This window comes from Cuculus canorus, chromosome 2, assembly GCF_017976375.1.
Source record: "Cuculus canorus isolate bCucCan1 chromosome 2, bCucCan1.pri, whole genome shotgun sequence".
NCBI lineage: Eukaryota > Metazoa > Chordata > Aves > Cuculiformes > Cuculidae > Cuculus > Cuculus canorus.
In genome coordinates this window covers 128,156,389-128,300,567 of record NC_071402.1, presented here as the reverse complement: position 1 = coordinate 128,300,567, position 144,179 = coordinate 128,156,389, and the positions used below count along the sequence as shown (strand labels likewise).

The 144,179-nt window shown below is 38.3% G+C and overlaps 2 protein-coding genes across 3 annotated transcripts; one reads left to right on the top strand and one right to left on the bottom strand.

Annotated features, from left to right (window-relative positions):
- Positions 1-7,788: 7,788 nt before the first annotated feature.
- Positions 7,789-43,034, bottom strand: MACC1 (MET transcriptional regulator MACC1). The gene is made up of 5 exons (XM_054060370.1): positions 42,174-43,034; positions 20,570-20,684; positions 16,211-18,249; positions 13,662-13,850; positions 7,789-8,011 (listed from the first exon to the last, which is right to left on the bottom strand). Exons 1-5 carry the CDS (start codon positions 42,174-42,176, stop codon positions 7,796-7,798), a joined length of 2,562 nt encoding a protein of 853 aa, XP_053916345.1. The 5' UTR covers positions 42,177-43,034; the 3' UTR covers positions 7,789-7,795.
- A 44,959-nt stretch (positions 43,035-87,993) lies between these two features.
- Positions 87,994-137,901, top strand: ITGB8 (integrin subunit beta 8). 2 transcript variants are annotated; one of them, XM_054059442.1, is made up of 14 exons: positions 87,994-88,124; positions 103,418-103,503; positions 106,178-106,352; positions 109,080-109,326; positions 110,838-111,003; positions 113,926-114,084; positions 118,948-119,043; positions 119,138-119,227; positions 121,925-122,059; positions 125,031-125,436; positions 127,629-127,854; positions 129,212-129,315; positions 130,428-130,591; positions 130,685-137,901. In XM_054059442.1, the coding sequence occupies exons 1-14, from the start codon at positions 88,013-88,015 to the stop codon at positions 130,805-130,807; spliced, it is 2,289 nt and encodes a 762-aa protein (XP_053915417.1). In that variant the 5' UTR covers positions 87,994-88,012; the 3' UTR covers positions 130,808-137,901. The 2 variants fall into 2 exon arrangements, with proteins under 2 accessions (XP_053915417.1, XP_053915416.1); XM_054059441.1 differs by lacking the exon at positions 87,994-88,124 and adding an exon at positions 89,074-89,485 and having other exon boundaries at positions 130,685-137,900.
- Positions 137,902-144,179: the final 6,278 nt, after the last annotated feature.

Sequence of the window (144,179 nt, the reverse complement as noted above, 5' to 3'; positions counted from 1 at the left end):
ACTGTTAGAAAGCAGGAGACTTGTATCAGTTTCTGTGCTGCTATGAAATTTCTTGGCATAAATCATTGAAAAAAATAACAAGAAACCCAAAACCTGTGAGAAGGTGTCTTTTGTCTAGGGTCAAATCCTCCTTTGCTTTTAGCTTCTGTCTATTAACAGATAAGACTACAATACTTCTGTGTTTTGTTTTGATTTTTGTCTGGACATTTTCTTCTCTGTTGCCTACAGAGTGTTGCATGGGCAGATTTTTTTTCACTGGGGTAGCCTGTGTCCAAGTTGTTTCAGCCTTCAGAGACCATATCCTGGAATCTATTCACGAGCAAAGAGCCAAATGAAGGGCTGGGCACAGGCACTGTCACTGGGGGGGGGGGGCTAACAGCAGGGTTTGTAAAAGCCCAACAAGGACCTACAATGCTGCAAGATGGTGGGCACAGGGCAGTCAAGACTGGTGAGACTATCTCTAGAGGTGTTTTGCAGGGTGTAGAAAGCCTGGGGACCTGAGGCTGTTGGAGGTAAGCATCCTGTTTAGGAGGAGATTTGGAGGAAGAAGGTGCAGAGGTTTGGAGTCAGAGGAAGGGGGGGTCTCAGGGAAGAACAGGAGCCAGAGCATTGTTTGAGGGAGGGTGGCTGACATGTGAGGTGTGGTGGGAGTCCATGCATGACTGCCAACCAGGTCAAGGAGAAGACACCTCTTAGGAGAGGGGCAAGAGGCTTTAGCAGTATGAGCAAGCCTGGGAAGGCAGACTGGCAACAGAGGTTGCAAAGGGGTCTACGTAACCATCTATGTAACAGAGGTGTCAATGCAAACTCTTCTAACCAGCACCTGTAGTGGGAAATGGGCATGAAACAGCTCCCACAAGAGTCTGCACAGGTTGCTGCCATCCTTCCCATCTCAGCTGTACCATCACTTTTGCTTTACCGAGTAATATAGGCCTTTTATAGGAGAATAAACAATGGGGAAAGAACAAGATCGATTTAGTTTTTCTACAGTAGTTTGATATCCTGACATGCAGTGTATACAGACTACAAATGAAGTTATCTTGCTGTCTGGACATCTCCAGGTAGAGAGACTAATTTGCATGTATGGAAACGGGAGCTTCTAACCTAAAACCTTTAACAATGCTTGCAGGCATTTGGAGCCATTTCAGATTTCTGTTTCTATGCAATAATCCCCTGGCACTAATGACTAAGGTCTGTAATTTATTCAGCAAAATGTCCCAACTCCCTCTTGCTTTCTGACATCTTCTTGCTGAGGCTTCAGGGCTTTGGGATTTTTTTTTTTCATTTTTTTAGATTTGATAATCCTATTTAACCCTCCCGCAAATGGGACCCTAGGGAGAGCTTTTTGGTTACACACAATTAGTTTTATAAGCAGCATTATTAAACCATCCATTAGCTGTTATTTTTTTTTAAACTCCTTTGTTAATAGCAGTGGAGGCTTTTGTATGAAGAATAAATGGTGGTATTATATGAAATGGTTTCAGAAATAATACTTCCTACTTGTGAGTAGAATTAAGAAATCAGTTTTCTCATGTGGGATTTCATTTAAAATCTGCCACTCCTTTTCCCTTTCATCCTTTGTCCCTTTGTGTTTTTCCCTCTGATGCATCAACAAGGGCTATGCTGGATCCTGAGAGAGAAGAAAGGTCATGGGGCAATGCCAGCCCTGAGTACTCTGGCTGTGCTGCCCTCTTGCTGCCTGAAGATTAGGATTATTCCACCCGATGGTGACTCCAGTTGGAGGATCATGACTGAGTCCAACCAGCACATCTTGGCACTTGAGTCCACGGACCAGGTGAGTGGCCATAGTTATTGCTAAATAAACTGGTACAGCTGGAAGCAGAAGGGAGATGGGGAGCTAGAAAGGAGCCTTCCAGGATGTGTAAGGACTGTGCCAATCTTGTGTTTATAAGAGCGCTGGAAAGTCAGGATAAGAGCAGGCACCTGCCCACTCCAGCTCTACCATCTCCAGGAGAAAGTGTGAGAAACAGAGCATGGGATAATATTTCTCCCTGCTGCATTTTCAGTATCCAGCTCTATGTTCTACTGAGCTAGTGACTGTATACAAATGACCACATCCACAAGCAAATTTTTTCCATCAATTTGACTAATTGCTTTTTGCACTCATTCATGGTTTTCTTGTCGACAACATCCCATAACAACTCATTCTCCAATTCCTCACTGTGTGAAAAGGTACTTTCACTTATTTTTAAGCCCATTGTCTGATAACTTCATTGTTATGAGACATACTGAGCAGTCATTGCTTATTCACTTCCTCCCTGTCACTCCTGGTTCTCTTTGTTCTTAGGGTTTTGTGTTTGACAAGGCTGTATTTTAGGTCTTGTTCTGAATTTACCATAAATGTAATGTTTGAAGCTCTGAAGTCACAGAGTGGAGTTGAATGCACTTTGTCTGCTGTCTTGGAACTATTATGCAGCCATCCCTATTCCTGGCAGGCCAGTTCATTTACATTTTAAAACTTAGGACTCAGAATGGATATGTAAATGGACTTCCCAGTTGGTATAGTAATTGCTGCTACTGAGTTTCAAATTAAAGTCCCGGTTTTAAATTTAGGATTACACATATAAACTGTATTACCAGATAATTTGAACTGAAAGGATCAGAAGTAAAATTTTTATTTGAGAAAACTGAAATAAATGTTCAATTAAAAGCAGTCAGCGGTATTATTTCTTTCTACTGAAGGTTCAGAAGCTTGTGTTAGTTTTGACTGACCTTTTCAATCAAAGATTTGCCTTTTCAAACTTACTTTTATGATTGTGCAACAAAAATTTGAGAGCATATTCTTGTGAAGGGGCCTGGCTTCCCCAACAAGCGCCACTGACAGACCTCTTCTCAACAGTAAGTTCGTCTTATTTCAGAAAGAAATATAAGCAAATTACTTTTGCTTATGAACACACTGAAAGGAGTATACATTCCTTTTTTTAACCCACAGAATTTCTAAATGAAGAAAAATGTGCAAAAGGCATTGCTCATTTCCCTTGTATTAACAGAACCACAGTCCTTTACCCCTCGGCTATCTTCTTTTTCTCTTCTTTGTCTTATAAAAGCAAAATGAAATCCATGCAAGATTCCAGTGCACAATATAGTTTTCCTTTGTTTATTTTGTTTAAAAATATATACTGTAAGTTAAAAAAAATAGATAAAATACATATATATACACACACACACACTCACACATTGACAACAAATATAAAATGGCACTTTCTGTACTAGAATAACCACAGGTTATTTGAAGAACTATATCCCATACTGTCTGTAGACATTTATTGACAACAGAACTGTCAAGAACAATGGTTATCACTCACACTGGACTAACATTTTCTTTACATATCTACAATTGTTCTAGAGCTTCTCCAGAGAACTGAATAGATCAATTGTGTTTTGCACTAATGTGTAGAATGCTATTTGCTACGTGTTCTTCCTGAGAGGGGTAATTATCCAACCCACTTACTCTTCACTGTAGGGTCTTTTTCAGGCAATTTTCATAGCTATGACACAAATAGAACAAAACAGCAAAGCTTTATATTTATATTTTGTTCATCTGTCCATAGCTGACCAAACTACTAACTGATGAAAAAAAAAAAGGATCACTGGGAACATGGCATTGCCATCTGCAGTTCTAAACAACTGCCTTTATCATTGTTGGCTTGATCACTTACTGAGTCCAGAAATACTTTCAGAATAATTCTTTCAAGTCAACTCAACACAACAAAAATAAAGCTGTTCCTTTGGAGCTTCTTAACGTTTGCTTTTCATACAGCTTAATTTTAGAAGCAGAATTTGTAAAAATCAGTCATTTTCAGAAAAAAAAAATACTTAGGAGACACTTGCCCACCTCTCCCCATTTTTCTGGCCTCAATAGGAAGAAAGATGGCTGATGTCTATTCTTCTTTTCTTCCCTGAACCATTCCATAAAGAATGTCCCTGCCCAACCCTCAAGTTGCAGCTTGCTATTAGCATCCAACCTGCTGCCTGGAAACTGGCTGGGGGAGTAGCCCTTTACTTATATTTTAAAAGAAACTTAATTTTCCTTCCCTAACCCTCTGCTTTCCAAAAAAGGCAAGTGAAATATAAGGAACTGAATCCTTCTCTCAACCCAGCTGGAAATATAAGGAACTGAATCTTTCTCTCAACCCAGCTGGATGACTAGAAATTATGTGGGGGAACAATTTGCCTTTTCTCTCCTGTCTTGACTGTTATTAATCCAGAAATATGTCATGGCAATGTGACATTAAATGGCATAGATCTCCGATGCCTCTGCACTGTTACAACAGGAATGGCTCCCAACTTAATTGCATATACAACATTTTTAGCGTGAGTGATAGCTGGATTTTCCTTGCTGCTGCCCACTGTGAAAGGTGTGTATCCCATTCAGATGCATCCACAACCAAGGGAAACATTTTTCCAGTTTTCATGGGTAGGTGGAATCATAAAGCAATCAGTGTGCTCACAACATTTTCATTTGCTTGTTTGGTTAAGAAATATATCTATTCAGAGGTTAGAAGGATGGTGAAGGGGTTAGGGTTTTTTTTCTGCCCACACATACAAAAGGAAATGGAATTGGCTGACATAGCTCTTTTCCCCAGGCTACACAAAGAAACTGGGAAACCTGGAAACAGAGGGTCATTTAAGGCAAAGACCAGGGGCTGGTATTTTTCCTTGTCTCCTCCCAAGGACTTGTTAAACTCATCCTGCTTCACAGAAACCCAAGAAGGTATGTGTGCGGGCTCATGGGAAAGCTGTTCTCTCTTGACAGGGTGGGAGGAAAGAAGAAAAGGTCAAGAACAGAGTGTGTTTACCAAAGCCATGTGCTGTAGTTGTGCATTTCTGTTCAGTGCAGCTGCTTTCACTCTCAGCTGGCATTTTGTGGTTTTGAATTCTAGTGCACTAATGAAATATGGAGATTTAATACCTTTTTTTTTTTTAATATATCCAGTGTGGGCTGCTAAAGTAAACAGAGTATTTCATGAGTGCATTTTTCATTCATATGAGCAGATGATTAAAGCAAAACAGGAATCACAACAACCAAAGCCCACAGTCAAAGACCCCGGAATAGAGCACAAATACAGACAGATACAAATTCCCTTTAAAAAAAATGTACTTGGAGGACTATTTGATTAATTCTGCAAGCTAAGGGAACCTTGACTCGCTAAGTCAATATTTGAAAAACCTAATGGGCCAAATTCAACTCTTGTTCAAGACAGAAACAACTTTGCTGTTGTTTCAAAGCAATGAAAGGGCCTGGTCATGACAATAACTGACAGCAAATTCTGTTGCCTGAGCATTTCTCTTCTGGAGTTCCTGATAACTGGCTGCCTTCTCAGGGTGGATTGTCCTTCAGTCTTGAAGGCTTTGGGCAGCTTGTCCTTCATATTTGGTAGAATCACAGACCAATAGTGCTTCTCGTGCTTTTCCTCCTTTTTTGACTAGTAGTACAGTCCTGTATTTTCCTGTTTCCAGTAAAAAGAAATTACTTTCATTTTTCATAGGCCATATAGTGAACACACATTTACTAAAGAAATTAAGATGTGCAAAATAAGGACAGAAGCAGAGCCCCGTCTTCAGAAGCAACACTCAGCTAAGTTCCTTAGCTGTTGCACAAAGGTTAACAAAAGAGGAAAACCAAAAAGATAAAGAAAAAAAGGGGGGAGGGGGCAGAGAGTGGAAAGGAACACAAGACAAAAAAAAAGTGGCTAAGCAGTATTTAGTAAGGGGGCACAGCCTGCCGGGATGCATGAAGATCAGCTGGTGAGAAAACATAGTGAAGCTGAAAGACTAACTCTGTCATCCACTCTAGTATTTCATCTCTTAGAGAGCAAAAAGTGTTTCCCTGCAGTTTCAAGCAGGGAGATGATGTGTGACCTGTTGCACCACTGAAAAATTCTGTTCAGGTTTCACAGTCTCTGCTATGAGCGGGGGCTATGGTGATAGCAGCAGCAACCTGGGAAACCTATAAAAGATATACTTGGGAGTATAAAGTGGTACATTGTAAGTATTATTTTAAAGAATTTATTTTAATTTAATATCTCTTAATATTTATAACCTTAATATTTGAATTAATCATTTTACTTTCAAAGAAGCTCATTTTAAAAGGAAACAGTATGTACATTTTCCTTACCCAGCAGTGCAAAAGAGAAAGCAACAGATACTTTCTTCCCTTTTTGGGACAAGCTGGTCTCTGCACAGGCATACTCATAACAAGAGAATGATATTTTATATTTTCTCTGTGTCCCTTTTTAAAACTGCACAGGACGAGACATAGAACAGGTCCTAGCACCTGAAACAACAGGGACCTCTGATGATCTGCCTCCTTTTTCTCCACATTTCCTTGATCGGCATAAACAATTACTGTTCTGTGAGCTGATTTCCTCTTTCTGTTGCAAATGAGGGGCAAGTCCATGAAAGCCACATAACTTGCACTCATGCTAATTCAGTCATGCCCTGATGCTAAAGGATCTTTTGGTGAGTGAGCTTTCTCCCTAATGAAGCAAGTCCTCCTTCCTCAGCCTCATTCTCAGCTACACATGCTTTGGGAAAGCTTAAGGAAAGTAGAAAAGAAAACAAGTTAGAGGAAAGGGGAGGGGAAGAAAGGTGTTTAAATGTTAAATCATAAGACCTCCCTTCTTAGAAGAGATCAAATAAGACAACAGTGGAAGAACAGGTTCTGAAATGAAATGCTACTGCTTTGTGGGACTACTGAATTAATTTGGCTTTGTCTTGTCAACTGCAAGCAATGGCAGAATGCCAATTTTCTTTTCAGGTGGTTGTCACAAGTATTTGCTGATGTTTCTGAATTTACTTTGATCAAAGGTGGTCAAAATTGCTTTAACATCTTAGAGCTACCTCAAATAAAAATGTATTTAAAATCTTATCTTAAAAAAAATAAATAAAGATAGTTAGCCTGTAACTGTTCTTCAGCCTGTATTTTCTGTATTTATAATAAGCTACTCAGCAACTGAAAGATTTTTACTGATAGCATCTAAGCAGGGTTCTTTTTAGAACATATGACTAATGATAATTAACTGCTATATAAATAAATGAATCTGAAAAGCACCCCACTGTTACCTTTTTTTTGAGAAAATAACAGCCATCACTCGTATTCTTCATACAGTAAGGAAGAAAAAATTTTATCAACAGGAGTATGAACTGTCCACAGCACTTATACCTACAAAGCCATTCTTCCCTATTTACCTCTCCAGAATCTATTTTGGAAGGACTGAGCAGCACAAACCTGTTTTTCTAGGTGCAAATAACTGTTGAATTTATGTTCTATGAGAAGGGGAGGTTAATCTTGTTCCAACTGAGGACAGAAGAATCTTAAATGTTTTTTTTCTGGGCTGCCTTGCACCCATTGACTGAGTTGAGAACTTTGGGCATCAATTAAAATAATGTATTAAATATTTAGATTTAAATGCTCCATTGAAAACAACGTAAACCTAGACCCTACAGGGTGAAATCATCCATAATTCTGTTTTTAAAACTTATCTCCACCTAGAAATCAGTGCAATCAGAAGGAACTTCTTTTAGAAACTACCCTATAGAATTCAAGTAATTTTGGTTGACCTCATGAGTTTAATTACCCACGCTTTTTTTATTTACTCAATAGCCATTAGCAAGTCTTGGTGATCTTTACGTGCGAACCATGGGGTGAGACCCAGCATAAATTTAGGTGAAAGAAAATGCATTCTTTCCTGTTCTGCAACTAGCACTGAAACAAAAATATCAACCATACAATTTCCCAAGAGATTTTTTTCCAAAAACATGTCATGGTAGTCTATTCTTCTTCCTCCATTGTGGAGAAAGCACTTGCCCTTAACACCTCCATGCAGTTTACAAGAATCAATGTTCCAGTTAACTCTCGCCAATGTTTTGTTACTGGGTTTTTCATTTTATCCAATGCTGATTGCAGATCTTGTAAGACATCCCTGTAACTGTCTCCATAATGGGCACTCCATGTGTAGAGAAAGTCATATGCAGGTTTCCACATCATCTGAGAACAAAGGGGAAGAAAAAAAGAGTTTAGTTGCAGAAACTGAATTATGAAAAAAAAAAAAAAAAAAAAAAAAAGCAAGGTATATCTTTCCAGTGGTAGAAAAGCCATTGAAAAGAAAAAAAGAAAATAAGTGATCCCTAGCCACACTGACATGCTTTATCATAAAAGACGTGTTGATATAAAAACTCCGGTAACCTTATGCACTTCATTTCTATGAAACTCTCAAATTCTTAAAGGAGTATTTAATAGGAAGATAAATTCTTCATTCAAATTATTATCACAAAGCAGAAATATATCTCTGTCTGAAAGTATCATTCAAAGAACAGGGATGTAAGGAAAAAACTTTTCCCCTTAGACATTTTTGCAACTTATACATCAAACAGCACCTTTCTTATTTAGAGACTGGCTGCACTTTTGATGGTTAATGCTTCCCTTTGTCTCATTAACGAACATCTCACTGTCCCCCTACTTAGCCTGGAAAATTTAAATGTGCTTCTTATCTTTACAAAAATATTTTCCTGAAGATGATCTATTGACAAAATCCCAAACATTCCAAAAGCAGGAGAGTCGCAAGCTTTTATAATTAATTTCTTTTTTTAAATCAGGACATGCAATTTAAAAAGTGTTCTGCAAGAAACAAACTGAATGAAAGGACAAGTTATCAGTGCTCCTTGTTTTAAACTATGATATGTTTATTTTAGGCCAAACAAATACGAAGCAGATCCTTAGCAGGGGTAATTTTTCATTGGTCTAGTGACATTAATTTAGCCATAGCATCATGATTCAGGTACCAAGCTGGACTTGCATCTTTCAGAGTGCTGATGTCCAGAGTAAGTTTGCTCTGTTTACAAACAAAAAGATTGTTGTTGCCAACTGCTTTTTTCCAAAATAAACTTGTGCTCTCCACTTTCTGGTTTCCCATTCCTCATTGGCAACAAAGATTTTACAAAGAGCAATTGAGTTAGTAATTGTAGGGATGATACACAAAGGCACAAATAAACTCATCACTTTCCTCAAAGGTACTAGCATTTGGTGTTTTAAGAGAAACACACTTATGCATAGTGATAAAAGCCTATGGAGTGATGTGTGCGTATTTATACATTTACAGAAGCGATCGGGAAGTCTTTAAATTCTAGAAGGTTTTTTAATGTTTCTTTCCCTTTTAGTGGAATTGCAGTTTTCATGGCTCTGAAGGATAATTCAGAAGGAAATTGGTTACTTCCTCAAGATAATCCTATGAATTTACAAATGACACACAACATAAAGCTTTACTTCCTCAATTTAAACTTTATTTACTTGATCCCTTGAGGAACTAAGTAGGAGAAGAATTTCTTTACTCATAGTTCTGAACTTTTCTCCATATATGGGCTACGAACTCCCAACTTACCCTGAGTTTGACTCTAGTGTAATTTCTGTTAACATCTCCCTCAATTTCTGCTGCCTTTCTCTTTGCAAATGGAAAACCTCATCACACTCATATCCCCAGTAGTATATTTCACAGTCTGATTAGTCTGGTTTCTGCCTTTAGTTTAATCTCTAAAGAAGTGCCTATGCTTTCAGTGAAGTTTCTTGTTTTAGGTCTACAGGAGGTTAGAGTATCATTGTTCACCAAAAAGGAATGGTGCCTACTTCTCATTTTAAGGAAGTCTAACTTAAGTCATATCCATAAGGTTAAGAAAGAAAGAAACGTAATTTAGTGGTAGATGGAAAGGAGAGTGATGAGTTCTTTTCCTTTATTGGACAGGTTATATTGAAAAAGAAGTTTGTAATATAATACTGTAAATACTAGCTATTACAATATATTTTAATGAAATAAAGCAGCTCACTGCTGTCATATTTATGCTGAGAACAGAAAGTTTCTCTATTCCTATTTCTAGCTTGATAACCAAGGTAGCCAAAGAGAGAAGCTGGGATTTCCTGATATTCTGCTGCTGGCTATGCCTTTTCACTGCCTCTTGCTTCCTTTCCTTATATTGCAGCTGGACCTAGCTACTTGAAGTACTGGGGTACAGCCTTGAATCTTCACAACTGTATGAAAAGACAACGAGTATGAAAAGATGTTATGCTTTGACTTATGCTGAAGGTCAGTCTGACACTGTGCAATCAGAGGATTGGCTGAAATATGCCTAAAATAAAACCCTGTTTCCCTCTACTTTGCCACAGCTGATTTTTTTTCCTCTGGGACAAAGGAAAGAAGATGAAAAGGGAGGTGGCAGGGTGGGAGAAAATCAAAAGCTTTATAAACTGGTCATCGGTGATGCATGATTAACTCAGCAGTAATGTACATGCCCGTCACATTGAACTAAGACTGCAAATTAGACTTCTAAGGCAGGTTCTTCCCTGAAACAACATACTTTAAGGCAATGGTTGAACTGAATTGCATTTGACATTCCTGAATTATATCAAAGTAGATTTTCAGACAAAATATTAAATCACTGCAGCATGCTGGGCAAGTCTCATCTCAGCTGCGTGCATGAGTTTTCCCTCTGGTCCCACTGCCTCTGCTGAGTAGCTAATAATTATACCTACATCCTCTGTAAAGTTATTTGGAATTTACTGATGAAAAGCACTTCAAAATCTAGCACCAATTGTATGTACCTCAAGTTGCCTTTGTGATCATCTGGGAGGAGATTTCTCCCACTAAGAAAAATACTAAATTTAAAAGCAGAAACATTTTTCAACTATTCAATCCTCTTGATAGTAGAACAGTCCTTGATGGGTAACGAATTAGATAGTGTTTTCAGATATACTCCTCAATAATCAGAGTTTATTACTCCCCCATCTTTTCTTGATTTCCCATTTTCACACCACCAACTGTTATTGATGAGAAAGTTTTTCCATTAGAAAATCTCAGGCTGGGCTAAGATGGTTTTAATCAGAGATTTTCATACCTGATAAGTAAATGTGATGATCAGCAATCATTCTGAAAGTAGTCAAACTAATGCTAACCTTGTATCTATGCTGGAGGCATCTTCACAAGGGTATGAATTTACACCGTATTAGTTTTACAGCCTTGCTGAACAATATACACAAAAGTTTACAAATGGAATGTAGCTCCCTCTTTGTAGAGGTTCACTTCACCAGAGCACTAAGAAGCCCAGACATCAGAAGAAGGCCCTGAAATTCAGTAGAAAGTTCTGAGATATAAGGTTAAATTCAGAGGACAGTAAGGACACTGAGTGTTTATGTGATATATCAGTGCTAGAAACCTGGTGTGCTTTGAACTCACAGCTGTGTGGTCAAGAACCGTTATAAAGCTCACATGAAACCAATAAATTCCCCATGGGCCCATCCTAATCCTTGAGAAACAACATAAAAGCAGAGCAAATTTCTCATCTTTGATTGTTGAATATTCTCTTAAAAATTAAACCATAGTCTATGATTGTAATTTTTATGATTAATTTGGCAGCACTGTCTTCTGGGAGCAGACACTGTCACCGAATGGCAGAGAATGTTGTAGGGGGTTTATCATAAAAATAACATTAAAAACTCTTTAAAATAAAAGAAGAGCATGTAAGAGGCAGAAAATGGCATTCAGGGGAATAGACTCACTTAAAACAAAGTATATATATATATAAATATACAAAAATACATATTAACTGTGTATATGTATAAATATTTATAGAAGCATATATATAAACTATATATTAAGTACATATATATAAAAATATATTAAAATAAATAGGTATAGTGGTGAAAAAGAGTTTTAATATTGTTTTAGTTCAGCTGTCTGTTAGCGAAGGAGAAAACATTTCCAAATATCATGGAAGCCAGTGGAGTCACATGTTGTTCAGGTCTATAATTCCTTCTGTAGAAGAGTATTGTCAGACAAAAACATCAATCTTAGTAAGTAAAACAATGATCTGAGAAGTTAGATAAGGCACTATCCAACAATAAAAAAACCCACAGACATAGAGTAGAAATGACAAGCATTCATATTCTGCTTTATTTTAGCATTTTAATAAGGTAATGCAAAACCAGCCAATAACATGGTGATTTTTTAATCAATAAAAGAGAGCAGTAGACTAGAGATTGGGTAGGGGCTAAGAATTTTATGACAAAAAAAAAAAGTAAGCAGGAAGGTGCATCCAGGCACAACTAACGTACCTTGAACAAATAAAATACACAAAATAGCTCAAAGAGAACAGCAAGATCAGAGGAGGAAGTTGTGTTTGCAAACAGCAATAATGGAGAGAATTTTCCAGGAAAATGCAGAACCCTGCAAGTACATTTGTAGAGTTTTAGTCAAATGCTGATGGGATAGGAAGGGCAGAGCATTCAAAGGGAATGAGAGGTGGTGGTTCATGGTTGGAGCAGAAATCTCTTGATAGCTATCACCAGGCAGATAAACTGAGATGAAAGACTCACTGGATTAAGACTGCTGAAAGAAGGATATGTTTGGCAGGGAACAGAAAGAATCAGCTACAGGGAATGAAAAAGGAAGAAAAAATTATACTGAAGAGTTGTGAACCTGTGAATGAGAAATAGCGATTCCTGTGGTATAGAGAGGTGAGAGAGAAGGAATTCAGGCTGGATCATGTGCATTACCTGCAGTAATCAGGGGACGATTGTACAGACAGAGGGAGAGAGAAGCCCGATTATAAGAGGTCAAGGCAGAAAATCCATCTTGAGCATCATTCAGCAAAGCTTATAAAAGAGAATATTCAGGGTAAAACCCAGTCTGGGACCTAAAAGTCATTGGCACAACTCTGTGGGAAACAGTGGACCTACCTGCATGCTTCAGTGTTAAAGAGGAGAGAAATGCTGAAAGCACCTTGGCTGCCCAGGCAAAGGCGTGCCAGGAGCACAGACTGGTCCTCAGCTCAGATATATGGACTAGGTCCCACCCTAATTGTTGTGACATGTCTGATGTTTCATGGATGCCATGGGTACCTCCCAGCACCTCGAATGGCACTCAAGATACAATTATGCACATAAATTGTTCCTTAGGTGTGTATGCACTAAAATACATCTGAGAGGACAACTTACTTGACTTCTATTGAAAAAATCATACTTCTATATAAGCAAGAGTGCTTTACAAAGAAGAATAAACTGCATGATCTACCTGAAAAACTATGAAATTTGCTATGGATTTGCTGTGCTCATCTAACAGGACAGAAGTGGAATTTGTGTCAGAGCTTCCAACCTCTAGTCATGCTACTAAAGCTACACAGTGACAAACATTACACGGACATAGAAAGAACAAGTGTTAACGTGGGAGACAAATTCCTTTCAGTGGAAAGAGCAAAAGCTGAACTGAAGGTGATTTGAAGTGGCTCCTAGAAGGACTGGATGGTTTTTCTCACTGTCTGAAATGACAGCACAGGTGTAAGATTGACAAGTGGACAGGACAATAAGAAGGGACTGAAAGTGGTGCTTGGGGTTGTTGCAAAGAGATGAGGTTCAAGATGGAGACCAGCACCTCCACAGCAAATTAATTAGGGACAATACCACTGAGCAGCCAGCCTCAAAGGAATATCTAAATTAATTGCAAGCAAAAGTTGGTGAGAATTCCTAGCATGCAAATTAAATAAGGAGGCCAAGCTGCAAAAAGGAAATACATGCACAAAGCAAGGAAAAAGAAAGGTTCCTGGCTGTGTTTATGTGGAGGAGCAAGTGTGTACACATCGTGACACCAGAGCCTTACCTCCAGGGCTACTGTGCCATTTTTCCCCTGGTGGGGTAGCTCATAAGCCTCAATTTGCTGCTTTGTGAGTCGGGCTAGCTTCTCTGCAAGTTCCCGCCAGTATTTTCCAAGCTTGACAGCTGAAGTCAAAATGATGGTGTCCTGGGTAAGACGTGCCACTAATCCTTGGCAATCAATTTTCAAAAGTGCCTGTAAAGATCATTTGCATTAGTGTTCCTTCACCAGTATTAATGAAGAGAGCATTATAATTTGCTTTTTTAACACTATTCTGCATTTCAAAGCAGATAGGAAGGCTTTCTGTCTATTTTATGTTCTTACAAGTATGTAACAATTTTTCTGACAAAAAGATGTTGCCAAAAGTTCAATAGGAAAACTGCCCACAGACTTAAGAAAAAATTAAGTTGGCATTGAGCTGCTTCAGCATCCCAGTGTCCCGTGGATCCTGCCAAGCTTACAGATCCTAAAGAGAAAACATGCTTTTCCAACAAAAAATATTTGGGACATCGAATTTAGCTTCTTAAAAGTATGACATAAAACTTAAAAATTAAGTTAGAGCACGATTATACTAAGGTGTGGTCCTTTGTCTGCTGCTTTTCTGGAAAATCATTATGTTAGCCAAGACCTTTAGATTTACTCCTCCCACAGAAGTGATAATTAGATGACCATTAAGCAGAACTCTGAGCATAAAACTCTCCCAATGCCAAATGATCTTTTAATAACAAGGAAATTAAAATGGTTCCAGGAGTGAAATCCTGAAACGTAGATATATTGAATTCTCCTTCCTTTCTTTGCTTGGATATGAGCTAATGAGAAAAATAGGTGTTGCTTTTTCTTCTCCTCAAATTAAAAGCAAAATGTTCTACTGAAAGTGTTGATGTTTTCAGTGAAAGATCAAGAACAAACTTGAGAAGTTTTCTTTGGGTTATGATACTGATTTGTAATCAAATATCAAGCATTTCTGCAGAAATCAGACATACGTGTGATCTAATTTTAAAACACTTTTCCTCATTGCAAAACAAAATCCTCATTGCAAAAAATAGAAGTTTTGGTAGGCAAAATGTTTGTCTAATGCAACTAGCCAGAAAATACTCAACGTGGATCACAAACTCTCTCATAGTAGTGCGCCTCTAGAAAGAAATACTGAAGTCACAGTAGTGAGAAGCAGACTATAGTGTACAGTACCAAATCCCTCTATACTTTAGCATAAAGTGGAGACAAAGTTGTTCAGTTTGCCTTTGTTCTGATAATCAGGAGTGCTATTGAACATAAAAACATAAAAACTGAAAGAAATTACCAGGAAATTGTACCGAAAAGTGACACGGATGATACCTAGCTTTAATTCTGTCTTTACAAAGACAGGGACCTGTATTGGCACTTTGAAGCTCAGAATCACATACATCTCAACAAAACGGGACATCTTGTTAATATACTTATGCTCACTTTTTGCTTTTTCATTGTATTCAATTAAAAGTTTGGATCATTTGCATCTTTAACTCCCCCCTCCCTTTTTCGTACAGAAACATGATAAGCTAAACTGTACTTTCTGCTTGCTCAGTTTTATTCCACAGTTTAATGCAGAATTTTAAATGGCCACTGTTACCAAAACTTTCTGAATCCTACTGAACTTGCTGTCAGCACTTTAAAGGGGATAGACTAGTTATGGGAAGTAAACCCTGTTCAGGTTTGAAATTCATAGTCAAAAGGCTTTAGATGAAAGGCTACAATGCGAATTTTTAAACACTCATTTTTATACTTTATTTTCATCTGAGAAATTTAAATGTCTTCTGTCCTGAAACAGACTGGTAGACTTTTCAGTCAGAGCCAAGAATAGTATTGAGTAATCATGAACTCCAAAGATCCATAACCAACTTAGGATGGTTAACAATGTAACCAATTACCCAGAAGCATTTAGAATAAAACCAAGTTTTGATTCGCATGTAACAGTACTGAATCACATTGATGTTGCCCAGTGCCTTACAAATAAGGCTCATGAAAATGTACTGAAATACTTGCAATACTGTCATTAGGTTGCTACAACATTGACTGTGCAGTTGTGATGTGGATAGAAAATGTTGCCTTCAACGTGTGGGTCAGGATTTCCTTGCTTTAAAACGATGAAACAAACTTAGACGTGCAAGATATTTAAATAATGGAGTTTCCACACCATAAGGTTGCTAAGTTCACAAAGGGAATGTCCATTGCTCAGGAAAGCAATTTGCCATGATGACTTCTATCACAAAAAAACAAAACTATTTCAGTCATGGCCATTTAAAAGCAAAAAAAAAGTTAACTCAGTAAACGTAGTAAATGAACAAGCCTCCTGAAAAATTTACAGAACACTGCTTAGAATTAATTCATTAAGGTATTATCTTTCATGAGAGTTTGGATGTATTTTCCATACATAGATATCTACAACTTTTAGTAATATGTTCAGGTTTGTAAAGATTCCCACGAGCGTGCAAGACCATGTTTTTCTGTTTGCATATTACTACTGAGTAGTTTCTTGACAATAAATTCCCTATAAACAAGTTAGTTCATTCAATACTTACAACAATGAGTTCATAAAGAAAAAGTCTTTTTTTTCTGTTGGCATGGCAGTCTTCCTTCATCCTCTTCACAACATGTGCAACTCTCTCTGATTCTTTATCAACATGTGCCTCATTAAAGTCATTTAAAGACATACATGAATATCCTAGCACCTCAGCCAAAGCTCTCCAGTCATAAACACTCTCTGATACTGTAGACAGAACTACTGCGTAGATGTAAGTCAGTTTTTTGAATGGCAATGCAATCTGTTCAACCAGATGCCTGGTTGTTATCTCACTATCATCAGTGTCCATTGCTTGTTCTTTGGAAATCACTTTTACATTTTTGCAATGTACAAGACCAATCTTTCTTCTGAGAACTCCTACATACCATTCTTTTATTTTAGTTTGTCCAATGGCTTTTACTTTATCTTCACCAAGAAGTGCTATTGTGTCCCCTTTAAAATATTCTAGCAAGTAGTCAATCTTATTTTGACGTAATACAGTTTTCAAAGCCACTCCGTAAGTATTAACACTCAAAGTTTTATCTTGAAATTTTGGATATTTAACTGTTGGTATTAAAAGCAAAGGTGCAGATTTGATTTCTTTGCGATTTTGTAAGTGCTTTGACCTACTGATCATTCCACTTAATTTTGGAGCTGGATCAGGGGTTGTAACGTGGAACTGTGTTACTTGGCTACTTTTTAAGACTTTAATCTGAACAAGAAAAACAAAGAAATGCATCTCCCTGCATCCAAGCATGGAAAACAGGAATTGTTGGTGGACCATTTCACCAGTTTTCAGCTCTTCCTCTTTAATGTCTTTGCTTCGGTCTTCCATCTTTACTTCAAAATCTGGATCACAGGATACCAAAGAAATGTTTAGGTCTTGTGGCTTGTCAAGAAGAAATGTATGTTTTCCCCATAGCTGAAACACAACAGGAGGCATGTTTTTCCCCTGCTTTTTAATATCACAAATTGTGAGTTTTCCTGGAATGTAGTTATGACCAAAAACTGTAAAAACTGCTGTAAAGGAAGGATGAATATATTTGGGACCATAAATTCCAACTGAGATAGTTTTATCAACATAGTCCCAGACGTTAGTTGCTGGAGGCTGGATTTTGTTTGCTTGTACGGCAATCACTAGATACTGCACATGACTTAGGTCTGTTAGCTTCGCTTGTATAGTATCTTGATAAGCATAGCAATTCTCTAACTTCTTAAAAGGCCCTTCTTTATTGAGACTATAAAAACACACAATATCACTCATAACTTGGCTGAGTGGATCATTCTTCACTTTAGCTGCAACTTTCACCTCTAGGAAAATGGCTTCCCTTGTGTTCAGATTGCTCAGTGTAAGTTCTATCAGAGGACTTACAGTGCTAGACAGCTCATTGTTAAACGATGATGGAGGGTTAAGAATAGCCTTTAAACCAATTTCTTGGAATTCCCCTGGTAATACATGACCCACAGGGACATGAATGTTGATATCTGAGTCAGGTAGCTGTACTGAACCCCCTTCATGATTCAGTTTACAAACTACATGAATGTCTGTAGCTTGAGTTTGAGCCCATCCAGGACTATGGCTCATGGCTTCTAAATCCAGGCAAGAGCGGGTGAGTTGTCGTTGACTCAACCAAGCCATCTTGTAGGCTTCACGGTCATTTTGAAGCCATGTCATGTCTGAAGCTATAGGTTTTTGAGGCGTTGTCTTACAAGGATTAAATCTTCGGGTATCAACAATATCCAGGAAGTCAGAGACACTCTTGGATCGTCCAGATCTTCTTGCTGAAGTCTTTCTTAGAAGACAATCAATATCTAGCTCATCACCTGAGGAAGCCAAAGAATCACTGTTGCTAGAAACTTTAGAGATCAAATAGGGTTTTCCTTTTAAGATTGAAATATATTTATTATTTTCATTTCTATTTGAAGCAGCTATGTCGTGTACAAAAGGGTTAGAGGCTGACAGTTCATTCCAGAAAGGGTTAGTCTTGGAAACAGCGTGGGCATGTTTGAATACATCAGACCAGTCAATATCCAAAGTTGATTTCCTTTCATTGACATCTGTTCAAAAGAAAAAACAAGCATTTTCTAAAGCACAGAGACTCCAGACATTCCATTAATTTCCAAATCATAGTCTGTGAAGCTAACAGTTGACAAAATTTATCTTCCTAAAATACATATAGATCATTTATATATTTCTCTATCAGGTTTTTAAAGAGTGTAAATATTGATTTCTAAGTAGCATTAAGAATCTTTATTATAGAAACATTGTCAAAAAATTAGTGCTGAAGGATGTAAAGCATCTTCCACAAGGTGCTGATCATTATTAACTCCTATGACTCTTAACTGATATTGAGTATGCTAAGGTCCCATAAAATTTAAACTCTTACATTGCAATAATCTTTGGCCTCTTTCAAAATGCCATGGGATCTACTTCCTTTGTATCTATCTCTCTGTGAAGATTAAACAACTGCTGTTTCATATTTCAAACATTGTAGACAGTACAGATAAATGCATTATTTAGTATTCCTTTTCATGCTAGTGCATATGCATTTAATTGATAACTGCACTCTTACAATTTATCTCAATGGGAGTGGGGACTTTGTAACATTACCTTTCCATTAAAAAAAAATCATTAGTATAATTAATGAGTTCTTGTACAATTTGAAATTCAGAGAGAAATTTTTTTTGTGGCTATTAATTTTTCTGAGATTGCACTTAAATAGACAAGTAGGGGTGTATATGTGATATTTAAATATGCTTTCTAATAAGAATATTCATTATTAAGAGTAATGTCTATTTGCTCTGAAGACAAGATGCCATTATATTTTATATTAATAACTGTTCACAGAAGCTGGTTTATAGGCTGATTAGGACTCACACTTCCTGCAGTGAATAGAGTGCCTACAACTTTTTTTGCTAAGAATTTCTATCACTCCAGTTTGCCATTATTTTTTTGTACATACAGAGACTATACCATCCCTTCTTGTAAAGGATCTTAATTTCAGAGGGAAAACTTAGCATTTCTATTCTTTCAGCATATCTATACCTTCCTACCTTCCTTATTGCACTTTCCATAGTACCTTCAATCTCCAAGGTTGCTAATTATTTCTCAATAGCAAGAATGACACTGCATTCAGTCAAAAAAAAAAAAAAGAAAAATTTATAGAATTGAAACATTAGCAGTTTTCTTTTTGTTTCGTCATTAATTATGATGAAAAGACTAAACTTTGACGTTTTTGCACAGTTCAAAAAAAATTCCCAATTTTGGAGGAACCAAGGTTGAATTTGCCTTCTTCCCAGCTGCCCATCTGGAAGGCTTTATTGTTGTCTTGGCAAGAGCCTTTGAGGTGAGCTGCTGTGGAGGGCAAGGGCAGCAGCAGTCTCCTATTCCTCCAGCACCCAGCCTCAGCCAGGACCACCAGATGGTGCTGAGCTGCTAAAGCACCAGCTGGAAAGACATTTTGTTTCTGCCTGCAGGTCAAAAGCTTTCCCTACACTGTGATGCTATTACAGTTAGATCTTTATTATCTATTAAAAAAAAATTCATTGATACCCAAAGAAATGTTAAGGTGTTTGTCCATTTGTTTGTTTCCCCATGCTAAGGGGCATGTTTCTACAGGAAAAGTCTGAGCAGAAAACTCTGGCAGAGCCAGAGTCGTTCTCATGCTGAGGTAGCAGAACAGTTTACTCAGGTGTAGGAGGTTAGCGAGGAAATAATTCCTGTTGTTAACTCACCCAGGAAGTGCCAGGCCCACCGTTACTTATATCTGCTACCAGACGGAGAGCTAAGAACATGCCGGCTTTGTGGAAGGGGAAGGTTTCTTAACTTTTCGGTTACAGTAGCAATGAGATTAAAGCAACATTGGTTTTAACTCAGGTTAGCAGTTGAAGTCCAAACCAAGGTTTTCTACTGGCTAAAAATCAGGTTTTTAAACTGGGCTAACTCCAGAATTAGTTTGTTCTTCCTAGTCTTAAAACCTTAAATCAATGTAGATCAGCTAATAACTCCCTCTTCTCATCCTCACCTCCCAATAAACATATCCTAAATAGCATTTCTTCATGTAAATTTAATGCTTTCAGTGCTTCTTCCTAACCTGCTTGACCCATGGGGACAGAGGACTTATTTTATATGTCATAAGGTTTTTCCTAGGAGACCTCGTGACTATTCTTTGTGTCCTGATTTCAGGAATATCTATAATTAGCAAAACAAAAACAATTAAAGACAAAAAATGGAAAAAAAAGAGGAGAAAAAAAAAAAGAAAAAATTATTTACAGGCTCATACAGTGTAGCTATTGTTCTTGACACTTTAGAGAGTTTTGCAGAAACACAGACTTCAGCTGGTGAGCCTTATTGTAGAAAATAGCAGAAGAGACATACTGTAGCCAACTGAAGGTGTCCGGTCATCCATATCAATCAAAGTCCCCTCTGATCTGCTCCGTGGAATCTCTCCACTGGTTAGGGAAGCTGTTCCACTACTGGAAGTGTTTTCCTCCTGGGAAACAGTTAAACGTTTAAAACATCAGGAAGTATGCAATTTGAAAAAGGAGAAATTGTTGAAGAATAATAGAGCTTTGCTCCTGTGAAGTGACACAGGTGAAGAAAAAAAAAAGTGAAGTTGCAGTTTATGAGTAAATTTATGGAGCTGCCCAAGAGCATCACAGTCCTGAGTGAGGCTTTCTATCAAATTTGCAGCAAAGACACTGGATGTTGCAGCTAGAGTACAATAGGGTACCCCACTCCGTAGTGAAGCCAAATAACTCAAATAATTGTCTCACAATTGGAACTGAGCCAATTGTACAATAACTTCCATTCAGAAGGTCTTGAATAAAGAAACATTTTTTAAAAAATAAACATCCTAATTCCCGCTCTCAGACAAGTTTGACTAGAAGCATTAAAGGGGAAGAGCTAGATCTGTTTCTTCCTTTGCCAATTAATATAAAATATTTCCAGGCTTTTCCTCTTTATTATTCTTCCTGTGCTCTTCCCTGAGTGAACATTCATTTTAATCTGTATAAGAATGACTTTGGGGGTGGGATAAAAGTGAAAAGGTAAAAAAGTTGCATCGGGCCTGGTTTTACTGTGGCTTTAAGAAAAAGGAATTTTCAGTTACAGTTCTAGTAGGCGAGCTAGGGGAAAAAGGAATTATACTTTACCTCAAAGCATTACTGAAGAGAAACTGGAAGTTGGCTGTCTGTTTCCATTGGGCAATGCAATGGTTTAAGACATCTTTATTTCCACTGCAATTGTAAGTTGGTACTTTTTTTGTTCTTACAAAAGCTATCCCCAGCTAATGGCAATCTGTTCAGCTGCTGATTTGCACTCAGGCAGGATGCAAGGCTGAGGTCAGGCTAAGCTTAACTGTCACCTAGCCATGCTGCTGTCACAGGGGTGTACTGACTTTCAGCTTGCCAGAGATATCAAGTGTTGGCCTTGAAGTCCTGATTTCAGATGATAGATTAAAGTTAGCTTCCAAGACTGGTACTTTGTGGCTTCTGCTATTAATGCCCCACTAAAATCAAACTAGAAACTAAAACGCATCCTCAGTCCCAACACTGTAGTTCAAAGATCTGACATCTCACACCTGCACAAAAATGTCATCATTCCTCCTAGCTCTAATAAGAGAGACTATGTTTGATAATGTGTACTGACTGGTTCCTTCAAAAGAAACAAGTTTTCCCTTTCCTGCTGCATCTCAAAGATTTGAAAACTGAGCACACTATAAATATGAATTTTTTTTTTTTTTGTCATTCTACTTTAATCCTACTTTTCTACTTCAGGGAGTAGGGACGTTTGATCCACTAAGGTATCTATAGTCTAAACTTCCAATAAATGTACAAAAAAAGAAAGTCTACTTTTTTTTTTTTAGAATAGCAGTCTATTTGTTGCCAGGACTAATCTCTGATTACTTTTTTATCAATTGGAACATACAAGCTAAGAGCAATTGGTTAAATAGTTAAAAAACCCACAACTGTTTTGGTAGCTGTATGAAGTAGGAGGCAGTAAGTGATGACGAGGAAAGGGTACAAGAGTGCAAGTCAATATGCAGGGGCTGAAATAGGAAACCTTGGGGAAAGGGAGAGAGGGAGAGAAAGAAAAACAATCTCTTTACACAGTGGGAGTATATTGACAGAGACATAACAACAAGATTGCATACAGAACTTTTATAAACACTAGGAATTTCTGCAAATAGAATAAGCCATTTCCTAAAAGTTGCCTCTGGGAAATCCTTAAAACCTTTACCACTAGCCTGGCACAAAGACAGGAAAAGATGATACTGAAAAGGAAAACCACTTTCAAAAATAAGTCGTGCCCTAGTCACTCCGCCCCCAAGCTTTCCTTGGTATGAGAACATGATGAGCGAGCCCTTGTGACACAGGTATGACTTCAGGCCAGCCAAGAAGAGAATTAGAGAACAGGAGAGAGAGAAACATTCCTCAGCAAAAGATAACCTAGTTTGGTCATCATGTTGAGGCATGTGGGAAATGCTGGGGACAACCTGTACACACGCCACTGGGTATCATGCAACGTGCCTTCCGAACACTGGGGATGATCTGACACTAGGGTCATGTCCCATCTCTCCTGAGTTTCAGCCTTGGTGCTGGGATTGCGTGAATCCCCAGTGCTTTTGTATGAGACTAGGAGGATAAGAAACCCCAATGCTTCCCTCTTCTCTGTAGGTTTATTCTGTGATAAAATAGCATGCCAAATAAAACTTTTGATAGAATAGCCCTATTAATTAGGAGCTTACCTGGAGAAATCCAGAAGAACAATCTTTCACGAAAGAAGAGAGATCAATATATGTGGTATATAAAACGATGCTGATCAGCACCAACAGAGAAAGCTACAAATCCCAGAAAAAGTGAATTATGTATAGGAAGAATCAGAAGCTAAGCTTTCCATTTGCTGTAGCTGCTGAGTAATAAAGATGTAAACTGATAAGTGCTTAATGGTGTAAAGAATAATTTGACTGATGGCACATCAGCTTACAGTGTGAAGAGAACAGGGTGTGAAGAAGTAAAGAGGTTGGAAAGAGATCAGCTATGGAGGAAACCAAGTGAGTTGAACCTAAGGGATTGCTGAGAGATGTAGCATTTTTCTGGATGAGAGCAAGAAAGGATTTGCCTGGTGCAATCTGCCGTTCAAGCCTGGAGTGCATTGCTTGACCCATAAGAGCAAGAGAGTCAAGACGCAAAGTGCTGCTGGCAGGCGCATTGCAGCACTTCTGTTAAAGAGGAAGAAAAATATATTGGAAAAAAAAAAAAAAAACATTAAAAGGAAAAGAAAGTTTCAGGTAGAAAGTTCATTTTCACAAAAGTCAGAAGACAGATTTTCTGCAAGTGGCATTTTTCCTGCATGTGATGCCTCCAGAAATCTCTTCCAGGTCTTCTAAAATTCAAGTACACTTTTCTTTTTTTTTTCTTTTTTTCCAGTATTTCTACCAAAGAAAACATGTCCTGCTGTGCTTAAAATAGTGGTAAGGAAGAAAATTTAAAAATCCCAAAAGGAAACATTTCCCCACTGCCTTTGCCCTCAAAAATGAGAAAGTACACATTCCTTTTAAAGTATCATCATGTCAGAGCAAAACACTAGCAATTTGAATTTCATTCAACCTTAACCCTTCTTCAAAAGCAGATTGTGTTAGGAGCAGAGCTCTCCTGTGGCAGTATCTCCTCATGGATCCCAACATGCACCTTACACAGATAGTGCTACTCAGCCATACAATCATTCACAATGATTTGTGGCCTTTGTATAGAGAAGATGGAGCTCATGCATTTGTAGAGACAAGACAAGCAACAGAAGCAGGCGGTAGAGATGTACCTCATTCCTCAGGCTCACTTTTAACTGTCATGGGAAAAATAACTTGCCAGTTATATTGCCAGGTTGGGTTGTCAGAGTTACTTTAGAAGCTAGAGTTTAGAAGTGTCTAAGGAATGGTGTGCTAGCAAGGAACTTTCGTCTGCAACCTCAGAGGAAGAGGAGGATAGCACTTCCAATGACAGAAAAGATATAAAGATTATTGATGAGTTAGAAAATTCATTGAGCACTCACTTAGAAATTAAGACTACTCCCCTCAGAATTGTAGTGGGATCGATAGCCTGACTAAAGTGCATGTACACCAATGCACGTAGCATGGGCAAAAACCAGGAGGAGCTAGAAGTTATTGTAAGGCAAGAAAGCTATAATACAATGGCCATCATGGAAACATGGTGAGATGAGTCACGTAACTGGAGTACTGCTATGGTTGGCTATAAACTCTTCAGGTGGCGTAGGTGAGGAAGGAGAGGTAGTGGGGTAGCCCTCTGAGTTAGAGAGGGGTTTGATAACCTTAAGCCTAATGATAGTGATGACAAAGTTTAGTGCTTATGGGTAAAAATCAGTGGAGCACCCAATAAGGCAGATATCATGGTGGGAGTCTGCTATAGACCACCTAGCCAGGAAGAAGAGGCTGACGAGTTATTCTACAAACAACTGGGAGAAGTCTCACAATCGCTAGCCATTGGCCTTGTGGGAGACTTCAACGTACCAGATGTCTGCTGGAAGTATGATACAGCAGAGAGGAAACAGTCTAGGAGGTTCCTGGAGTGTGTGGAAGACAACTTCCTGACACAATTGGTAAGTGAGTTGACTAGGAAAGGTGCCCCCCGGGACCTACTGTTTGTTAACAGAGAAGGCCTTATGGGAGATGTGATGGTTGGAGGACGACTGGGGCACAGCAATCACGGGATGTTAAAATACTCGGTCACAGCAGAAGTAAGGAGAGGGGTCAGCAGAACGGCTACCTTGGACTTCTGGAGAGCAGACTTTGGAGTGTTCAGAAGGCTGCTTGATAAAGTTCCATGGGAGGCAGTCCTAAAGGGCAAAGCAGTCCCAGAGGGCTGGATGCTCTTTAAAAAGAAAATCCTGGCAGCACAAGAGCAAGTCACCCCCATGTGCCAAAAAATGAGCTGGTGAGGAAGAAAACCATCTTGGCTGAGCAGAGAGATCTGGGTGGATCTCAGGAAAAAGAGGAAAGTATAAGAGCATTGGAAGAAGGAGCAGGCATCTTGGGAGGACTCCAAGGATGAAGTGAGAACATTCAGAGAGAAAAATCAGAAGGGCTAAAGCCCAACTAGAACTTAGATTGGTCAATTCTGTGAAAGATAATAAAAAATGTTTCCACAAATATATCAAAAAGAAAAGGAGGTCCATGGAGAATCTCCATCCTTTACAGGATGCAGGAGGAACAATAGTGACAAAGGCTGAGATACTTAATGCTTTCTTGGCCTCAGTCTTTAATAGTGAGGTAAGATATTCTCTGGTTACTGAGCCTCCTGAGCCAGAAGACAGGGAGGAAGAGCAGAACAAAGCTTTCATGATCCAAGAGGACATGGTTAGAGACCCCCTTGGCCAACTAGACATTCACAAGTCTGTAGGGCTGGATGGGATTCATCTGAGGGTATTAAGGGAGCTGGTGGAGGTTCTCACCAAATACTTTTTCATCATCTACCGGCAGTCCTGCCTGACTGGGAAAGTTTCACTTGACTGGAGGTTGGCAAATGTTATTCCCATTTACAAGAAGGGTTGGAGGGAGGATCCAGGGAACTACAGGCCTGGCAGTCTAACCTCGGTGCCGGGGAAGGTCATGGAGCAGGTCATCTTGAGTGCTATCATACAGCAAACACAAGACAACCAGGTGATCAGGCCCAGTCAACATGTGTTTATGAAAGGCGCGTCCTGCCAAATCAACCTGATCTCCTTCTATGAGAATGTGATGTACTTAATGGATGAGGAAAAGGCTATGGATATAGTGTACTTGAACTTCAGTACAGCCTTTGACACTGTTCCTCACAGTACTCTGCTTGAGAAACTGGCTACGACTGGCATGGACATGTATACTCTCTGCTGGGTTAAAAACTGGCTGGATAGCTGGGCCCAAAGAATCATGGTAAATGGAGTTAAATCCAATTGGAGTATAGCCACAAGTGGTGTTCCCCAGGGCTTAGTGCTGCGTCCAGTTCTGTTCCATCTCTTTATAAATGATCTGGATGAAAGGATTTAATGTACCCATAGTCAGTTTGCAGATGACATTAAGCTGCAAGGAAGTGTAGATCTGTTGAAGGGCGGGGAGGCTCTACAGAGTGATCTGAACAGGCTGGATTGATGGACTGAGACCAACAGGATGAGGTTTAACAAGGCCAAGTGCACAGTCCTGCACTTGGGACACAACAACCCAACGCAGCACTACAGGTTTGGGGAAGAGTGCCTAGAAAGCCGCCTGGTAGAGAAGAACCTTGGGGCGTTGGTTGACAGTTGGCTGAACATGAGCCAGCAGTGTGCCCAGGTGGCCAAGAAGGCCAATAGCATCTTGGCTTGTATCAGAAACAGCAGGACGAGGGAAGTGATTCTCCTCCTGTACTCTGCACTGGTGAGGCCACACTTCGAATACCCTATTCAGTTTTGGACCCCTTATTACAAGAAAGACATCGAGATTCTGGAGCATATCCAGAGAAGGGCAATAAAGCTTGTAAAGGGGCTGAAGAACAAGTCTTATGAGGAGCGTCTGAGGGAACTGGAGGTGTTTAGCCTGGAGAAGAAGAGGCTGAGGGGAGACCTTATCACTGTCTACAACGGTCAAAAAGGAGGTTGTAGAGAGGTGGGCATTTGTTTCTTCTCCCAAATGGTAGGATGAGAGGGAATGGCTTCAAGATGCACCAGGGGAGGTCAGATTGGACATCAAGAAAAATTTCTTCACTGAAAGGATTATCAAGCACAATCTGCCTAGAAAGGTGGTTGGGTCACCATCTCTGGTGGCATTTAAAAGACGGGTAGATGAAGTGCTTAGGGGTATGATTTAGTACTGGACAGGTACAGTTGGGCTTGATGATCTCAAAGTCTTTTCCAACCTAGTGATTCTATGATTCTATAATTAATTCTGAAAAAGAAGCAAGGTATATTCACCAGAATGTTAAATACACTGTTCCTGGTCTGATCAAATACTGAGTATACTGAATTATTTAAATTCTATTAAACAGAGCGAAGAAAAGTAATTTGAAAGAGAAAGTAATACACAGAAGAGAGATGGTTTCAGAAGGAACTACACCTCACCAACAAATCTAAACCACTGTCTGTTCTCAGTAGATTAACATGTTTCTAGTCAAACATTATTTATGGTCATACATTACGTTTTAACTATCACTCAGTACTTGTGGCCCGGAACAGATTTATGCAGCTCAGAATTTTGTGAGAGGTAGTTGGATCAGAGTTTACTAATCTTTGATTACAGGGCTGAACTGTAGTGTGTAGCTGTAGTACAGGAGAGCAAATGATACTTTCATTTGAAGCAATGAAGTCTTTGACTTATTCTCTTAGCCTGTGTGTATGATGCAGTAAAGGAAATGCAGCTGTATGGCACTTTGAGCAGAGGCAGAGATGGGGCTGAATATTCAACCTGGAGAGGTTTCAACCCTTACCTTACTAATAATTGGCAGCAACCTTAATGCTTTAGTATAACCCCGTGATTTGTCACTTTGCCTGTAATGATAGCAAAGCATTTTCAATTGATTTATCTACCAGTTTTCTCTGTTGTTAATTAGTTGCCAAGCTTGGTACCTACTCTTTCAATGTTCTGAAAATGTATAACTCTGGGAACTACAGAGCCAGTCACCACTGAAACAGGGCTTAATCTTTCTGCAAACCCCACATATGCCTACACTGCTACTTGTTACGGACATAATGCTGCTTGTAAGACTTCCTTTGAGCTAGCGTTAAAGGGTAGAGCTAGTAGCCTCAGTAGAACAAAAACAAAAACAGGACTTGAAGTGGGTCATCCTCTCAGCAGATTTCCACAAGTTCATGAGTGGGCTTTTTACAGCCTCTGCTCAGCTCTGCATGACCCAGAACTGACTGCCTTACAGCCTGGGTGGGGAACACTATGCAAGCAAAAATGACTACACCGTAGACAGTCCCTCTACAAGGCAAGTATCCTTGCATCCACTCCATGAATCTATGCTTCTAAAATCGCTTGTTGTAAGCATAAGAGCTACAGCATTTATTTTCATTTATAAATTTACATCTGGGAATATTGCTTCACAGAAGCCCCAAGAATATGTAGTTAAGTTTTGAAGTTATCTTTTGGGCTTCAGCTACCACTCTGAAATACTCTGTGGTTTCTCTTTGGCCTTGCAAACAAATTCCTTGCCTTCAATTTAGATTACTAAGTAACTTTTTAAAGAATGGGAAATGGAAATTAAAGATGTCATTAACAAGTGAATTAAAGGATCTAACTTTGTACCATTTGCAATATTTCTTCATTTTGCTAAAAAGAGAAAACACTGCAAGTTTATTAGCTTAATTCTTCTATGAACTCATTTCATTACCACCTCTCAAAAGCCCCTAAAACCAACATTAGGTAAAAATCACACTGGATTCTCACTTATAACTTTGGAAGCACAGCTAGTTTCTTGACTTTTGGAGGTCCTATGAAAACACTTCTGGCTCCTTCACAGAGGTTATAATATTACAAGTTATTACTGACTGTAATACCAACGGAGTTATTCTTCCAAAATGGGTATTGAAAGCACTCTGTAATTAACATCTTTTATTTAGCATTCATTAGAGGTAGAAGTTTCCATTTCTAGATGCTTCAAATGTTTCAATGCTACCATAATGCATACAAAACCGAAAAGCAGAGGAAAAGCCTCTGTGTACCATGTTCTGCATGTAAACCAGAGGCCTGCTGCTCATCCTTGGCTACTTCTAACGCTTGCTAGGACAAAACAAAAACCTCAAATGTGAACATTTTTTAATAACCTAGAGGAGTGGGAGTGACAGGAACTCTCAAAATCTCTACTAGCTGTTTATATCCCTGAGAACGATAGCTGTGATCCCAGGTTCATAAGTACAGGAAACTTCCAAAGTAATCAACAAATTATTTTGTTACTCTGATTTCTTCTTCTCTTTGTATTAAATTAGACATTAACTCACATTGAAGTTGAATGCAGGAGTTACATTGAGTCTTTAACTGTGCAGTTTACTCATCAGTGGCAAGTGGAGATAAAGTATTGGACTCCTACACACTAGCCTGGCTTAGAGCACCCCCAGCTCTGCCTAGTATTTATTATGCTTTTCCTTGGGAAAGGTTCATGTCTCTGCCTTTTCATGCCAAATGTCAGCTTTGCAGAGGGACAGATAGGACCTGTGGTCTTTGAGGGCACGAAGCAGTGGTGGGAGACAGAAATAGCAGTAGAATTAACAGTAGTGAATAATTTACAATCTCAGAGCTAATGTGGAGTCACTGGGGCATGACCAAAAGAAAAGGCTTCCTCTGTTCTGAAGACTTGATTTTGGCAACATCTTACTGTTCAACACTCTTCTAGTTATATATAGAAAATAGCACATTCACTATCCATCCAGAAAGCAAGTAAAGGGTAACAGTTTCCAGACAATCAAACCCAGGTCAGGTAGTGAAGCAGTTCTTTATTAGGAACCGACAATCAGGCACTTAGGAGTTATATGTTTCATAGAAATAATTACTTGTAAATTTAAGGACTGCGCACAGGCAGGGGAAAAATTTCTCTTGACTTTCAACATTTAGATGTCTCATCTGGTTCGGTGATGCGATAACAGAAAACCTACGAGAGCTTCACAGCATTATGGCAAAGCTGAACTCACCAGGGATCCTACTTGCAGAGAAAGGGGAGTGTTTCACTTGCCCACAGCTCTAAAGTTCTTAACTTTATAATTAACAACACCTCTATCAGCTGGATATTGTTGCAAACATGTAGGATGGTTTTTCTTGCTATTCCATACTGAAACAAATATAACAAAGTGATGTGGCTGATACTATAACAGGACCCAGTCTTGAACATATAACAATGGAACTGAATTGCCTGTCAATTATTCTGCCTGGATACTGACACTTTATTTTGGATAGATGTAGGTTGAAGATGTATAGGCAAAACATGCAATGTTTTGAAGTTGCACCTGATATTCAGACGTGTGCAAGGTACCTCTACCTTTTAGGTGTTCTTTTTTCAGCATATGAGGTGAGCACTGCAGTGTGCTGTGCTTTTGATGAGGTGGGAGACTAGAAAGGTCCTTTTCTTGATGACGATACACACGGAGAGTTTGTTTTGCGGTGTTTAAACTATGTCAGGTAAGCTTTCAAAAAGTATAAACTAGCCAAGAAGAATTCCCAGATGTTTAGGGCATGAATGAGGCACAGGAGAGGGGGACAGGACAGGACTGACGTTCTGTCAAGACGTTCACTTGTTCCATCTTTCCTGGGAAATACAAAGGGAGATCAATAGTGAGAGGGCAGAAATGATGGAAGATGGGTGACATGAGACCAGCTCAAGATGGAAAATAATGAATAAAAGAGGCAGCCACCAGTTCTGGGAAAATAATTCTATTAAATGTAGTAGAAAAAAAAGTAAATCCATTTGGGAAGGCCTTCTCTGGTTGTCATTAAAGGTTAGTTTAGAGAGTTAATAACTGTAAGCAAAATCATTCTTCAGTGCCTCCACAAATTACATTTTGCTCTGCTTGACTGACCACATAACAGACACAGGGAATATGTAACAGCACAAACAGTATGTTTGATAGATTGTGATAATATTTACAAAGAAATACTGGTACCTATTTTTTTGTGTATTGATCTGTTTTGACAGAACTTGTTTAATAGTCCTTGGCACTTTAGGAATATAGTGAAGAAAGCATCAGAGAGGGAGTCTTAATCACAGGGACACTTTCAGAGGTATACTGCAGACAGTGCATTTTTTTTGGCGTTGCTTTTTATGGCAATTACATTCCCTAAAGTTTGGCCAGAACTCTTCTCCAGCAGCAAGACATCATCATATTTAAAACATCTGTGCCTGTGTTGTGAATAATAGACTAAGCTGCCCATTACGGTGCACTTGCCAACATTTTAAAGTTATTTTTGACACAGTAATTTCGAAGGGAAGAAGGAGGTGAATTCATAAAAATGTATTTTGTTCTGTAAAAGCCAAACCCAGTACTTCTCATTATATTGCAGACTCTCCTTTTACATAGCAATTACACATGCTCTTGACAAGCAAAAAACCCTTGTACATCCAAGAAATGAGATTCATGTTTAAATGGATATTTTCTCTACTAATGAAGGGCATTTGTTATTAACAGCATTGTTATCAGACTAATTTTACTGAAATAACGTGACTACCAGATTGACTCCAAAATGATTCAGCAACAAAAATGAAGTTGGAGAAAGATAAACTGCCATATAACATCAGATACCATTTAATAATCCATCTCTGATCACAGAAGACTGCATATTCTACAGGAAAAAGTAAGAAATCCTACATATAAAAACAATGAAGAGCTGCTTCCAGTATTGCTGCTAGTTTTATAACTGAAACAGAAGTGAATATATTTATAAAAACAAAAACCAAAAAAAACAAACAAACAAACAAAAAAAACCCCATCAGTCTACAGTACCACTGTGGATCATCTTCTAAGGCAACAGTCAAGTTCAAGGAAATTTGAAGTAACAAATTCCCAACAAATTGCATGCTCTTATGTGTCTAAATTCAGTCCTTAAATCTAGCTGCCTTACAGGCTCATTGATTGAACCATCCACTCCTCCCTGCTGAGAAGAGAGCTACACTTTTGTTTCTTACCACCTGGTACAATAAAAAGAATAACATGTCCAATAACATATTTTTATGCAGCAGTGACAAAGTCACTCATCAAATATTTTCTCGTTTGCAGAGGTGAAAGTAATAATTTGGTGAGACAGTTGTTCCAGGTCTCTTCCTCTAGTCACCATATTCTTATCCACCTTCATTCTCTTCAATTGTCTTTGCAGCAGCAGATGGTGCACACTACTAACATGGATGCAATACCTCAGTGGAAAGCTAATTTTCCCACCCAGGAGAACCACACTGTTATATAGCAATGGATAGTATTACCCACTAGAAGCCTTTTAAGGATATGTATTCCATTGCATCCTATCGCTCAATGGCTCAGAGGAAGAAACTCTTCCTGAGGTTCTCACCATCCAGTTGGCTGACCTCCATAAGTGATTAATGAACTGTTTATACAACACATCAGAGATGTCCCCCATGTAAGTCCAGGCATTCCTATGCTGACTTTAAACCCCCATTTTCTCTATTCACCCCTAGAAGCAAAAGTGCAGCTCCAGCTTGCTGTTCCTAACATCTCTTCCCCTCAGGCTGCCACAGGCACCCTAGTTCTTCACTGGTTCCAGCTCTTCCTTCTGAGGCAACACTGACTTTTGAGGGCAAAATCTGATGAAGCAGATGAGAGTTGCAATTGTTCAGGAACAGCATGAGCAGGAACTATACACATATGGATGTCTACTCAATCAAGAAAACTTCCCCACTCAGCTCTAGAAGATCTTTTCATGCCATTTGCCATGAAGAAAACAATGTTACTTTTGCTTTATATTTAATATGGCAGTGAGGAGTAGAGAAAGAAGGCATAAAGCTGTGCTTGCCTTCTTTCTTGTTTCCTTCTCTAACACCGTACAGATGCATTGGCTATGACACTGTTAGAGATGTGGAGGGAATTAACATAGGACAGAAAATGAAGGCGTCAGTGTATAAATCTGTATAATAAGGAAGACTTTCCATTCAAATTGCATACCAAAGGAGAAAAAAACCCAAAACCAGTCCCTAAGTTATCATAAATTTCATCCTTTTATAGGCAAAGATAGTCAGTTTAATTGAAGAAAAATTTCCATCTGTCCAACAAATCTGGCCGATACCCTCAAATGAAAAAAAAATGCTGGAGTGGTGCAGATAGAAATTGCTAAGGAATTTGGATTAAAACCAAACTTACCAAGTTCCCAAACAGTGCCTCTCAGGCAATCCTGAAGAAAATCTTCAGGAAAATGATTCAGAAATGCTATGGATTACACTCTATCAGTTCAAAGCATGTGCCCAGTCTTTTGTTTCAGTTATTCTGCCTCAATAAGCTTTATTGGTTTTTTTTTTCACTACAGCTGAAGTTATTGCCTTTCTAGCAGAAGTGGAAGGCTGTATATCAGTACCTCAAATTATTATAACCACAGCATTTCAATAAGTTATCTCCAACTTCCCTTCTGGTCTATCCCTGTACTGTCCTGTGTCATCCCCCTCATCAAAAAAAAACCAACCCTATCACTCTAGTCAGCCCTGTACTCCCTCAATTTTTACATTCAGTAAATTCATTTTCACTGATATGTTATGTAAGTTAGACTCTGCAAGACCTGGCCACTGTTCAGCCTTGTGAAGATCTTGGTGTCAATCCTTTGTTTTGCCTCACTCTTCAAAGACACTGAGCATGCTCACCTTCCAATTCTATAGAGACTATCTCACTATTTTATACTATTAAATCTCCTAAAAGGCCTCAGTTCTTTGACCTCACTGGCTTCCTACACAGAAAAACCTTGGACATCATTTATCATTCAAAATCACCTTTACAGCTATATGATGTCCCGTTCACTAGAAAGAATAATCAGCTGGTACATTAAGTGGAACTGCTCTATAGGCTATTGTCAGACTACAAAAGATATGGAAAATTGATTTCCGACAACTAGTATATTTAAACATCATGCAAAACCACATAAATTTCATGACTATTACTTTGAAAGGAAAGTTTTATGCCCTGCCTAGAGTTAAGGTTTTTCTGACAGTCTGGCAGAAGGGAAGACTAATCTCTCCCTGCTGGAGAGAAGCACCAACAGTGTTCCATGCATTGATTATAGCAGATTGAAAGGAATAGACAGCAATAATAAATATCACTAAACACCCAGGATACAAATTCCCTAAAAGTCATTTCATTTGGGATCAATGCCTTTATGAAGCTGGAATTCCTCTAGCTATCTAGTTTCGGTCTCATCAGTAACAGCAGACCAGCTTTTGCTTCAGACAGAAGGAAATCAGGCTCAAGGTTACAAATGAAATAAGTTGAAATCTAGACCACACTTCTAAAAACTTTTTAGTACTTTGACTTTCCCAGTTAAGAACCTGAAGGCTCAGAGAATTCAGCCTATTCAGCAACACCTTCCAAGTGCCAGCCCTAAAGAAACACTTTTTTGGCTTCATCTTCATAAGCTTACTGTCCTTGCTCCATTTGTACTGAAAAGTGGGAGGAGGCATTCACAGCTTTTCCAAAAGGTCACCGACTTTGATGATCAAAGCATTCCCCTACCCATATCACCTAGCAGCAAGTCTTGAGTTTTGCACCTTTAACTAGCTCCTACTTCTAAAGATAATAAGTGTTCAAAATGTGTGCTGTACTATGTGAAATACTGCAGAATTGTATATGCAAAATTCTACTTTTTTTCCTAACCAAAATTGTTATTTTAAGGGTTTTCTGGAGAGACCGATGCATGCAACACATTTACAGTGAGTGCAGTTGAAAGACTGTTTAGATCAAGCAGCTCTCTCTTACCATTACATATATATCCTTGCCATCACTGTCAGGGGTTCCTTGATTAAATTATGCAAGTGTCATAATGTGTAGATATCATTATAACATTTAACTTATAACATCAAACACACATGTTGATGTGTGATGGCAGATTATTTTTCTTAAGATATTTTTCCCTGCCTGTAGAGAGACAGGAGTCTCCTGTAATACATCTTTGTTAGACACATGTAATCCTGGCTGTGCAATTTATTAGATGCAATTTTCAGTATTCTTTTTATGGCAATTACTATTATATGTTTCAGGTCATTAATGGTGACAGTAGATACTTGTAGAACATAGGATTCTCAAACAGACAGTTGTCTAGTACAAAAAGGGAAAGAAAAGCATAAGGTAAGAAATTCAAAACTCAAATTAAATATGGTCTGCTTTCAAAGCTTTATCTAAACTTTAATTTGGCGAGTATTCTTGGTGGTCCATGGTCCAAATGTTGTCCAGCACAAAGTTAATTTAGTTTAGCTCCTGACAGATCATAGTTCAGGGTTATATTTGTATAGGTTGTTTCATCTGTAATAAACAGAAACATGTACAACTTTTCTCAAAACTTGAATGATCATGATTTAAAAAATTTCCACAACATAATATTTTCCTGTTAGCTACTGTTTAGCTATGTCATATCCACCAGAAGAGAGAAGTATCAGTCAGCAGACCATCACTAAGAACATGTAAGGATTTTTATCTAGTTTGGTGTAAGTTCTAATCTTCAGAACTTCAGGAGATTTCACTCAACTCAATACCAAGAGGAAATTACCATATACTCAGACAGTCTTGACAAACATAGCAAACAGTTTGTTCCATTGTGAAAGTTAGTTCAGATCATTTTATTTTACAGTGCAAATCCATCTCGCATTGCTGATTTTAGCAAGATTTTACAGTAGTAAGACAATGTCTTTTGCCATCATTCAGTATACTGAATCACTTGCGTCCACACAAGCAAATTTGTTTCAAAGTTCTTTAGAGTTTAGCATATGCTTAACCCATAATTCATCTGTGAATCTTTTGCCTGGAGGGACAGAGAGTGAGCTTTCAGTACACTTTCTCCGCATTAGGAGAGGGATAATTTGCCACCTAAGAAACATGTCAAGTTTTCAGTCTCCCAGATCTACTCATCCCAAGAGAAATGGGGCACAAGACACATAGATTTCAGCTCAAAACCTGTCAGCTCCTATAGCTGCCAGACTGTTTCAGAAGCACTACATTTGACTTATGCACAGATTTCAAAGGCAAAAGAAGCAAAGCAATCATCTTTACTTTTCCTATGCAGAATCAAGGCCATGGGCTTTTATCTAGCTTTTACTGTGTGAAGTTGAGTGCTTTTTATGGAACAGAAACTCTTAACCCAATTTTGAACCTCAGAGCTGATGTTTATATTGTTGGGACTCAAACCACGGTTTTCTTTTACTTTTTCTTGTGTATCCTGTTAGAACTAGCTGGAATAGCATCTCTTTGCTAAGCTTTGTGCAAATAAATAACAAGCACAGCCTGCTCACAAGGAACTGACTGTTTAATACATGAGACAAGGAAGGGCAGGTATGGGGAAAAAATGGAAATAGACAAGTTTACAGACGGAAAGACTAAACCCCAAAGAGACTGATAGCAATAGTCCAGTGTCTTCCACCCACTATCAGAACTGCATAAACATAAAAACAAATTGTCCCAGAGTACTCAAAAAAACAGTGATAGAGCACAGGATGTGTAAGTGCCATGGGAAGAAAACTGCCACCAAGACCAAGGGCTTTGAAAGTAATCGCATAAATATCATAAGAGCCCTTCTCTGTCCCAAAGTGTTCACACCCTGAAAAGTCAACTAACTGGAAAGCGAGGCAGGTATTCATAACATCTCCTGACAGACTTTGTCATTGCTGGGTTTGGCCTCTCTTCGCAGCTACAAGCAGAAATCACACATCAAAATCAGATACAAGTAAAATGTAGCTACATATAACAGGCAGCAGAAAATTACTGACATATACACGCACGTCACATGCTGTTTTCTCTCTCCTATGTTTTCATTTATCTGGTAAAACAAGTGATCTGTAGCCCAACTTAGAAGCCTGAGATCATTTATGACTTTTTAAAAAGAAATAAATATTATTTTAAAAAAAAGATACAGGGATGGTGAATGCAGCTTCTATTAAGTTCAGACTCCAAGCAAATTGCTCTTCTGTTTCTGCTACCACACACAACATGAGATGTGGAAAACTCTAAGGAAATTCTTTTCTGGGGAGCACATCAGTAGTGTATACATTACCTCCTGCCTGGTGGATTGTGACTGGACTACAATCACTACCAGTAAAAACATACCAGGGAATTCTAAGGTGCAAAGGACTCTCTTATATAATTTACAGACTAGCAGCACTTTTCCGCTCAGCCATATTACTATCCACCCAACAGTGCAAGCCAGGTAAGTATCTGTAGGTGGGATCCATCTATAGAAGTATACGTGCTGCGGTAGACAAAAGATAACTCCGAGAGCCATTAAATGCACCTCTTGTTCTCCACTGATGAGATAAAGAAATTAAGTTATTTATGTTAGGATGATGCATACCTCACATACCTCAGCGTCCAAACACTCTCAAGTGCTCTAAAACCAAAGCAGTTCTCTCATAGCTTTCCACACTGTCGTCAAAACTATATGGAGCTTATCCTGGAAGATTTTAAGCTTGGTTCAACTACTGTAACCAATGTTCTGTGTACCATCTAGCAGTAAGACTAGACAAATTTGTTCCTTGTCTGTTTGTCCCATACATGGAAAATGAGGCGAAAGGTTTGAGTTTATTTCCTCTCCTTACACCTTAAGACAGATACTATGAACACTTCAATCAGAAGATGCTTCTGCTGAGAATTGTTAGATGTTTCCTTAGAAAACTTATGAGATTTTACAAATGTATTTATGATGTTATTAATTTCACTTAATCTTTGCATACTACTTAGCAGTCTCAGTCCAGAGCTGAACTAGCATACACACTAGAGAACAGACAAAATTTCAAAGAGGAAGAAGAATGAAAAAAGTAAAAAAAGAAAAAAAATCACTGAGCAGAAGAACAAACTGGCATTACTCATGTTCATATCACTATAATTTCACACAGAGCAACACGTGACAATTTGTGCTGCAGGAATTAGGACAGTACTATGAATAAATTGAGAATTCTTTTTTTTTCTGCTGCATCACAACCCTCCCGCGTTTCAGAGATCTTGTTAAATTAAGACTAATGGATTAGAGGGAGTGAGCTCGTCAGAAGGTTAGCATATCATGGGACTTTCTTCAGGGCGCAGAGTTGGTATTGCATGAGATCATGTACGAATAAAAACAAACGACCTAAAATTCTTGCCACCTCCTGCTCCGCTCCCCACAGTTATTTCAGACAAACTAATTTCCTTTTAATTACACAGCTTAGTACATGTAGAGATACAACTTATTCTCCATGTAAATACATATCCAAAGTTTGCACTCAATTAGATCGTAGGACAAAACTTAGGCTGTAGGCTTTGCCACTGTTGGGTCAAAAGCTTCAAGTCTACTGGTGAAACTTTTGGGTTTTTTAAGGACATAGGTTTAGGCGGTAAGTTGAACAACTCATCAAGTTGTGGCCTGACTATTTTGTTATACAGCTTACTGCCGCCTGTGGGAAAGGAGCTGCTTGCTTTGAAGTGACCAGCACAACGGACAAGCAAAGCTGTTGGCAGTTCAGGTTAGTAAGTAAAGATACAACCTGAATTAATTCCATTATATCTAACTAGAGGTCAGTGTAGATTTAAGTATGAGCCAATACATTTTAGAATCAATTTAAAGACTTGTGAACTCCCATTTAACCGAGGGAAGTATTATACACTTCTGTGGAGAGAGAGAGAGGGAGATTAAAGAATTCAGAGCAAGCCAGGGATAGAACCAGAGTCAAATCTCCCAATTTTTTAAGGTAATAGATGAGAGACAAGACTATCTGGCATTGAGCTGGAGGCTAAGCCTGCTCTTAGGGATGCCATCCGACTGGCTGGCTGGCTGCTCCAGAAAACACCAGTGCTGCTTCTCCTTTGCATTAACACTGGTGCTTATCTGGTCTCACAGGGCCCAGGCACGGTGAGTCAGTGTTCACCTGTGCTGGCCTGTGGGAAGTAATGGCAAGATATGAGAAACGGGACTGCCCCATTCCACAGCAGGTAGCCATTACAGCAGCTTAAAAGTAGTACAAGAACATACCCAAAGTAAAATGGCAGCTCCCCATCTTACAAGTATGCTGTAAAGAGGAACACAAAGATTATTAGGTACTCTGAGTTGCCAGTGAAGGCAGACTTTCTCTAAGGATCGAAGGATCAAAAAGATCCTTTCCCCATTGAGAAAGCTGAAGCAAAAGGCAAAGTGATTCAACTATCTGCTTTTTGGACTCAAATAATTTTTATCCACATCCTTCTGCAAATACATATCCCAAGCAGAAGACCTAGAAGACTATCTTCTGGGCTGCAATAATACTCATGGGTTTTCCAGAGCATTTTGTCTGGCAGTTACCCACACAGCAAGGGGGAGGCAGCACTTGGGGGTATATAATGCTGATTTCAGCTCAAATATCAGCCAACTTCTTCCTTAGCAGGCTGGCTTACAAGGTGAGGTTCAGCTACACAAGGGAAGGGGTGCTGCTGTTACAGAAATTAAGCAGTATATACCTCCTATAAAATCCCTTGAAAAGGATGGCTGGATACATCCAAACCTAAAAGCTTTTCCTCTCCATCATCAGGACCAGAGCCCAAAACATCGTTTGCTGCAAGCTATAAAACTTTGTTTCAGTTTTCTGAAGTTTTCAGTGGTTCAAAGCCCTGATTCAACTTCACTGCTGTCCCTTGATAGGGAAGCATTCCAGTGCCTCCGCTATTGAGTTATACAATAGGTGCTTTGAATAAAATCTGGAGGGTGGGAAGGGAAGGCCAGTGGAAAGAGATATGACAATGTTTGCTCACAAACCAGAATTACTGAGGTTATTAATACTAGAACAGACTATGAAGAGCTACAGGAAATCCTAATAATTTGGGCGGCATAACGTTAAGTTTGTTGTAGGTAAGAACGTTAAAAAGTGCTTTCAGAGGAGCAATTTGAAAGTCCTCATACACGTTGATTTCTAAAATAATTGTACTTTCCCCGAAAAAGTTTAAGGGGAAGCTTCAGCAGTTTAAAAAAGACGTTTCCTCAGTGTGCAGAAATGAAAATAAGATACTAGTCTGCACTGAGAAGCAGGTGAAAATCTGATTAAATATTACAGATTGCATACATACATGTTTTCCATGAGTATATGACATCATCATCCAGAATTCTGTTTTTGAAAAACACCCCTCTGTACTCCTGAAAATACAGAGTTGAAAGAGATGAATTCAAGAAAGAGGGTAAGAGGTGAGAGGAAAAGACTCCTATAGAAGAAACTGTTAAAAAGATAGAAGGTCAAATTAAAGTAAAGGTTTTTTTGATAGCAGCAGGGATGGGGCTGTCAGGAAAAAGATGCTATTAATGTTATTGAAATAGCTCCTTTCCCCCTCTCCAATCTCATTCCATTTACCATTGTGGGATCCATGAGGTAACTTAGGTTCCTATGCAGTATTTTGTAGGATAAGAGATGAGAAAGCCTATAGTTCCAGACTGAGCTATGCTTATTTTTTTACACATTTTTTTGCAAGTATGCACCACAGTTTGTGGTGCAGAATTTTGATGTACTGCAGCTGCCACTACCCTAGAGCACAGCTTTTGATACAGGAGGACACCCTTTAGAAACCATCAGTTCAGGTTGACTATCTGACTGTTCTGCCCAAAAGCCAGACTTCTGGCTTTTACAGCAACATGATTTCTATTTCTACACTCTATGTGCTTTTCGTGTTTCTTCCATCTATTTTATATTCATATCTCAAGGGTGGACTTCCACGCAGAGACTTATACAAAAGTTTACTGTAGCATAAACATGTAGTTTCCCAAGGAGCTTGAGTTTATTTGTTGTGGAAAATAGCAGGGAAAGGCATCCAGTTCAGAGGTAGTGAATTTTGAAGTTTTTTTCTTCCTTTAGATACCCTTCATAGAAATCTCCCAGACACAGTCCATCAAACACAAATATTGCTGCTCCACAGGCTGAAAATAAGGAGTTAAAAGGAAGTTGACTAAAAAGAAGCCTGCAACTGAACCCAATTAGCCATTCTCATAATACACGGAGAAAGAGGAGGAAGAGAGACAGCACATTTTAAAGCAAACATTTAAATACTCAATAAGCCTTCTGTTGCAACATATAATCAGCCTGTTGAGCGCATTCCCACAGGATATTGTTGTGCTATACAGTTTACTGAATACGACTCCAGGTATTCCTTATTTTTAATGTATGTCAGGTAAACACTATTCTATGGCTTCTAGCACAACAATAATCATCTTGTGCTTGTGTTGTAATCCCATTGTAAATCTCCCACCCAACACAGACACTGTGCATCTGGTTTCAGCATGAAAGTTCTGCATAGGAGCATATCATGTTAACAGCCGTCAAATGCATGGTTTTGGGCTAGGGAAAGTGTGGCAATTTATGCCTCCCAAGATCTAGACAGTACAAATTATCCCCTCCCTCCTCCCCTCCCTCCCTCACTTACTCATGAGGGTGCCTATTGCTATTTCATAGTAAAGCCAGTCAAAAATTCTTCCCAAGCTGTTAGGATTTTGAGCAGTCTCCTCTACATGAGAGGAGTTATTAGCTGAGTTGTATTAGCAGGTGGGAAGAGAACAAGAACTTTTTCTTTCTTGTCATTTAAATGTTTCTGGTTTTAAATAGACCAGCCAGCTCTGCTTGTCACTTTTTAGCTATAAAAGGAGTTGTTTCAAGGTCTGTCAGCAGGATAGTTCTTGCATTCATGGAGGTCTTGGCTCCATTTAGCCTGGAGATATTATCTTCCAAAGGTTCCTTTAATACAGAACGAATATTTTAAAGTTTAGAAGTATATGTGCTCTTTAAACTCTATTTTCCCAATTCCTAGTAGCTGCTTTGTTGCAGTGTTTAGCATCCTGTTGCACAGTCTTCATCACCAGTTCAAAGAGCCAGAGGCCAGTCCAACTGCTGCATGCATGAAGATGAGCATTTCAATTCATATAGCGCTTCAATAGAACTGAAACAAACAAATAAAACTATAAACCCCACACATGCGCGCACGCACACACACACCGGGACACAACTGCAGCAGCTTATTTCACAAAAGGGAAAAGACAGAGAAGTCCAGCTTACTATTGGTTGATTTAAAATTGTAAGAGGTTCACCATTATTTACGCTCTCAGGAAAGGCCAGCACTTAGCAAGTGCCGTGCTTTTCTCCACACATCCCAAATCACCCTGGGGTAAAATATCATGTAATTCAAAATGCATACAGATTTTGCACCTTATCCAGCAGCACCTGGCACTAACTATGGCCAAAAGGACAGTATCAGACTGCAGCATTAGTACTGGTAAAAATACTACTCTGATATTTCAGTCCTTCAGAAGTCTTTTAAACAAAACCAACAAAAGATACTTGGAAGAAAAAAGAAAACTCACCATTCTGGAAACTAAAAGCTTTCTCCTAGATCCCCTTTATGTCATTGCTCAAGACATCAGCAGTGTTGAAGGAGCACTCATTCTTCCTCCAGCTTTGCAAAATTCCGGCGTGCTCAAGGTTCGAGTAGGTGCTGTGAGCACACCTGGTGCGCCTCTCTCTTAGGGGTGCTGAGCAATGCCTGCTGGAATGTGCAGTCTAGCAGGTACCTGGCGGCACTTGTTCAAACAGACAGGAGGGAGTGATAGAACTACATTACCCATAATTGCCTTCATCTGGTTTATGAGTACACCTGAAACCATGAGAGGTGGTGTGGGAGTTTCACCTTAGGGTGGAGAGATAAGTACACACAGAACAGGAGAAGGAAGTATGTGCTCTTTGTGCCCCACTGGAAGACAAGGATTTCTCCTTTCACATGCTGTGTTGCAGATATATTGAACTTCCTGGAAGTGGAACAAAGGACATCTTTCTGATAAATGTTAAGGCTAGAAATAATTGGATTTACAGGCAATGAATACAGTGACTAAACTCTCATGAACCTGTAAGACCGGTTCGGGCATCTCTGTGCATGTGAGAGAATCAGACAACCAGGTATGAGGAAGCAAGTGAAGGAGGGGTGGCAATGGCCTGAGAAGACACCTACAAAGGAAGGAAAGCAGAGACATTCAGGAGGGCAGAGAGGAAAGAGTTCCCTTTTGGCTCCATGAGCATGAGGATATAGCAAGTTTTCTGAGGCATTATATTGCAGGTGTTTTTCTCAGTGATTTCACTTTTTTGTAGGATAAATTGAAAAAAGATTAGAGGGACAAAGATTATAGCCACAGAGAGATAAGATTAATGGTCTTTACTCCAGGAATGTCACAGTGAGTTGGAGAAGAGATGATTTGCCTGTACTTGTTATTTGCTACCTGTGTTTTTGTGGCACTTAAGACTCAAGCTGAAACTCCCGTTTGATGAAAAGAGGCTTCACAGGCACTGTAAGCCTGCCTCCAGAATACTCCAGAAGTATAAATCAAACAGGATAAAAAGCAAGGAAAGGCAGAATCCAGGGTGTTTATGGAGGAGATAGTGTCAATATTAGTGGGCCAATTTCCACAAAGTTAGCTACTTGCCAAAATAAGTAGTTTGGTTTGATCAGGCTGATAGGAAATTGAGGTGAAAGTCAGCAAATAGTTTGATCTGGAAAAAATGAAGCTCAAGTGGTGTCAACTCCGTTTCAACTAAATGATCAATCTGTTGCAGCACCATTCAGTTCTTTCAGAAGCTGAACACTCCACCCTCTGGCCCTACAATCCAGAAAACATCTCTCTCCTGATCATATAGGATTTTGGGGTGGGAATCTTCTATTCTGTATAATAACATAAGGTATTGCCTATGACAAAGATGACAATAAAGATGCCCCATCTCCAAATGCTTTAGCTAGACAGATATATTATTGAGAGAGCTCTGTCCTGCTGTCAGAAGCAGAAGGTTATAGTAAAACAGCAGAGTTATTCACTTTGTAATAAAACTACCTGTTACAGAAAAATTAAGTAATTTCTCCTCCCACTGCCTCACTGAAGGTGTAGTTTAGAAATTCAAGATCTGGAAATAGAATATGTAGGGCAGATAAAGCCCTGTCAGACACCAGGAGGAGAAGGGAAACATTGCCAGAGACAATTGCTTACTCAGAGTGAAAAGCAAGCATTTAATTTTTGTTATATATTAAATTTTCTGCCAAAATTCATTAAATCTAGTATGTTTCTCATCTGTATCTCAGCTATAAGATCACTACAAGAGGACTTTTGCACCCATAGCTTTGTGCGACCTGGCATCTCGGACCCTGCTGACCCATATAAAGCATCTATAGGCTTTCAGTTCACCTCTGGGCCTCAGAAAGGGGCTAAATATTAACATAGTCCATCTAGACTTTCTCTACAAGGGTGACAAATTATTACTATTAATTCCTATAGTTTTAATAAATTCTGCAACTTCTGTCTTTTTGCATAATAGAGTTTATTTTGCAGGCATTTCATCAAGTAGATATTTAAAAGACATGACTGCATACCCTGCTACCTCTCCAAAACCAGATCTGACCAACACCATGGTTTAACTTCAGTAAGCAACTAAGCGTGATAGAACCACTCACTCATTTCCCCACAGTGGGACAGTAAAGAGCATCCGAAAAGTAAAACTGAGAAAACTCCTGGGCTGGGATAAAGACAGCTTAACAGATAAAGCAAAAGCCACACATGCAAGCAAAGCAAAGCAAGGAATTGATCCACTACTTCCCATTGGCAGGCAGGTTTTCAGCCATCTCCGGGACAGGAGGGCTCCATCACAGGTAACGTTTACTTGGGAAGAAGAATATCACCACTTCTAATGTGTCCCCCTTCCTTCTTCTTCTTCTTCTTGATTTAAATGCTGAGCCTGACATATTATGGTACAGAATATCTCTTTGGTCAGTTGGATTCAGCTGTCGCAACTGTGTTGTCCCCTTCCGACTTCTTGTGTACTCCCAGCCTACCCACTCGTGGGATGGCATGAGAAGCAAAAAATGCTTTGACTCTGTGTAAGCACTGCTCAACAGTAACTAAAACATCTCTGTGTTATCAACACTGTTTCCAGTAAAAATCCAAAACATGCTAGCTACTATGAAGAAAATTAACTCTATCCCAGCCAAAGCCAGCACACCACTCAGCTTCTGTTTCAAGACTTCACTGAAACCCATAGTATGCAACAACTTTTCTTTGAACATTATTTGATGAGACACTGTGGTTTTCTACAGTCTGACTCATTTTCAAGGCAGAGTCTTCAAGAAAGCAGATTTAGGCTGTCAAGTCTTAGCATTGTGAAGCATTATAGAAACAGTTAATAAGAATTTTCAAGAGTTTATTTAACTTCAGTTTTTGTGAATGGGGAAACCCACATGCTATACACACTGACAAAAGCAAGAGCAGATGCTTGTAGGCTCATTTAGCAAAATATTTTTCACATTTTTTGTTTGCTAAGCTCAATCCACTTCTCAGCTATATTTCTGTCATTTAAATCAATGGAATTTGGGGAAGAATATTTTGGGACAGAAGAGAGACCTACAAGACTAATTTTGAGATGGAAATCTTGAAAGCTGATAACACATGTATGTTAGGAACCCCTGGATGAAACCTGGACATTATGGGCCTGTCTACACAAGTGCAGTGACTAAAATGGGGAGGATAGAAAAGCAGATCTGCAGAAACTAGGGCTGCCAACTTCAGCGCCCAAGCAATGTCACAGAATTCTTACCTCCCTATGAGGTGGGTAAATTCTGCCAAGCCCCTGTTTGTTTAAATAATTACATATTTTGATGGCTAAACCCAGCAAGGATAGCAGGGTCAAAGGGGTCACTTCTTTTCTGTCTGTAAACATACTTTATCTGTCTGCAACAGATTTAGTAGCTGAGACAGCAAGAAGTATATCTTGTTGGACTTGATCTCAGTTTTGCTGCTGTTCTTATCAGAAGAGTGATAAACACCAAGGCTCCAGTGTACATTACACATTGTTCTCATCTGGTTTGTTTAGGTTGCTCCTAAAGCCCATGAGAAAACAAATATGAACCTCCTACCCATCAAGCCAATAGAAGAGTGGCACCATAAACCCTGAGCTCCATAATAGTTACCTGTACAATTACTTCCAATGAAAATTAGCTGCGGCGTCTACACCATGATTTATGCATGTATGTGTGAGAGAAAATAAAGATACAATGCCAGGCCATTCCAGATATAATGAAGCCACTTAGACATGGTCAAATATGCATATATATATATATATCCCACCCACCCTATGGCCAATGGAAATAAAACTTCTATTGCAGAGAATATTCTGGCCAAAGGTGTTTACACATGAGGTAGCAGCTTGAGTATACCTCCCAATGAAATAACTGATTTGTGTATATTAATAACTCAGGAAGAATAATTGATTTCCTCTTGTATTTATCCTAGCGAAGGAATAAGTATATCATGCCAGGTAGCTGGCAAATTTGACTGAAGAATATGAAAGCAGGAACTTTCCTGAATGTTAGCATATGGTTGTCAAAAGAGACTTGGAGAAAGGGCGCTGAAAGTGGTAGTGAAAGATCTCTTTCTCTCTTGAAATAGGAAGTGAGTTGGAACATGTGCCCTATGGATGAACTCACAAGATGTCTCTCATACCAAGAAAACATTTGTAGCTCCTCTCTGTAAGTAAAGATGTTTAGATTTGTTAGTTGTTAGATTGCTTTATACAAAATGAGTTCATTAAACAATTTCTTTTTGTGTTTACACTATTTTCACTCTGTTGTTAATAAACCTCTCCCTCCCACAGCCAAATCTGCCAAACTTTGCAAGGCTTACTCCATTCCCACAGAGAAAAGATGACCTCAAAAGAGGGAAAATTGAGTACTGAAGATGCAGGACTACCATCTCAGTCAGTAAAGCACACCCCTGTAGCCCATGCAGTGTTTTGCAAAGACCCATCCTGGAGAAGCACTTGCAGTGACGCCTCCAGGTTAGAGGCAGAAGCAGTAGTAGAAAACAGGGCCACATAGCAATTACTCCTGTAGCATTAGACTGCGGAAAAGAATAATGTCCTTCAGGTCAGGAAAACCCTATTTTTGTCAGAGCTCCTCATTAAATCCCGCAGACTCATTAAGATGGATCGCTTCACTTACATTGCATGTCACCAAGGAAAATGTTGCATGCAACACGAAAAAAAAAACGCTGCAGGTGGGACCAACAAAGAAGAATGGTGTCCAGGCCAAAAAAATCATGTCTTAAAGAGTAATAGGCACTGGGGCAAGAAAAATACTCCACATTCCATCTCAGAAGATTTTCTTATATTGTGTTTCTAGAAATTATTATCACGCCTTACTCAGCCACCCTTGGGTTGAAAATAACTGATTAGTAGAGATGAAACACATAAGATGATTTTGTTGGTTTAGCCTGATTTTCTCAGGAAACAAGTTCTATACAATCATGCTGTGTCTGTCTCAGACTCTGACTGGTCCTCCACACCACTGCTTTGTGAATGCATTAGTCAGTTCAGCTCAGTTCAGTTCAATGCAGGGATAGACATTTCAGATTTGGTAGAATGCTTCAGGTTTCTTGAAAAACTCATCCAGGTAAGAGAGAAAGCCAAGGAGCTCTGTGGAGGAAAGATTACTATATTGTTAGACCTCAGAGAAACACACAGAAAACTACAAATGAAAGTGAGACTGTTATGGAAACACAAAATCCAGTGAAAGTTTCAGGGCTTGTCCTTCTTTAACAGTGAAAAATCCAGTTCAAAACACAAATTGATGAGATATTTAACTCCAGAAATTTCTCTTGGTCATAGGAATATATTTTTATTTTTCTCTTTGTTATTCAATGTCCACCTAGGAAAAACACAAGATAATTATGTGCACTTATACAACATAAACATAAAGAATTAGAATCTGAAATCACTGTATATCCCAAGCAGCTCTGCCAAATTAAGTAGTAGGTGGCTAGGCTTGACCATAAAGATTGCCAAAATGGACCAGTTTTTGAGCAGTGAGATGGTAACTTGAAAACCTGTCCACAGATGTCTTCCTGGGAGTCAGGAGATACCAGATGCTTTTGAAACTCATGTGTTTGTTTGCGTAACTATATGGAAAGCAATCTCTACTGAAAATCATATTTGAACTACCAGGATGGTAGTTTCTACTGAGAAATATACTCTAGCACCATTACAAACTTAGAACTGATTATCTCCATTTTAGATAGGAGTTGAACACTGGCGTAAATAAGAGGAGTTTCATGCTTTTCATGACATTTAAAACTGAAAGTAGGTATTTAGTAGAAAAGGCTTCTTCCTTTTGCTTCAGATGATTGATAAAAATTCAATTTTGGAAAGGCTCAAACACATTAGAGCTTTTTGTTATACCTTCTTTCAACTTGAATGATTATTTGCTAAATATCTCTCAGTTATTGCATAATTACAACTATTTATCTATAAACAAAATATTCATCCCGTTTATCGCAGATTATATCTCCACTAATACAGAGGCTAATAAACCGTGAAAACTCAGGGCTGTAAATTTGGTGCTTTCTCCACTGTAAAGTGAGGGCTTTATTTTCCTGCTGTCATTTCCTCAGGGTAGTAGAAAGTATTTCTCATATTCTAAGTTTAATACTGTTTTAATCTGTATTTAATGATAAAACAAATGTAAATGATTTGTTGAACTGTGATCTAAAAGGCAACTAAATAGCAAGTCATCAATGAAGCTGTGAATGGAGCTAAAGGCTGACTTGTAGTCACTTCTCGCAATCACCTGGCATCCTTAATCGCAGCATGGTTTTACTTACTGCAATGTTTCCTTACAATGTGTTCTATTACAGATGACTGAATATTTCTGCAAGAACCGAAGCAATAGTCTAGGTCTACTACATTTTTGAATACCTGGTACTTCATGTCTAACCCCTTAAGTACTCATTAGTCACCCATAAGTATTCATTACGTCATCTATTAGTCTTGCTGTGTTGGTATATCTGATAAAGAGTGTAAATAATTCCTTTCAAATGTTGCGTATGACTAGAAAAAGGAGTCAGGGGTTGGTTAGTGGCTGTAGCATGAAAAACAGTATGAGCCAAACTATTGCAGATTTGTATAAAAAACTCAGACTAGTCAGGTTTTATTTATCAATTACTTATGATTTTTTTTAGATTAAAAATGTGCAGGTTTAGTTTATGTGGGGTTTTTTCAGAGCTGGAATCTGAGCTCTGGAGTACATATCTCTCAGCTGCACAAGAAACTGACACTAACTTGACACTGTCACCATCCTGATAATATTGTTTCACCTTTCAATAACTGAAATGTAAATCTGCAAAAGCTCTACAAACTCCCACCCGATCTGCAAAACACTGTCTCTGGAACTGAAATATTTTTCTATAATAATAAATATATGGCGCCCTATGAGCGCATCACACTTCCTCCTACTGCTGACTAAGCCCACTCCTCTCAGGAAAGGCCTGGCAATATCATCCCTGCAAAGGAAACAGGAGCTGGCACTAATTTCCAAATGACCTTAGATGACCAATCTGAAGTGCATATAATGTCCCTGAGACCTTCCTAGATCATAGAATCATAGAATCACCAGGTTGGAAAAGACTTCTTGGATCGTTGAGTCCAACCATTCCTATCTGCCACTAAACCATGTCCCTAAGGCGATGGTCTTTAACATTGCATATGGAAAGGAAAGATAATTTTTGGCCACTTGGGGACCAGCGGGGCTGAAACCCAAGAGCATTTCAGCTGAGAAGCCACTCCTAGACCTGGCCATCTCCAGGAATAGTTGCTGTCAGCTCCAGGGCCATGGCAGTTAAGAGACACGTCTTATTCAGTAGTACTGCCAATTGCCTCTGATTACCATAATGACTGTAATTAATGTCTCCGCTACCGTAGCACTGCGTGCTTGTACAGCAGCCCTCTGCCCACTGCTGGCACCCCTAGGCATTCTCTGGAGTGTGCGACGCAGTGGCAACTGGGCACTCCCTGCATCTACCAACATTTTTAGCTTTGAGGCTCCTAATCAGAGAATAATAGTAGTGCAAGAAGACACTATTCTGACCAGATTTTCTGTTAATATCATGTTTCTTTTTTTTTTTTAACTTTTCTTTTTTCAAGCTTTCAGAGGTTCCAACTAGAAATGTTTTGCCAGCTTAGAGAAAACCTGCAAGGGGTAATAAATAGCATGACTTAAGTACAGCATGTGCTGAGAATGCAGTTATAAAAAAGAAATAGTGCCAGATCTTCAGCTGCTGTTAATCAGAACAACTCTGCTAAGGGAAGGGAGTCATTCCAGTTTACATCTTCTGCAGATCCAATTCCTATGTTTACCACCAAAGCTGTTAAATATGGAATATGCTCCAGCACTCTAGGTCCCTGTTAACTGAAAGCTGTGGAGCATGTTTGGTTTCGAGGCCTTTGTGGGACTTGTTCTGGAATGCAGGTTCCTGCAACGCACCAAATATTTTCAGTGCTGACTAGCTTAAGGGAGTGCTCCCTCAGAAATCTTGCAAGGTTCGTTCCTGTTGCCTTCATTTATCTTTGTTGACACCTACAGGAGCAAGGTATCTTTAAACCTCCTTAAACGAGATGGGTGGTTTCAGGGAACACTTGCCAGCAAAATAATATAACCAGTGCTTAACATGGCATCTTCCAGTATTGTACCTTTTTGGCTTTTAAAATAAATGCAGTGAGGAAGTTGTGATTATTCAGTGGTGATGAATTTGCAGTTCTGCCTCAAAGCTGATTGTGGTATTAACAGCTGGGACTTCGCTGACTTCCAACAACTTTGAGTTTAGACCAGCAGTGACACTGCCCTGTCGGTCGAAGTTCAAGTAGGAAGAGCAAATAAAAGGGGCTGTAATGACATCTCAAAATATAACAAAAAAACTCAGATACTCTTCGGTATACAGACACAAAATTTAATTGTTCTGTGAAGTAAGGTGGTTTTGAATAGCAGTTTGAATTGCAGAGGATCCATGGTGATTCGCTTTGCATGCATTTCTTGCTGAAGGCCACGTTCAAAAACATAAATAAATTGGACAGGGATGTTGGCATGCTTCAGTAAAATGTCTAGACGATAGTAATGCAAATGTAGAACCATATAAGAAGTGCTCAGAAATACCTGAGTGCACAAAAATGTGCATTTTTCTCTCATATTATTGGCTAATCTTTTCAGTGGCTTAGTCTACTGGCATTTTGGACTATATTTCTACATAAAGAAATATTTTTTGGAATAGCTCATTACTAACTTTATTAATAGTGGATAAATTTAGTCACAGTAAAATACTAATCATTAAAACATTAATATTTTAAATACAAGGGAAAAGAACAACTCACAAATCTCAAAGAAGTCCAGAGTGATCTTGAAATTAATTCTTCAGCAACATCTGCATGCTGCAAGTCATCATTTTTTTCCTTCGTAAACAGGTAAAATCATGCAAGTTCAGTCATGATTGTGGATCAAAGCCACACTTTGTTATAATGAAGAGAATACTTAAATACACCCATGAACAGCATTCATTATCAGAGCCCCCATGCTCCTTGTTACTGCTTTCACTGCTGTTGAAAATAGATTATATTTGTGTTTGGTTCAACAAATAGACATATTTCTGATCTGACTTTAACAATTTTGTTGTGAGCTGACACTGTCTTGCAACAGATTCAACCTGTCAAGTCTCACACTGAACCTCACAGGTTCATGCTCATGACTCCTGCTCCTCTGTAGCTTAAACCACATCTTATGCACTGACCACGTTTGCCTTCACTCTGTTTCCTTTACAGCTGCTTATTTGCTGACCTGCTGCACCTGGAGCATTTGGTTACAGAGCAGGGAAGTGAGCTAGGTTGCCCCATGTGGAAAGACTTCTTCCAGGACTCACTTCTCAGATTAAAACAGTGCTACTTTCATGCGCCTTCGACTCAGGTCTCAACCTCGCATCCCAATTTCTGTCATCCAGAACCTCCGTCATGTATCAAAGCTGACAAATCTTTAAAGGAAACATACTAATCATAGAATCATAGAATGGTATGGGTTGGAAGGGACATTTAATGCCATCTAGTACACCCCCCCCCTCTAGTGAGCAAGGACATTTGCAACTGTATTAGGTTGCTCAGAGCCCCATCCAACCTGATCCTGAACATTTGCAGGGATGAAGAATCTACCACCTCTCTGGGCAATCTGTTCCAGTTTTGCACCATCCTCATTGTAAAAAATTTCATCCTTATATCTAATCTAAATCTACCCTCTTTTAGTTTAGAGCCATTACATCTTGTCCTATTGCAACAGGTCCTCCCGAAAAGTTTGTCCTCATCATTCTTGTACACTCCCTTTAAGTACTGAAAGGCCACAACAAGGTCTCTTCACAGCCTTCCTTTCAACCGTTTTTAAAGATGGGCACGATGTTTCCCTTCCAGTCACCAGAGACTTCACCTAACTGCCATGACTTTTCAAATATCATGGAGAGTGGCTTGGCAACTATGTCAGCCAATTCCTTCAGGACTCTGGGATGCATCTCATCTGGTCCCAATTTATGAGCTAATGAAAAAGTCATAAAATATTTTGATGAATTTGGGTATCTAGATTTATTTGTCAGCCACACTTTCTTCAGAACTTTCCTCTTCCTTGGAATCTCAGACACCTCCAAGAATTTCTACCTTCACATCTTTTTGGTGGATTTGTCCTAAAATATAACCCTTGGCAAATCATTCCTGCCAAAATGTCTGTGGCAGTTCAGAATTTACACCCTTCACAGATTTTTTACCCTTGCTCCTCTGCCAAGGAATCTGTAGCTAGAGTTCTTCTAGCATAACATATCAGGTGAGTGCTCCTCATTGCATACATAATCTGGAACTGTACCATGGAAAACCTCCTACTGCAGCCCCATTCTGTCATTTGAGTTACAAGGTGCTAATCTTTCCTTGATATCTTATCTCTTTGCTTCAGCAATGTGCTGGAAAAAAAAAAAAGAATTAAGAATTGCCTTCTTTTGCTGCAACTTGCATTGGAAAGAAGGTCTACCCTCCTTTGAATTTTTCCACTTAACTAGTATGCAAGAAGGTGATTTTTAAAACTCACAATACTTGCAATCAGTTCAATCATTTAAGATTCTTTTTTTGCGTGTCTCCCAGTTTTCCTACTACGATATGTTCTAGTCAGTTCAGAAATTAAAACCAGTGCTCCTCCCATATGTATGCTATCCTTTTGGTCAAATTCCTTATGATGTCATCATGACTCTTCTTTATTTGGCTTGAAAAATAGCATCTCATTTGTGTCATTCAAATTAAATTTGATAGTTTGGTAAACAACTACAGGTATCTCACGTGCAATAATAGTATTTTTACAGCCTGAAACAATGCCAAATTCCAAGCATAAGCATTGTAATGAGCCAATGGAGCCCTTGCAAACTCCATTTCACTACATATGGTACTAGGCTTTCCATAGTATTGGAATGCTTGCAGAAGTTTCCATGAGTGTTGTTGAACTGCGGGACTGGATAAAACATCGTAACTTTACCATTTCAACTACTACTCCACATTGAGTATCTGCGCAGACTCTCTATGAACCTTCTGTCATTACACACGTATGTTGGAATAAAGTCAGTTGCTTTTTCTTGAGGAAATTCACTGTTTCAGCCATAACTGGGTACTGTTTACAAGAAACCATTGCAAAAATAGCCCTCACAAACCTAAGATCCGTGATTTCTGTTCTCTCATTTTGAGTAACGGAAGTAGTCCATTTGTTTTGACTTTCTTCCAGTTGTTGCAATGTACCAGCATCATATCTGCTTGCAAAAAAACAGTTGAATCAAGTTACATTCAGCTTCTAAGAAGAAGGCATCTCTACAGCTTGTTCAGTACAGTGATCTTGTGGTGCAAATCTTTGCCTTGCAAGATGGTGAATGCAACCTAGAATTTTGTTATCATTTGCTGTTTTCGTTCTTTCTCCTGTGAATACTGGAAACCAAGTCACTGGCATTCTTTGTGGTTGCTTGAAGAATAAGGGCTTTGATGCTTTAGAATTCTTTTTCTGGTTAGAGGAATGAGGCTAAATAAATGCTTCTAGTCATTAATCAGAAGCTATTCACAATTACAGGCTGCATGACCACAGAAATGGAGTGCAGTGTCACAGACTTACAAACAGAAACCCTGAAAATCTTCAAATTACAGTGAGCAGAGGAAAGGTTTCATTTCCCAGAGCTGCACAGAAGGAAAGGCTGCAGTGGCCTCTGATGAAATGTTTCAAATCTTTTCCTGGGATCAAGCACTATTTGTTCTTGTTTCAGGTGCCGAGAAGCATAGGCCATTACTACATCAAGAAAAAAGGTTCACTTTTTGTTAGAAATGGAATTTCATTTTTTTATTAAAGATTTTTAAATATTAAATTTAAATATTTCTTTTAAATATATTTCATCAAAATACATTTCATCTTATTTTTGGAAAAGTACTACACAGTCTCATTTATTTTGTTCAATCTCTACTTATTACATTTGTTTAATATATAGGAATCCTGACAAATGAAACTTTTTTTTTAGTTTAGACCTACTTTTTAACTGGTTTTGGGGATTTTTTTGTAAAGTAATCTGAAATACAGCCGAATAATGCAGGGAAAGTTAGAAAGTTAAGTTCCTATTTGTTCAGAGAAGAATTCGTTTTTTAACTAGATGATTGTTAAAACAGAATTTTAAAGAAAGGAAACAAACAAACAAGCAAACAAAAAGGTTAAAAATATTTCCTGTAAATATTTTTTAAAAAACGTAATTAGGCAGAAGTTTTGACAAAACCTTTTGATCTTTTCTCTTATTCAGGGGTCTTCCAGATGTCACACATAAATTTTGCAAAAGAGTGATGCAGATTTTTTAATCATAGCTTAACTTCACCACAAGATCCACCTTTACCTCAGCGCCTCATATGAAGTCCCCAAATGACATCACTGAAACTTTTGCTAAGAGCCAAGGTAGCTGTAATCACCACTTGCCCTCACTTTTTATTGTTTTTTGAAAAGCAGGAAACCAAGAAAAGAGCTATGTCTGGTCAAAGAAACCACCTTACTATTTATTTATTTTTTGAGATGTTCTGCCAAACGCTTCAGGTTCATTTTCATGAAAAAGAGCAATATTAGCAGAACTGAAACCTGTCTTTGTGCCTCTAAACATCAGCAAAATTGTGACGAATCAAAGAGCCAGAAATATAATGCCAAATCATAAATTCAACAAAATATTTTTTCGTTTCTTTAACTGAATACTTTCTTACAGACAAACCACTACTTTACCAAATCCGAGGACTGAGAAATGAACTGTCCTTTCTTCATTCCATCACAGTGGCTCTGAAAAGTAAAAGGCCAGGAGCCACATCTCAGGGTATTTTGGTGTAAATAGAAAATCTAGTTACATCCATGAGGTATGAAAGATATATTTCTCTGCCTGTCCTTTTCCTTCCCCTTCTGATTTCTTTTTAAATTGTCTTTACTTAGTCACTGTTCACCATGAAGAGCAACAGTAGCCCATTTATAAAAGATAAGGAAACTTGACATTGTTCTGTAAGTTCAGGAGTTAATAGAGGTTTAGGTTTTGATTTTGGGTATTTGGATGTTACTGTCATGTTTCTCAATAAAATAAATGTGCATTTCAGCAAGCATAATAACTTTATGTATACCTTAATAAATTTCTTAATATTATGATATTTTTGTTGTTGTTACTTTTTCTATAAAGATCTTATCCTGTTTAGTCACAGGTCATTGAAAGTACAGTGCTGCTGATAATTTTTATTATTAATTTAACCTGTGGGGTGTACAAATTTGTAGCTATATGTTTAATTTTAAGTGTTTGTATTTAACTGAAGTGTACACTTACATGGTTTTCTGATGTCAGATATTTAAACAAAAAAAGTATTTAAAATTCAGTTTCTATAGTAATACACATAATTTTAAAAAATGGTCTCTACTCTGTAGTAGACGTGGAAAGTTGAACAAAAATTTTCATGAAGTGATTTTTATCCAAACAAACTTACTTTCAGCTTATATGAATCACAGATTATTGAATGTGATCTGTGTATTCACACTTGAAATCGGAGTTAACAGGCATCTTGAAAACAAAAAATACTCTAACATCTTCTACAAATGTTTCCACTGATGAAACACCCATGAATCATATTTTAAAATCTTTGCAATAAAGCTGTTGTAACAGGGCTGTATTCCACATGAACACACAAAAATGGTTGGAAAGTCACAGTAGTTTGATAGTGGAATAATTCTATCCCAGAACATGTATTTTTGCCAGCTTTTTTTTTTTTTTTTTTTCCTATGGAAACAGCAGATCTTTCTCCATTAAATACAAAGCTGGAAACACAGTGTACTCCATCACCAGAAATGCATGTGCATTTTCATAACGTCTCCTTGTAACAGGATAATACAATTAGAAATAAAAGCATTTTTTGCTCTTTTTTCTATTTCAATCGTATTTCAAAGAGTTTATGCTTATCATCAGAAGTAGAATTAAATATTATTGATGATGAAAACAGAATTGTAAAAGAAGTTTATAAAGCATTTTCTAAAACAGAATTTTCAAAAGTTCATGAAGCTTTCTTTTAGTTTACATAAAATTATTTTAAAACTTGCATTTTGGATCACTAATTAATATACTAAAAAAAATGTAATCAATCTATCACTGGCTTACATATTCTAACTAGACACAAAATTAAGCACGCATATGTAAATCAGGTATGTTTGTGCTATGCAGAGTTTTCTCCAGGAACACAGCTTTTTCAGAGAGCAGCAGAAAGACACTGCTGACTACAATTGTTTGCAGGTGATGACCTTCAGAGTATTCAACTGGCCTGGCACGCAGCCACCTTTGATAAGCCATGTGATTTGCTATGCAGATCTTTACTACTGAGGTACTATCAGAAATAGTGCCAACAGACAAGAGTCCAGAAAGTGAGGAAAATATTATATCAAAATATTTGCCTCTTATTCCTGGACAAGAAACCTACTGAAAGCTATGAGAAAGGGCCTGGGGCTGATCCTCCAGTACAAGCAGCACTTTATGGTTCAAGTGCAATCTTTTTCAGAGAAATTATGTGGAGTGTTTTATCTGGGAGGGCAAAACAGATGATCACAACAGCCTTTTGCACCTCACGATCTATGAAAAATGAAGGCTCCCATAAATGCCAGAAGAGTGTTTGAAACAAAGATATGGCCAAGCCTGTGAAGAAGAGAATTTATAGAGCCAAGACTGGCCTAATAAACCACAGCGAAGAGAAGGCCGGGGTGGTTTGTACAGAGTACACTGTGCTAACAGAGCTGAAGGGTTTGGGAGAAAGGGCTGAAATAAATCAACTTTGGAATTTTTAATGTGTTGAAAGATGTATAAAGGCTTGGTAGGACCATATAATAAATTTAACTGAGCAAGATGTATCAAGAAAAGGCTTGTTATGGAGGCTAATCTTGACCATACTTTTCATGCAATGATTAACAGTAAGGCAGCTTTTATTTTTTTTTCTTTTTAAAAAGGTCTGTGGACCCGCTTTAAATCCTGTTGGGCTTAAGAAAATTATATACAGCTCTTACAAATACTTGAAGGCTGATTTTTTTGCATGAGTATCATGCTAAGCATAATTTATCACTAGCTGCCCTATAGTATCATTCTTCACCAACAGGGCGAACGCAGAAAGCACGCAAGAAGCTTTCTGCACAGGTTATGACATTGTCATGGGCAAAGGAGGATGATCCAGAGGCTTGCAGTGGCACTTGCTGGCAGAAGTAACCCCACCAGCTTAGGGAGCAAAGGATGACAAGAGAAAAGTCTTTTTTTGACATGGCACCCCCCTTCCTATTAAATAGAAATGATCCGTGGCTTTCGTAAATGACGTCATCCAATTCTCCAACTGAAACGTTGCTAAATATATTTATATTAGCACAGTTTATCCATCTCTTTTCTTCTGTTCCGGTTGCCGTCTTTGATGTTCAGACTGCACATGTAGTCTTAAGGGATAAAGAAAAACTTTCTTCTTGTTCCAGATCAACTTTCCTGTGTTTTCTTTTTGTAGTACTGATGAAGATAAAACTCAAGGGTTCATATTTGATTGTTGTCAGATACATTGCAAAAAGGTGCTAGTGTTGTTTCAGAAAGCCTACAAATGCTTGGAGGATACTTGTTTCAGGTCTACATATGCTCTATGGTCTGATAATTATCATACTCCAGAAGGAACCCAGAGAAAAGAGGGGCAAATGAGGACACATTGGAGGTTACCTGGAAATACTTCAAAACTTTGCATAGAAAGAATCTTAGCTGCACTTCTGAGCCTCTGATTATGCAATATACATTTTCAACGGGGCAGGGAGTGGTAGAGGATTGGGCATAAAGACCACTTCTCTACTATCTTAAGTAGGTGGACAGAACACAATCTTCTGCTTTATGGGATATTTGCCAGGCCTCTGTGGGATGTGAATTTTAACACCTTTTCCTTGTTGGAAAAGGTGTTAGGAGGAAGTGATTAGTTATCACTTTCAGGCTACAAGTAACTGCTCAGGAAAATCTTTAAGGTAGCCTTAATGAGTGCTTGATTCCTGGTTATCCAGTAACTCTGGGTGACTGAGACTTTCTAATGCCGTTAGAACAAGTGACTGCTATAAATCTTCCAGGTTTCTCACAGAAAACCAGCACTCTTAGCACCAAAATTTGACTTTGTATATATTTCAGTGTTCAGCATGGATGGCTATTGGCCACCAGTAGTCTGCAGGCCACAGTTGTGGAATGTGTGGTTTAAAATACTGGCTAAGTTAAACAGAACTGGGAAGCATCGGAAGGTTGCTTATCATTATTGGCAGTAAAATATCTGCATTTGTTTTAAAAAGGGGGGCTTACCATGTACTTTGTAGGGACAATTTTTCACTTAGAAAGTATTGGTCTTGAGAGCTGCTTGTAACATTAAAATGTTCCCTTTTTCAGTATGGCTAGTACTTGAAAATCTCTCCATTTACAAGAAAATGATCCCACTCCTTACCTTCTTTTGAAGACTTCATCCTGCTATCTCACATTTTTTCCAGAGGTGTCTGTGCCAAAAAAGTCACAGTCGTCAGTCAGAGTTGCTACAGGTTTTGGAGGCAGTTCTCTCACTGAAGTACAAAAATACTATTTTGTGTGAGGAAGACTGTCATGTTCGTTAAAGCTTAAGAATCAGACCATGGATAAATTAAACTAGGTATAAAACCACTTTGAATAAAATTCTTACTTTCCTTTCCAAGACTGCATCGAAGAAGGCAATATACAAAAGAGGTTTTCAAGAATAAATTAAGTTCCAGCTACCTTTTTTTTGCTTTGGCATGCAAAATAATGCATAGCTACATTACTTTGGAGAGACTCTTTTGCTGCTCAAGCTCCCTGGCATGCAGAGGAGGAGCAGTCATTCCCAGCTGCCTGGCTGGATACTCAGCCTGCAACACAGGGCAGGGAGAAAAGTGCATTATAATAACGAGAAAACATATGAGTAATAGTTCACAATCATGCCTACCTGGTGCATGTCTGTCAATGCAAAGTATAATTCAGAGGCTGCCCTTCTAAAATACAACCTAGATATAAAATGAAAGTGAAAGATGCCACAATCATTTGTACACTGCACACCACGTTGTACACCTACTACCACTCCTTTAGCTCAGTAAGTTCAAAAGCCATAATAACTTCTCACAGTATTTAAGGGAGCAGGTTTCAGATAAAATATTCACCACATTTAGAAAGATAATCTTGTATATTGGGAATTTTATTATGTTAGAGCAGAATAGAATGTGAATGTGCTGTTCACCTGGTGACTTAGTGTTTGTCATATAGGTATTGTGCAGAATATCAAAGACTCTGTTCTGTAATTTTTAGCCCTAAAAATAGTAACAACCAAGAGACTACAGGCTGTCTGCACATGATGTTTTGTACTTTGGCCCATCATCAGGATATCAGAATCTCCTACAAGAAATGGACTGATAGACTCCTTCATATTTTTTTCTATTTTGGGTTGTGGAAAGCTTTGATTCCTCTAATGGGTAGGAAAAAACAAAGGTAGGTAATAACAGTGTCATTCAGGTTCTGGGAAGGAAACTTCGTCACATAAAAGGCTGGTGATACTTCTACATATTTCTTACTTAACCAGCCTCCCAGCAAGAATGCACAGGATTTGCATGATTGATTTTTTGGTTTGATGATCTATATTCCCTGGAATAATACAACCTTCTGAATAGTTCATAAGATCATTGTAAAAATTCTTCTAGTGTAGTATTATGTCTAAGCTTTTGCACTAGCAAAACCCTGAATTCAGTATTTGTGTTTGATGTTTCCTATATTTTATTTGAATTTAAGAAAGAAAAAATTCAAAGGCTGTTTTTCTGTGTTGGGAACAGACTCAAACTCATTCATATGAAAAACGGTGGGTCTAAGACCCGAGAAAGCTTTAGGAAGCTTTGGATAGGAATGCTTTGATAAACTGATTTTTTAATCAAGTGACTTGTCAAATTCTCAGAAAGGGGTTAGGAAAAATCTGGGCAGAAAACTCAGTTTATTCAGAGAAAAACACATAATTCAAATCCATGAGTGACAACCTACAATAAAAAATGCTCGAAAGAATGATTGCATCTTGTAGCATTCATTTATTTGGCAGAATAAAACGTGCTTTTACATTTCTGAGGGCCAGCACAAGGACTGAAACATTGAAGTACACTTGTAGGTGAAAACTCATGCAAAATATTGCACATTTTCAATTCTTAAAAAAATTAGTGGGAATGAAATGCAGGTTCAAACCTTTATACAACTAACAACTTTTTTCTAATGGATATAACCCCTTTTTGTTTATTTTTTTCCTATTCCCTAAGGGGATTTCAGTAATCTCTCCTAGCAGTATATTACCTAGCATATTATACAATGTGTGGAGGGCACTAGCCTGGAATCTGAGACCTTGCTTTGCTCCAGATTTCCTATATGACCTTGAACAAGTCAGATTTGTTTAATATTTTTTTAAGAAACTAAAACCTTTTGAAGGTCAGACCTTAATCTTTCTTTATCTTCTCTACCAATTTTTGGCATGTAAAGTGGAGATAACAAGGCTTTTCTATCTTACAGATTATATGAAAAAATAAATGAAAAAAATTAATGCAGTCAGATACTGAAGGGTTTTTCTTATAAGACTGTTAATGAAGCATTATGCATTTAGTCTGCATATTTGCTTTTGCTGGGAAAAAATATCAAATTATACCAACTATAATTACGGACTTGTCAGTCTCTGTCTTTGAAAGTAAGACACTGCCTGTAAATTGAGCTAAGGTACTAACTTGAAGTTTAATATATGATAACTACTAAAAAATTAGGCTACTTTTAATTGTTATGACAAACCTGTTTATTCAGATCATTTTGAAAGACCTAAAATACAATATAGGTCATTGTAAATGGAAGACTGAGGATATATGTGCAGACATGAAAGCGTTCATATAGCTCACTGTTATCATGGCCCCAACAGAACAAAGTCTTTTCTGCCAGACAGTTTATGGAAAACAGACATTTCAAGTGTGTGCAACTAGGAGGGATTTTCCTCTGGAATTAATATATATATATGGAAAAAGTAAGAACTATACACAGACTTTCACTTACTTACACATGAATATAGAGAAGTACACATGGGTAAGTGCATTCAGTTTATATATATTGAGAAAAGCTAAAGAAAAAAAACAACAAAAAAAAACCTGTAAAAGATTAAAAAGAATGACAGGCAAATTAAGAAGATATAATTTCACAATTCTGGGAAAATGAGCTATGACTTATTATATTCAGGGCTTGAGTTTGACAGTAATGACTCTGTAACAAAAATAACAACAGTGGGTCTCTCTTTCTTGGAATACAACCTAGGACAGAACTCTTTTGGAATCCACAGCTTGTGACAGCATTTTCTCATTTTTATCTAGCAAAAATTTAGAACCCATTTAAAGTTTACACACTGAAAGAACAGGACCATACATATATGCACAAACATTCAACATATGTATGTAGTGAAGGTGTACTGCAATTGATCCCTCACTTCATAGCTATGAGCCATAGCACAGATTGTTTATTCATTTTTCTTTGTGACAGTGATAATTTTTTTGCCCTAAAATCCATGCCTGAATGGTGAAAGAGTAATAACTGTTCATGAGAAACAAGGTTTTCTGTTTCTAGTAAGACAGGACACATACTTTTACATATATCCACACTTCAACACTTCACCAGCATCGTACAAGAACATAAAACCCTGTGATACTTCTCAAATCATCAACTCTTTAACTCCAGTATATCAAAAAGAAATTCCTGTAATGTGTTCTGATGTAGAAGATAAAATCTAGAAGTCTATCTTAAATTTAAAACTCCTGTATGCTTTGTTCAGGTGTGATTTCATTTGCAAATAACTGTGGAAGGGTACATAGTGGAAGGAAGTAGGGCCATAACATTAAGGAAGAAAAAAGCAGAGGATGCATCTAACAGTACATGCATGGAAGCTGAGGACAAGCTTATTGCGATGGACTTTACAGTGAAGAAAGGAGAGCTTGTACTGAAGCACCACTTTCTGTTTCTTAAAACATGCCTTGACAAAGACATTATATTATATATTATTCTATTAATTGTATACTGCATGCTACTGTCATCCAGTCATTCTCTCAAAATCTAGAACTTTCCCATATGGCAGACCACTTTCAGTCACCTCAGTCACACATCATATCCTTCTATCACAACAATTCCTTTAGGAACTTGGGAATAGTAAAGCTATTGGTGATGCAGAGAGAACAGAACAGGAAGAAAGTAAAAGATTTTTGAGGTGTTTCCAAATGGGAAAAACGAGATGTGGAATGATGACAGTCACTAGAATACAGAGAAACTCTGGGCTAAGCAGAAACCACCTCACAGTCAACTTTTCTACGAACTTGACATTTTGGTTCATATTTAATGCTTTTTTCTGTCTCATATTTTCCATTCATTATAATTTTAATTTGTGTCACACTGTGCCTTTTTAGTCAGTTGACTCAATGTAGAGATCCATTTATCTCTGATTTCAACCTTTCTAACCTTTCAACCTCTCTCATCAGAAGAAATACGCTAATTATACAAAAATTGAAATATTGAAAAGGTCACGAAATACTACAGAAGACTGAGATGTGAATTACAAATCTTGGGACAGATGTGTATACACGTCAATCTATCTGTATTCACTCAAATGCCAAGCTTATCTTAGCCTCCTTCAGGCATGCACTTTATGGACTTCCATGTCACCCTTCGGTTAAGTTCTTCAGCTCTTTTCAGATCATTGCTGCTACCATTTTCCTTTGTGCCAGTCTGAATTTTCAGTCTTTTCCCAGATCACGCAGCAGGCCGTGCAATAGGGAAGAAACCACAGCATAAAGATGCTAGAGTGGGATGTGAAATCTGGAAAGATTCCTCTGCAAGTGGGGCAACAGAAAAGGCATGAAAGATGCCCCCCATCTTGTGCTGTGTGGGAAAGTAGGGAGAGAGATGAAGGCACCAGACAGTATGTGAAGCTTGACAGGTGTGCCCCGTCCTGTGTTTGCCATGGGTTCTCTCTTCTTGGCTTCTGGTTCAGTTTTCAGCCAGATGGGGAGTGCCACCTACTGGGTGACCTTCTGAAAGTAAGCCATTAGCTTATGATTTAAGATAATTGTAACAGGAATTTACAAAGAGCAACAACACAATGAGGGCCTAAAATTAACGAAGTGACTAATCAGACTTCGTGAGAAGGACAAATTGCATTTAAAGTAGCTCCCCTACAGTTTCATGACCAGCTTGCTGCCACTTTTAGTAATCTTTTTCTGGCATGCTGGTCAAAAATCTGTAGAGCTGATCATATCTTGCCCTTTTTATGTGTAATGAAGCTTTTCAACAGCTGCATGCTGAACCTACCTGCCTACTAAATCTTAGGGTTTGATTCTAAGGTGTAATAATGTTGTATTTATACGTACAGGAAAAGAAAGAACTTCCCATCAAGTCTTGACAGGGTCTTACACCTACACGTATCAAAGTCAACAAGAAAACATTCTGAGTCCTCCTGGATATCCTGAAGGAGTTTTCTATTGTTCACTCTGTACAGCAGTCAATAGCCAATGGATGAGATGGATCAATCCTTTCTGAGTAGCGTATTTCAAATGTGCACACATATCACTCTGCTAATCCTGATTCCAGTATTCCTAAAGTGAGGAGACTCTCAGCACATGCCGAGGGAGGTAGACTTTTATCTTAGCTGGGGACATCGGAAAATATTCATTTTATAAATTGTTTCAGTTTTTCCCATCTATTTAGTCTCTTAGATATGCCTCAGAAAGCTGACATAAGGAATTTTAAGGAATAATTTTATGTCTAGAAAAATGTTGCAAAATGTGTATTGAAACTGCACTTCTATTACTTTCCCTGTTATGGGAGGTGATCTAAACTAAGGTGAAGGTATAAAAATGTGACACAAAATGAAGGAAGGAGAACATCCTCCTGTGGGGATTTGGAATGCACTACCTACAAGTAGGTGGAGTGGAATTGAGAAAACGAAGCCAGGCTTTTCATAGCAATGCATGGTGGGAAGATGAGAGACAATGGGCATAAACTGGAAAAAAAAGAAAGCTAGAGCATGTATAAGGAAAAGCTTTCACCACAAGGGCAGACAGCTGAAACAGGCTGCCTGGCTATAACGAGGGTGTTTTGTCTCAATCCTTTGAGACCACAGTAAACCCAGAGCAACCTGGTCTGCCCTCATCGTTGCTGTGAGCAGGATGCTGGACTAGATGCCTCTTGGGATTTCTTTCCAGCAGAATTTTCTGTAAGTTTATCATTTTATTATACTGTGAAAGTAAATGACTGCAAAATGATTTAAACTGATAGCAATCCACATGAGAAGAAAACGATTTAAAAATTGGCTGGCAGAAGAAGAATTTATGTTATGACGAGAAAAAAACAGAAAGAGCTCAGTAAAATTCAATTACATAAAGATCACACAAGTATTCAAATGCCTCAGCTGATGTATAAAGATCACACAAAAACTCAGCCAGCTCATGGGTAATGACTGTGAATAACAATGTTGGTTAAAATGTTAGTGGTCAGGATGAATAGAATGAGAAGTTGGAAAATCCCTGCAACAGGAGTATGCTAAATAAACTGCAACATCAAGTGAACTAGACGATGATTAAGCAAGTCACCAAGTACATATCAAATTGGTGACCAACTAGAAGGGCAGAAGAATGACTACTGCATAGAATGAAAATGGAATTTCTCTGGAGAGTTCTGCATAAAAACCAGCTATGCACATTCCCAAAACATAGTTTAGGGAATGCCTCTCACAGAAAATCTGTGTGGAAAGAGAAATTGATAATGGTCAAAAATACAGTTAATAAAAGTTTAAAGAAAGCACAAGAAAGAATGGAAAGAACAGAAAGAACTGAAAGAAACCGTGATCAGCTTTAAGGTATCAAATAAGATCTGCTGACTCCAAAGGTAGGATAATAAGGCTAAATTTCACAGACTGGCACAACACTTGAAAAAAAAAAATTGAATATACTAATAGTGTCATTAGAAATAACTGTCTGTGATATAAATCAAGCCAGGATTTCACCCCTGGATTTTGTTCCAAAAAGTTGATAATCTTGAGAGGCACTTAGGAGAACTATCCTTTTGTGAGCAGTCCTGCGCTTGGTGTTATACTAATAAAAGCTATGTGAACGTGCAGCTCTCGGCTGAATACAACAGGTGATGATGCAAAAGGAAAAGACAAAAAGAAAACACAGATATGAAATTGCTGTTTGACCTGCTATTATGAATATTTTAAAAGGGTTGCATTGCCATGCCAGTACTAATACATTTTCTTGCATTTAATACCCAGTTGATCAATTGCAATAATAATATTTTCAAGTTTGTCCATCTCCACTTAGCTTTCCCATCTATTTTTTTTTTTTTGCTACTTTTTTCTATCATATTACCTTCCCATCTCCCATCTCTGGTCATTTTTAAGGAAATATTTCTCTTTGAAGCTGACCAGGAAGCATGCTTCTGCTTCCATTTAAAAAAAAAAAAAAAAAAGAGTATTTTTTAGGAATTGTAAATCAAGATGAAACTCTCAAAGCTAATTTTATATATATATATATATATATTTTAATGGGAGTCCAGAAATTACAATTTTTATTTTAAAAACGCAAAACATTCCAAGTTTTCGCCTGACTTCCTAAGTGGGTGGGTGTTTGGGTAGTGAGTTCTGGGGGGCGCTGAGCTTCCTAGTCCTTTCACATGCTGCATTACAATGGCCTGGAAGGACTAAAGTACTGGGCCTCAGGAACCAGCAAATTTTTGAATATTCAACTGATAAAAGCTTGGATTCTGCTGCCTAGGTCAGCTGCCAAGGTATAAACCCCACTCTGTAGAAAAGCCAAACAAGTGTCTACAGAGATCAATATCCCACAGGATATTACCATTTTCAGCAAATCATTTTTCTCCAACAGAAAAACTTCGCATCAGAAAATGCCCAGCTCTCATTCTCACCCTATTTGCATTTCTGCACATCGAGCCTGTATGTACAAAATAAAGATCTTCATCGTGGCTCCAGCTTCACCGTTCATACATCGAATTCCTCCCAGTGATAAATCTGCATTTACTTTTCTAGACAGTTTGGATAACTATTTTATTATAGCATACATGAACCCTTCCGATTTCTGCAATAGCCCTTGATCTAGATGCTTTGGTGTTTTGTGATACTATGAGGAAATAGAAGCTCTTCCTTGTCAAAACATTGTGAAGCCTGCTTTCTGTAATCACACTGACAGCTTGCTCTTCCTGAGAAATTCTTTGGGCAGAACATAATTAGTTCATGTTATGTATCACAGCAAAGAGTATCATGCCCAGTGGTGCTTGGTAACAGCTTTGCATTAGAGAAAAATGAAAAAGTGAAAAAAAAGAAGAGAAAAAAACCCTACAAACCAACAAATCACCCCTCCTAAAAAAAAAAAAAAAAAAAAAAAAACACAAAAAAAAAAAAACCCAAAAAGCAGTTGAAGAACTACAAAAGTGCTGTTCAGTCTTGTCTAGTTACCATATGTCTGTCCCTTAGCAGCAGAGTAATGAGTCTCCTCTTAGAATAGAGAAGTTATGGCCTGATATTAAAGAACTGTGTTCTTCCCCTTGGTTTAGGAAAAAATGAAAGATTTTTATTGATGTCAAAGTTTCAAAGTACAGAAACAGATTGATAAATAAACCATAAAATATCTAACTATTAAAACCTAAAAGAGACAAGAAGGAAAAGTTGTAATTAAGGTAAATTAGGAATTGGAAAGCCAAATAAAAATAGAGGAGAGATGTGAAAGTTCTGGGAAGACTAGTTGGCTATTTATGAGTGTGAGGCTGCTATGTATAAACTGCAACACGAAAAGAGTCTACTTTATTGCTCCTGATTCTCAGATTTTTACACTCCAATCTGAGATTTCTTACAGGACACTGAATTATGAAATACCTGTTAATACATTTGCCTTTTATTTAATCAGCAGTGATACGTCTGGAACAATATACTCAGTGACTTCAGTCTCATCTCATAAAAAGGATTTGAGTCAATTCTGTTCTGACATTGGACCCCTGCCTTGAAATAATACTTCGTCATACATCTTTAGATATTTTAGTGTTTATTTGGCTAGTGCTCCCAGGAAGAGAAAGTGTAGTTGCAGGAAAACCATGCAAGAGAAAGTATAGTTGTAGGAAAAAACATCATTTGCTATAATCACTATTCTAAATGTTTAGCAATATTTTAAATTCTGGGGATTTTTTTAATTCAATTGAATGATCTTGTATTATTTTCACCACTCTAGCAAGAGCTCAGTCCTAAAGAAAAGTGATACCACTTAACTTCTTTAGAGTTGTCATTATAAGCCTCTAGTCCTTCGGGCTCTGGAGACAGAGAATAAAAATACGTACATTCATTTAATGACTGTTGCTAACACAAAAAATGTGCCATAGTCAGTTCAGGGCCTCAGTATCTACATCTAGAAATCAGAGAGTAAGTGTACTTGCCTTTATAAAACATTTGAACATCTAATATCATCAAATTTCAACAACATTATGTTTCCCCTAGGATTCATTTCATTTCATGGTAAAATCGTGCTCCGGTTACATTTTTCATTTTTCACATTTGCCTACATTTTGCTTTGCTCAGTTTTATTCAGTTCCATTATTCCAAGATGAACCAAAATTTGCTTATAGTTCACTTTTAATTTTAAGTAAATTTTGACCTGCCAAGCCCCAAAATTATATATATAATTTGGATTTTCTCAGTAGAAATCTGAACACCTGCACAAACCAAATTTTCCTTTAGAATATAATATTGATTCCCCCAAACATATTTGATGTCATATTTTGATGGAAAAATCTAGACAAGCATTAATATCACTATATGTCACTAAACTGTCATTTCCTTTTCAAAGAGTCTAGTTAATTGTTTTCCATTTGGTGAGACATTTATATTTCATTAGTTTAGGTTTCATCTCCAGATATGACTTTGCTTTCTACAATTGCTTTGCTTATCACCTACGTTTTGTATATATCATTGTGCTGTGTGCTTCAGTGCGGGGGAGCTTTTCTGATCACTGCATATAAGTCTGGGCAGGGGGAAAGGGCAGGTAAAGCCTTCCTCTGGGTTTGGATTTATGAAGTATTCTGTTTTCACATACTCCAAGGAACATAAGAATCCACATCTGTAGTAGCTTAAAGTGTTTTTTTAAAACTGAAATACTAAAACCTCTCTCCCCATTGAGAATACATAAAGAAACTATTCATACCTGGCTTCCGAGAAACTTGCTTTAGGTTTCGTATGTACCAAACTACATATTTTACTGAAACTGTTTTAGATAGGCAGCAGAAAACGAATGTGCAAGAGCAGAAAGGCAGCCCACCCCCCATGCTTCTCATGTTCTAGTTTTCAACAAAAGCCAGGCTGGTCCTTAAAGACTGCTTTGAAGGGGATGCACAGCTTACGGTTTTCTCCACACTTCTGCCTAAGAAGGGCACAGGGCTATCTGTCCCAAAAATCTTCTAGCCTGACACTACCCAGGGTACGTATGTAAGGAACTATCCTGGCCCTGCTGAAACAGCCCAAGAATTCCAGCTGTGTTGCTGTGCCACTATGCAAACATCTGTCAGGCTCTTTGCTCACCCTGACGGCACCCAGGATCACCCTTGGAGACCTCAGCTCTGACTGGCAGACCAGTGCCACCAGTGACAGCAGAGTAACCAAAGAGGGAGCTTACTCCGTGCAATGCAAGAGAGGTTCTAGCATCACCTCCTACCCTCACTGCTTCTGGCTCCTGGGCTCCCAGTTATCTTACTCCATGTTAACAATACCCAAATGTCTCACTCTCATGCCATGCTCTACCACTAAGAAAAAGTCTGACGTGACAGAATACATGGTGGTGCCACAGCTTATTTAGAAAGAATCATCTGGTTTTGACGTCTCTCTTGCCAACACTGAAAGTGTGTTTGTTCTGAACACAGTAGTTTATCTCGCCTGACCATGTAATCCTTTAAAGCATTGCTTCTGCCTGCTTGCCATCATCCACTGGTTTGTTGTCTGCATAGCATGGAGCATGCATTCTTTGCTTGATGAGTTTTTAATATATCTGTAACTCTTATTAGAACTGTTATTAGTTCCCAGAGGTTAGATTTGCCATGTTTCTTTTCTATATCTGTTTTCCCTGTTTGTTTACCTTTTTCAATAAAAGCAAAACTTTCGAACTAATTATCTTTTACATAGCATTACTGTTTTCCCTTCCTGTTTAAGCTCTGAGTTATAACCTGGCTACAGAAACTTGGCTACCCTTTAAACCTTAACCAAAACTTCAGTCAATTCCTTCTAAGTCTTTTCCTCCTTCTATGGAAATTAAGCTTTCCCTATCGCTGTCCTTCACAAGCACAAGTATATTTCTTTTAAGCTGGACCTCACAAGTGAGAGAGTTACTAAGAGTGAGCTCCTGATAGACCAACTAGTGTTTGGGTAAAGAATAGGCTCAAATAATATTTCTGGACTTCTAAGGGCATTATTTTAACGACCTTCCTCCAGAACTAGATCAGGAGGTGACAGTCCATCTTGATCAAACATTAGTGACTGTTTTTGAAAACAGTGTCAATGTGTTCCAAAAACATTACTTTAGAAATTAAAACGTAAGAGATCCAGAAAACTCACATTCAAACTTTAAGTTCTCAGGGAACCAGAACTCATTTTTAAAGAGGTATTTCTGCCTGCATAGGAGGAGAGAATTTGGTGCCTACTTCCCACTTGATGTTATTTGTAAGATTTTCCAAATATCTTAGTTCTCTAATGAGATTAATTCTAAACATACATATACATATGTGCTAGGCAATATATATGATATAGAGGAATTATAATAAAATTTAGTCAAGTTAACTCTAAAACCACGCTGGTGGTCACAGCTGCAGAGAAATATTTTAGAATCTGTACCTTATTGTCTCTAAAACATCCCTGAAGAGAAGTCCACTTGCTTTAATAGCTTCCAGATGTAATGTTAAGAATGGGGTATCCACGAAGGAGTTCTATCTAATTCATTGCTGAATATTTTCTTCTTCATGTTGCAGTACTACACAGTAATGCAGTGCTATAAAAGGCCATGTATATTAAATTCCACAAGCTATTTGCAGAAAAAGAAAGCTCTATGAAGATAATGTTTATGAGAAAAAAACACAGAAGTAGCTCTACCCTATCATTTTTTCTATGATGTGATAGGGTTCTTACTATTTTCACAGAGAGCTAGAAGTGATTACAAAGAGATATTTAATCTGAAATAAAAGCGATGATTTTAGACAGCATATGCAGGTAAAGTAGTATACTTCAATAAATGTAGCGCTGACTTGGCATGAGTATTCCCTTTGGTGAATTGCTGGTTAGAGATCTTCTTATCCAAAAGCTTAACGAAGATTATTTGCTTATGCCAAGTGGCAGATGCATGAGTTTCAGAGCAGAAGCACTCATCCTTTCTCTCTCAGAAGTTCCACATAGGCTCAGCATATTTTATAGCAATGAAGAAAAAGGAATAAATTTTTACACATTCACTATGAATACTGAACTCACAGCAAGCAAGATCTCTTTACATCAGCAAAGTCCTCACCACCACTTTTTCTGCAAAGTTTTATCCATTTTATTGCTGACTTACCCTTTTCTTTTAATAGCACTTACAATAACACAAAAGTTTCTGCATTGTCCTATATGAAAAAAAACATAAAAGAAATATTAGAAGCTATTCCTAAAACAACAACAAATCATTTCGAATTAGGGATATTTTATCGTACTTTTGATGGGGAAAACAAGGCATACCAGGACAGTGTTTATATTGTCTAAGAAGCGTACTTATGCCTCGAAATACATTCCTCTGGGAAATCTATTTGTATCTATATTTTGTCTTTGCTCTTGTCCATCTCCATAGCAACACGTTTGTTCCTATGGAGAATCTGGGTGAATAATTTCAAACTGAGCCTGAAATTTTTAAAACAGAGTTTCTCTTCTCTATAAAATAGTAGTGGACAAAAGCAATTTTAAAAAAAACTCATACACATAATTTTGCCCTTGCTTCTTTTACCCTACTCTAGTCGTGGTTAGCTGTGAACAAGCCTTTGATCTTCCTTTCCCGAGATGTTCAGACTCGGAGCAGGCTTATCCACATGACTTCAGCAGCTGTTATAAAATCTGGTGGGGAATTTTTCATTCCAAATTGAACGGCTCACTGTATTCATTAATTATGTTGTTATATACACATATTCCAAGTTTTTACTCAGAAACAGGTTTAAAATAAACCCAACAAACAAAATTCTCAGGAGAGGGAGGAAGAGAACAGGGCAAAACAACTTCAAAACCACTTTCAGAATAGTATAGGTAATTTTAGAGGTGGTATTTAAATGATAGCCAGAATCACTTCCTCCTCATATTTGTAGTTGTTCTCTCTTTCATCTCAGGGAAAGACTCTGTGTCTGAGGACTATCATGAGTTTTCATAGATTGGCAGGTCTTTTAAGTCTAGTAGTAAAATGATCCAGCTAGTTTTTCACTGAAATAATTTCAGGAATTCTCATGGAATTGCCAAATTTTTCTGCCGAAATACAGCTTTCCTGCATTGCACAATACAGCAAGACTGAAAACCCTATGTATAAGCTGGCATAAAAGGAAAGACCTCTATTTTGTTTAATTGCTCAGGTGGTGTCAGCCTATTGAACCCAGCTCAGATAAAGCCATTCATCCATCTTATCAGAATTACTGCTATCAAGTTCAAAGAGTTCCGCAATATTTTAAGGCAGACTCAGCATCTGCATCATCTGGAGCTAATGAGGCTTTCATTCTCTATGCCAGCTACTCAAGCCTTATATCTGATACTCAAAAAATTTTCACAGATGGTCCATTCCAACCTGTTCTTTTTCTGCTTCCCCTTTGTTTGTAGTTTTTTAGGCATTTCCCATCTGCTTGCTTTAAGATCTTTATATAAGTGGAATATTCAGGTGAAAGGAATGAATACTTTTATTCTGCTTCCAAATTCTTTCCCAGTGATGCCACATGCATATTAGAGCTGGCACACCCATACTGTGAAAAGAAGCATTAAGTTAAGAAGAAAAATATGGACCAGTTTTATATAACAGTGAGTCACTGCAGCATTTTAATCATGGGCTGCAGACAATAAAAAAGAAATGAAGTGCCAATGACTTAATTGACAGTAATAGACAAAAGCTGTACAGAGACAGCATTATCTCTTTTAAAACACAAAAACATGTTCACTTATGGGATAGGTGCCCTGCCATCAGTCAATGAAGAAAGCTTTACTAATCTACACAGCGTATGTAAGCAGTACATACAACTATGAAAGCAGTTTCGGAATATCACTCACAACAATCTACTTGAATAATACAAAAATAACTGAGAAATAGCTAATGAGTAAAGAATGATGATGTCATTCATTTTGAGTAAAAATATTGAAAGAAATACATTCCTATTACACAAAGTAAAAAAAAAAATAAATCACTTAAGCAACGTAAGTGAATATTTCCTCATTCAGCTAGGAAAAAAGGAACACAGAAATTGGGGGCAGCTTTGATTGGAACCCAAACTGGATTTATGCAAGAAACAATCACATGTGGCATATGTGGCTTTTATTATTGCAATGTGTGCATTGAACTAGTCAACTATCCTCAAATTTCAGAAATCAACTTTATTTCTGTGGGAACCAGAGGGAAAATCAGGTCCTGACTAAATCACATATCCAAAAGTGTGTTGCTCAGTTCTGAGGTACTTCAAATCTCAGGACATTTTTGAAAATTTGGGCACAGTGTATAGCAGACTATATGTATTTGCAGAGTCCACTCATTTTTGTAATTCAGTACTTCTGCTCAAGAAATCTATGAACACCTGTAGAAAGAAAGAACATGTTCATCAGAATTAAAGGTACTGCAGACAAATTATTACTTAGCTTCATGCAGTTTTAGTGTTTTCTGTGCTAAAATTCAAGTTGATAAATATATCCTGCAGTGTAACATCTGTGTAACATCCCACAGTGAAAACGATGGGCATTGATCAACTCTGTGGAATATAAAGTAAAAAACAAGGCAGTGAAGTACTGAAAGATGGTTTTTATGTCACAAGAAATAGGAGAATTAACAAGCAAGACAGGAATACAACACTAAAACATAAGAAGAAAACCAGTATTAGGCTCATTTCAATAAATTAAAGTGATCAGCAAGTCTCACATGCAGGTTTTAAAAGCTGCGGGATAGATACTTCAATTAAATGCAATTAAAAGGCTAAAATGCTTTTCCTGACAAAGGAATATTTAAAGACTTGCCATCTAATAGCAAACAGTCATGGATAAATAAGTTCTTCTCTTCAAATCCAAGGACTGTCTCTAAATGTGTGGAGACATCGTAGGAAGCCTCTGGGAATATTGTATGTGTTTCGGCTCACGTAACAACTAAGTGATTTTTAACTGTGGTTATACTGGAATCCATGTCCTAGTAGAGGTTTTATGAGGATACACAGGAAAAAAGTTAAGCAGCTAGTGAAATGAACAAAATGAATCATATTACTATTTCTCAGTCTTTGGTACTCTGTCTATCTTGATAGCTTCGTCTCATTCTAAATGAACACTACGTTGCTCTTATGGAAGAACACAGTGGCACGTCATGTTAGAATCTTAGATGTTTTCTACTTGTAAATACCTGTGTTAAAGACAGAGAAATATATATAGCACTTGGGAGACAATATGGAGATATTTAAGGTGTTTTAAAACCTGTAGAAGGCAATTCCACTGTTCTTTTGCATATATAAGTTTTACTTTTGAAAAGTAAAAAGCATATTACAGAGCTGGAATAAGGGCCCAATATACCATACCATTCATATAAGAGACAAGATTGACATTCCCACACACCAAAATAGTACCCCAGAAGTCAGGGCCTAGAATTTGAAGTTTGTTAATCCAGCTCATGTGTTAACCAACACAATAGTTTTTTCCCTCTTGGGTTGGTGAACTTTTCCCCGGGACAATGTATACAAGTCTATGTATTGCCAGAAAGCATTCTCGTTTCAAAAAGAGGAAAAATATTATAGTTAAGAACTTTTCTCTGGCTCTATGGATAATGAATGAAGAGCATGTTACTGTCTGCTAGGACAGGACACAGCTGATTTGGGATAGTATTAACTATCAGAAACAGTGCTTTCTGTGTAGCATCCATAAAGAATTGAAAACAACTCAGACACTACAGGATGAATTAGCCAAATGTAAATTTGCATCAACTAGCCAAAAAGATGAACCCTTCAGACTCCTCTTTTAATGCTCCTTCATCTCTTCTTGGCTGGCTTTAGCACAGTCTTCTTCCATGAATTGTTCTTATCCAACATGCAAGATCATCTTGTTGGTAGCCTGGTCTTAAGTGATGAACATTATTTAGAACATTTACATTTCATGCTAAACATAGATAAGCTCATTTACATAATTTAAAATCCTTTACTGGCACCCTATATGTGCACCCTGCACATATAGATTTTACATGACAAATACATAAAAACACAGAGCAGAATGTGTTAACAAGATAACAAAGTTACCTAGATAGAAATTATGCCCATGCCAATTATTCCCTTAATTCTACCCACTACATTGAGTAGGCTATGGAACATGCTTTTCTCTGTAACAGTTCTTCCTGAAAAGACTTACCTAGAAATGTAGACCTAATTTCTGCTTTTTCTATTTCATCACCTCCTCTGTGGCTCTGGCCCTCTGTTGTGTTTCTGTTTAGAGTGTAAAAATACTTCTGCTTTCCTGTTTCTTTGTATTTAATGCTGTTGTATAGCAGGCTATGGGTGTTGCCTAAATTGAAAGCCTTGGCCGCTTAAAACGTGGCTGTGAGTAGCTGTTGCTAAGAAACTACAACTTAACTGCTTTCAAATACAGTTTTACTAAACTGCAATTACCCACACCTGCTATTATTATTTATATGAGCTAGTCTATAATTCCTTCTTCGCCATACTGGACACGTCCTCTCTTACCTCCCATTGCACTAAGCCCCTTCTTTCCAGCAACGTGTGAGATCATTCCTCACCTCATCCGAACAAACATTTTAAACCACCCCTATATCTTGAATACTCTCCAGTCAGGAAAATGCATCACAAAACTTCTTAGTGCAGCTCAGCATGAGACAGAGAATAAATGCCCAGCTGGCCACTGTCACTTAGAAATCCACTATTATAAGGCAGAGCCTCCGAAGAAATTTTACCTCAAGAGAGACTGCATGGCTGAATAGGAGGTGGATGAACATTTTTCAGTTGAAGAAAAAATTCATGCAGTAATAAATTATTTAACTAAAAAAAGTGGACAATTTAGTAACTCCACTTCTAGTAAATCAGCCTCCAGTGTTTTCTTATATGAACAAACAAAATGCCAGTAATAAGGAATATACACACAAGAGAAGTGAGGGTCTTCTGGGTGGGAAACATTTGTCTTTACCTTTTTTTTTTATCACGTAAACATCTCTTGGTGCCTCTTGAATAACAAGGGCATCTTTTCTAGTATCTTGGCTTTATTCCACATCAGCTCAGACCATTCTGTTTACTAATTAATTTCAACCATGTGAATCAGATGCCTTATTCTTTGCTTCCTGGAAGTGAATGCAGACATCTTGTAGCCAGTCAAGCAAGGACTTGAATGAAAGGAAGTTTTGGCCAGATAATGGGACTGAGCAATTAAAATGCAAAGAATTTGTAAAGTTTGATGCCTGCCCTTTTTATGCAACAGGAGGTGAACTAGCACGCAGCAACACAGTAAGGGGATAACAGCCTTAATAGAATAGCATAGCATCTCTCCACTGGTGGGAAAAGCCTGGCTTGCATACCTCTTTACTTCCACTCTGCTTCCACTCAGTGCTAACTAGGCACAAAGGAGCAAACAGGCTCTGCAGGGAGGAAGATGTATTAGCACCAGTTCAGGAGTGTATTAGAAAAGCTGTAAGTCTTCTGGAGAGACCCTTGCTTGTAACTGAAGATTCAGAAATGACTGGAAATGAGGCTTACATATGTCCCCACTCATTCACACGGGTTCACAAAAAAACTAATCTTCTTACCTAATAAATACACACATACTCAGACAGACCTTACATGTTCACAAACTTTTTAAAAGAAAGTTATACATTCTAATGCAAGTTTTAATGTAAAACAATCTTTTTTATCATTGAATCTCTAATCATTTAAGTTAAACTACTTGATTTTTAATATCTGGTTGGTAATCAGACTACACAATTACACGTCTTACTGATGAATTTCGATATTTATTTATTCCACACATATGTAGGTTTGCTTTAACCGCAATGTTAAATACTTCAACCTATCTGTGGGCTGGTGAGACAATGCATGCTGCGTTAGGCTGCAGGAGTAAACAACCTGAGTTGTAGCTGCATGTGATTGTTAATCACACAAAGAAAAACATTGGGATCAGTAAATATATAAAGTTCTTTGCAAAGCTCATATTTTCTGTTTTTAACTCCCAAACTATGTAATACAACTGTGGCTATGTTTTCTTGCATGAAAATGACAGTAAGTTAAAAGAAAAAAAAATAAGTCCACATCAAAAGATATCTCTGTGCAGTTATTTGTGAAAACAAAGATGCATTTTCTTCCCTAGGAGAAAGTCTCTGTAGTCTACAGTTTTATCTTCATTTTAAAACATTTTGGCATTTCTAGATGATTTAATAATTGTAAGAATATATTTGCCAGAATTTCAACGCATCTACTGCATAACTGCAGCAAAGTAACCTTGGGATTTTGACAAGTCAATTTTATGAGGAAAAAAACCAAAACATTTTCACAAAGAGCTGTTTTAGGGTGGCATGGGGATATCAAGCCTGAATTATAATTCCTGGAGGTATCATTTAAACGACTATCTTTGGAGATGCAGTCTCCCATGCCATGCCCAAAATTGCCCAGGAGACTTGCAGAAGCATTACGGTGCCAGAGAAGCCAGGGGACCAGCAGCCTCCACCGCTCAGCTGTGACGGGCCACAGGGAGAGGTGGTATATGCCAGGGCACTGCCAAGTGTTTCCAGTCTCCTTCAAGGTCCAGACACATTATCATTTATGTTCTGAATACAACACAAAATCACTACATCGAATGCCTTTTTATAACAAGTTTATCAATTGGAGTAAGACATTAGGCCATACGGTGCACTTTTACAACTACTTCGAAGGAGACGGAGAGTGGTGGAAAGCCAACAGGACCACAGAGAGAGCTCACAGGTGCATTCCTGTATATGCAGACGTATCCAGATTTTTAGTAATTGTTTCGCCAGTGTGAAATTTCTTCTACTTTATTTCTGGGTGGATTAGTAAGTGATTCTTCAGCATATCCTCTTTGACACCTGAAGTAGAGACCATTAACCACACAACTAATAAATCTAAGGATTCAAAGTGTAGCCCTTGGCTGCCACCTAAAGGTTTCATCTACTGCTTTAAAGGGATACCATCAGACTACATTCCTGGATTCAGAGTGGAAAAATGTTTGCCTACTACTTCTACAGGCAGCCTCTACAGTTGCTATGGCTGAAAGAGATTAAGGGGGGGGGGGCACAATTCTCTGGGAGAAAAATAACCAAGGCAAGAAAAAAACCAACCATTAGTCCAATCGTGCTCCAGAAAGAATGATTTCTTTTCTCTGTGCATACTTGGGGTTTGAAAGCAAATCTAAGTATTTTACTTATTTTGGTAAAAGGAGAAAGCTAAAACAAAGAAGCAATACAAAAGAAAGCACAAACTACGGAACAACAGATGTGTCAAGAGCAAAAGGTGTGTCCAGTCACCATCTGGGTACCACAATTGGGACAGTAGGCAGGTTGTATGGGTCTAATGCCCTCCACAGAGAAAAAAATTCTCTCTATAGGCAGTCTTTAGAAAAATCAGGCTACTTGAAAATACAAGAAGCTCAGGTGGAAAAGAAAACTCTGGTCACTGACTCCTTTTTGCACCAACAGACAGAATTTTGACTCAACTCTCTTTCCAGCAACAAGTTTCACAATTTCTGTACTATATGAATATATAGTATATATATAGGGGCAATAATGACTTCTTTGACAGATACTTTGAATCTGTTATAAAATTTTCAGCTCCAATGAGCTATCAATTTACCTAATTAAATCAAATGTTGGGAAAACTTTTTCTAATGTATCTACATATTTATAATTCATGGCCTTATAAAGTGACTGTTATGTTGTGCTCCTTATATAAGTGGATCTCACCAAAACTTTTTGGAAGGCTATAGAACATGGAGTGAGGATCTGAATAAGAAGAAAGAGAGCTCTGAAGTGGTGTGGTCACAGAGTACAAATGCAAAACTATCACAGAATCAACCTACAGTTTGAAATAAAGTTGTACTCCGGTATTTTTAGTGCTTCAGTAAGTTTTAGTGCTTTGATGCTTCAGTAATGGAAACATTCTTTTTATCATTTCTGTGGTATGTTCATCCTATATGTCTTATATCCCAGAGCATGAGCAGCAAATAAAAGAACAAACTGAGCATGAGATACTCCAAGAAAAAAAACTCTTATCATAGGCTCCAAGAATTTCTGCACAACAAAGAAATCTATTTCTGATTACTTTGATTTTGATGGGTTTTTTGATCCAACTCTATTTTGACTCCCCACGGGATCTGATTCATTTTATTTTTGGTTTACCCTCTCCTCCTACAGGAATGACACCTCTCATGTTCTTATACGGAAGTGGACTGGCCAACTGACAATCACGCACTAAAAAATAAAACAAGAGTCTACAGAGAACTAGTGGTTTCCACCCACACATGGGAAGAAGCTTAGTGACAGCATCATTCCAGCCCCCACCATAGAAATGAAAACCCACAAGGAATCAGTAAATTCGTAGCTGTGTATTTTCAAGCTGTCATCGTAGTACATTTACAGTATTCCCTGGGAGAGAATTAATAGCTAAGAGCAAAAGATCTAGTCATTTTCTTTTGTTCCTCTGAGTGGTCCATGTGTCTACATCTTCTGTAGCACATGCAGATATATTTGAGTTTATTACCTTGATCACATTTCTTGAGATGATACCCTTCTATGTGGCAGTTATTATTATGATGGTTCCTGCACAGGTAAGGCATACATCACAGGTATTCGTACTTCTTATGGTGCCAGATATTCTCTCTTTTACTTCAGTTTTGCACATGTACTATTCTGTTGAATATGGTGAAATTTGAGTTTAATTTGTTGTAATGTAATCCTTACTTGCTTCAGAATCAGCCAGGACATATCTCCTGCAAATTAATATTTGTGCTCTATTTTCTTCCAAGGTGAAGTCATGCAGTTTGGTTAATGACCTGTAGAAGTGTGGACATTTAGAAGACTGATAGCATTTACATCAAGAAAGAATTATAACTATCACCTTTTCAGACCTACCATGTTATATAGGCTATACAACTTCATCTAGAAATTTCTTCATTAACCTTAACACTTCTATTTGATCTATAGTCTGTCTCTTATAAAACTATTGGGTTCTGGATTAAAGACCACCTGTGATGGAAGATGGTGCCAAAGAAGAAGTCTAATCAGAAAAATTTTTCTTCAAACACCGTTAGGCTTACTAAATCATTTTGCAACCTCTATTTCCCCTCACCTTTCAGTGTTCATTAGTGTATCCTGGCACACAAAGATTATTTGCTGGTGAAGCATCACATTGACTAAATTCTAAAAGAACAAATTACTAGTTTGGCTGTAACTTAATTATGTAAAATATTTTCCATTTGAGGTAAAAAGATAAACCTGTAGCTGTGTACTTCCATCAAGTGTATGCCAACAGTGTGACCTTAATTTGGGTCCTCAGTTTATATGGACTCTTTAAATATTGTTGAACAATTCAATTACTCCTCGACTGTCTCAACTCGAGCTAGAAATGTCTATTGCCTGCTCCTTAGCAATACATGAATCCCATAGTTCCTTTCATGCCTTATCCTGACTTCAGTAATGGCTGGTACCAGATGCTTCAGCAAAGACAGAAATCATCTTTCAAGGAATGCATCATCTATGGCTGCAGGGGAAATTTCTCTGCAGCTCCAGACAGCGGTTGGTTCTTATTCTGTAGCATGAAAGCTTACCTCCATTATGCACTTTCATCCTGGCTAGTGCAAAAGCACACAAAATTCATGTAAACACCTCATCTATTTTTAAATCCTACAAAGTTCTTATAGACAGCCAATGAATTCCACAAGTTAAATACATATTCTTTTAAAGAACCTTAGCTTAGCTTTATCATAGCATGAAGGAAAAATAATAAAACCAATAACTACAACTCTGCTGGATCCTGGAACTAGACAAGGGAAGATTAATCCATATGAATAAAAAAAATTCAGAAGTACAGACATCTTTCAGAGGTAGGGATGAACTTGTGTGAGGTGCTGCCCAAGCATACACACTCCTATGCCAAAATTATAGCAATCTAAGAATAAACAGTATGTGATAGGTGAGGACATATACATACATGGAATCATAGAATCACCAGGTTGGAAAGGATCTCTTGGATCATCGAGTCCAAACATTCCTATTTCCCACTAAACCATGTCCCTGAGCACCTCACCTGCCCATCTTTTAAATACCTCCAGGGGTGGTTATTCAACTGCCTCCCAGTGCCCAATGGCCCCTTCTGTGAATTTTTTTTTTTCTGATATCCAGCCTGAACCTCCCCTGGTGCAGCTTGAAGCCATTTCCCCTTGTCCTGTCCCCTGTCTCTTGGGAGAAGAGGCCAGCTCCCTCCCCTCTACAACCTCCTTTCAGGTAGCTGTAGAGAGCAAGTTGTAGAGGTCTCCCCTCAGCCTTCTGTTTTCAAGGCTAAACAACCCCAGTTCCCTCAGCTGCTCCTCGTAAGACTTGTTCTTCAGTCCCTTCACCAGCTTCGTTGCCCTTCTCTGGACACACTCCAGAGCCTCAATATCCTTCTCATGGTGAGGGGCCCAGAAATGAACACAGTACTCAAGGTGCGGTCTCACCAGTGCCGAGCACAGGGGTAGAATAACCTCCCTGGACCTGCTGGTCGCGCCGTTTCTGATACAAGCCAAGATGCCATTGGCCTTCTTGGCCCCCTGGGCACACTGCTGGCTCATGTTCAGTTGGCTGCCAACCAACACCCCCAGGTCTTTCTCCTCCAGTCAGCTTTCTAGCCATTCTTCCCCTAGTCTGTAGCACCGCATAGGGTTGAACTTGCTAAGGGTGCACTCAATGCCTTTATCCAGGTCATTGATAAAGACATTGAACAGGACTGGACCCAGCACTGAGCCCTGGGGAACACCACTTGTGACCGACCTCCAGCTGGAGTTAACTCCATTTACCACAACTCTTTGGGACCAGCCATCCAACCAGTTTTCCATCCATAGAAACACATACTTGAAACAATTACAAAAATCAGTAAATAATAGCAGAGGGGATTATTTTTAAATGTCCCCATCTGCTTTCATTCTTTCTCAATTTCGGCATTAAACATTTCTTGATTTACTTTTATCACATTAGCAGTGAGCCTTGAGCAGCAATCTGGTGAGGGAGGGGATATACAGATAAATACCCCACCAAGAGCATCCTGGCTGTAATCCACGCATCCGTGTTTCAAGACTGAGGACAAGAGTAGATGAAATCCTACCAGAGAGGCTCAAAACCTTTGACAACTCTGGAAAAATACATCCTCACTGTCCCTCTTCCCCACCCCTCCCACTTCCCCACTCTGCCACTCACACACAGAGTTTGCCTGTGGGGTTTTTCCACTCATAGGCCACTGCTCAATGCACTAGACCAAGCAGCTTAGCTATAAACGATTTGTACTCACCAATCACCCAGTTACAAACTTCTGCATTCTAACTGTAGGATACTTTTGAGCCTGATCCACAAAGGCTATACTGTGCTAAAAATGAACTTTAATTTCTCTTAAACGGTAGTAGTGCTGTTTCTAAACCACAACTTAACTTTCCTTTTCAGCCTCTAAAACTTAATTTCCTCAATAGTTTCTTAGGAGGAACTTTAACCTTTCAGAAGTCCCAAGAAATATTTCCTGCTATTTCTCCACTACATTCTGCCTTTTTCTTTCTATCAGTTCCTTATAAAATATTACTTAGGAAACCTCTGGGAAATACAAGTGAGCTAATGGTAACAGGGACTTACCTGGGAATTTTCACTGAAGACTTTCCAAAATGTTGTCAGGACTGCTGTCTTACAATGGAATATTTCATCTCCCCCTTTGGTAGCCCACCACCTTAAATTGTGGGGACAGAGTAGGGGTGAAATCATCATGAAAAGAGCACGAGGGAGAAACTGCAGCACATCCTGAGATAGCTGCAGCAGCAGCAGCAATTGTGACTTTGGGACTCCACTAGAGAAGTGAGAGAAACAGAGAGGGGGAAGATGGAGAAAGCAGGGCAGGAGGCCTGTAAAGTATCTGAGGATATATCTGCAGAGACTGGGGGGATGGGAGGAATGAGAAGAAAGAACAAAAAGTACACTTAATGCAGGTGAGGAGGGATGCAGAAAAGGAATAACAGTCTTCAATGCAAAAAAAAAAAAAGGAAAAACTAAATTTTGAGGAAGAAGAAAATATAATAAAATGAGGTGTAACAGTCACTGGACTGGCACCTAAGCCAGCCCTCAGCAGTCAGTGGAGATTACATACCTTTTTCAAGTACCAGAGAGAAATGTAGGAGACAGGCAACAGGAACAGGAGGGGGGTGGAGGTAAAAGAAAGAAAAACATGTGGAGTGCCAGTGTAATGTGGATAGTTTCAGCTTGCAATAGTACAAAAAAAATCTGATAAACTCGCATGCTGGAATTCACAGTGGCTGTTGCACCTCTGTAGAAATGAAAATGCTATTTGTTTATGTCACTAACTGTCCTTTGAAATGTGTGTTTTCAGAGGAGGTCAGCAGCCTTAGCGTCGTTGTATCTACGCTTACATCTACTAAGAGAAAACCTGGCCTTCGCCCATCTTCCACAGGGCTGGAAAACCCTACAGTCAGCATCAAAATTGTAATGACTGTTTTGGGATGGGCTGCAGTCCTTTGTGAATATAAAACTAAGTGAAACAATATGCTCTTCGTTCTCTGTTAGTCAATAAAGATAAACAGGAAAACGGCACAAGTCTCACTGAAATCAGGTTAATGAAATAACTTCTCCAGCTTACTGCCCTTCTATTCCTTCCAGGAATGAAGCTGCAGTGCCTGAAAATCTATGATGTAATATCTGGAAAATATTAATGACAGCATTTAGAAGAAGCTCAGGTTAATTTTATTCTTTAAAGACAGGCCATAGGGGAGCTCTTCTGTCTGAAGTCTGAAAGGCTCTCAAAGTACACCACATGTTTATTCGCCAAAAGGAAGAAAACACTTCCATCTGAAATACCCTTTCCATTGCAAAAAAAAGCATGGTAGAAGTATCAAAAAGTCTTAGCATAACAGCATTCTTTAAAACTTTGCATGTGACAACAATTAAAATGTTCTTTCAGAACAGATCTGTTCAACTGAACATACTGCTGTTTTTTTTTTTTTTTTTAGTAAATACTTCCAGAAAGAAATTGAACATTCCAGTAAACAATCATAAGCTTGGACCACTTGATACAATACCCAGTTTTATGCCTTCAAACATCTTAGTTGGCCTGTATTGGTAATTTCTTCTGCTTGCTTATATCTAGAAAAGTCATCCAACTTTTTCTTAAAGAGACAACAAGGGCACCTTCACTGAGATCCCCATCAATGCCAATTTGCAGATCAGCTGTCTGTAGTACAGATGTCCTAGAAAATGAGTGCCTGTACAGAGCTTAAAGAATTGGGTTTGACCTAACAGTAAACCCTAAACAGTCTGATAACTTTTCACTGAGAAGCCATTGCTGTCTCCCTCTCAAACAGTGTAAGATGAGATCACAACCATATGCTGACCATTTCAGTTGAGAATCCATTTGAATCACAGGTTTTTTTTCCTTGTGTGAAATCTCTCAGGTTTATTGTCTTATAACACACATTTATTCAATAGGCTTCTGGCAAGCGTGAAGCACGCAAAATCATGAACTGGGATTTCTAAAGAACTACAAACACTTATTTATAATTTTTAGAATTTGATTGGCTATATAAGAAAGGACGAGAAGTGTATTGCCAGGCTTTGACAGTAGTACGGTACAGAAAAGCAGACTGGAGGGAATATAGGTGGCATTTAGACCAGAAACAGGTTCATCAGATATTTAAACCCATATAGATAAATACTGAATAATAACAACAGTTAGACACAGTATAGACAAATGTCAGTAGGCTAGAAAGTATGGAAAATAGAAGGTGTCGTTCCACTTGTCTTTGCATCACATTCACCAAACTGTTAGAGTCAAGAAGGTACACACCAAAAAGATAATGCTTCCCTCCTTACCAGATGCCTTCTAAAGCCACTGAAGCTGCAAACTCAAGCAAGATTTGTAAGCCCGCATGAAATGCCTATGCGAAATCAACACAAGCCTTCATGAAAAACTCTAAATAGAGCATTTGTCTTTTGGATTACTGTTTTTCCTTAAAATGCACTATTTTCTCTTTGTCCCATGTGTATCAGAAAGTCCAGTAGAATGGACTGGTAACTAAGGTAGTCATTAATGAAAACAATAGCAAAAAATACTATTTTGGGGAGTAAATACTCTATTTTGAAAGCTGATATTACCAGTTTTCACAGTGAAAACTTAGCCTAGAGATAAGAAACAACGTGCATCATTTTAATATCTTCATATGGAAATGCATCACAATTTTGTCAAAAAATGTGTATTCCATTGGGCAGTTCGAATATTGTATAGAACTTTACTGAATATAAAAAGCAGTATAGGTGCACTGTTCATAGTCCACACTGCTGGGAGAGAGGCCTATGACTCCTTGGTGATCGGTTTCTTGGGAACAGCTATAGAATCTGAATTGTTCCATCATTTTAAATGGATGGTTTATGAAAGATTTGCAAAATACACTGACTTCTTTATATGAAACAGATGCAGTTTATAATCAAATGCTGTGTGAAAAGAATGCAAACTATAGCAAATGCAATTGTATCTGACAGACAAGCATATGATCATTTTATTTAGTTATACAGCAAAGAAATACAATTTGCAGGTGAGTGGAATTAAGTGAAGCCAGCACATTCAAAACAATCACCGTATTCCAGCAAGATTTTAAATTATTAAAGAGGGAAGTTGGAGAAAATTACAATTAATTTGAGTACACCAAAATGCTTTCTGTGGTGATTTTAATGGTGTCTAAGAAGCCACGATCATGTAAGAAATCACGTGACAGGCTTATGAACACAGAATGCATTTTTCATTTAAAAAAAAGTTTTGATATAAGAAGTTGCAAAACACCATCACTCTTCCCTCTGCAGTCTCGGTTTGGACTCTCCCCCATGAAATAGCACATCAAACATGGTTGGAAATATTCAACCAAAAAAGGAACGTGTTTTTTTTGTAAGAAATGCTTTGGGTTTTTTGACCAGCTCTAGCGAACATTCATTGCAGATGTAATATTTTCAAAACTGTTTCCTGAAAAGAGAGGCTATTTGCCAACGTTGTGATAGACAATTATTTCTTGTTTTCCATAAAGCAAATGTAAATTCTGGAAAGAAACCACAATCATAAGATTTTAAGAAGTTTGGTATGTAACAAGAAAATGTAATATAAGAAAAGAGAATTATACACTTTCCACCACAAAATTCATAGAATAAATCAGGTTGGAAAAAGCCCCTCAAGGACCAACCAGCTCTCTGCTCAAAATAGGTCCACTTAGATCAGACTGCTCAGGGATTTGTTCAGCTGAGTTTCAAGTATCTCCAAGGATGGAGATTCCACAACCACATTACTTCAAGCATTCATGGCCCTGTGGATGGGACAACAAACTGAGACTTAAATCCAGCTCCAGTGGTGTTGAACTCCTTGTTACAAGACTCTTAAGTGACTTTGGATGACTCAGTTTCTTCATTTGCAAAACAAGAATTATTCAAATCACCTGCATGATGATCTTTGAGATGCTGCTTGTGTTATCGCATTATAAACACTGTCTAAACAACATATACAAAGATGCTGTCACTGCAAAGCAGATGGTTTTAGGTCTTTGGATTCCACCATGCAAGGAATGAAGCTAAAGAAACAGGGAGAAGTTGCATTTTATACAAAACAGGAGAACACTTTGAACAGTTTTTTCTTCCATGTTAGACTGTAGGTATTGTTTTTCTGCCCAGAATGCCAAATCCTTGCATGTCATTCTAATCAGGAGCAGTACATGTAAGGACTCCGTTTCCTATTTGTATGGCGAACAGCCTATACTTAGAAATTTACAAGATAATTCACGCTGTTGAGGACAGAGCAATTTTCTTTACGATACTAATGATAATTTAAGTTCTCATCTGATAAAGAGATTCATGTGGAATATATCCATACGGAGTATTAGCTGTATTCTTTGTTCCATCTGCACTACTTAGACTACGCAGGTGAAAATCCCAAATAGACAGATCTCTGTTTGAGTGACTTTTGCTTCTGCTGTGATTTCATTTAAAGATGTTTCCTTGAATTTCTTTATGTCTCAATCCTGGACTCTTTTTTTCAGATACATTTGAACCACCATGAATTTGCAACACCATGACTAGGAGTTAGACATTACAGCCTCCAATAGTAAGTTGAGTTTAGTTGACCTGTCACAAGCACATTCCATGTCAAAGAACAGCACTCAGTTGAGCTCCCATGAAACATGTAGCTCACAACTGACACAGCATGAAATTGTAACCTCTGAAATCATAGAGCTTTAAGGTCAAGAATGCCACAATATATGAAGTCATGTGGATGCTACCCTTTATTGTTACCAACACTACGTATGGCTTTCTCACAACCTCTACCTGGAGTCAGATATCACAACCTCATCTGGAGTACTGTGTCCAGTTCTGGAACCCTCAACACAAGAAAGATATGGAGCTGTTGGAATGGGTCCAGAGAAGAGCTACAAAGATGGTCAGAGGGCTGGAGCACCTCCCATAAGAGGACAGGCTGAGAGAGTTGAGCTTGTTCAACCTGGAGAAGAGAAGGCTCAGAGCAGACCTTACAGTGACCTTCCAGTACCTGAAAGGGGCTACAGGAAAGCTGGGGAGGGGCTGTTCACAAAGGCTTATGGTCATAGAATGAGGGGGAATGGGTATAAACCAGAGAAGGGCAGATTTAGGTTTGGCATAAGGAAGAATTTCTTCAGCATGAGAGTGATGAGACAGTGCCACAGGTTGCCCAGAGAAGTTGTGGATGCCCCATTCCTGGAGGTGTTCAAGGCCAGGTTGGATGGGGCCTTGGGCAGCCTGGTCTAGTTGGACGTGTTCCTGCCCATGGCATGGGGGCTGGAACTAAATGATCTTAAGGTCCCTTCCAACCCAAACTATTCTATGATTCTATGATTCTATGTCCCCGTTTAGGCTGCGGGTGACTGAGGAATGACACTCAGATGTCTGAAAGTGGGAATTTTTCCAAGATGAAGCAGAAAGATGATACGGCATTTAAAAACTTCCAGGAGTGGGAGTATAGGACTGCTCCGCTGCAGTCTTTTTGTCAGCAACCTTGAGCAAACCCAGTGTGTGTTTAATCTCTGACCTTTGACATGCAGATGATAAACCATCCTTATCTCAGCTCTGTGGGGCTTAGCACGGAGTGTGAAAACACTTCAGCAGCCTTTCATACGTACAGCCTGTGACACAGCAGGATTTATTAACATTCCACCCTACACAGCCAGACTTGGACGCTGCATCGAGATGCAGTTTTGGAATCTTGTGCAGAAGGACACCTGTTCAGTGGCGACAGTAAAAGCTCAGCGCGGACTCCCCGAGGCTGGCACACACACCTGTGACAGGGCGAGGTGCCCAGGTGCGTTTCACCTGCCGAGAAAACGCCACCCACCCAGTCCTTGAAGGGAAAATCGAAGGAAGGAGAGGAGCGCGGGGCCGGGCAGGGAGCGCACCTCGGCACGGCGGGGCTTTCCCGGCCCGCACCGCTCGGTACTTTCCGCCCGGCCCCGGGCACGGTTTAACCTTTGCGTTACTCTCACTTCGCCCGAACGGGGTGGAAACTCCGAGCAGAAATAAGAGCGATAGATGGTGGGGAGGTGTTTTTATGTAACGAGAAGTAACGGCGGGGGGTGCGCGGTGGGAGCCTCGGGCGGGCGGCGGGGCGGAGCGGGGAGGAGATGGAGCGATGCCACGGGGATGCGCAGAGGTTTGGAGCACCTCCCAGGCGAGCACAGACTGAGAGCTGCGCTTGTTCAGCCTGGAGAGGAGAAGGCTGCGGAGAGACCTTATAGCCACCTTCCAGCACTTAAAGGGAGCCTGCAGGAGAGCTGGGGAGGGGCTCGTTGTCACGGAGTGCAGCGATAGGGAGAAGGGGGATGGCTTAAAGCTGGAAGAAGGGAGATTTAGATTAGATATTAGGCACTGGCACAGGTGGCCCAGGGAAGCTGTGGATGCCCCATTCCTGGAGGTGTTCAAGGACAGGTTGGATGGGGCTTTGATCAGCCTGGTCCTCACGGGAGGTGTCCCTGCCCGTGGCAGGCGCGTTGGAACTGGATGATCTATTAAGGTGTCTTCCAACCCAAACTATCCCGTGACTCTGAGCCGGGGGACAGCGACGGCCGAGGAGGAGGAGGCGCCGCGCCCCCTACCTTCGCCCGCCTCCCCGCGCCCGGGGGCAGCGGCGGCGCCGCCGAACAAAGAGGCGCGGGCGGGCGCAGTGACTTCCCCGCCGGGCCCGCCCGCCCGCGCAACCTGCCCCGCTGCCGTCGCCCGGCAACCGGGGGGACCCGGCGGGGGGGCGGGGCCGGCGGGTCCCCGTGGCTCCCCGCGGGCGGGCGCCCCCTCGCTGGAGGCGGAGGGACCGAGCCGCGCTCTGCGCTGCCCCGCGTTGCTGCCAGCGGGGCGCGGGGGCGCGGCGGGCGCTGCCCCTGAGATGCGGCCGCCCGCCCCGCCGCTGCCCTCCCTACCTGTGCCGGGCCCGCCGCCGCCGCCCCTCCCCCGGGCCCGCCGCCGCCGCCCCCGCGGGGGCCGGGACTGAGCGCGGCGCCGAGGCGCGAGGAGAGGGCGAGGGAGCGGGGCGGCCGCGGCGCAGGATGTGGGTGCCGCTGCTGGCGTGTCTCACCGCGGGGATGGTCTCCGTGCCCAAGGGCCAGCGCGGACCCGGAGCCCTCCTGGGGGCGGCCCGGCTGCTGGCGGCCGTGCCGGGACTCTGCCAGCGCCGTAAGTTGCCGAGAACCCCCCGCCCGGGGCTGCCCGCCGCGCCCTCGGCTCGCTGGGGCTGGGGCGGGGGCTCGCCGCGGGGACCTGCGGGGAGGGACCCTTCCCACGCTCGAGAGCCGCTAGTCCCGGGGCGAATCCAGGCTTTTGGAACCCGTGGCAGCTTCCCCGGAGCGTGGGGAGCTCGCGGGGAACGTCGCGCTCCAGGGGGGCTGCGAGTCGCGAAGTGCCCGGTCGCCCTCTGGAAGCCTCGGAGAAGCGGGACACGGCCCCCCCCGGGGGTCACAGGCTGCGGGTGGACAGTGGTTGGGAATGAAAACACTCGGGTTTACATCATTTGGGTGGTATTTAGTGGCAGGCTTTAAAATAGGTAGAGGTACGGAAGGATTTTCTTCTCTTTACCTTGGGGTAACCTGTGTGCTGACAGTCCCCCAAAAGCAGTGGTAGCAGAGGCTCTGGTAAATGTGGGTATGTTTCCCCCCCAACTGTGGAAGGGCTCCCCAAATACCCCGGGCATCAATTTTGATTCATTCAGGCTGAGAGGAGTTTGTGCAAATGTACCTTAGGTCGTGCGGCACTTGATCAGTTAGAGCTATCAGGTTAGATGAGTATTTCATAAAGAATCTTACTTAACTAGCAGTGGTCAGAAAAAGCAGATCTAGCTGTCAGTCACCTTTCCTTTTTTTCTCCCCTTGTGGAATAAATGCATATTCCAAGTTTGAGTCTGGAGTTAATTTAAAATCTTAACATGTAACCTCTAAAAATAAGATTTACAATGGGAACAATGTATTAGTCTTAAGCTCCTTATTGCATATGTGACAAATTCATGCCTAATTCGGAGGGATTTGCCCAGTGCTATTAAAAACAATGGAATAATTTGTTAACTTTCATAGGATAATTTACATTGCTTTTTTGGCTTCATATTTTGAATTCAAAACCAAACTAAATGTCAGTAGGAAAAATAAAATAATATTTTTAAATCGCTTATGAAACATGACATCTTGTAGTTAGTAACCCAGATTCTTTTATATGCAGCGTAATTGACTTGAAAGACTAATTGAAACTTTATGGAGAAGACGGTTCCGTGCCTGAGTGCAGTTCTGTGCTTGCTCGTGAGTGTATGTAGCTTCTGGGCACACACCGGTGCAAATAATACACGAGAACAGAATGCCATAGGGGAATATTGTACATGAGGTTTTGCTCCGGAGGATGCTTGCTCTCTTTGTTGTGCTTGATAGTGAAAATATACATGGGTGATACGTCATAGGTTACGTGTTTATCGTGACAACAGCTCCCAGATTGGGCAGGCCACAACCCAGATAGACCTTGTTTATTCCTCTTCATTTGAAACCTCTGCTAATTCATGAAAGATGAAAGTCACACTGAATTCTTTCCTTCATACATAATCCCTTTACAGCCACGGTTGAAGCAAGAGTATTTTGGTTTTTCTGTGAATGAACACATGAAAATTTTCTTTACTGTTCTTGTGTGCTTTTTACTTTTCATTGTGACAGTTCTGTCAGTCAGTGCGGCACCACCTGGATTCGTTGAGCTTCTGTAGGCTGTTCGAAGAGAGATTCTGGGCAGCAGCTCCATGTAGAGCTATTTGGCAGCACAGTTCTGTTGAAGCAGCCACTGCACTGCTTCTACTTGGACAAATGCTGGGCATGGAGAAGAGCATCGTGCTGTTCCCGTGCCATCAGCAAGTTCAGTTTATTTATATGCAGAGTTGGCAGAACCTGCATATCTGTTGCATTGAATCTCTAATTCTAAAAAAGACTGGAATGAATATGACATGTACGTGGAACTCAAGTTTACTCATTTTTGTTAGAACATTTGTGGCTCTTCTAATTGAAAAATGGACAGTTTGATGCCACCTGAGGTATTTGTTCTGCAAACTACAGTTTGAAATGTGAGTTACTGCTTGGGGATGAGTAAAAGTAGAATTTGATCCTGGATTTGGACTTCGGAGGAGCACAAAAGGAAATCTCACAATGCTATAAAGCTGCAAGTCCCAAATTAAAGGTTCTGTAAGCTCAGATAAAAAGGTTAGTGTTACTGCCTTCTACAAAGGGTCCCTTTATTCATCAAATCTCACCAAAGGAAATTTGCAGTTCACTAAGCCAACTAAAACAAATACCTGACATAAAAATGAAGCTGATTCCATAGTGATTTCTACAGATCCCAAATTTATATTTGGACATAAAGCCTCATAAGCTCCTATTGATGTAAACCAGTGAACCGAGTAAAAACAAGATTCTCTGGTAAGAGCATGTGTATGCATTGTGTCGATCAGTTTTGTAAACGCTCACTTCAGTGGAGTTGGTTCACTTCCCTTGTTCAGAAACTAAATTGTTGAAACTTTGGAAACACATGGAGTATGTAGGGCTTAAATACTAAAGAATGACTGATTGGTCAAGGTTAACAGAGGACATTGGTTCAGAACTCTGGAGTGTCTCAAAACCAGTTTTTACGTATATTAAAATTTGAAAATGAAGGTGGTCAGTGCTTTCAAAAATATCCAGTTAGTCATTCATATATATTAATATTCAATTAATCAGAATTTACTTGTGATATATATATATATATATGGTATTTTCAGTCTTCTTTAGAATGTCATTTGGAAAGACTGTTTAGAGGTTTGGGAAAAGTAAGCAACCTGTGTTCGTAACAGGAACAACTGTTAATTGATTTACCCTAATATCATGACTTCCAATGCCAGACATAACTCATTAATGTTGCCTCATCTGAGTCTTTTGTGCTTTGCCAGTGTTCTCACATCAGATTCTTATGTGTTCCCTCTACTTAGAAAGTTTCACAAACCATTACCGTGCTACTTCTCAAAAGAACAGAAAAAAGTAATTCAAATAATCGATGGAAGAACTATTTTTGAAGAGAGGCAGTGCAGGTCTGTCTCTGCACACACAAAGAAAAAAAAAGTCTGAAATAAATGGTGCATCATGGTGGCTTTGACTGGTGTTTATTGATTTCTCTTCTGCACTGTCCCATTTCCTACAGGGACTCAGTGGAAGGAAGTTTGTTGTATGGGATACTCAGCATTGAGATAGTTCTGCTTTTCCTAAGGCTTAAAGCAATCCAAGAAGAAGAGAAATTTTGTTTTTAATTTCCTGAATGTGTGGGGGTGATCTGCTCCCTAGGGCTATAGGATCATCTTTGGGAAAGCCAACCTGAATGGCTGAAAGGGAACATGGTTGTAGGTTGTAGTTCTGAGAAATAGTGAGGAGGAGGTTTGCACCTTGCCCAAGGAGTATATTATGCCAATGTGATGCATGAGTTTGCTTTGCAGGTTGTAGACTTCTCATAATCAGTTGAAATTTCATGTCTTTCCAGGGAGGGTGTTTGGTTTTGTTTTTTTTTTTGTGGTAGTTGGGGTATTTTTATGATTTTTGCAAGTTGAGTGATACTGGTTATTTGCATGTATGGTATTTACAGTGTTTCCATGCTACCGATATTTGAGATGGGGTGAGAGTGGGAAAAGAGTGGATCTGGACAGTTTACCAACTAGAAGAGAAATAATTCTTGGTGCTTTGGGAAGGCTGATTTTATGTCATTTAGGACATGCTGTTGCTGAAGGAAGTTGTGAAGGTAGCCTGAAGATTGCATGCAGCAGGAATACTCTGTATAGCAGTTTGAAGAGGCAGTAACTTCTCTTCTGGTCCTTAAACTTCCAAGGGCTGGAACTGCAACAAGTGACCAAGCAGGAATTATACACCGTTAGTCAAGAGGCCTGAGTGAATAAATTTGATTTTTCATGAAAATGCAGTCTAAGTTTAGTTTACCTCTTCAGAGCATTAGAAAGATGTCAGAATGTGAGCTTTATGAAAGCTTACTAAAAAATCTTCATCAAATAAGTCTTCATCTGCTTCAATGTATGCTCAACAAGAGGACATTAAAATGTCAGATTATAATCTCCCCTACATTTCACAAAATGCACAAATGCTGGTAATATTTTGCAAGTCTCTGGAAAGAACTCAAGTTGTGTCTTGAATTTGGGTCAATTTCTGTTACTGAATTACAGTAGGAAGTATGAGAAGAGAAGCATAAGATATGGTATTCATAAATTGTGTAAGTTGACATGGGCTGCTGCTATTTATCAGGACTTTTTCAGAAAGTCAGATTCATCATCGTTATTTTTGGGAGTAAGTCCTTGGAAGCTAGGAATCTCACTTCTTTAGAATAGACCTGACATAAGAAACATTAGCCTTATTGTACAAATACATTCTACACTACATACATGAATTATTTTATTTATCACCAATGTACATTTAAGAAACTGCATATAGCAAAACCATACTTTTTGGGTGTCAGGATAGGCGTATCTCAGGTAGTAATTGAGATTTAATGAGCTCTGTCAGGGTAAGAAGAACAAGCAGAATAGGTTTGTCTTGAGCTTTAAAGTTTGCTCAGTGTTCTTAACTTACATTAATGACCCTAAAATCATATGTTATGTTTGCAAGAATCATATGTGTGAACTGTCCTGTGCTTTTACTGTAACTGGTAGTGTAGATATTTTGATATAAATCTGGCTTCTCAAGCTGAATGTATTGAAAACAAGATTCTGGAGAAGAATATACATTTCCTTTGCATTAATAAACTTTCATGGTTTTGTTTTTAATCAAATTCTTAAGGTCCTGGTGTTTCTCTTTCTACTTACATCCTCCTTTCCAGCAAAATCTGTATTCAAGCTCCTGTATGTGTCTATTACTAATTGCTGACTTCAGTGTAACCAGTGGAAAGTTGTAATACTTCTTTCTGATCTGCTGAAATAGGCATAATTTATGATGGACAAAGTAGGATATGGTCTGTTTTTCTTCCCTAAGCACTTGAACTTTATTAAAAGATTTTTTTTTTCTTTTGGCAGTTTACATAAATGGACTTAGGCTATTTAGCTTAACTTTTGGGAAGGAAGTAGGGCTCTAATGAATTAGTTCACTGTCCACTGTAATGGAACCTTTCTTGAAGAAGAAAAGTAAGCTTCTTGCCAGCCATTCAGGATTCCCCCTTGTTCTGGTGGCAGAACAAGAATAACCCCTTGAGCAAAATGCAAGTGTTTCAGGATGATTGGAATTTACAGCATTAGAAAGCTGCCAAAATAGCAACTTCTAGTTGAGGCTGTATTTGACTAAACTAAAAAGTTTTCAAAGCTCATAATTAACTTTTTGCTTCGTATGTTTTTATGTTTCCCATGACTTCATTGTTATATGCCTTCTATTACTCATGGTGACAGTAACGAGTCTGAAATATTTATGATTATTAAAAGATATTAAGATACAGATTTTAACTATAATTATTGGAGAAGGAAAATTCTGTAGCTTCAGATGGGTGGAATGTTGTTCTTATTTTTCTTCGGGCCCTTTCTCTACCCTCTGGTTTGAGAGTTTAGTTGTTAGCAGCATTATTTCATTGGGTTCAACTCTTAAAGCCTTAAGTATTTTTGTTTTTTTGCTGTTGTTGTAGCTGTTTTGTGAATACAGCAGCACGAGTGGTGGCATCAGGAAAGTAGTTCAAGTCTTGTTAAACCAGTAACTGCCCTTTCCAGAATAAATTCCTTCTTGATGTTCAAGGGAATTAGGCTAAGTAAATTCCACTTATTCTACTGTACTTAAGAGCGTGATTTATTTCCATTTCGTCTCCATAGGGTGACAGAGGTTAGTACTGTGCTGAGGATGACTTGCTCCTTTCAGATATGAGATTCTTGCTGGAAAGCTGAACCAAGATCCCATCTTCTTGTACAAACAGGACTCCTAGGAGCTAAGTAAACATAAGACAGCTTACACTTAGGCACAAATGGTGCAAAGTGACCTAAATAAAATTAATGACACCAGCAAGCATGCTCTTCCAATTTAAGCAAAACTGTTGGATTGCATTTTACTGTAAGAAATGTTGTGGCATTACTTCAGAACATTAAATAAACCACTACCTGTTTAAAATCTTGAATTTGCATGTTTGAAGGCCGTTGCTTATAGAACATTTAAACTGCACCTGCAGACCATGCAAATATGTGAACATTCACACACAGAGGTACAAGCAGAAGCTTGCATCCAAACAGTATATGTGCACCAGTAGTTATAGTTAGCATGCAAGTCTGCATCGTTTATAGCTTGCAGCCATGTTTTGTGTAAATTATAAAACCCTAAGAGGCTTACATATAGTAAACCTAAAATGAAGATAGACCAGTATCTGCAGGTATGATTGGGTTTGGGTTTTTTTGTTTATGAACAATGTGTGTATATCCTGTTTGAGAAACTAGTTTCTCAGCATTTTCTTAGGAGATCTTTCTGTTTGTTCGTTTTTGGTCTATATGTTCAGAAAATCACTGTAATTTAAATCACCTTTGAAGGATGTTTAACTCAGCTATTAATTATCAAATGAAGTCTTTTGTGCTGTGTTATCACATAATTAATTAAAATCTAACTGTTCTAAGGAACAAAATAATTAGAAGAAAGTCCCAGAAAGTTTTTACCACATTCCATTTGCCTCAGGGCAAATAAGCATGTTTCAAGATTGAAAACCCTATTGGAAAGTAAATTACTCAAATAACAAACACCAAACACTTTGTATACAAGAAAGCAGTAACATTTTTAAAATAGCCCTGCTGAATAAACGCTTCTCCCAAACTTGTGCACTACATGCTGCAAGTCCTTAAAGAGTGGTAGTTGTTCTCTCTGATACTCAGCTTTTATCTAATATTCTAGAAGTTTTCTGGTTGTGAGTGTAAAACATATATTATGTATTCAATGTTTTGGTTTAACCCTGACATGTCTTCCTAATATACACAAACACACAGTTTTGGGTCATGGCTTTTGGTTTGCTTCAAGAAAAACTTCTGTAAAAGCATGATTCAGTTATCCTTTTATGTTCAGAATTGAGGGAGTGGTTCCATTATGTTTTCAGCTTTTAGAATTATGGTCTGACATGTTTGTTCCAATTCCCCATGCATGTATGTAGATAAAAGTAAATGAAGTGAACTGTTTGCATTGCTGTGGACTAAGGAGCTGTGGGTCGGGTGGTCTGTGGTGACACTCCTTGGGAAGAAATAGCTGTGAGTGTGGCTCATCCTTTTCACTGCTTATGGGTTTGTGGATGAAATTGCAGTGACAGTAAGAGTTAGTGCTCTTACAGGGCAGAAAACAAGAATTTGGAGAAAAGCAGATACACAATAGAAAGGTATACTAGGGAGACGACTGGGGGTTGAGAGCCTGGTTTGAAGAGATGGAGCTGCAGAAGATCATGGGAGACACAGCTTGGGCTTGTCTTTTGTTCAAGGTTGAATTTCTTAAGCAGGCATAAAACAGTGTCTACCTTTATATTCATGCTGACCTCATATTTGGGTAAAGACTTTACAGTATACACAGGAGTATGCTGACTTTTCTGGGTTGTTGATGTGCTACTTGCTAGCAGTGCTTGCTGATACACAAGAGATTAAATTAGCAATTAAATACAGCAGTAGCTGTTCCAGACTTTACTCGAGCACCACGGCTGTATCCAAGCTGGCCAACTCCAAGGGAGATTCTAGCCGCTGGAAATGACTCCTATGCTCATGTTCTGTTCTAGGAAACAAGGGAATTAACACGGCTCTGCACATCCTGAAGTTCCCTTTAAATCAAAGGATTTAATAAAAGAAGATTTAAGATCTCCAGTTCCATATGCTTTGCATTTTTATTGGTGCAAAGCTGTGCAAACAGGACTATCAAACCTGTGCCATAAAAGCTAATAGCTGTGGGAAACGAGACTCTTCTAATGATATAATCAGAGTAAATTGACCTATATGTTTTTATTGCAAGAGACAGAATAGGTTGATTTCAGAAGCCAAATAGTCTTTGACTCATTGTTTGCAGGCATGGATTGCATCAACAAAATTTAACCATCTCCCGTAAAAGCAGGAAGTTTCATAGAAAAGAGAGACTAAAAGTAAAGTTGGTCAAGAAACAAAAATTGTGTTGTGAAAATTTTCAAGGTTACATTGCTTGTTTTCATTCTGTATTGCGGCTTGGGAACAAAGTCAGTCTGGAGTAGTCAATATCTTTGTCTCCCACAGTCAAGGTCACATCTGAGACTATGGTTCTAATGTGTTTGTGAGTCCTAATTGCTACACCAGTAGCTATTTTGGGTAGTACCTTTTCCAAAAAGCTGTTATATGCATCTTTCTGAAAAAAAAAAAATCTCTAAATATTTCAGGGAAAACTTGACTTCATGTGCATCTGTGTGAGGTTTCTGTTCGCCAAGTTTTCTTTAAATGATGTGCAACATTCATATATGTGATGGAACTTTTCAGAGAGATAAGGTTAAGGCACACAGCCATAGGCTCACAGTGGTGTTGTCAAGAGTACCTCCTTGAAGCCTGCTGTCCGTGTCATTCCCCAGTTATGGAAGTGTCCATCCATACACTGCTTGGGAGCTCCATCTCCACGTGCCATTAAACAGCAGAATTCTGATACATTTGCTGTCCTCCAGAATCAGCTATGACTGCCCTTTCTGCTAGAGATTTCTTAATGTTGTGTTAATAGATGTCTCCCCCTTTTCCTCTCCATTTGCCTTTGCCTTTTTCAGCTGATATCCAGCATCAGTTCACTCCAGTGGCGTCATCCAGAGCTTGCACAATGTGCAAAAAAGGAAGATTTTGGTTATTTTGCTGCATAGTTTGCAAAGGCATGATCTGTCATACAATGAGGCAGACTGCTGGGTTACTGCATTTTGATGCCTTTTATATCATTTGTGTCATTCTCAGTAATTGCCCCTCAAGTTCATAGGGAACTGTGTTCCTATGGTAATATAGTTAGACTGGGGAACCCCAAATATGTCAGAGGGGTGTTGACCAAGTTAGGAACGGGAGCCTATAGCAGTCACCAGGACTTGTTTGCTAGTGATGCTTTTCATTTCATTTATCCAGGTATGCATGTATACATCTATTTATGTCTCATTTGTATCTCTTATCATCTCTGTATATCGTCTCCCAGTATACTCTGGTTTTCTTTTTAGGAACACTCTTAACACTTCATTTTTATTTTTTTTTAATGACTAGCAGAAAAAGAAGGCCTAGGGTGTTTTTTTTTTGTCTGGGTTGTTTTTTTTGTTGTTGTTGTTGGATTGTTTGTACTAGTGGAAAGGTGTTTTTACTCACTTTCCATGCTTACAGAAATATTTTTCCTTTTACTCACTTGCCAAGTTTACTGAATTATTTTTCCAGGGCTCAGAATTTAGTAGTGCCAGTCATGTTTTACACCCTTCTTTTTACACATCTTCTTTCCCTTAGCAAATACATGTGTCTCTTGCTGAGTTTTAATTTGCTGCTGCTTCTCTTGCTAGTAAAGAGTATTTTTAAATCATTGTGCAGCTTATATAGTGAAACTGAAGTGGACAACCATTAACAGAGAAGTGAAACCAATTAACAAATCCAGTATGTAATAGAAATAAGAGAGAAGGAAGTTGTCTTTTTTTTTTTTTTTTACTCAAGTAATCTTAGGAATTTTTTTATAAAGCATAATAGATGTACAGTATTCAAGTTGAAATCTCCTTTTCTGGGCAAGGGTGAGTACCTCTTAAAGCTGATTTTGAAGCATACCTTGTAACCCTCTTGGAAAAACTGGTGGTGACAAAGCTGTTTTTTAAAGCACTGCATTGTGCACAAAGGGTAGAGAGAATTATTACTTGTTTGGAAAATAAAGGGGGGGAAAACCCCTTATTCTAGGATTAGGTTTTAGGAATGGCAGTTAAAGCACAGACACTCCTTTTTTTTTCCTTGTGATCTGAGCAAGTAAGTGTCAGACACAATAATCGTGGAAAAGCTCCCCCTCTGTAACATTTTTACAATGCTTTTCATTGTATCTGCACATTCAGCCAAGGTGAACTGAGAAGCTGTGTGTTAACTGGGACAGTTACTGCCTGTCCACTTTGCAGGAGTCAAGTTTAGCTCTTGAAGACACAGAAAGGTGAAGATAACTGTGATATACTGCATAAAAGCTGTAGCCTTCCTCAGAAGTCATGCTACATGCAAGTTATTAAATGCCACATTATCTGTGGAGAGGAACAGCCTGGCTGATTGGTTCCTTAGAACAAGACAGGATAAAGAATTTAGGCTGAAAAAGCTTTGTAGAGGCTAGATAATTTCATAGCTTCTTGTCTTAATTAGTCTTCACCAGTCTGAAGACAAATTATCAGAGAGCACAAGCTGCTAGTTACGTTTTGGCTTTTTAAGATAGCAAATGGTACACCCTCCAAAAACAGCAGAAACATGTACCAACAGTGAAGTTGATATAAATCTGAATTCTTGGCTGTACATGAACAAAGTGCTGTGTGTTCGAAAACCTGTTTAACATCCCCTCTCAAACTCCAGTATGCATTATTGTTATTCCATCTCTAATCATAAGCTTATTTTCATAATAGGGAGGCAGGAAATGCTTATAACATATATGGTACTTGTCTTGCCTTTATCCCTGTTGTTGCTTAGAGTCTAGGGTTGCCACACTTCTGATAACTGTAAATAGCTGCAGTTTTTAGAGCATGATTGTATTTTGTGAAGGAGGCTGGAGAAGTGCAGTTTAACTTTCGTAACTTACTTTTTACTATATGCGTATGCCTGTGCAGTTCCCAGCACAAAATTTGGCCCTTGTTGAAAATACCTTTTGGCATACATCAGTTAGAACTAAGCCAGTAGAAACTTGCCCTTAGCTTTGGCTGAATAGTAACTCAGTCTTGTCTGGACTCTCTTATTGGTGAAGTGGCAGGAAAAATCTCAGTTCTTTTTTTAGACAACTCATAAAAAAAATGTTTCTTGCTTTAGCATGTGATTTTTAAAAGAAACTGAGAAGTTTATACTAAGTCAGTTATGATTTTAGAGTAGGCTTGTAACTAAATAATAAATATTTTGTGAATGAAAGCATATCCATAAATGTTACTGCACTAAGGGACTGTGTACTTGGGAACTACAGTAGTGATGTAGCCAGAATGTGTATATTGGGCATTAATAAACCTTTTTCAAGCTTCTCTTTTGTCCAAAAAAAATCAACTTTTTGAGCCAATTGCCAATCCTTGACTTCATGTTGGGCAAATGAGTCTCTTGAAACTGGAGAGTTATAAGCAAAGAAGTTTGCATCCAGCAATGCTGTATATCTCATTTGTAAAAGCATTTCGTCTTTGAACTGAAAACCCAAACTGGATTTTATGATCTATCTTCTGTCTTAGCAGTGTAGAAAGACACACTCCTCGCCACTCCCCACTACCAGAGATGTTGTATTAATAAACTAGATTAGCTTTCAATAGATTCAGTACCTAAACTAACTTTACAGGAAAAAGAATTTGGACAACTATTTTTCAGTTTTCCCATTCAGCTGGAAATATGGTGCAGTTGTTCCAGTCACAGACACTATTTTGTTTTAGAAAGTACACATTACAGTAGGACATGAATGTTTTGTTATACAATCAATAGCATTTAATTTTGGGAAATGTGTGTTATGCAGATGGGATTATACATTTCAAGAAAGGAGTCTCAGAAATTACTGCAGGAAATTAATTAGGCCAAACTCATTATTTGGTTTATTCTGGTTTACTGATTACCATGACCAGGAATTAATTTGGCTTATTCCTTATCTGTATACCTAGATACAGAGATACATTTCTTGCTGTCAACTGTTTATTCTTATCAGAACACCTCTGTCTCTTATGGTGGGTGTTACTTGATTGGTAACTTCAGAGTTCATGCTATCTCCTCCCTGTTTTGTCCCACGGTGGTCTTTACCAACTGTTATGCTGCACATCACCAATTCTTATCTTTCCCTGTCCTTTGACAATTTTACTGAATCCATCACTTCACTCCCTTTTTTCTTTCAACTCGTCTATCTTTGGTATCCAGTTGAAGATGGGAGTGATGTTTCTGTACCAAGAACAATTACATTCCTTTTATTTTTACTCCTTCAACAACTTTTCATCCTGTGCCTTTGTGCTTTACCGGTACTGTCTAGAAGGGGTTCTGTGACAAGCTCTACTACCCCGTGCATGTCATGTCAGTACCTACCTGGAATCCTCACCCTTCTTCTCCTCTCCTGTGGTTTACAGTAACTTTTTCTGTTGCCTACAGGTTTGCTCTTTCAGACTACAGAACATAAAATGCTGCTGCCATCTTCTTATAAACGTGAACAATTTTTATTGTGTCAGTGCCAAATGAGCTTGCTCTCATTTCACATCCAAGTCAAACTTGGTATGCTTATTTTTGTAACAAACAAACAAAAACTATTTGATTTTGTCTTGTTCTTTTCTCTCCTTGGCAACGCGTTCTTTTTTTACCACTGCCCACCTCTTCTACCCTTTATTCAGTCTGCCTTCTGTTCCAGCACCTTCCTGGGATGCTTTTTGGCTTATTAATTCTATCATATCTGTAAGAGTTTCTTTCCCTTTCATCTACATTTCTTTTTTCATATCACCTGCACATCAAAGTTGTCAACAGCAGTTTATATGGAATACAAATATAGGTCTGACTTTTGAAATGAGTGAAATTTCCACTCACCTGTGTGTTATCGGTATAATGCTGCAATTCTTCTGTACTAAGCTTTTTTCTTTTGTTAATAATGGTAATGGTATATATGTTAATACTAATAACTTGCAAGCTGTGATTAGTTCCTCAGATCATCAGTTATTCAAAGTGACCTATTTGAGGACTCGTGGTAGGAGATCTCATCTTTGACTCCATAGCTGAAATCAGTTAAATAAAGATAAAAAGGATATTTTAGTACATGTTTTCCTATACAGCTGTTCACTTGAGAAGTAGCTCTCATTACTCTAAAAAGAGCGATGATTTGGAATATTGCAGCTTGGAAAGAAAGAATCTGAGAGACAGTACTTGTAGCCAAAACTTTGGATGAAAAAACAGCTTTTCTTCAAATTGTTTCAGTATAATGATATGCATATTATCATGATGGACCAGTTAAGAGGTATAGCCTTTCCAGTATGCGGTAATTAATTTTGTTTTGTTTCCAGTATATTTTATACTCATATAATATGCCGCTCTGAGTATGCCACTAAACAGTGTTGATAAATAGCACTGCTGTGCTGTGCACAGAGAGTCAGAAGTGCCTTCCTTGTAGCTCTTTGCAGATGAACTCTGTTTCATGTAGAGGCACAGTGGTCTACAAGAGGCTTGTGCTGAATGTGCTGAAAGGATGCACTAATGCTGACATTCAAGTTGAGCTGATCAAGTCCCTTGAAAAGGATAACTCTTCTTCCCAATTCCGACTGCCAAAGTTTCATAGTAAAGAGTACTAACTGAAGCAATGACCTATAAAACAAAGATGTGAAAAGGGTATAAAGGACTTTGCTGATAGACCTGTTAGTAGGCACAATTTTTGCTGTTGTTAGTACAGAATGATGTGTCTTTAATCTGTGACACACGTAATGTTGAATAAATTTGAATCCACTTTTGAACAAAAGTCTGCCTCTTCTGGGAAACTACTCATTCCATAAAATGCACTAGGAGAATATTTATAGAAGGTGAGAAAGTATTTTGGGTTCCATGCAGAGTGAATAATGAATAACTCAGTCAAGTGTAAATGACTTAAAGGAAAATGTCTATGAAGAGATAAGCTACCTGGTAAATATTTTCTGTTAGTCAGTAAATCAGCAAGGTACATGCCAAGGATAAAATTTCTCTTCAAAGTTATTCTAAGTCAGGATCTTAAAAAATTCACTGTGAGAATGGAGGTTTTTTTGATAAGTACATATAGTTCTAGACTGTAGATAAAAAAAAAGTGCAGCAAGTGTTCCCTCACCAGACTGCCTTTGTTCTGTTTTACTTCTATTTGGATACGTTGTCATCACTCTTAATCTGGTGAAGTAATTTTTGAAGTCTTGGTTTAAAATTAGGTATTTTACAATGCCGACATATCATCATAAATCATGAATGTTTGGTTTTGTATTTCACTGCAGCGGAAAACAGATGTGCCACTTCAAATGCAGTAACATGCACAAAGTGTCTTGCTTTGGGTCCAGAGTGTGGATGGTGTGCTCAAGAGGTATGGATTTTCCCTTATTTACACTTGATTTACAGTTTAGCTGCTTCTGATCATATACAGATAAAAGACTTTTAAACTGTGAAAATTACAGTGAGAAATAGCAATAAAATCTTTGAATGACCCCTGGAGACTGAACCTGAGAAATCATGTGAAATATATTTTGTTTCCAAAGGAGAAAATGCAATCTTTTATTTGGAAAATTGCAGTAATTTTAAATAAAGTGAGAACTTTTTAATGCAATCCATCTGCTTTGTAGACAGCTTTGGCAGACTTATAGTAGCTTTGAGAGTTCAACAGTTTTTGGTTTCAAAAGCAAAATTATTTATCAGTAATTTATATTAAGTCATCATTATATGTTAGAGCAAATCTATACATATATGCCTCTATGTGCATTTAGCAAAAGGTTTTACCAACAGTGAAGTTAACTTCAACTTCACCATGTCTTATGACCCTGTCAGAAATGGAAAAAAAATATTATTTTCTTATTTTGACACTTGAAAGCATCAGTTCTGAGACTTATCATGGAAAATCGATCTTAGGAGGAAAGAATTATTCTGAAATTGTTAATGCTTTCTGACCTGTAAGAATACTGGAGTTTCTAGTTTTGTTTGATAGAAAAAAAACCCAGTTGATTACATGATTTTGAGTAAGGCTGGACCATTTTAAGCACTTTAGAGGAGCAAGGTTTTTAAGACTATCCCTGGCAATTCCAAACTCATATGCTCTTGAAGGTCGCATGAAACTTATCTGTAGCAGTTTTCATTAGGAGAGAAGGTAGATAAATTTTGGGGTGTGTGCCTGGAAGAGATAAGGAGTGTAAGGCACTGGTGTAACATTATCCAAGATATTTTGTCTTGGAAGAATTAACTTAGTCTGAAACAAGTATAAGGTAAAGTAATGCAATAGAAGCATGGAGAGTTTGTTTTTCAAGCGGAGCCTTAGGGTCTGTGTAGATGGCACAATGGATTGCAGTGAGAGGTATTCCATTGTTGTGGGCTGATATCTTTCAAAGGGCACAATTTAATCCTTCTACATCTGTGTTTACCATGGAACAGCACTTGTTGACTTTCCCATGCTATGGAGCTGCAGTCGGTCTCCTTCTAATTAGGCACTGAGATTTGCCCAGGTTTCATATCTGCTCTGCTTCTCTTGCATCACGTCTCATATCAGTCCTAAGACCTGCTCATGTAAGCCATGGGTTCGTCAAACCGTCTTAGACCTTGCTTTGATAGCTGGTTCGCCTACGGACCGTCCATGGTTGTGGAATGGCAAGACCCATGTTAATGCAGATAGAAATTTTCCAGAGGAAAGTTACAGGAGCAGGTTTTAGCTTAGCCTGCCAGCCTCATCTCGGCAATATTTTTAATGAGAAAATCAGCCCTAAGGAACACTTGAGATGCTGTAGCTTTATACCCACACACACACTGAACTTCAGAAAATGCTAAATATCTGTCAGTTGTTAGTGATAGCATTGGGAGTAGCTAAGTTCTTTGTACATTTAAAAGTCTACCTTTTTGAAATGCGTATGCATCAAAAAGGGTGTATAAATAGCAGTAATGTAGAAAAGTAGTCTCCGTTGTCTAGAAGAAGGTTATGGAAAAAATAAATCAGTTAGACTACAAAAATGAGTCGGGACTTGGAAAACAAGGTACATGAATGTCAAGTCTAATTCTTCAGGGGCCTTCTCCGATCTTTTCAGGGTCTGGATGACTATTCTCTAATACACAGTAGGCTGTATGGATTTTTAGTTGTTTATTTTTCCCCATCTGCCTCTGATATATCAGATATTGTCCATTGTTTGGTCTCCAGCTGTGGCTAGGATGGACCAATGCTTTGAAAGAGTACAAAGGATCCTTTTTTTTTTTTTCTGTGCATGATCAGGATCATGTTAATCATCAGATTTTATAGTCAGGAAGGAATTTTGCATTGAATCACATTGGCACAATTTTGGAAACCTTTTCCTTTCACTGCAACAAAGGATGTGCTGCTTCTGAAATCATCCTGCTACTAACCACTTTACTATTGCTACAGAGGCTTTTTTTATGCTGATGGCATCTTAAACTGTCCAGTCCTGTAGTACGTAGCTTCCTGTTTCTGGGGACTGAAATTATATAATCCATCTGGTTTTTGGATTTGATGTAGGGTAGGAGGTAGAACTTAAACATCTGTGATTGATAGACAAATTCAGGATAGATAAATCTAAAGCTGATTTCTGCTGCTAGTTCTAAATATTAGCTTGAGTAACATTACCAGTGGATTCCTCTGAAAAGTAGCCAGTTTGGATGTTGTGTGAATGACACCTTGTTGCTATAATTAACTCATAGCATAGCACAGAACTTTTTTTAGTGACATAGTAATAGTATGTAGTTTCCTTTTTCTCCAAAGCCAGTTTGTTCTGACTGTGCAAGATCCTCTTTCTCATATGAAAGTTTTGTCATTTGTAGAAAGAATTCATTGTGTCAATTAGGTTTAACTTTTAATTTAAATATTTTGTCATTGCCCTTATTAAAACCACATGGGTTTCTTGAACTCATTCTGCAATTCATGTAATTATAGTAGCATATTTTATTCTTTCCAAGACTATTATTTTGGTTTTCTTTTTCCTTTGAAGATATTACAGTTGGTGTTTTTCAGCTCAGATTGTTTTGTACTTTTTGTCTCTCTTTTAAAATAGGATTTCATGGCTGGCGCAACACAGAAGGGACGCTGTGACACTGTTTTCAACTTAATGAAAAGAGGCTGCCAATCAGATTTTGTAGAAAATCCCACAGTTCATGTCACAATACCCAGTGACCATGAAACAAATACACAAGTGACACCAGGAAAAGTTTCGGTCCAACTGCGTCCAGGTTGGGTTGTCTCTAACATTGATATTACAATTTAAACTAAATACAAGACTGTTAAATACAGATACTTTATGAAGAAGCAGCAGTAATAATTATTTTGAAGAACAGTGCTATAACACTATATTGTAGGACTATGGTGGTGTTGCTCTCATATTCAAGTACAGGTTTTAGCGAGAAGTGTTTCTGTCAAACACAGCTGAAGGTCAGAAAAATGCAAGTAATAAGTGGAACAGGTTTTTCCTGCTTTCAGTTGTAGTTCCTTAATTCTTCCTCTTTAGCAACTTACACAAACCGTTTTCCCTTACATGCATATAAATTATATTTCTTTCTGACAGTAAATGGAGTTAGAATCCTTGATTATTTGCTTACTTTTAAGTGCATTGACTAGAAGAAAAATGAAGACACCAAAGCCAATATATTAGAAAGGACTGGATTCCTAAAGGAGACTTGGGTATTCACTGCCACTGGAATAGAATCTACATAGAATCCCTTATGGATCTGAGATTTGCTAGTATATTTCTTTTTTCCCTCAATTGAACTGGTGTTAAATCAATGTATGTTCTCTGCCTCTAAAGTAGCTTTAGCCAGCAGGAGAACTAGAAGATAATATAAAGGGATGCTGGGTGTGTTTCATATTTAATTTAATTTATTTAATTTTAAATTTAATTTATTCTTTTATAAATTGAATTTATTTCTTTAATTTGCAAATTATAATTGGAGAAAGAAATATGTCATTTAAGAAGGATCAGTCTTCAGTAGAAAAACATTAAGCTAACAGGAAAAGTAGCTTGCTGATTTTTGCTGTATAAAAGATTTTCTGTCAATTGCAAGCAAGAAAGGAAGGGAGTGTAAAGCACAAAGGAACTCTGGTTTTTCATATTTATAATAATAAAACTGAGAAAATAGCATCAGCGTTTCCTCTCCTTTCCTCAACTCTCCTTCCAAAGAAATGACTGATACTGTGCTTTGTACTGAGAAATGGTCTCAGGAATGTTCTAGATATGTCTATAATCACATTTATATCCATAAGTATGCTGGATTCATAGAAAATTATTATCTTTCTCGAATTTTGTTTAATCAACTTTTTTGCCAGTAAATAGCGAAATTAAGTTTGGGGTTCCATATGCTTTGCAGAAGTTCTTGCATTAGGGAGGCAGAAGACTGGGCTTCTGAAGAATAATTTTTTATATATAGATACCTTGGCTGTATTTCATACCCCATGGAAATACACACATATACAGCTATAGTTGTGCCTGAAAACAGAAATTTGGTACAGTATAATCACGCAGATAAAGATGAGGTGTTTTTTTGATACTGTAGAAGTTTGTCACTGTTTACATATACTCAACTTACATACTCAAGGATTTATGTGGGAAAAACTAAAGCTGCACTCAGCATTTCACTGTATGCAAACTGGAGATCTGCACGGGTCATTTGCAAGAAGTAACTTGATTTACATTGTCAAAGAGGAAACACTTGAGATACAGCACATTGAAATTCTGTTTTCTTCATGCAAGACCTGATATAGACAAATCCTGACATTTTCAGGTGGCTTATATTCAGAGACCATTGGAAGGAAGTAATTTGCATGTTTAACTTTTCTAGGTCAGATCTTTGTTAGATATACTTCAATTATGCCATGTAGCAATGTCATAAGCACTAGAAAAATATCATGGGTATGTCATGAGTAGAGAAGTCACATTTCAGGTGGGTTTTTTTTAGTGAACCTGTTTCTGAGTGTGTTTAGATAGCTTTTATTGAAAACCTGCATAATTCTTCTATAAAGTCTCCCTTCCTCTTGTCCCTTTCTGTATCTTCATAGCATGATACTGAATTAGATTCTGCACTCATCACACAAAGGTCCTACTCCCTTATTTCTTCTGTGAGTTCACACTTCGGGTGACATATAATAATAAGCAATTTGAAATAATGCATTAATGCCTATGTTGCTAATACTCCAGTCTCTTCACGCTTTTTGCTGACATTAGAGAATATTAGGCAAGCAAAAATGCAGGGTCTGTTTTTAGTGGCTTTCAAAGCATTAACATTTTTATTACATATGAGAATGTTTTTTGGTTCTGCAGAAGTGACAGACATTTGTCATCCTGAAATAGAAGTGTTCTGTTTCATATATGCCAAAAGTTGGATTTTTTTAATATTAAAACATCATTAAAAAAAGAAATATCCTACTGAGTTTTCTCATCAAATCTTTGGAATTAGATTGGTATAAACTTGAAGAAAATTTACATGAGTTTTTCAGGCTGTGCTGTCTTCATGGTACGCAGGCATTAGATTCATATAACAAACTACTTGCAGGATACATTTACATAGTTAGAAGTGTCAAACTTGAAGTGACTGACCACAATTTATATGCATGTTTGTGTCCTTTGTGAGTTATAACTGCTTTTTGGTGTAATGCCAGAGGGCTTACTTGACCAGGAGTTTAAAAGAAAATGAGTAGAAGTCAGATGTTTACAATAAATTGTACAGTGCCCCTGCAATAAAAATAAATAAATGAATAAATAAAAAAAGATGTTCTGCAAAGAGTCCCTTTATAGGTTGTTTTTGAATGATGCATCAAGGTTTCATTTACTCTTGGGAGGTTTTCTTGTTTGTTTGTTTTTCTGTTTGCTGACACAAACATCTTTGTGCTGAGTTGCTGCAAAAAAAAGGTATTAAGAGTGTCCATTCAAAAGTAGTAAATAAACTTATTTGTTTCCTTTGAATCAGGAAGTGAAGCAAACTTTATGTTAAAAGTACGTCCTCTAGAGAAATACCCCGTGGATCTTTATTATTTAGTTGATGTCTCAGCCTCTATGCACAACAATATAGAAAAACTAAATTCCGTTGGATTTGCTTTATCTAAAAAGATGGCGAATATTTCTCTTGATTTTCGGCTTGGATTTGGATCCTATGTGGATAAAACTGTGTCACCCTATATCAGCATTCATCCAGGTAGAATCCATAACCAATGCAGGTAGGTAGTCTTCATATATGTACCGTACCACTGAGAAATTAATTAATCACACAAATATGCATTATACATACTTATTTTTAAAGCTCTTCAGAATCTGCCTTGGTTTCATTATACCTTGGTTCTCTGGCAAAGTTCCTAGGAAAATGTTGAAAATTATTACACAATGATTACTTCTGAAATATCTGTTGAATGATTTCAGAAAAACTATTTCTGTATTAGAAAAATGGTGCAGTATTTTCTTTAGCAGAACAAACCAAATAGCATGCTGCTTTGGTAAACTTCAATATATTTGAATATGTTTTGCATTTAATTTTTTAGATAAATGTTGTTTTCTTGGTTATTTTGAATATATGATCCCTATATTCATCACAAAATTTTGTACTTTCTGACCTAGGACTTCTCCTCTGCTATATGGTTGTGTATTCATTTACTCTTTTCTTCAAACTCCACTTTTGTCAATGTGATGTAGTTCCTTTCAGCTCATTTAATGAAAAAAAGTGATTCTCTAATCTAATTCTGTAGTTGTAATATGAACTCCCATTTTAAGTAAGAAAGGTGTTTTGACTTGCATTTCTTTTTTTCGTGTAATATCTTTTATACCTTGCATTCAGCACTTACATAAAGTGAGGGATCAGTTCCAAAACCCTCTGGAGAACAAGATTATTCACAACAAATTCAAACTTGTATAAACCATAATACTTGGAAAAGCAAATATTTATTGTTCATACCTTCTCACTCATTATCTTTCCTGGGAAGACATGATCCAAAGTTCTGTGAAGTCCGTAAATATCTTCTTTATTTCAGTGGGGTTTGAATTGGACACTAGTAGTAGAATTCATTAGACAGATAAATGTCCATCTGGTGTGCATATAGTGAGTGGAGATCAATTAGCACTTCTAGGGCATGATTTCTTTTTGCCAAAAAGTAGACATCTGCAGAGGTATTAATCCTTACAGTGCCAGTTGCTCTTCATTGACTGTAAATTGAGGTGGGTGGTAGGCAGGTTATGGTCTGGATCCCTCACTGTATGCAACAGAAGTTGAATGAGTTGAAACCTCGTCAGCATCTCAGAATCAGATGAGCAATTCAGCTTGTGCCAAAAATTCCACTGCCATAAATGGGTCGCAAAGCAATGGCCTGTGTAAGTGCTGTGGCATTAGTTTACTTATGTACTTACATTTACTTATTTACTTAGTTTACTTATGTATTTCTTTTTGTTCTATACAGAAACACTACATATGTACTGTTACTATATTAGCTACATTATATTATGTAGATTTCCGTAAAATACCAAGAAAAATACATTTTTATAGTAAATTAGACTAATTCCCACTGAACTTAATCTCATATGGATTTATTCTTTTTTTCGTTAAGTATTTCTTTCACTTGGCATATATACAATTTTATTAGTAATGGGAATTCATGAGTTAATAGGGGTACAATAGTTACATCTCCTTCAAATGGGAAATATGGAATGTGTTAGACTTCTGTTTTGTTTTGATTTTTTACAGTGATTATAATTTAGATTGTATGCCTCCTCATGGTTACATTCACGTTCTATCATTGACTGACAATATAGCAGAATTCAGAAATGCAGTGAATAAACAAAAAATTTCTGGGAATATTGATACACCTGAAGGGGGTTTTGATGCGATGCTCCAAGCAGCTGTGTGCCAGGTAAGGAGATTATTAACAAAAGCCTAAATGATGGTTCATACATGAAGATATATATATCTGTATATTGGTGCAATGGTGCTCGGTGTTTCTGAATTCAAAATGTCAGTTCTAGGCCTGATAATAGTAATATTTCTTTCTCCTTTTCTATTATTTCCCCTTTAGCTATACATTTCTATTTCCCACTGAAACTGAAAAAAGGAGAGCGTAAGAAAATATTTTTCAGTAGTGGTTAATGATGTTTTTCAAATTCTGGCTTTAACCAGCCTAACCAACATAGGATAGACAATGGAGGCAACTGCTTTTTGCTTAAGCAGGCACATGTATTAATTTCAACTACAAAATTAGTTTCAAAGATCATTAAAGCCTTCCTTGTCTTCCTGAGTGAAGACATACTATTTGGCATTTCTTCTACTTAAGAAAGTATTTGAAAACAGAAGGATCGGTTTATGTATCTGCTATGTAGATAAGGAAAAGAAAGGCACTTCAATGTTATCGCAGCTTTTAAAGAATTTATATTAAAAAACAATACGAGTTAACTAAAAATTAACTTCTGTACATCAATAAAATTTCATCACCATCTCTTCTCTTCTCTTCTCTTCTCTTCTCTTCTCTTCTCTTCTCTTCTCTTCTCTTCTCTTCTCTTCTCTTCTCTTCTCTTCTCTTCTCTTCTCTTCTCTTCTCTTCTCTCCTCTCCTCTCCTCTCCTCTCCTCTCCTCTCCTCTCCTCTCCTCTCCTCTCCTCTCCTCTCCTCTCCTCTCCTCTCCTCTCCTCTCCTCTCCTCTCCTCTCCTCTCCTCTAAACAAGCCCACAACTAATATTAGATAACAAGAATGTGTTTGCTCTAAAAGGCTATTTTGCATGTTGTTTTTCTTCTATGAGTTGTTCTGCAAAAGATTTTTTGAAAGTTGGCTGAATCATGGGTTTGCTCATGCTCTGTAAGATACTCTTTCTGGTCCTTTTGAAGAAAGTAATTCAACTCCTGTCCAAATTACAGGCTTTTGGTGTGTTTCTCATGTCTTGGGATGATGTCAGGGCAATTATTCTGTCTTGTTCATATTCCCTTTTTTTGGGGGGGGGAGGTGCAGTAGATTAAGTCAAGGAAAAAAAGCAAAACAAACCTTGCTAAAAAATGAATATTTTGTCTCAATTTTACTTTCAAATTTTGATGAGCTGGTGGATAAACTCTTTATAGACATTGTGATCACGGCTGTTATAAAAAATTATTCTGTAGCTTTAGAAAACCTCGAAATTCAGTGTTTTTCATTGGACAAGTTCCACACTTCTAATGTGAGCTCTAGAAAAATAAATGCTTAAAAAAAAAATAGAATGGAAACATTCATGAGAATGAGGAGGCTCTCCTGCTAACAAAATTGTGAACCAAACTGAAAAAGAACAATATGCAATTCATAATTATCATGAACTGTAATTTATATTAATGTGCACTCATTTTGCCTACAGTAGAGCTTAATAACTTGCTCCTTATTGCTTTAACCAATATATCCCTGTTGCAAAAGGTAACGGGTTAGGGCATGAAGCTACTTTAAATAATTTCAGTTGCTGTGATGTATGTAGGTAGGAATCTTGAGGTGACAAACTGAAATGTTGGAGTCCTAAGAGCAAGAAGTTTCTATGGTGCTGGTGATGAATTTGGGATTATTTAAAATATAACCTGTGTATAAACAGAACTTAAAATAACCCTTCTTTAGGGGAATGCTGTGTAGGATTGTCTGAGGGAAACTGATGCCTAACCTATAAGCTGGAAAAGACGCTACACATCTCTGTACTTATTATTCCTACTGTTTTGAGATACTTAATCCTCTTTCAGAGCTAGCAGGGAATGAGCCTGTGAAGGGAGCTAAATCCCTCTCTGGAAAGAAAAGAAAGCAAGGTGGAGAATAAGTCTTGAAGACTGGATGCGTACATGGACTATTTGTAGGTAGCCACCTCACATGAAATGGAAGATACCTGGCAGTGTTAAGGGAAATGGTAGAGATGGGGCAGGGTTGTAGGAAGGAGGAGCAAAGAAGGAGGAAAAAGGGGAGAAAAGGGAAAAAATGTGATAAAATAAGAAGATGATGGAATAATTGAGAGGGGAGATGATGAAAAAGAATACGAGACGATTCCTGTGTGCCCCTAAACTTTGATTTAAAGCAGCCATTTATTCCTTGCAAGGGAATCAATGCTATGGAAATACAAATTGGCACCTCACGGGGTTTAGATATAAGCTTGCCCTGCTACCTCCTTCACATTACTGAATTCCTAAAACATATTACATTCACCCTTGCAGATGCCACTTCACTATTAACCCCTTAAAATGGTGGATAGATGTAGTACTTTGCTGCATAATAGCGAATTTCTCAATCTGCAGTTGCATGAAGTCACTCAAAGTAGTTTATTGACTGGTTGATTATATGCCAGTGTCCTTTCTGGAAAGCTGTGTAGGAAAGGAAATTACAGAATGATGAGAATATGCAGTAAGTAAATATAAAGTAAAAATGGAAGAGGGCACCAAGCATCAAGATGAATGGATGCTTATTTATTGACTGTAATGCTTTTTGGATCCCAGAGAATTTTACAAGTGTTATGCATTTGCATTTGTATGTAATAGCTAGGCACACAATGTCGTAGCTGTTACATAAGTCCAGTACATAATGCATAACTTGTATATATTTTGAGATATCTTCATTTAAAAAAGTAAAGAAAGTGGTAAGAGGATCTCTGACTCATTGTGGTAGTTTTCAGTTTAGGACACAATATGTATTTCCACACAAAATCCTTTACCTAGCCTGGTTTACACTCAGTGTTGCTAAATAGTGTAATATCTTAACGTATACTTTCACTTTAATTTTTCATTTTGTTATTTATTATTTTAAGGAATAGATAGTTACTGCTTTCTTATGCTTAATTTTGTTTTCTTTTTAGAGCCATATTGGATGGCGTAAAGAAGCAAAGCGACTACTTCTTGTGATGACAGATCAAACTTCTCATCTGGCCCTCGATAGTAAATTAGCAGGGATTGTAATTCCCCATGATGGAAACTGTCATTTAAAAGATAATGTGTACATCAAAGCTACAAGTATGGTAAGGTATATGTCATACATTCTGCCTTCAGAGAAGCAGTGTAAAACTTTGTAAAGGAGTTTTTTAGATTGCTGACAAAGCATTGGTTTTATTTCAGTTATTAAATAGTATTATTCAAGGTAGGCAACTTGTGAAATGAAGCAATCACCAGGAAATATTGACATTCTATTTGTCTGGGATAAAATATTTTGGTGTCTGAGACAACAGTACCCAGCAGAGGAGAATATATTACTGGTTTTGGTGTGGTTTTTTTATTACCATCTTATAGCAATCACACACAATTTGAATAAAACGTAAGTAGGAAGTGTCTGGTGTGATATTTTGCACAAAAAGAAGCTGGTAATATGTAAGAATTGCACAGTCCTGCTAATAAGACAAAGGTAGTGTTCACAGTTAGAAGTTAGAAGATGCATAGTTGCATTGATTGAAAAGGTTTGGTACAGCAAAACACAATCATATTAAAAGCAATGAGCTAATTCCTGAGGGACTAGAACATATTCTTGTGCCACAAAGCTTTGCTGTGGTTATGTAGCATTGAATACATTTCAGTCTCACAGCGTAAAGCCAACGTGTGGTAATACACACCTGTGCAAAAAGTTGCATCCAGTCTACTGCAGCAAACTAATATGCCTTCAGCATATATTTTTACCTTTCAGAGTAATATTTTCAAGAATGTATAAAGTAGTCATGAGTGACTGAGGAAAGGAATTTTTTTTCTAAGATTTGTAGTTTTTAAGTATTTTGACCATTAATTTGAATAACTATAAATCATTTATTTAAGAGACATGAATGGCTACTTTATTGCCATATAATCACTAGAAAACGGAAATATGAAATGCAGTCTGATTAGAGCACATTGCCATTTCATTCTCAGTTCTATCTGAACTTAATTAAAGGATATAGCCAGTGTTCAGCCCAAGCCAGCAGTGTGCTAGTGAAGTCAGTATGGGTAACATGCAAGTTTGGCTAGACTTGAATTTAATCCCAGCAACTGCTGTTTACAAGGATGATGGGGCAGCAGGAAGCAGCTGCCGTATGGTGTGTGATCATGAAATACGGGAGGTTTCTGGGAATCAGTGGGTGTTCAGGACCTTGCTGAGAGGAGGAGGGAGTTAAGTGTGTGCTAACAGGAAGGTTCTTTGGATTTCTGATTATCTGATGTTCTTGCGTTCATATACTCCCTCTGTCACCTCTTGGATATTCCCTCACAGATGTCAGGATTATTTATTTCCCAGTAGCCATTCTGTTCAGTTTCAGTATTTCTATAGTGTCCCTGGAATAAAAACAACCCTTTCTTTTATTCTACTTAAAGCAAATCATCCCAAAACTTTCCATTCCTAAAGCAGAGCACACTTACAGGTTATGGTGTCTTTATCTCTATTTTACTTCCTCTCCCCTCTCTCCCCCCCTGCCCAATTCCAGTGCTAAAAGTGAGAAGAAATTTGCTCTGCTTGTTAGCAATTACTGAAGGTACAAATTTTATTCTGGTGCTCGGAATCCTTTTGGTAATAAAAATATTGTCTGTTTCAGAAAGGGAAAAAAACCTCACAACTGTGTTTCTTTTCTGTCCTACCTGAGAAATTAATTTTTGTTTCATCTAGAACCTCATCTATGAAAAATAAAGACAAAATTAATCAATCTCTTTCTAGGAAACTATGATAGATTGATGACTGACTAAAGAAAGTGGGTTTTGTGGATTCTGGGCTGAAAGATCATGATTTTACTGTCCCATATAGCATAAGAAATCTCCATGATTATTTCTATTGATGCTTTTTCTGAAATGAGGTAGTCTTTTTAGCCACCCAAATGAAAGTACCTAGAAAGATGCTTAGATCTGTGGTGGTACATTTTGGCCCATGTATTTTCTGTCTAATAGCCCATATGTTTTTGTCAATCAAGGGCTAATTCTTGCATGCCTACATGTAATAGTGGGCAAGCACTTGGTAATAGAAAAGGAGTTGAATGGAAATCTTTCTCAATATTAGATATTTTCTGGAGTAGATTTTACATGATAACACAATAGTGTCTGTAAGGGTAGGTTGCTGGATTTCTGCTTTGTTTTTTCCTTCTCAGTAGTATATGTGATTATTTTAGTCTTAGACATCCATAAGGAAGCTTCAAATGAACAAGTATAATCAGAAGGAAAAAAAGATTATCTGATATTTAAATGAAATGTCATGAAAGGCTGTCAGCTTTTTAAAAAATATGTCATATGAAACATGTTTGTTCTTTTTTTTTTCTTTATCCACGCAATTTTGTCACCCTCTGCTAAATTAAAAACCCATCTGTAGTCACATTGTTTTCCTACTTGGATTCTTAGGTTCTAGTAGTCTTGAGAAGACTGCATTTTTGCATATTTTTATTTGCCAGTTAAGAAGACTTTGCTTTATTTATTTGCATAAGCTTAACCTTTACATCAGAAGTGTTTCCAGATTGACACTTTTTTGCCTGTTCCTTTCTAACTTTTCCTAAGCAGTCATGCAGAGGTCAGCAAAAAAGCATAGGACAGGAAAGAAAACTAGTCCATTTTAATTAGATCTATGTTTGGTTAACTCCCTTTGTGAAATACTTAACATCTGCATTAGTTATCTTCTCAGCTTAATACAGTAGGTTAAAATAATAAAATGAATGATGTAATTGGAACAATAAAGATGATCTAAAATGAAAGTACATTCGGACTGAGCAGTAGTGGGAAATGATAAGATAAAAACACATAAAGTACAGCGAGGTTTTTACTGCAAGCAAAGTGAGGCTTCATGAATGACCAAAACTTCGTTATGTCATCTCTTTAAAGGCTTAAAATGAAAACGATATTGTAGTTCTGTTGATGCTTCTTTTTTTAAGGCTCTTCTAATAAAAAGAAACTTTTTCTTTCTAATCTGTAGTGAGACTTTACCTCTAACCAAGCTGGACACTTTAGTGAGTGAGAGCTGACAAGCAGATGAAAGTTCAGCTTCACTTGTGAGCAGACTAGGTAGTTTGAGGATCCAGTCCCTGCAACCCTTGCATGTCAATACATGTAATTTCTTGACTTGCTTTCTACACTCCATCTTGCTTAGTAAGCCCATCTAAATAAGTTTTTCTTTCATGAGGGCTTGGAAACCCGTTTCTGATACCTGGATACCTAGTACCTGAGACCAAGATTGACTTACTTGGTCACCATCTCATATTTCTTCAACTCTGTCCCCATGTTTCACACATTTACAGTGCAGGAGGTATTTGCAGAACATTTGGCTTCACTTGCCCATGTCTTGAGACCACTTGGTGCATCTTTGATCTGCCAGACAGTTGCACGCTGCCTGTAGGAGACCTGGAGGCCCCACCATTGTGCTCAGTGGTCATGGAGAAGGAAGGAGAGCTTAGTACTGTGTTGCAGACTACTGAAAATGACATCAAAGCCACTGCTTCTGCAGTTCACCCACAACTGCTGTGTAGTGGGAATGCATGCTCACTGGCCCCTTGTGTATGGCACAGTCCACAGCTGCAGCTGTAAGACAGCCCATTTATTGCTGTGTTACCTACCTTCCATCACTTATCCTAAGCAATATAATCTCTTACCAAAGGGTAGAAAAGTTGAGAAAGGCACGGACCTTGACTAAGATCAAACTGCAGCAAGAAATGCCTTTGATCTTTCTATACAAGGCTCTTTATAGTGGTGCAATATGATGGAAAACTGATTTTGCCTCCTTGCATAACTTAGTTTCAGCTGTCTTGGCATTTAGATGACTTAGGATGGCAGTTAACTTGCAGGGTACCTTTAAATGAATTGTGCAGGGAAACAGGAAGAGTGGTTTTGTGAGAGAGAGACAATACAGGATAGATGATGAAAAATATCAGAAAAAGGAAGACATAGAAGTACATGGGAGAAAGAGGCTGAAGGACATGATATAAGCGTGGAGATGTCTGGATGAAATCTCTGTAAGGGGAAACACAGGACAAGACCCCAGTCACTTCTCCATGTTTAATCATGAATTTTAAATGTTGGATTTACTTCTTGAGAAGTATTCACAGAGATATGGTAAATAAGCCATAACTTGCAAGTGCAGTTTGTTTTGGAGTACTGGAACTGGAGTTCCAGTACTCACATTGCCCAGGTGTACAATGCCTGCTGGAACCACACTGCCACCTTTGTGTTTTCCCAGATCTTGAAAGAAGTGATAGCAATACACCTCTTGTTATCAAATGCATGTCAGATCTCTGAACAGGAAGGATAGTTAAATGTCACAGGTCATCACGGTGAGGACTGGAGGCATCATTCCTAAGGCAGGTCTTGGACATACAGAAAGGGATAAAGCTGTCAGTCGTATATAAGATATGTGCAGATTATTGACATTCCTAGAACCTGACCCAGTGGCTGCGATTAGCTGATGTTACTGATCCTTGGTACCAAAACACATATCTGAAAAACAAACTTTTAAGTACCTGCCTTGCTGTTCCCAAAACACCACCTTATCTCAGTGTCCTTATGTTGTACTTTCTCTCTGACTTTTGCATAAGAACCCGCATATAATTCTCAATAATCCTGTTAATCTTCTAGGCAGACCATGAGCAACATCATACCCACGTTTCTTAAGCATCAGATTCAGACCAACACAATGGTACTGTATGAGTTAGTCCTCCCACTGTGCAGCACAGTTGCCTAGCTGATGAGATAAGCCTGTCACAGCCTGCCCTGATGATTTTTTAATGTCATGATCTGTTAATTGGGTTGGACCTATCTTCTTTTGGACATAGGACTAGCATTCCTCTGTGCATTTGTATCAAGGACTAGGATGGTTTTGGAATCCGGTATTGTGTCATATGTGTGATGCAGGTTTTTCCCCTACTAATCTGCAGTCTTCTCTTTTCTGTTCTATTTTGCAGGAGCATCCATCTCTTGGGCAGCTCTCTGAAAAATTGATTGATAATAACATCAATGTTATTTTTGCGGTTCAAGGAAGCCAATTCCATTGGTATAAAGTAGGTTAGAAACCTGATTTCGTTTTCTGATTTTGAAAGTACATTATTTATAGTAAAAATTAAAACTATGCGTAAATGATTGTATTTTTTGTAGGATCTGTTACCTCTATTGCCTGGTACTGTTGCAAGACAGATAGAATCACAAGCAGCAAATCTCAATGATTTGGTGGTAGAAGCCTATCAGGTATGATCAGAGTGACTATGTTGTATTCGTACAAGGATTTTTCATCTTTTATAGCCTAACATTGGAATTTCCTGATTCTTGCCTCGTATCTGAAATCCACAAGGATAAGTACCCTACTTTTCTCAGTGTCCAAGTTGATTGGTGACAGCACCCAGTGATAGCTCTCAAATTCCTGGGTTGTCATGGTCTCAAAGCCAAGAGCTAGCAATATTTCTTTTCTAAGGATGCTCCTAAATATAGTTTAATTCTCTGCACCTGTTGCCACATAACTTCAAAAGAAATGTCTGACTTATCTGGATTTTGGCATTTCATATCTCTAGTTACAGACCAGGCACCACCATCTAGGTACCATATAAATTCAGAGAAAAAAAATAGTGCAGTATCTAGAGGGTTTTACAGCATAATTCTTAGAAAATGTACAACAGATGGGAATTTACAAGAACGTAGTACGATGACAGTGAATATTGTGGAAAGCAGTGAAGAGTTTTGATAGAGATTTGAGAGAAATCAATGAAATGGCTTTCTGAACTTTTGCCTGGAGTTCTCAACAGAAAGTAAAAGCACGGGAAAGAGCATAAAATCATTTTTCACAAATGACTGACAGGGAATGGCATCTTGAAAGTGGAAATTGGCATCTTGATAGTGAATGAAAGATAGCCTGATTAAGAGATGCCATAAACAGCTTTGAAAATAAAGCCAAGTAACGTACATTTGATGTAATATAGCAAAGGGAGCCCATGCAACAGCAGTGAAATGAATGTGGTGGGTTAGGTGGTTGAACGCTGTTAAGGTCTGCAAATTACACAAACATGCAAGTTCTTAAAGTTGAAAAATCGGCTACAAAGCTACATGCAACGCATCAAAGTATAACATAGTCCTTTTAAATAGCTGGACATGGAAACTGAAAATATACATTGTACTGGGTTAAATCAGGCTATTTGCTCTCAGCAAATTGGCTGTAATGAAGACCCAAGATGCATGTCTGTTTCTAGTCATTAGGATAGGTTTGTACACATTTTTGTCACCGTCATGTTGAAAACATTGTGCAGAAGGCAAAGACATTCAAAAAGCAGAGGAGGTTGGGTATAATCAAATTGCAGAGAAGTTCTCACTGATGTTGTACTTTCTCTTATAAAATCGAGAAATCTCTTTTTGAATATGAAGGTTTGCAGGAATTGCTGCCAAGAGAATTTGAAGATCATGATCGTTTTGTATGACACTTCTACACTGTCTATCCTAATTTGCATCCCAGGTTTTTTTGAGCACGATGCAGGGCAAACATTCAAGGAGAGGAAACAGAAATTTACAAAATAGTTCAATTGGAAGATTCTCTGGGACTTTCCTGCTCCTGCCACCCTCAATGTGCTTTTGCCCCGTTTCATTTTTTAGACAGCATTTTCCTTTCCATCCTAAACTTCTTTGGATTTGGTACTTTGAGATTTTTAACATAGTTGTAGGGGCTTTTAATATACAAACGTGTGGTGAATAAGGGTTTTCAAAGTGTTTTGTTTTATTGAAAGCAAAAGTACTTAGATAAGAAAATAAATTTAGTGTTAATCTTTGATGACAGTGGGACTCTTGCACTCTTGTTTTAGGCAGCAAAACCTTAGGCTTAGCAGTGGAAAACCCTGGTTGAAAATCCCTGGCTAAAAAGCCAAAGATGAGTCACTAATTTTCAAAAAGTTACTAAGATAACCGTGTGTTCAGATTCATGTAATTAAATTTCCTTTTGTAGTGGTAAAAAAATCCCACTAAACTAATTTTTAAAATATTAATATGCCAGGAATTTTAATAATATCTTTGTGTAATTTTCAGATCATTGGTTTGTACAGAGCTTTAATAATTTTTAAAAGGTCAAGAAGCAATATTCCTTCTTGGAAGGAAGCAGGATTTTAGAGGGTGCAGTAAATACAAGTTACAAAGTAGCTGGCTTTTTCATTTCATTTGAACAGGCTGTCCAAGGTGGTGGTGCATTCTCCATCCCTGGAGATGTTCAAAAAGCATGTAGACATGGCACTTCAGGATGGTTTAGGAGGGGTGGTGGTGCTGGGTTTATGGTTGGACTTGATCTTAGTGGTCTTCTCCAACCTCAATGATTATATGGTTCTATGATTTCAAAAAGCTGTAATGGGAATTGAACAATCATTGACTTGTATAGTCCTAGCTGACCCAAATAAAACAGTAAGAGTAATCCAAATAGCCTTTAGATCACGCTAAATTTTATTCAGAGGAAAGTTTTCCAGGACAGGTGCAAAATAACAGAATTTTATAGTGTCGGTTAGCGACCTGTTCTGCTGGATAACAATGGTCGTATGTACGTTCACTGTTTTATTTTAAATGTGTGGCTAAAAGGCAGGATAGCACCTTAAACAATAAGCAGTTTTTGTTGTGCACGGTTATTAGAATCGATTTCCAAATTGCCAAAAAATACAATCTCAAAACCATTTTAGAAAAGCTGAAAACATTTTATCTGGAAAACATAATCCTCTTCATCAGAATTACCAGTTCACTGGTTGTGTATATTTGAAATGTAATCGGGTCTTTATATGGGAAACAATGCTTTAATTCATTCCTTTGTTCACACAGACAAGCTTTCTTCTTTTTTTGTCAGACATAGTAGCCGTACTTGGTGTTAGTCACTAATGCACATTTACATGTTGAGATGCAATGCGACTGCAGCTTGTTTTCTGGTTACAGAAACTTATATCTGAAGTGAAAATTCAAGTGGATAACCGAATCCAAAGTCTTCATTTCAATATCACTGCGATCTGTCCTGATGGAAGTAAAAAAACTGGCATGGAAGGATGTAAAAATGTGGGATATAATGAAGAAGTAAGTTGATAGTTCTCATCCTTCAAGAAACTGGAATACTTATTTTTCTGTTTGGTTGGTTTTCAATGGTGTGAAATCTTCTAGGGATTTACTTAGACTGAAAATGGATTTATGTGATCAATGATCACAGACTCTCTATTATTGTCTGGTTTTATTTTTCCTGAATCTTATTTTAATTCTCACTAATCTCATGGAACGGAGGCTCAAAGCTTTTCCTGAAAGCTAATGTCCATTAAAACTCTCCTCCTTTGTCCTCCACTGTGCACAATGGCCATGTTCATTATTGTGATGAAATCTGTATGTAAGAGCTTGAAAGGTAATCAGTTGAAAAGAATCACTGAAATTTGTGTTCCTTGAGTCTGTATGAGATGCCATCTTTCCCTCTCCTTGCTCTTGTAGTCTTCATGCACACTCGGGGTTGTAGATAATTAGTTTATCTTATAAATCAAATTAATAAAATGATTTATCCATATTTGGATCTGCGCCACCTACTGAGTGAAACAGATTATAAAACTGGAGCATCGTGCACCATGGAAATACAGGGGAAGGTGTCTGGCTAATATAAAGAACATGGTTTTCTTCCCAGAACAGCTTGTGTCTTGATATATTTATTTGATTGCCTGGATTACTAGAGTAATTCATTTAGCTTGCCAGGAAGAGGTCTATGTTTCTGGAGAGCAGGGTCAAGGAGTGTTTTCCTTCTTGACGTGTACACACGTCTCAACTGGTTTGATTTTACTTATGTCTGAGTGTAGAAATACCAAAACAAATCAGTAGATTAAATGTGTGAATATTAAATGCATTCATTTAGTTGTATTTTGTGTTCTTCAGAATTTTGTCTGCGTGACTTGCTGCTGATTAGCTGCTACAGTTGAAGGGAGATCTGCTATGTTTTTCTTCTTATCTCATCTTGTCTCCAGTGTTGTTCCCTGTCTGTTTCATAAAAAGTAGGACTGGAATTTGTTCTGTTTAATGAAAAGAAAAATATTTATATCTGTTTCTTTTTAATAAAAAGCCAAACCAGTTGATTATAAAAGATTGAATGTGGTCTTAAACCTCTACTGCTGCTGAAAATGAGCCATCCTCAAGAGATTAATTTATTTTAACCTTAAATCCTCCTCTCAGTATTTGTTTACAGGCAAAATGCTTTTCCTTAATTCTCACATTCCTTTCATTGTCTAATCCTTCTTCCTTCCTCGTCTTAACAAAACGCAAAGTATTAATTATATTCTGGAAGAATCTTATGGCCTCTTCAGGGTGCAAAACTAACTTTGGCTATTAGCAAGTGTCAGTGTTGACAATGTCATAATTATTTAGTTGCAATATGTTTAATCTTTCTGCATCTGTGATCAGATCCACTGAAGTTCACAATTCATATGCAAGATATAATTTGCCCTTCCCTCCCATCTTCCTACTATTCCTCCAGTGTTCTGTTGTACATGAAGATGATGTTTTGTAGCAGGTCTCTGTGTTGAATGAAAAGCACATTCTCTAGCTGCAGCCTGTCATCCGCCAGTGATACACACCTGCTGTGTCAATTTGTGCATATCCACACTTTCGCCCCATAACCAAAGGGAGGAAGTCTTGTGCACAGAGGGGATAGGCAACTGAGGGGGGTGTGCGCAGTGGCACATTTGAGAACAAGAGGAAAAGCAAAGAGCGAGACAAAGCCTGTGTGCCCTCTCAATACATTAAGTGCATGCTTCTGCACAGAATTCTTCTCCTGTTGTCCGTGTAGGCAGCCGCAGTCCCGCTCACCACAAAGCCACCATTGTCCCCAAGGGCTTGACTGTTCTCGTGTGGGGGCGCAGCAGGAGGGGAAGACAGCAATGAGAAATGAATGGCCTTAGTCTTTGCGGGTAGTTTCGACTTCATATGTAATCAGTTTCTTAGTTTTTCTGCTTTTTTTTTTTTTATTTGGAAATCTTTGTTCTTTGATGGTAAAGAGTAAAGGTATTTGCTTCTCTTGGGGTCCTTTCTTGCATTTTCCCCTTGGTTATATTTTCTCTGTGAGGAGGCTAGGAAGAGTTGTTTTCTGTCAGCGGGCTAAATAGCCTTAGTGAGAATACCTTGTCAGAAGTCTCCCAGTCCAAAATAATGCAAAAAACAATCGTAAAATATATGATTGTTATTCAGTGAAAGTATCACACATCAGAGCTGTCAGAGAGTTTTGGTAGTGATTGATGCAAACTCTGTTGCGGTCACCTAACTGCCAATATAAGCCAGAGTCCTGTGCCAAGACTCTGGAAAGTCACGGGGGCTGTTGCCCCGGTGGGTACTACTTGAGGTGAGAACCTGGGACATGGTGGCAATGGCCACAACACAGACAGGAGCTAGGTGCTGGGTCCACTCTGAAGAAGCAGCACTTGGTCTGCCCAGAATGAAAGCAAGAGTGGCAAGACTCTCTTTCTCCATCCCCATTATGGGAATTGGGAAAAATAAGCTGTTTACTTAGGCGTGAGCCTTTTTTGTGTTTTAGTAGGAGTACATAGAGCTATAAAAAAACATGTGCGGTTTCTATTTACACAAACCATTTCCCCAGCAAGATCTTTTTCTTTTTATGAACAGTATCTCGGTTTCTGTTTGTGTATTGTCTTGCTCAATCTAGTCCTAATTCTTATGTGAGGATTTCTATAATATAACAGAATGTACACAATAAATAAGATCAGGAGGAGGAGGATGGTAATTCTGTTACTATTTAACTTGTATCAAACTTTTCTTCCACAACTATGCTTTATTACCATGAAAAATAGACTGCTGTCAATCTTCTATTGTTAGAATTTTAGCTGACTTTGTGTTGCCTGTCATTACTAATGTATCATATTTGACAAATGGCCACTGTGTATTTTGTTATTATTGGCTAGTGCACATTCATATACAAAGTAAGATTCTGCTTTATTTAGGTGTTAAAAGTGTTAAGCAACTTATAGAAAACAATAATGATGTAGTATCTGTCTTTATTTCTTCCTAGGTACTTTTCAATGTCTCAGTTACAATGAAAGGATGTGATGCAACTGGAGGAAGAAAGTATGCAATACTTAAGCCTATTGGTTTCAATGAAACCACCATCGTTAATGTGCAGAAAAGCTGTGCCTGTCAGTATGGAAATAGTGCAAAGCATAGAAGAGTATGGACTGATGAAACTTCTTCTGATGATAAACAGTCCCATTGCAGTGACAATAATTGTAGTTCTAATAGAGATACACTTCCTTCTGAGATGTGCAGACAACACCAGGACCAGCCTATCTGCAGCGGTCAAGGAAATTGCATAGATGGAAAATGTTTCTGCTACAAAAGCAAGCTGGGCAAGGTGTATGGCAAGTACTGTGAAATGGATGATTTTTCCTGCCCGTATCACCAGGGAAACTTATGTTCAGGTAAGCTGGGTTTTGTTTTCTGAAGCTTATGTACATGATGCAGCTGGGAACAATGGTATAAGTCTGTCAAGTACAAAAATTCTGTGTGCAGAAATGTGTGTGAAATGTCCTGAACAGCCTGGTAGGAATTCACACTCCTGGGCTTGCTTTATCACAGAGGTATGCGCTGTCTTCTAAACTCCAGCACTGCTTTTTAGTGGGTTTATTGATTCTTTTTTTTTAGTTCAGCTATTTTAACATTTAAATCTCAAACTTCTTCAGAAGTAATGATACTGATATATTGGATAAAATAGTAACATTATTCCAGCAAGTTGATACATCCTAATCTAATGGGAATATAAGATACTAAGAGTTTAGGAGGCATCAACTTCCAGATAAGGTTCCAGATAATTTTCTAACATACTGAACCAGTCTTGTCAGAGATATGAATGACACTTGATTTCAAACACTGATCTATATGCTAACACTGTTTAGAACACCTGTCCAAGAAGGAAAGTGTAAGTGAAACATAAACAGGGAGAGTTGTTAGAAATTATTCTTCTTTTTGTGGCCTATTTTATGCTTTATAAAGAAATCATGCAAATGAAAAATGTGTAAGAGCAAAATATAAAAACATACTTTTAAGTTAGAGTTATTAAGGAAAAATGGGGTTGAATCAGTATCATTACTGTATCTCTACCAAAATATTTTTTCCCAGTCAGAAGTAATCAAATGTTTTAAAATCCCTGCTGTTGTCATATATTCTTTCGTTTCACTGTATACTGCCCAATGCGTGAATTGAGAGGGCAATTTTTTCAACCACACTTGAATAAATTTAGACTAGTACTATGGAATTCAGTAGAGTTATTTTGGTTTTGCTCTGCTGGTGACTGTGAACTTTACATAAAATGAAGGGAAATAATGTTACCTAATTCTCTAAATACTTCATTCCAACACAAAGAATTATGGGTCATCTTCTCAGTATTCTTCCTTCCCCACAACCAACTTCGCTAATTTACTATTTCTTAACCTAAGCAGACCTTTCAAACTTAGAAGTTCATAAAGCCTGAAATGTGGTGCCCTGGTCAGCAGAGGCAACAGGGAGATATTTGCCTAAGAGGTGTTGGAGATTGTCACATGTGATGGAGCCCTGCCCTACGGTACCACAAGAGGAACCCAGGGCCGTGGAGCAGCATGCCTCTTTGTGTGATATTTTCTGGTGCAGAGCCTTGTTCTGAAATGCCCTACGATCCCATTCCCTTCTCCGTTTTGCCCAGCCCAGGTGAAAAAAGAAGCAGTCTATACATTGGCCTCACGCCTGTTTAGGGAATCCCATCTATCAGATGGGACTGTCTTCCTGCAACTCCTCTGTGTCAAGTACAAGAAGGGCCATCACAGTTTATGGGAAAATTGAGTACTGCCAAGGTCTCTGAAGAGACCGCATGAGATTGCCAGACCTGCCTGTGCTTTATGCACTCTCTGTTTCTTAAAGGTGCTCTGACAGGCTGTAAAAATGTGGCTAAACTTTATCAGCCTGTCAGTTGTACAACTGTCGTGTGCTACAACATGGAAAACATGGATTTTGCCCTAATGCTCCTACTGTTTTTCTGGGAAAATTTTAAAAGCCATCAAAGCTTCTTCATAGCCTTTGAATCTTTGAGGCTGTACATACGAACCTAGAGTTCATAAGTGCAGCTTACCCACTTCTACATCTCAGTCATCTGTCCTCTAGAAAGCCAGAAAAGCAGTGCTATCATGCCTGCTTCTGAAAAGAAAAGAAAGAAAAAAACAGCCTGACATTTGCATAAGAACTTCATACTCCTTTCTTCACTGAATCTTGCTGTTTATTTGAATTGAATGCTTTCTTGGTAAAGAGAAGTTTGTTTAGCTTGCCTGAAGGCTGTTTTCCTAACTATTGTGTAATTTTTAATCTCCACTGCTTTGATCCAAGGCAACAGAGAAAAATTCTAGTAAAAGATCCTAGGATGACGTCACGGTACTAGCTTTCGCTCAACTGAACAGTAAACAGCAGCCATAAATATGTATCGTGCTGGCAACTTCAGCTCAAATTTTTAACTGAAAAACTAATTAGCAAGCTAAGATCTAAATTAGCTCTGTTTAATGTAAAGCACCAGCAATACAAACATATGCATTTAAAATTACTTCCTATGTTTTCATAAAAGCGTATTACTCAAGGCTATCTGATGTTGTAGGTAATGGTGAATGTGAAGCTGGTAAATGCAAATGCTTTGCTGGCTGGGAAGGTGACCGTTGCCAGTGCTCGTTACAATCAGCAAAGCACTGCCTGAATTCAAAGGGCCAGATTTGCAGCGGAAGAGGAAAATGTGTATGTGGAAAGTGTGAGTGCACAGATCCAAGAAGCTTTGGCCGTTTGTGTGAATATTGCCCTACTTGTAACAAAGCCTGTGAAGAAAACTGGTACGTTTCTTGTGCTAGACTTGACTTTTTAACTCTGTAGTGTTGAAAAAAGGGGAAATACTTCTGCATAACCAGATGCATTCTATATTTCATAGATATTTAGACTGTAGGAATGAACTCAGCTGAAAGGAAGAAGTGTGGAACAAGAACAGTAGCTGTGCATTATTCCTGCCATTGGTCAGCAGAGTAGAGCCAATCTTACCCTGGAACAATGATCTCCATTACTTAGTTTTAAACCACTTTGCCATGCTGGTTTTAAATCATCTCCTGTTTCCTTAACCAGGTAAAGAAAGGGATAGTGTGCCATGCTAGTTTTAAATCATCTCCTGTTTCCTTAACCAGGTAAAGGAAGGGATAGTGTGGAGTTCAAAATGAGCAGCCCAAGGAGGAGAGACTCTAGGCTAAGGTCTCAGTGGCACACTGAGTGGTACTGGCTTAATGAGTCAGTGAAGCTCTGTCCTTGAGCACGGCTCTTGTAAGCCCTCCTGTCAGCACATATAATGTTCTGCATCCCTCTATGGCCGAGAGGGTGAGAGATCAGCCTTTCATTGGAAAGGGAATTATGATCAAAACAGAGTTATTGTTTATTTGTATTCACTTGAACTATAGTTCATCTGGTGAACATATTGGAGGGCCAAGCTGGGCTATATCTGTAAAGGTGACTGCTAAGACTTCACGAGATAAAATGTGGTTAACCTTGCTTTCTTACACTTGTTCAATGTTGCTGAGAAATGAGTGCCTTTAATAAATTCAGAAGATGGTATAGCTTTGTTAAAAATTCAGGCAGGGCTTTGTGACGGCTGCCTTCTGCAAGGCTATACAATGATGATGGTAAGATTGACAGTGCTGCCTCCCACTGTGCTGCTGACCCTCTGAACTGCCAAGCAGTGGGAACTTACGTGGCTTTGTCTTAACACAGAATCTGAAAAGCTATTAACAAAGTTGTGTTTCCTATACCTATCTCTACCCTTCAGTTTCACCGTGTCTCCCTAAGAGATTGGTAGATAAGGAAAGACTCGGATGAAACTGAAGGCAGATAGCTGAAGAAAGGGTGCTGGGCCCTTAGCTACACCCACTGAAAAAAAGCACATCACAAAAAGCAGAGCAGAGGCTGGATGACGGTGGCTTAAAGCCAAAGGCATGTTTTACTTTATGACTTCTGACTGGTTGGTTCTGAAAAGCATCACAGTGATGCTGAGAGAGGCATCACATTTCAGAAAAAAGTAAATAAATGTCGCAATGTTTTTACTAACAACAGGAAGGCATAACATACAAGCCATACGTCAGCTTGTTGATACAATCTCTTGAAGTGGAGTGCAGAGAAAGACAGTTTTTTAATTACATTTTTATTTTACAGGAATTGTGTTCAGTGCCACCATTCTAACAATGCATCTCAAGCAAAACTTGACCAATGCACAACCTCATGTGCTTACCTGCTGCATTATATTGACCAAACTTCAGGTATGTGACATTTTTTAGGTAATTTTAATGAGACATTAAAATCTGTTTGGAATAGTAATTTAATTCACCAGTGTTACAATGCCTTTCAAAAGTGTGTCATATTCTTACAATAACAAAAAAAGCAAGCAGGAAAAAGAAAATTCACTCATTGCTTCAGGGAAAGTAAAAGATAAATAATAACAGGAAATGTGATTGGCAAGCATTGCTAAATCAGATTTCCCAGGTCCTTGAGAAGTCACATCTAATAATGACGAATCCTGCCTGAGCAATCCTTAAGGAAATATTTATAAAAAATTGTTATGGCATCCATATGTTTTATTACTTTGGATATGCTTACATTTGTTGACATTACCAGAAATTAAATAAAAGAATGAAATAGAATGCTTACTTCACGTTCAGTAATGTCTAAATATTCCTTTAAAGTATAAAAAACTGCAGTTATGACAGCTGTCAAAGAATATCTTTTAAATAAAATTTCATAAAGCTTAAACAGTCCAACTGCAACAAAAATGCAGATAAATTATTATTTTTTGTCACTTCACATTTTTTTACATCTTTCTATGTTATAGTTGTTCATAAGTAAGGAGAGTAACTGTGAATACTTTTCTTATAATTTTAATATTAATTAAGGAAAGCTTACTGTGTGAGAGAGGTCTACGAGTGAGGAGCGCACTGGGCAAGGATTCAACAAACCACATTTTATTTCATATTTCCCCAATAAGCTGCACTGTAATCCTGTGAAGATTAAACTGGTTTTGCTCCATACACCTCTAACACTTCATCCTCTCTATTTCAGCTATTAGCTCATTGGCTTACAAAGAATTTACAGTGGCCAGCAAAATTAAGCCCAAGTTTTAGTTCTGTAGATTGAAGGAATAATAGTTTCACCCCAATGCATCTTAATCAGAATTACCTTTCTTGATATGCCTCACTTTAAAAGCTTGCATATGGCAAAATTTCCCCTTAGCTTCCCTTAAGTTATTTTCCCTTAATGTTTACCAGACTTGTGTTACATATGTGAGATTACTATGCCGTGGTAGATAAACCTATGTTTGAGGGGGGTGCATATTCCATACAGTAGGCTTTACACTTGTATTTTCCTTTTGTTGCAGAATGTTTCTCTGGAAGGAGCTACTTTAGAGTCTTTTCCATAATCTTTATAGTTACCTTTCTGATTGGGTTGCTTGTTGTCCTTATCATCAGGCAGATAATTCTGCAGGGGAGTAGCAATAAAGTTAAATCTTCAGTTGACTACAGAGTATCCGCAACAAAGAAGGTAACTGATTTCAGAGCCATCATATTTAGTAATCTTTTTCTTACACGTAAAAGTTAGCTAATCGTTGATAAAAATTGTATCTTCTCCTTCAAGGATAAGATGTTTTTGCCCACTGTTTGTACAAGAACAGTAACATACAGACGTGACAAACCAGAGGAAATAAATATCGACATCAGCAAGTTACGATTAAATGAGACTTTCAAGTGTGAGTTCTGAAGACAGTGTGTTTTCTGCAAATGTCTGTTTCCGTCATGATCAACTTTTAAAAAGTTGCCTTTTGTACTCTGTTGGAGTCCTGACTGTTGCCATATGGTTTTGTGTTGTGCATTTTGTTGAATACTGTAACAAAGTGACATGTAAGCATATTCACATAATGTGACTATGTTTGAAACTATAGCTGCTGTATTGTTTTTTATTTTTGAAAGAGAAATGTGCATTACTACTGTTCAGGAACATTAGTGTTGATGTAGCACTTTAGCAGATTCTAATTTATTTAGTTAGTTATGGCCTAGAATGTAGATATGAACTGGTCTGAGAAAGCACTGATCTCACTCTACATGTAGCTGGTACTGATGTGCTCTGTGGGAATGGACAAAAACTGTGACTGAAATATTAACATTGCTGTATATTATAGCAATAGATAAAATTATTCAAATGCTCTTGAATAGAGTAAATGGTACTTTTATAGTTCTCTCAGTTGACTAAATACCACTGATTTGTCTGCTTTAGCCTCTTACCTTCTCCTCATTACTTAATAAAAATGACTGGATTAAATGACTGCTTAGTTACTGGTGTGGGTGTGTAGTTGTGTGTATATATGCACACACACAGAGGTAAATTATAAATATAGGTTTTATATGTAATGATGTCACTTAAAAGTTAATTTATATCTGAGAAGGAGTAATTTTTAGCCTCTTTACTGGTTTCAACATAAAAATTTATATATGAATTTCAAGATATTTGGAAACTGAGTGGCTACATAAAACACAAGACTTCTGTCCAACAGCGTAGTCACTGCCAGCATGGTCACTGCCAGCTGACTTCACCTTTGGAGTCAGAAGCATCAACTCCTTTGCAAGCAGATAAATTGCACCAGAGCTGCATTTGGTTTACTAGCTACATGTCAGTGTTTTGCCGAATAAGGCCTTTGTTCTTTCTGTATGATGTCAGGTGTAAGTCTGGTTTTACACACTTGCTCTTTTTTTTCTCTGTAAATCAGCTGACAGGATTAGTTTTTGTGAGTACTAATGTAATCACTTTGATTTTTGTGACTGTGCATTAAGAAATGCGTCCAGTGTGATGTGGAAAAGAACTTGCAATTTGGAAGCAGGTGAGGAAAACAGGAGTCCTTTTCTCAGGAGAACACATTAATTGACTCATAAATGTGGGATCAGGTTCTGCCTTCAGAAATGGGCAAAACTCTTCTAAATACAGTAGGACCAATATAAGCTTATCTGAGAGCAGATTTTTAGCTATAAGGTCAAGCAGAACCATTTTCTTACCCCTGAAACCAGCTACAGTAGTTGAAGACATGTTATTATGTGCTAGTTGGAAGAGTCAGCCAACAGTCTGGTTTATTATCTACGTGCTTCCAAAACCCTACAAAAATCTGATCAACCTCTAATGCACTAAAGTCTTACTGGCAAAGAGAAAAATCATCTCAGAAGACAGGATGCAGTGTATCATTTCAGCAACATTAATTACTGATACTACATATTGGTCTGTACTTGTCATAGAGAAGAGTTACAGAAACAAATCAGGACTTCTTTACACGCAGTTTTTTGTAATTGGTGTATATTCTGATTTCCTATTCTGTATTTCTTCTGTAAATTCCCACTGAAATCTGAGGTCTATACATGTGAAAGGAAGGCAGAATGCAGAACAAATGATACGTGTTATGTGAGTGTCCGCAGTTGCTTGGGTCATGGATCAAGTGGGATTGAGAAAAATAGTATAGAGACAATGGGCCTTCCATTAGATTGTAATTAAAGTTTTAGATTTGGTTTAAAAAAAACTTAAACTAGGCTAGAAAATGTTTCTAAAGCAGTATTCAGAATGATCCCTGAGCTCTCTATCATACAGGTAAAAGTGTCTCATTTGAAGAAAAGGGAGGTTCTTTACATTGACCCTGATTTTAGAGATAGCTTAGTTGTAATATCATAATTATAGGTTAATTCTGTAATCAAGTATACCTTAAACTTTCATTTTCTTTTAAAACATGTAGAACCATTTTCCTTCTGTGTAAATTAACAGATGCTAAACAATTGGTTTCAATGGGATAAAGAGATTGGTAGAGGTTTACCTGCTATTGCTCTTGTCACAATTCATTAGTATTTTTAAGTGGTTAGTAAACAAGGCCTCCGGTTATCTGTTTCACTTAACCAAACAAACAAATTAAAAAATTAAAAGCTTAGCAGAGAATATATTAAGTATGTACCAAAAGGTGTGATTGAGTTCTTTAAACAGTGTGATAATTTTTTTTTTTAGATAAAAGATTAATTAGAATGTATTTCCCATAGTGGCCTTTAAAGCACTTGCTGAACTGATAGCTGATGTTTTTTCCTTAGAAATTACTTTTCACTGTGACAAGAGGTTGAATTATGTGGGTAGGCAACAATGGATCTGGGTTCTTTGTGGAAGAAAGGTTTGAGCTGTAACACTCGTCTTCCGGACACGTCACACTGCTACTGCTTTTCTTCTGTAGCACTTAGTTGGCTTTGCAGTGCTGCCTGTGAAGGGGCACAGCCAGTATTTCCTTATCAGACACCTGCCTGAATGTTTAAAATGCTCTGGTCAAACAGGGCAGACGGACCGGAAAAATTGCACTGTAAGCTGCTTGCTGTCCTGAGGATAAAAAAAAAAAAAACACGCTTATTTTTAAAAAAAGTTTCTAAGAAAAAAAAAAACAAGTTTAAAAACCTTATTTTTGCATCTCCCTCATGTTTTTGCTGTATTGTGGAGGTGGCTAGTGAAAAAGAATAAGCTGCTGCTAATGTGACAGGTCAGAGCTTTTAGAAGGCCCATGGGGAGCTTATACATAGCAGGATCCTTGGGAGGAGGCTTTGTTTCTAGGGATGGAATCTATCCATGAGAAACTCTGGCTTTGCTTGGTACGTGTTTCCCTCTGCCTTTGACCATGTTTTTCAGAAGAGCTGCTGCAGGAGATGAATAGCCCAACAAAAGCCTCAGTATTTAGGAAGCTGTGTTCCCTCAGCACATGACCTTAAATGAGAAAGCAGCCTGTAATTCACAAGGAATTTCCTCAGCAATTGCAGGACTGCTTCCTATAGTGCTTAATATGGCAGATATTAAAGACGAATTAGTTCATATTAGTTTTCAATGTCTTGTGCGTCAAAGATGCTCTTAAGAAGAGGGTAAAAAAGATCTGGTCTCAGAATAGAACGTTCCAAACTTCTTAAATAAAATTTCCTATCCTAGACCTCTTCAAAAAAAAGAAAAAATACTCAAATAATTTCACTGCATGCCTGTACCCAAAAATGTATCAGCAGATACTAGTGTATCTCACCATTATTTGAGGACTTGTTTTTAGATTTCCTCCCACAAAAAGATCATGTACATGGCTTTTCACAGCAGATTTGTTAATGCTAAAATCTGCATGTAAAATTTTCAAATTCTAATTCCACTTTTCTTACCTTTAACTGGTTGTGTGTCTAACATTTCAGAAATGACATGTTAATGCAATTAAAAAGCATATATTTTACTTCAGTTTTTCTTTAAAGACTCTAAAATGAAGAAATACTATGAACTGATTATTTCCAAGCATGATGAGCACGTTAATAACATTGCTACAGAAGTGTGTGGGAAAATAGCTGTTTCATCTGGAAAATGTGCACATGGTATGCAAGGAATTTTCATTGTGCCCAGCTGAAATTCCCTTACGTTCACAAGGAATGTTGAAAGTGAACCTTAAAAAGGAAGGACATTTGTATAGACATAGTTTACATTTTATTCATTATTTTCAACTGGATTTATTTTTTCCTCTCTATGGTGTCATGATAACTTGCTATGTAAAGTATTCTTCAAACTGCAGTGGAAAAAAATTATTTTCCCAGTCTGTTCATATATAATATTTGTTTCCTGCTTAGTGTGCATATCTAAATGTACGTATTTTGCAAACTGTGGGAGTGAATGTGTGAAGCAGCTTCAAGCAGCCTAAGTCCTAAAGTAGCCATAAGGCCTAAAGATGCCCAAGGCAGAGAGAGAGATGCAAGGGCAGTGCTGCCCATGCAGGCTCTTGAATAGGGACAGCATCCTCAGCAGGCACCACGTATCCTGCAATTCCCCACAGCATCCCTACAAAGATGATGCTCTGAGACCACACTTCATTTGTCTGGGCAGGAAGCCTCTTCAAGGTTTGCAGGCTTGGCAGAGGTGGTAGGATTTGTGTCCTAGACACTCAGCCACGCGTTGGAACTGCATTATACGCAGTCCACCGCCCTCAGCACTGCAGGCTTTTTGCATCTTTACTCGTCAAAAAATGCTTGCATGTAACCTTGCCAGGGACCGCCTGTGCCAGTACGTACTGTAAACCTGGATGATCCAGACCTCAATTAGAACTTCTGGGAAGTCTTTGGGCACCTGCCCATTGGCTTCCCACCAGTCCCAGGATCTCCACCAGCCAGTCTTCAGAAATATAAGCTGAAGCTATGGAAGGGCATGTCTCATTGGTGCTGAGTCAGTGCTGGGTGACACTTAGTCTGCTCTAACAATGAGTGAAGCGTGGTGACAGTGTTGTGGCTGTACGTTTGCAGGGGAGGGGAGAGATTTATTTGCTAAGCAGAAATGAAGCAGTAGTTAAGAAGAACACTACTTTGTAATGATGCTCTTGGCACTGCTCGATGCACAGACTTCTCATAGATATTACAGAGAACTGAAATTCATGGAGAGAGAAAAAAAAAAGTTAAAATTAGCCAGCGTGAATGCATTTCTATAATGAGCCAAATCAGTGGGGTTTCACTGAGTGCGAGCCAGCTCAGAATGGTTGGCCTTTTGGGAGCGGGGGAGGAGAGGGGGAGGGGGAGGAGAAAGGGGGAAAAAAATCCTTAAATTTAGTAGTTTCTTATGCTTTAGAAATGCTTCTCTGGTTTGCGTGTCCTCTTTGTTTCCTTTCCTGCACACACTCTTAAGAAAAAAGAAGGTCCCTACCTACTAAAAAAAGAATACTAAAATATCTGTCATTTGTTAAAACAATGGATTCTACCCAAATGCCAGCATTTCATCCTGATACCTATGTTGTGTTTGGGCTGTTTTGGTTATGTTTTGAAGGGAGATGTTGAAAGATGAAAGATTTTTGGGGGAAGACATTCATGTTGTATGAATTCACTGTGCTAATATCTCCTTCACTTTTACCTACTACTGCTTCAAAAAATAGAGCTACTTTAAAGTGTCTTATGTAGCGATGGTGTGACAGCTATTAATAATACTACAGTTTTTAACTTTCTATTTAACATATACTACCTTTTATAAAAAAAGTATTTACAAATAATGTTTCTATAGATTTAATGCATAGAGAATGTTAGTAAGGGAAGAGGTTTTAAATAAATTTATAACTTCTTACTCTTTATTTTACATTTTAAATCACTACTTTTGTTTGTGTGGAAATATACCGAGTATTTTATTATTTAAAATAGTGTACTTTTATAGCTGTTTATTAATTTCAGTTGACTACTAACTTCTATTTTGATATTTATTAATGAGTTGACACTGTAGTATATTGAGATGTTTATTTTTCTATCAGAGCTGTAACAATTGTGACATAGCATTATTTTAATGCAGCATCATTGTACTTGCTCTCTAAAAAATAAAATCCATATTAAATCCATATGGAATTTTCATATTTGTAATGTTTAATATAATCTGTGATAAGTTGCGGAAGATATGATCACCTCATTGAAAACGCAAAGCCTTTTCACTAAGGTGTACAAATATGTCTGCAAGAGAAAGTATATGATTACAGTGTTTTTAAAATGGCATAATACTGTGTCAGGACAGGTAAAACATGAAGAATATCATGTTTATCAGACGTAGGCAAGCAGATGAATGCATGTTCAGGATGAACTTTGAGAAGGTGGGAAGGAACACAATAGCAGGTAGCAGTTTGGAGATGCAGCTGATTTGCCCTGTCCAACCCAACTGAAACATGAGTGCCCCAAGAGGTGTTAGCTCTTTGTAGGGGACAAGAAGATACTTCCTGTAGAAATATAATCTATTTATTGATAGGTGTTTACAGTAGCCTTTCTTCTGCTTTTCTGGGTTGGATGGTAGAGGAGCTAGTGCTCTGCAAATAGGTAAATTTCTCTGCAAATGCCTCATCTATGCCACTCTCTGCAGGCCTCGGGTTCTTGAAAACACATCAGCAAATTGGGAAGGTGATGTGCATTCTGTTCTCATGCCCAGTCGGTGGTAGCATTTGTTTGCACAATGCCACAAAATTTCTCTTAAAGGGATTTCAGACATGCTGTGTGTAAGGACATTCAAAATTTGTACTGTAAGACCATGATGCGTCAGTAAGAGAAAGCTGTGGCACTAAGACACCTGCCAGACACCACTGATAGATCTGTCTCTTCAGGCTCCTAATATGATTCAGTTTTTGTTCTGGGGATGTGAGAGAGCTAGAATCAAGTCACAACCAATATATGCCTAACTATCACATCACTCAGTGTCCAGGACTTAGAAAAACCTCAGAAAAGGTGTACAGCAAAATGAGAAACTAAAGTCAATATTCAAAGGCCAGTCTATTCTTCCTTGTTGCTGCTTCTATCAAAGCAAGGAACATGATCCCACTATATGTCTGGTGAGACTAAGGCTTTGAGAAATTTTCTTTCACAGAGCCCAGAGATTCATCAGCATTCACTGACACACAAAGTAAGCACATGCAACCAGTCCCACAAATGGAGGAGTACACATTTTCCTCAAAAGCTCTTTATAGAGGGAACATTAATGTTGTCAACAAACATAAACTAGAACTGTATTTCAGGCACATAATTTAAGCATGCAACTTGAGCTCCCAATATAGGGTTTCATTTTACCATTTGATAGTAATCTTGAAACTAAAGTTAGTGTTAACCTTATAGTTCTCTATAGACAGTGATACTGGTGCCAAACTACATTGCATACCCTGTATGTTGTGGAATAATGGTAAGTGATCTGTATGGAGTCTATTTCTTCCTGTGCCCTGAAATCTAGCAATTAATATGTGTCTCTATACCCTAAAATGTCTGGTTAATGATAGGGGGTTTGACCCTAGCGGCATTGTACTTAGCCCATTTTTATTCATATCCCCAAAGGCATCAGTAAGGGCACAACAGTGCCATAATGTGGCTCTAATGTAATGCAACTGCTATTTTATTGCAGATACCATTGACAAAAAAAAGGGCTTGCTTCTCAGTCTCTCCCAAGAGGAAAGAAACCTAAGTTACAGCCCCTAAAGCTGGAGGAGGAAAGAGATCCTGATTTCAGCCACTTTTTTGACAGCAGTCATGTAGGTGCATGCTGTTACACAATTTCTCTCCCTGTATGATTCCCTTTGTGGCAGATGCAGCGTGCGATGCAATAGACAGAGAGGATGACATTAGGGACAGTTGGTTTGAGGGATGATCTGAATATGCATGATGACAATCAAAAGGCGATGAGTAGAATTAAGAATAAAAACTTTTTTATTAAGACTTCTTTTAATGAGCAAGTAGCTACTCTGAAAACCGGATGGTTTCTTTTGTTTTCAGGTCTACAACCAAGACAAGAACCTTAGAAATACAGTCCTTCTACCCTAGGTTTTAAACCAAACTGTTTAAATATTTGTATGAATTGAATAAAAAAATCTAATTTTACAGAAACCCAAATGGTCTGAAAATGTGTTTAGAGCACAGGTTCTGTCAATGTGGTACAGGGGCTCCTGGCTGCTCATCTTCTATTTGAAAGTCTTGGAATGGTCCAAGTAGGGTTGAACTGTACGGAATTCATGTTACCAAGAAATCGGCTTCCAGTGTGATTTATTAGCACTAAAGAGGTTCCAATATTATCATCTCCTGGCCCCTCATCCTAGGGAAACTGCGGTGGATGGCAGAAATCAGTGTCTTTATTTTTGCAAACCATTCTATCATCTACTCAGCCCAGAACACACCATGGCCTCTGATTATTTTCTTGGCCTTGAACTGCATGATTCGTGAAGGACGGTTACTGTTTAATAAAGAAGATGTGTACACAAGCTGATAAAACTAAATGATTAACCACAAAAGCATAATATTGCCAAGTTATGTCACATATACTTATTGAAAGCAGTTCATGTGATGTATGTATTTCAGCTTTGCAGCTTGCCAGTTTCCCCTTTTGGGGCCCTAAGCCTCATTCTAAGATTCTTCTTTATGCCTCAGTGATCTGGAGAGCCAAGCTCCTGCGCAGGGTTCCTCTGCTCTCAAAAGTGCTCACAGGAACGGCCGTTCCCACAAACGCGCTTCTGGACCTTTAGACTTTGTCCATAGCCTTAGTACATCCATTCTGAAATCATCACTGAGGTTTTGAGATATGCGTGCAACGTACAATACCCGTAGACCCATTCCCTGCCCAGTATCACCATTCTGATGACAATTATTATTATTTGTAAAAAGTTCTTCGTGTATACCTTTATGTGTGTATGTGTGTCTGCATATTCCATCCAAATTAACTTTCCTTAAGGATTTCTGATTGCTAAATAGCCTGTCAGACCAAACTTTATAAACACGCAAACTATGTAAGTACATATACTATATAGACAGATATAGTCTCACATACTTTACATATATATATATATCTAAAATGGGATTCCTCACCTAATTACTCATGCATAGCAGAATCTTCCTTTAAAAATTCCTATACATGTCCCAGTTTCTGTTAATGGCCATCCTGCTATCATGTTGAAACTGTTCCGCAGGGTTCATCTCCTTGAGTCTGTGCACTTTTATCTTTTTTTGACTGCTGCCCTGCACATGCAAAGCATGCAAAACAGATATAGCACCTTACACAAGGATTCTTCATTCACAAAGAGATTCTAATCATCTTGTTAAAAATAATAAATTAATATTTCTTTAGCTAATTTATTCCTCATGCCTTTGAAAGTGAGGACTTTCTTTTTTTTAAAAAAAAAAAAAGAAGTAATTATTAGGTCAAAAGAAATAAAAGATAATGTGTCAGATCACTTTTCAAACCAGAAAAGCAGCATCCTTAGATTGTCATATGGCAGGCTGAGAGTGTTTCATGCTGCCTGTAATTAAAAACAAGTAGAAAAAAAACCCAAAAATAACCCAGAAAAAAAGCAACAAACCAACAAAATAAACAGAAACACAAAGAAACCTTTAGTTTCCAAAATTTTGTCCAAGGTTCAATTCTGTGAAATTAGTGGGATCTTGTGATTCAGCTGAAGACCAGGTTAGGCGTGAATATTCTGAGCATCTTTGAAAATGAAGTCCATGAGCTCCCCTTTGAGATTATTTGTATAACAGATTAGAAATGCTAGTGTTACATGTGTTACATTCCTTCTTTGAAAAAAAAGTGTATCTTAACAGGACGTGCTTGACAAGCCAAAACATAAGAAGCTTTATTTATGGTCTTAGCTGATGGATCATAAAGAATTTATGCAAGCAACTATTGTAGAATATTCTTACCTTTTCTTTATCTACCCTTTTCACTCGCTGAAAAAATAGTTTAGATTTGAACTACAAAAGTAACGCAAAACATAATTCACTGTAGATTCCTGTGCAACCCAGGAATTTGTTAGCTGTTTTTTGAAGTGTGTTAATAAAAAATGTATTTGGTTACTGGGGGGGAAGAAAATCTAACAAATGGCTGTCAATATCATTTGAAATGTCTTGAAGGAAGATGTGTTACTGAGTTTAACTGCTGTCATTTAAACCATTTGATGAATTTTATGATCTAGTTCATATGGAATTCAAATGCTTTTTAGCTTGCCAGATTTTACTCCCTACTTGGTCAATGCCCAGTTACTGGTGTTTCCTTAGGCCAATGAAATTTCTTGCCAACCAAGTGAAGTACACAATGTTCTTCAAATCTATAAGATAAGGGAATTGTTATTCTTGAACCTTGACAAAGAAGAGAAATTATAATAGTGCTACGATTACCACACCTGGATTATTGCCATTTTATTGGCTATAAAATTTATAGTCCGTTTACACAGGTACTCCTGAAGTCACCAGGAAAGCATACCTGAATTCTTGCAAATTTTAAACATTATCGTACAAGTGATTTGCTTGATTAATCTTTCTCTTTTTTTAGTCTTTTTTACATGTCCCTTGAAGTGATTATTTTTCAGATACTTCATTTCCCACCGATGCCTCCCTATAAGATGTTTAAGTAAGATTCTATTTACAGTATTCACGAGGAAGTTGAGTGGCACTGTTCCTTATCTTAGGAATACAGAAGTGGTAAGTGCTCTCACAGCATCAGAACCATGTTCTGACAAGAACACTTACTTTTTATACCAGTTCCTCACAAGAACAGTTAGATTTTTTTCAGACCTAGAGTCCATCTAACCCAGTGTAGCTGCCTCCAACAGCAGAAACAAGCTGCCATGGGAAGCACAAGCCCATTCCAAGTGTCCATCACTTCCCTGATTTCCTTCAGCGTCCAATCATTTTTCAGCTTAGGGAATTTCCTATATCTGATTAGTTTGTTTAATTAGTAACGCTCACTCTCAGGCACCTCTCCTTATCTTTGGTTATCTTTGCTGCCCTTTTCTGATCTCATCATTGGCATCCACTTTTCCTTCCTTAAGGATGAGAGATTAGAACTATTTTCAAGAATAAAAATGTAGATGAACTACCTATTTACATAGGGACATACTGATGTGAATCTTTTGCTATTGCATTCGTAATACTTCCTAACAATTGTATGACTTCATTTGATACAGAATTGTGTTACCTTCTCTTTAATTGAGATCTTATACTGAATTACTGTCCTACCATTTTTAGCTCTGAAACCGCTGAAGGAAGGAGAGCTGATCACTTACAGCTATCACCTTGAACGCAAATGCCAGCGCTTTGGTTCCCGTCTGGTTCACACAGAATCTCTCTATCTTCTTCATAGCTTCTGCTTAGTCTGCGAGTATCCCCATTCCTAGTGAAACAGAAATCTCCTCAAGATACCACTCCCCTAGCGTTACAGCTTTGCCTTTCTACCTCTGTCTCAAGTCCTGCACAGGGTATAGTGAATATTTCAGAGAAAGTTCCCACTAAAGTTCTGCTCTCCCACTTTTTTTCAAAGCAAAACGTTTTCGCCTCCAGAATTTCCTACCCTCCCTCTTTTTTATGTGATTGATACATACCTAAATGCTACAGGCTGCAACCCACCGTGTCTGAGGTTTACCAGCTTTGTAGCAAGTAGGAAAGTTGTATGTTTGCCTGTATGTCTGAACTCCTGGAGATCTATTTGCTGGATGAGATCATCTTCTCCCTCTTCCCTTCCTGCTCAACATCACAATTCCAGAAGGGCACTCACGTTAAGAGAGGGCATATATATATATATAAAAAAATAAGATACAGCTCAGAAAAACTTTTTGCTGTAGTTACGTTTCCTCTCTCACCAATATGACATTACTGGATATATCTTCTGTTGGTCTATGTCCCAGCAGAAGTGAATTGGTTTTTTTTGAAGACCAAACTGTTCAGCAGCCTCAGTGTGTCCTCAATGAATATTAAATCAGTGTACAGTGAGGTGGATTGAGAGCAGGCTGGATGGCAGAGCTAAGAATGTTGTCACTGGCAGAGAAGAGTCTACTTGGAAAGCTATGCTGCCATTCAGTGAGACTTGACAGGCTGAAAAGTTGGGTGAAAAGTTGGGTGAAAAGTTGGGTGAAGAGGAACCTAATTGAGTTTAACAAAGGCAAGTTTGAGGTTCTGCACCTCAGGAGGAATAACCCCATGCACCACAACAGGTTAGGGGTTGATCTGTTGGAAAGCAGCGCTGTGGAGAAGAATCTGGGAGTCCTGGTGGACAACAAGTTGATGATGAGCCAGCAATGTGTCTTCATGGCCAAGAAGGCCAATAGTATCCTGGAGTGCATTAGGAAGAGTATGGCCAGCAGGTCGAAGGAGGTTATACTCCCCCTCTGCTCTGCCCTGGTGAGGCCCCATCTGGAGTACTGTGTCCAGTTCTGGGATCCCCAGTTCAAGAAAGATGAGGAACTGCTGGAGAGAATGCAGTGGAGAGCCACAAAGATGATGAGAGTACTGGAGCATCTCTCTTATGAGCAAAGGCTGAGTCACCTGGGTCTGTTTAGCCTGGAGAAGAGATGACTGAGAGGGGATCTTACAAATGCTTGTAAATATCTAAGGGGCAGGTGTCAAGAGGATGGAGGCACACTCCTTTCAATGTGCCTGGAGAAAGGACAAGTGGCAATGGGCACAAATCCATCTGAACATGAGGAAAAACTTCTTTACTGTGAGGGTGGCACAGCACTGGAACAGGCTGCGCAGGGACTTCATGGAGTCTCCTTTTCTGGAGATATTTAAAACCCACCTGGACACATTCCTGTGCGACCTGCACAGCTCCTTCAGTGTCTAAGCCTGGTTTCCTGTGCATTGATTCCACATTCTTTGGGATCCATCTCTTCCTTCTCCAGAACTTCTACAAAACTGTTGGCAGGAAGGGAGGGTGAGAGGGTAGTTCACAACAACACAAAAAAAAAACCAAACCCTTGAACTGTGTCTGGGTAACAGATTGAAACATAGTAGATCTTACAGGATAGATCTAGAAACCTGAGGAGGTTTCAAGGTTTGGGGACCAAAGTTAAGGAATTACGCAGAGTCATATAGAAGATGAAGCTTTTAAATACGGGCCCTAAACTGTCCCGCTGTAAATTATACTGTGTGGTAACCGGGTCGTTTGGTAAGTGAGGGTCCCTGAATTATAAGCTGTTTTTTTGATTAGACACAACTATAGCAATGGGAAGGATTGTTTCTAAGACAAAAAAATGAGACTGAAACAAGGATGCATCTGAAAATAGTTAAATCAAGTATTATTACATCCTCTACAATAGCAATTATCACCTTAAAACCAACTTTAGGGGGTGGGAAATCATGATTTCACTCCTAGGCTTTGTTCAAAGTCTAAAATTCTGAACTTAAAAGTTTTGGCAGGGATTCCTCCAATTTTTGGCACAGCAAAGACCCAAATGCACTCCTACGTTTGTTGAATCTGGAGAAGTGGAAAATTAAAAAACAAGAAAAAACTACTGGTATAGCTCTGAAAGTAAGAGCGCAGCAGAAATCTATTAAGATATTTTCCTCCGTAGAAATCTCTGAGGCTTTTCCACATGGGCTAGGTATTTGGATTAAGGTGGACATCTTGACAGACTGGAGGAATAGGGTGACAGAAGATTTATGAAATTCAGTAAGAACGAATGCCAAGTCCTGCACCTGGGGCAGACTAACCCCTTGCACCAACCCAGGCGAGGGTCTGCCTGGCTGGGGAGTGGCTCTGCTGGAAAGGATCAGCAAGTCCTCATGGACACAAACTGTATGTGAGCCAGTGGAGAGCCCTGGCACTAAAGGAAGCCACCAAAATCCTGGGCTGAATTAAC

What these genes read in the sequence shown, in the direction of transcription:
- MACC1 (XM_054060370.1), bottom strand. An exon ending in TTCTTTATGAACTCATTGTT is followed by an intron (nt 13,851 to 16,210) that starts GTAAGTATTGAA and finishes TGATCTTTACAG; the next exon opens with GCACTTTTGAAAATTGATTG. An exon ending in ATGGCACAGTAGCCCTGGAG is followed by an intron (nt 8,012 to 13,661) that starts GTAAGGCTCTGG and finishes CTTTGTTCTCAG; the next exon opens with ATGATGTGGAAACCTGCATA.
- ITGB8 (XM_054059441.1), top strand. Translation starts at nt 89,359, where the DNA reads ATGTGGGTGCCGCTGCTGGCGTGTCTCACCGCGGGGATGGTCTCCGTG. An exon ending in GTGGATGGTGTGCTCAAGAG is followed by an intron (nt 103,504 to 106,177) that starts GTATGGATTTTC and finishes CTTTTAAAATAG; the next exon opens with GATTTCATGGCTGGCGCAAC. An exon ending in CCAGGGAAACTTATGTTCAG is followed by an intron (nt 125,437 to 127,628) that starts GTAAGCTGGGTT and finishes CTGATGTTGTAG; the next exon opens with GTAATGGTGAATGTGAAGCT.